Raw genomic sequence first — 144,179 nt, 5'->3', positions numbered from 1 at the left:
CAACATTAATATCTAATTGTTTTTAGCTGAAAGTTTTAGTGGTTGTGGATAATGATATTTGACCTGAAAAGGGCTTTTTTTTAGCACCAAGGATTTGAAGGGTAAAAGAAGATCATTTTGAAAGAAACAACAAGGGCAAAGAGGTAATTAAACATATAAATGAGTTAACCTTGAGTTCTTTTCATTTTTAATTCAATTATTATCATGATATGATAAGGGGAGAAAGAGATAAATGAGTTACCTTATTTTCCTCATAACAGAAAGCACTATAGTGAAGCTTGCAGCGTCAAAACCTGTACAACCATAATATAAATAATTCAATTTTAATATAACAAGAATTAGCAATTTATTTTGTTTTTTTTAAATTGAAACCTGAACAGGTAACTGAACAACTTGTTCATCTGAACCTAGATTTGGCCTTGACATTTGAGATGCAATTGAGATTAAAAAATCCCTTGACATACCTGGATGCCAACAGAGATCAAACAAACTGAAATACCCAAAACTATAACAGAAAAGGGTACAAAAGAACTGACCTAACACATGTCCGAATGTTTATCTGTTGCTCTCCTTATACCCACCCGATGCACCGGGTCTTCTCCATCTCCCATGGCTTTGCCCAAAAGCTTTACTGCAACTAGTTGCCCATCTAGGTAATTATCATTTGTAGACAGTTCCATAGGCTCTTTCTCCTAGTTTTTCAATGAATGAGTTTGTCATTTTCGTTATTTCTGAATATCTGTATCTATTTGGAGTTATAACTCTGTAGTCCCGCATGAATATTTCTATTTGCTGATTTCTAGAGGTTCCCTGTTGTCCAAATTACCAGATGCTACATTAGGTTGGGAATCATGAAATTTAAGACATTATTGTGGTATGTGGAGATTCTTACCAATAATTGAGGTTTTCTATGTGGTCTGATGAGACCTCGATTTTTCCATCTTTTTATTTGAAAGAACATCACCAACAACATGATTAGGATTCCTGCAATGGCACTTGATATGCCTGCACATAATATTTACATGATGGTCAATGAGGATTAATTTGTCTGCTGGTCAGGTTACGGATCAGTGATAAGACAAGCAACGCCAATGGAAGACACTTAATATGATGAAAAATGAAATAGGATTGATTATAAATACCTAAGCAAAATGTGAATCTACAAGATTGCAAATCACGTACCTCTAATTCTGTTTGAATTTTTACAAGTCAGCGAGAAAGTGCCACTATCACAATAATAAGCAAACAATACACTGATTGCACTCAACGTTTTTAGCTATCCACCTTAAATCAAAACCGACCATCAAATGAGTTTTTTGTGATGGATTCTTGTAAGCGACTCCACAAAGAAGAAGCAGAACTCTGAACGGGAAGAGAAACTATCCAGTATCTGGTAGCCATTGCTGCTTAAAATTCTTAAGATCAACAACGGAGGTTCCCGATTGTTGAATTGAATTTTGGTTTGCAACAGAAAATCAAAAGGGGGAAAATTAACGAGATCTCTCCTCCAAATATAAGTCGACAAATTCATCAGACAAATTCATTTCGTTTTGAAAACATCCATGAAGTCAACTTTAGAAGCAGTAATAATCATATCGAGAGTGCTAGATTCAGATTCGCTTTCTATTCAAGCATGTTCAATTTTTTTGTAGGATACGGTCCCAATTTTTACATAGGAACCACCAAATCATTCAAAACTAGAAAAAAGTATGTGAAGAAATGAAAAATAAATTGATTACCTGGCTCTCTAATACAGAAGTTTCAAAGGTGATGACGAGATGCAATCGGGAAGCTAATGGAGCAAAGTTACTGTTCTTCATTTGTGTGTTTTTCGATTTATCTGTGGGGAATCAGAAACAAATGAGAATCAATATTTTCATTCCTAATATTGAGCCTTAAGATTATAATACTGAAATAGGGCTTTTCTGACAATTTCAACATCGAGTGGGAGATATGGTGGTTCTAGTGGGTAAAAGTAAGTGAGGTGAGTCCGATCGAGTTGGAGTAAGGTAGAGGGGAATTGGATTCGCCGATAAGGTGAGGTAAGTAGGAGGTTGCCGACGAGGTGAAGCGAGACTCATCAAGGTCGCCACCGTTGTTAAGCGTTCTTGCCATCGTGTGGAATGAGGATACAGGATGAGATTTTGTGAAAAAATCCCTAGAATTGATGTCGTTTTGTGATGAGGATAATGGACACAGAAAACAAGTCAATTCACTACCTAAATAGTGTAGTGCATATAACTGAGGAACAACTAGTGTTAGGGTTTCAATTGTTGAAGGCGTAATGTAAATATGTATATACTCAAATGTCTCGATCAGCAAGAGAGAATGGAAGATGGTGTTCTTATTTCCTTGATCGATGTCAACGAACGGGGAAGAATCGGTGGCGGCGGTCGGAGTGCAAGGGAAAGAAGCAAGCAACACTCGATGTAGGGAGGTGGAGGAAGACCGGAGAAGATTTTTTTGGTAAAATAACACACCCAAAGCTAAAGAGGGGAAACAAGGAAGGAAGGTGGGTTTTCTAATTTTTTTGATTTTCTTTTTCCCGCTGCTAGTTGCTGTAGAGCGCGTTTGTAAAATTATAAAGCGACATTTCTAGACAAAACGCGTTTAACATAAGTGCCCTCCGTGTGTTTTTTTTGTCAGACACTAATTTTAGGGCACGTACAAATGCGCGACCTAAATTCTTCAAATTTCTAAAGATCTGGCATTATTTATAGGGCACGCCCTTTTGCATATCATTAATCAGTGCGTGTCGTAAAAAGCGTGTCATTAAAGGTATGTTTTCCTAGTAGTGTATCATCATTACCAATTCTGCTTAAACTCTAATTTCGGGACAAAATTCTCTCAAACGGGGGAATGATGTTACAACCCGATATTTCAAGACAATGTAATGTAACACCAGTCAAATTTAGGTCAAAATATAACCTTCCTAAAATCTTTGTTGGGTTAAATAAAGTGGTAGGAATCATATCAAGGTTTTCATACATATAAAGAACACTAAAATCCGAGTCATAACGAAGAAGTTATAAACATTCTAAGATTCCCAACAAAACCGGAATACGGATATACGTAAAAACGCGAAGTGTCGATGCAATACATTTTAGCCTTAGGTATCTAAATGAAAGTTGTACATATCATTAAACCGTGAGCGTACATAAAAAGAACGTCCAAATCAGACTTCGTATAAAGAAGTTATGATTTTTCCAAGATCCGGATATAGCAGTAGACAACTAAAAACTTGAAATAGAGATCGAGAGACTAGTGGCCAAAACAACCTAAATAAGAATCGAAGGTCTCAACCAAAGTAGTGCAACGGTAAAAAGTCTGGCTAAAACGGACACCGGGTGAAGAACTTATGGATTTTTAACAGGCTTTTCCAGTCCCAGCCTGTTAAAAATAAATAATTAAAAATACATTCAAAATCAGCCGACAAAGTCTAAATGATAGTTGTAGATTATATTCTCACCTACGTGTGCATATAAAGAAAGTCAAAAACGGAGCTCGTACACGAAAGTTACGGATTTTACAAATTTAAGACTCAAAATCTGAGGTTATCAGGTCTGCCACGACGTGGCTCAGTATGCCGCGACCCGGCAAGTGACTGAGGGCATCCCATCAATGGAATAGGATAAGATTTTGCTCACCACGACGTGGCACAGATGGCCACGACGTGACACACCAGAAATGCTCCTATAAATAGAAGCATAAGGGTGTCGGGTTTGGTGCTCATCTCTTTCCATCTAAGGGTTGTTACTCTGCGTAATTACCTCGAAAAGCCATCTCGAAGCCCCGGTTTTCACCTTCAAGTTCCAAAGGAAGTGTAACACCGAAAATTTTCAGAACAAATTTTTCAATTTTTATAAAATATAATTCCATTGATATTCATTAAACAACCATTTTAATTATCCAAACAAGACAATACAAAATCCCAAGATCATAATATCAAGCTCCGTGTGTGTGTACGGATCAAGTCGGCGCCTTCCCGCGGTCGTCACTAGTACCTAAAACAATAACATCAACACTGTAAGCACAAGGCTTAGTGAGTTCCCCAAAATACTACATATAACACATATTAGCCACTCGAGGCTATAACTCTGTGGGTCCGTGCACCCAAACTCTGTGAACCCTCAGGTTCTAACTCTATGAACCTTCCGGTTCTAACTCTGTAAATATGCACAGCATCAAACACATAGAAGTAATGCAATACAACACATAACATACATAGCATACAAATACTCTATCACATAACTCTGGTTACGTACTCAAGGTAAAGTATAGTGAGAAGACTCACCTCGCGTGTCTCGGTAAATCGTAAACCTGAAATCGCTAATCACTCGACCTGTCGAGCTGTCGTCCCCCTATAGCACAATACACCTCTAATTAACACTTTCCCCACTAGGGTTGACCACACTATAACAAGTCAATCTAGGTCAACACTGGTCAACGGGCAATGGTCAACTTTGACCGGACTCGGCGAGTACCCAGGCGACTCGGCGAGTCTGGGCATATACACCAATTTCCCTGGAATCCTCCCTTGACACGTCGAGCATTCCCTCAACTCGACGAGTTCCATCTGGCACGAGTTGTGGGGCCACCACGACTCAACTCGCCGAGTCTCAAGAACAACTCAGCGAGTCCAATTAGACTCAGTCCACCTGTCCATTCTGACTCCCCCTTGACTCACTGAGTCCACCTTTCCCAACTCGGCGAGGCCACTCACAGAGTGGTCGGGCAACATTCATGCTACTCGCCGAGTCTGTTCTTCGGACTCGGCGAGTCCATGCCATGCACTGACTCAATCTTGCTCTAAAGGTCAGATCCAGTTCATTAATCCATAGATCCAGTCCCTCCAAGCTCATTTAGCACGTAAAGTTACAATCTTGATGCACATACAACCTCTATATGACCATATATGATGTTTATGACTCAAATACTACAACACAAGGTCAAAGACTCTATTATCACTCATAAAGCTTGATGAGTGAGGCTCTCTGGACCTCTATGGATCCAGATCCATGGCCTCAACTCAAAGAGGGAACCAATGGGCATCAAATCATCCCATAAATGACCACCACAAGCCCTAAATTGCATCATGCTTCACTAAACAGAAAATGGTCCGAGATAATACCTCTAGAGTGATGATCTAAGCTCCAAATCCACGAAATAGCAACCTCCTTTGCTTCCTCTTGCCTAGGGTCTCCTTCTTCTTGCTAAATAACACACACAAGATCAAGAATGGCTCCTTTCTCTTCACAAATAGCTCAAGAACACAAGGGTCACTCACTGAGGGTTGGGTGAGCACAAATGACGGCCATAAGGCCCTTTAAATAGGCCTCAAACCCGGAGATTTAGGGTTTCATTACACAGCGCAGACTCGCCGAGTCCATATCCTGGACTCGCCGAGTCCAGGCGCGCACCAATGTTCAATTCCGCGTCTCTACTCGGCGAGTCTGAGATCCAACTCGCCGAGTCCCTCTCACAATATGACAAAATTAGATTTACAAGATACCTGGTAAAATCCGGATGTTACAACTCTCCCCCACTAGAACTAGACTTCGCCCTCGAAGTCTCGCTCTAAAATAGCTCCGGATGCTGCTCCCGCATCATACCCTCCGGCTCCCAGGTCATTTCTGATCCCTTCCGATGTTGCCACTGTACCAATACCAGAGGTACCTCCTTGTTCCTCAAAATCTTGATCTTCCGATCCCTAATAGCCACTGGTCTCTCAGCATAATTCAGGCTTGCATCTACCTGAATATCCTCTAATGGAACCACTACCGACTCGTCGGCTATACATTTCCTCAACTGCGATACATGAAAAGTGTTGTGAATCTGCCCCAACTCTGCTGGTAACTCCAGCCGATAGGCTACCCATCCTACCCTTTCGATCACACGAAACGGACCTATAAACCGGGCCCCCAATTTGCCCCCCTTCCTGAACCAGATCACTCCTTTCCAAGGAGAGACCTTCAGGAGAACAAAGTCGCCGACCTGAAATTCCAGCTCGGACCGGCGTCTCTCCGCGTAACTCTTTTGTCGGCTCTGAGCGGTCAATAACCTCTGTCTGACCAGCTGTATCTGCTCTGTCTTCTGATTCACGATCTCCGTACTGCCCATTACCCTTTGCCCAACCTCTCCCCAACATATGGGAGTCCGACACCTCCTACCATACAACAGCTGAAAGGGCGGCATACCGATGCTCGAATGATGGCTGTTATTGTAGGAAAACTCCGCCAAAGGCAAATACGTATCCCAACTACCCCCAAAGTCCAATACACATGCCCGAAGCATGTCCTCAAGTGTCTGAATCGTCTGCTCACTCTGGCCGTCGGTCGGGGGTGGTATGCGGTACTAAAATGCAGCTTAGTACCCAACTGCTCATGAAATTTCTTCCAGAAGCGGGAGGTGAAATGCACATCGCGGTCTGAAATGATCGAGATCGGCACCCCATGCTGAGATACAACCTCCCTCACATAAATCTCCGCCAACTTCTCCGCCGAAGAACTCTCACTGATGGCAAGGAAGTGAGCGCTCTTTGTCAACCTATCCACAATCACCCCAATTGCATCAACTCCTCTGGCAGTCCTCGGCAATTTGGTGATGAAATCCATAGTGATCTATTCCCACTTCCATTCGGGAACCTCCAATGGCTGCAACTTGCCATGCGGTCTCTGGTGTTCGGCCTTTACCCTTTGACAGGTCAAACACCTCTCGACAAACCATGCGACATCCCTCTTCATACAAGGCCACCAATACTCCTTCCTTAGGTCCAAATACATCTTTGTAGCCCCGGGATGGATCAAAAATTTCGATCTATGAGCCTCCTCCATCAATGTAGTACGTGTACCGCCTACAAACGGTACCCAGATTCGGCCCTGATAAATCATAAGGCCTCGACTATCCGATACGAACTCCGAAACCAACCCAACGACCCGCTCCCTCTTCTGCATCTCCGGACACACAGCCTCGGCCTGTGCCCCACGAATGGGGTCCAGAACTGGAGCTATCACAGTCAGTCGTAAACATACATCTCGCAGTGGAGCACTCTCCGCCCTGCGACTCAATGCGTCGGCTACCACATTAGCCTTGCCCGGGTGGTACAAAATCTCGCAATCATAATCCTTGACCACATCTAACCACCTTCTTTGCCGCATGTTTAGGTTAGGCTGATCCATCAGGTACTTCAAGCTTTTATGGTCCGTGTAAATCGTACAACGAACCCCATACAAGTAGTGCCGCCAAATCTTGAGGGCGAACACCACTGCCCCCAACTCCAGATCATGTGTGGGGTACCTCGTCTCGTGAGGCTTCAACTGCCTCGATGCATATGCTATCACATGTCCCTTCTGCATCAGTACCGCTCCCAGTCCTAAAATCGATGCATCACAGAATACCACAAAACACTCCATCCCTTCCGGAAGAGCTAATACCGGAGCTTCACACAACCTCTGGCGAAGCGTCTCAAAGGAGGTCTGCTGCTCGGGACCCCATAGAAATGTAACACCCTTCCGGGTCAATCTGGTGAGTGGAACCGCAATCTTGGAGAAATCCTTAATAAACCTCCGATAATACCCTGCCAACCCAAGGAAACTCCGGATTTCAGAAGGTGACCTTGGCACCTCCCACCTCATCACTGCATCAACCTTGGCCGGATCGACCAATATCCCCTTCTGGTTAACGAGATGTCCCAGAAACTGGACCTCCCGCAACCAAAAATCACACTTGGAAAACTTTGCATAAAGTTTCTCCGATCTCAAAACTCCAAGAACCTCCCTCAAATGCTCCTCGTGCTGCTCTCTAGATCTCGAATATACCAGAATATCATCAATGAACACAATCACCGACCGATCCAACATCGGCCGACATACCCTGTTCATGAGGTCCATGAATACAGCCGGGGCATTGGTGAGCCCAAAAGGCATCACCACAAACTCATAATGCCCATAACGCGTCCTGAATGATGTCTTCTGGATATCCTCGTCCCGTACTCTCACCTGATGATAGCCCGACCTCAAATCAATCTTGGAGAACCAAGATGCTCCCTGTAACTGATCGAATAAATCATCGATCCTCGGCAACGGGTAACGGTTCTTGACCGTCAACTTATTCAGTTCCCGATAATCAATACACATGCGATGCGAGCCATCTTTCTTCTTCACAAACAGGATGGGTGCTCCCCACGGCGAGCTACTCGGCCGAATAAACCCCTTCCCCAGCAACTCCTGAAGTTGAGAGGATAACTCTTGCATTTATGGAGGCGCAAGGCGATACGACACTTTAGCGATAGGCGCGGCTCCCGGAACCAAATCGATACCAAACTCCACTTGCCTCACGGGAGGCACACCTGGTAATTCTTCGGGAAAGACATCTGAAAACTCACGCACCACCGGAACCTCATCCACCGAACTCGGTCTCTCGGAGATCACTCGCGTATCCATCACATACGCCACAAAACCCTTACAGCCCTGCTGTAAACACTGTCTCGCCCTAGCAGCCGAACAAAAGGCTGATCCAGAACGTGTACCCTCGCCGTAAACCGAAAGAACTCCCCCACTAGGATCTCGTATAGTCACCAGCTGACGCTCGCAATCGATAACCGCGCCGAATCGGCTCAACCAGTCCATGCCCACTATAACACAGACATCACCCATCACAATAGGAATCAGGTCGATCGGGAACTCAACCCCAAAAATCTCCAATACACATCCCCGGAGGACCTCCGTGGCACAAATCACTCTGTCGGCAGCTATGGAAACTCGCAGGGGCCGACTCAGTGCCCCACGACTAACACTGATATGCTGACTAAATGCCAAAGATACAAAAGATCGACTCGCACCCGAGTCAAATAACACTAAAGCAGGTACAGAATTCACAAGGAAGGTACCTATGCATAGCATAATATAAGCATAATATCTCGACACCATAAATAAATAATAAAAAGAAAGCGTACCAGCCACAACGTCGGGTGCAGCGTGGACCTCTTCCGCAGTCAGCTGAAGGGCTCTCCCCCGAGCCCTCGGTGCCTCGGCCTTCACGGGCCGACTCTTTGTGGCAGTAGCTCTGATGGCGGCGGGAGCAGACCCCTGAGATGCTCCGCGCAGCAGTGGACACTCTGCCTTCCGGTGTCCGGTCTGGTTACAGTGGAAGCACACTGTAAACCCCTTGGGGCAGTCCTTGGCCATATGCCCCTCCTTGCCACATTTGTAGCAAGACCCCGCTCGACAGACTACATCGTGACCCTTGCCGCACTTTCCACAAGTGCGGCCCTTCTGGCTCCCGGGTCGGGGATCAGCGGGCTTGGCCCGCTTGGCTGCCGGCTGGGACTGTGCCGGCCGCCGATCCCTCCCCAGAGACTCCGCCTCCTCCCTGGCCTGAGTCTCAAGCTCAATCTCCCTCTTCCGAGCATTTGCCTGAAGCTCGGCAAATTTCCGATACGAGGAGTTCGCAACGAACTCCCGAATATCCCGTCTCAGAATGCTCAAGTAACGGCTCATACGTGCCCGCTCGGTGGACACGTGCTCAGGGCAGAACATCGCCCTCTCATGAAACATCCTCGTAATAGTTGTGACTGACTCGGTACCCTGCTTGAGGGTCAGAAACTCCTGTGTCAGATGTTCCCTCTCCACCTGAGGAACGTACTCATCTCGGAACATGGTAGTGAACCTCTCCCAGGTCATTGCCGAAAGCTCAGTCGGTGTGAAGTGTGCCGTCACAAACTTCCACCAGTCCTTCGCTCCCAAGCGAAGCTGGTTCAGCGCGAACCGAACCTTCAAATGCTCAGGGGACGAGCAAGTGAAGAAGCATCCCTCCATATCAGATATCCACCTCATAGCTACCACCGGATCCTGCGTACCATCAAACTCTGGTGGCTTGGTGTTGCTGAACTCCCTAAACAATGTCGCATCACCTCCCTGGGGTCTTGCCGCAGCAATCGCTGCAGTAGCCGCTGCAACCGCAGCCTCAGAAAGAGCGGCATAGCGCTCGTCAAATGTCTCAATCAACGCGGTCTTAATGGACCCGAACATCTCTGGTAACTCAGCTCTGATGACCGCAGCCACCTCCTCATGAATGATCTGTCGAATCTCCTCATCGCTAGTTCCGGCATCCTCCGGCATGCGATGTGTCCTCACCATGATCAACCTCTGAAATACAACATGTGATAATTAGAATTTACTCGAACACTCTTACATTCGACAATCCACCCCTCCTTGATTCTTGGTATCCCAAGATTCTTATTTGGACTGTGTACCGCACCGGTGCTTTCAGTAGTACGGGCCCAATACTACTGTCCGCACCGTCTCAGTACACACCCCAAATCTTCCTCTTCGGATCCCAATCCCCAAGTACTCTATTATACTTAAATCACTCTGTAACAAGTCTCACACAAAGTCCTAGCTGCTACCTAATTACTCTCAGCATCTCATAGCAGCTCACCCTTCCCTAGGCTAAGGCATCACAAAACAGGCCACTCTAGTCCTATTAGCAATACCTAGCCTACTCTAGCATGCAAATACATCACATTAATAATAATTATCACATAATATAAAGGTATTTTGGGAATTCACCGTTCGGGCGCTGGCTGATCGTACACACGTTTCTTCCTGGAAAATCTTTTACTCTTAGAAAACTTTGGTTTTATTTTGAAATATCTCTTCAATTCCTTAGTTTGAGTTCAAATACCCCCGAAGGTGTACCCGAATCCCTCAAACCAAGGCTCTGATACCAATTTGTAACACCGAAAATTTTCAGAACAAATTTTTCAATTTTTATAAAACATAATTCCATTGATATTCATTAAACAACCATTTTAATTATCCAAACAAGACAATACAAAATCCCAAGATCATAATATCAAGCTCCGAATGTGTGTGTGTACGGATCAAGCTGGCGCCTTCCCGCGGTCGTCACTAGTACCTGAAACAATAACATCAACACTGTAAGCACAAGGCTTAGTGAGTTCCCCAAAATACTACATATAACACATATTAGCCACTCGAGGCTATAACTCTGTGGGTCCGTGCACCCAAACTCTGTGAACCCTCAGGTTCTAACTCTGTGAACCTTCCGGTTCTAACTCTGTAAATATGCACAGCATCAAACACATAGAAGTAATGCAGTACAACACATAACATACATAGCATACAAATACTCTATCACATAACTCTGGTTACCTAGTCAAGGTAAAGTATAGTGAGAAGACTCACCTCGCGTGTCTCGGTAAATCGTAAACCTGAAATCGCTAATCACTCGACCTGTCGAGCTGTCGTCCCCCTATAGCACAATACACCTCTAATTAACACTTTCCCCACTAGGGTTGACCACACTATAACAAGTCAATCTAGGTCAACGCTGGTCAACGGTCAATGGTCAACTTTGACCGGACTCGGCGAGTACCCAGGCGACTCGGCGAGTCTGGGCGTATACACCAATTTCCCTGGAATCCTCCCTTGACACGTCGAGCATTCCCTCAACTCGACGAGTTCCATCTGGCACGAGTTGTGGGGCCACCACGACTCAACTTGCCGAGTCTCAAGAACAACTCGGCGAGTCCAGTTAGACTCAGTCCACCTGTCCATTCTGACTCCCCCTTGACTCACTGAGTCCACCTTTCCCAACTCGGCGAGGCCACTCACAGAGTGGTCGGGCAACATTCATGCTACTCGCCGAGTCTGTTCTTCGGACTCGGCGAGTCCATGCCATGCACTGACTCAATCTTGCTCTAAAGGTCAGATCCAATTCATTAATCCATAGATCCAGTCCCTCCAAGCTCATTTAGCACGTAAAGTTACAATCTTGATGCACATACAACCTCTATATGACCATATATGATGTTTATGACTCAAATACTACAACACAAGGTCAAAGACTCTATTATCACTCATAAAGCTTGATAAGTGAGGCTCTCTAGACCTCTATGGATCCAGATCCATAACCTCAACTCAAAGAGGGAACCAATGGGCATCAAATCATCCCATAAATGACCACCACAAGCCCTAAATTGCATCATGCTTCACTAAACAGAAAATGGTCCGAGATAATACCTCTAGAGTGATGATCTAAGCTCCAAATCCACGAAATAGCAACCTCCTTTGCTTCCTCTTGCCTAGGGTCTCCTTCTTCTTGCTAAATAACACACACAAGATCAAGAATGGCTCCTTTCTCTTCACAAATAGCTCAAGAACACAAGGGTCACTCACTGAGGGTTGGGTGAGCACAAATGACGGCCATAAGGCCCTTTAAATAGGCCTCAAACCCGGAGATTTAGGGTTTCATTACACAGCGCAGACTCGCCGAGTCCATATCCTGGACTCGCCGAGTCCAGGCGCGCACCAATGTTCAATTCCGCGTCTCTACTCGGCGAGTCTGAGCTCCAACTCGCCGAGTCCCTCTCACAATATGACAAAATTAGATTTACAAGATACCTAGTAAAATCTAGATGTTACAGGAAGGTTTTGTGTTCCCGTGATTCCCAAGATTCTTGAGATTTCTGAGATTCCCGAGAAAATCAACTTTTCCAAGTCGAAGTTCTGCTTGATTTTCGTCTCACTTCTTCAATCAATCAACTGAGTTCATACCCCTATAAACTACACTTTCAAATGTTTTATAAATACATTTTATACACTTTAAGGGGGGGGGGATACAAGTAAACACATGGTTATCATCGTGTGAAAAACATAAATCTTTTGTTATACTCTTTGTTATATAATCAATCACATGCGATTCAAAACTGTGTTTTCGAACAAGGGATTTCTTTTACTTTACACTGCCTTATCAAACAAACTACTTTTTAAATCGTTTTATACACTGACATCAAGTCATCAATATTTATTATTAAACTCCTTCAAATGTGTTATGAAATTTCCTTTTAAACTTATATATTATCTACCCATATGTTGATATAAAAGGACTATTCAATCAGTTCCATACCTTTGATTAGCAAAGGTGTACATTCATTTCTTCAATTACTATAACAAAACTTACTAGTAAACTATAATGGGTATAGTTTATGAGAATACTATCGTATACAAATATTATAACATAGAATACTATAACCAAAGAAACATACTAATATACTATGACAAAGAGAACATACTAAAATACTATAGTATAAGAACACTTACGGATCTAACTATACCAACGTTTTATTTACAAGTATGCATTATTCATAACAAGGATAATCTTTTCATACAAAAGGTATTTCATTATATTACTCATGAACTTGTTGTTAGCAATCATGTGAGACATATGGCTTTGTTAGTACCAAAACGAAAGTATCCATCTTTAACCCGTCTCCTAGAGGGAAAACATGAATTTCTGTATATATCTATATAGGTTTGACGAACTCTCACCTAAACTGTAAGCTCCTGTTAGACCGGTAGGTCTGGGGTGACAAATTTCGACATTAGTACTATGTCTAGTATGGTTATGAGAAACTTACAAACCGAGGAAACAACTCTTGTACGTAGTAATATACATTTAACTCAATCATGCTCAGGGGGTAATAACTACACCATGGGATATTATTAGCATGTTCACAATTCGGGATAAACACCCTTTTAACCAGTTTTACGTAAAGAAAAGACTCACACAGATTATTAAAAATATATTGATTTAAAGAGTCATCAAGTGCCTTAGTGATTTTATACATACATAAATCTATTATTTAGGCATGAAAAACATTATTGTGTTATAGTTTTGGAACTTTAAAACTACCACACACTTATGGGTAAATGTTGGACCTTTGGAAACAAATATTTAAAAACAGTCAGGCCTCGATAAAAAGCTACTTTTATACTAGTAGAAAATATGGGATTTCTAGGAGTTTTGAAAACATATACAAACAATTACATTAAATAAATTCAAATGTTTTCATTATACTTATACAAACAATGACATTAAATACTTACGAACTCACTAGCTTAAATGCTGACCTACACTTTCAAAATAACTTGTATTCTCAGGTCACCAGTAGATAGGTATGATGACCAGGTTTTGCGAAGACGGAGCAGTCAAGACTCGTCTTTTATTTTGATTAATTGTTGAAATGTATTATTACTATGAAAGAACACACATGTATTAAAATATTACTATTAATGCAATGGACGATGTTGTTGCTTGTTTACTACTTTTCATTGTTATGATACTGTACATGAAGTCATCCTCCTTGATCGATTCCACCATTCTGGTTTGGGAGTGTGACATATTATCGTCTCATGATTCACTCGTGATAAAATCCATGAAGTGATTCAAATGAGCGTGGTTTTAATCCAATACTCAGAACTTATGAGCACTCACGAATGTTTTAGCAACCATTGCTATGTCTAATGCTCATTAGAAAAATCTTACAAGCCAGTTTCATGAAAGTCTTAAATCAATACCTACTTTCAAAGTATGACTAACTGTGGAGAGTTTGAATAACTTAGTCATTCGGGAAGAATGACCTAGTTATTCTGGAAGTCAAAACATGAAAAGTGAAACACAAGAATAATACTAATCCTATATGGTCCCATACTCTTGAGTGTAAATAAAAACCCTTTTATCTAAGCACCATATTGATTACTCAATATTCATTGTTTCAATTTATCAACTTAATACTTGAATTGAAACAATAGTCATGCCATGCACCAAGCATGCATACTATATTCGTCCAAACAATAGCTATGCCATACTCCAAGTATGCACAATATGTTTACATCTGGTCTTCTCTTTTTGAAATAGATCTATTGACAATATTTCAATGATGTTTGTTTCATAATTCCAATCCTTATTGTAAATGTAAGAATACCAAACTCTTGCCATTTACTATAATCAATTAGATTCTAAACTTATATGCAATGATCTCCTTGTAATGACTATACACAAAGTCACAATGACTTGGCAACATATATTACAGAGTATTTCTGTCACACCCTGAAAATCAGAGGCGGAAACATTTCCGGGGTGGACTACCACGTTGTGTATCAAATCCAATGTACATAGTAATCACAGTAAACAACCATTACATTACATATATATGAAAGTTTACATTTGTTTCAAAAGTAAGGTTATACAAGATATACATATGCATCATATTAACAAAAGTTGAGACGAATCTTCTGAGCACTCCGTCTTCTCCAAAAGATATCACCGGGTACCTGTCTAACTTGGACCTGAGAATACAAGCGGTTTGAAAATCAGCATAAAGCTGGTGAGTTCATAAGCGGTTTTTGGTTGTGAAAGTGTATCGGTTTCCTTTAGTTTCCGAAAAGGTTTGTTATCCAAGAAAATCCCATATTTTCTTATGTGAAATTGGTTTAGTTATCATTTGTTACCAATTCAATTACGTGTTGTGTTTTACCCCAGGAAAATCCCATATTTTCCTAATTGTAAGATCAGTTGTATATCACAAAGTATAGTTTAATATACAAAACTATATGATGAAAATCTTGGGATCACTATCCCGAAAGAGATATAAGATAGTTTGACACACATGAAAGTACAGATTTAAGATCATGGGACTACCATCCCGGACTAGACACGAGATAATTTGATATATATGGAAATATAGATTGAAAACCATGGGATCACTATCCCAGACAAGATATAGATTTAGACCATGGGATTATCATCCCGTACTTAATATAAATTGAATTCATGGGATTACTATCCCGTAATAGATATAGTTAAAGACCATGGGGAAAAACATCCCGTACAAGTTATAGATACAAAACCATGGGATAACTATCCCGTATAAGATATAGATACAAAACCATGGGGAAAAACATCCCGTATAAGTTATAGATATAAAATAGTTTGATAATACCATGGGATCACTATCCCGAAAGAGATATAGATTCTAAAACCCGAACTATGAATAAACTAATATTAATACATGTTGTGAGTCGGGTAACCATGCTAATACGACAACGAGACCTCCTTGACGTTTGTCAGACGTCGAATCGATACCCAGAAATTTGTCACCCCAGGCGTGCCCGCCTAACTGTAGCTAGCAGTTAAGGTGTGGGATTGTCAGTCCCGAATAGATCTATTCACAAATTCTGCACCCTCCCTCCAGGAGACTCTGGTTACACTTCCGGGGAGGATTTACTGATCATCCATAAAGGGTAGTGACTATCTCACAAACTAGTACTAAACTATTCACAGGGTTCACATACGTTATCGACATATAGATGATTGTGAAACGTAATACATCAAATATAGATACATACAATGAAATTATCTGGCAATACATTCAATTGATACTGAGATAAACTGAATCAGACATAGTTTATCTAATAACCTTATATAGATATCAGTACATGATAGAACGAATAGTAAAGACCCCCAAATTATTCCCATAATAATTTGATTAGTTTTGTTATTTCCTTAACTAAAATCCATTTAGTTGTAATTGATAAATCATTCCTTATGCTCAACATAATACATAAGGAGTAAAAGAGCTTATAAGATTGTCAAGTATAATTTGAAACATATCAATGTTATTATTTGAAAACAATTATAGTTTGCTTGTATTCCCCCCTGAAAACATTGAAAACAGTGGAAAGGACGTAGGGGTATGAACTCACCGGACGAGATATGTGACGATTTGGATGCCAAGAGTTGATTCGGGGCTTGTAAACACACGAGGTTCCTAATTATGATGTAAAGATACACATTTGTATCTAATTAGGACTTAGATTGATTGTTGGATAGGGACAATTGTTTCTAGTCGCGAAAACACTCTGATACGAGTGTTTGGAGGGACCTGGGTGGCATTTAAGGACATGTAATGATGCAAGGGACTTAGGAAATGATTTTACTCCCCATGAATAAACTTATACAAGAGTTTTTGGTCCAACACACCCATTCCCCATGAGTTTACAGACGTAAACTCATGGTGGGGTGGTTTATGGTGCAAATTTGGGTCATAAATGGATATGGACACTTGGAAATTCTTGGAATAATTTTACTTAAGGCTTGGATTGAATTAAAAACACCATTTGCAACACTTAAGGGAGTTTACGGCCTAAGCATGGGATCTTTGGCCGTAAACTCTCATATCTCCTTGATTTAGTGTTTTTAAGGTGTTAAAATTAATCACATGTGATTCTAAAAATTCCCACAAGCCTAGAAATGAGTTTGGGGCACCATTTGACACCCTTTTATGAGTTTACGGCCATGAGATATGTTCTATGGCCGTAAAATCTCAAATGTGGGGTTTTGATGTTTTTAAAGCCCTAAAACTATTTTTGGTTGGTCCTTTGATTTATTCCAAGGCTTTTGGTGGTGTTGGATGGCTTTCTAACACCTTAGAATTGAATTTATACCCATTTATATGGAGTTTACGGCCCAAGCTTATGCCTTGGCCGTAAACTCACACAAACCCTTCAAAAATGATGTTTCAAGTGTCCAAATGCTAAAATCAATATTCTATAATTCATATCTAAGATTTGTTTGTGATTTGGAAGGGTTTAAGGTCAAGAAAACCCTAGTTATATGAGTTTACGGCCCAAGCACATGCCTTGGCCGTAAAATCCTTCAAAACTCACAAAATTCATGTTTTAAATGTTTAGAGTCCATATCTTGAAGTCATTTAGCCATATCTAAGTCCCAAAATTGTCAAGGAGGGGTTTAAGGGCTTAAAAACCCACTTAATATGAGTTTACAGCCCATGAATGCTCCATGGCCGTAAACTCATGAATGTGATCACAAATCATGTTTTGAACTCGAATTTGAAGGCTAAGAAGGTTACAATACAAGCCAAGGAATGTACCTTAGAGATTTGAGGCCTTAAATTTGAGTTTTGGACCCTTAAACTTGGATTTAGGAGAGAGGTTAGAGAGAGGTTAGAGAGAGAGTAGAGAGAGAAGGAAAAAGCTTCAAATGGGTGCTAAAACACGTTTATATAGGTTCTAAAACTTGGACGCGGTGGAATTCTACCCGATACCGACGTTAAACGCGGCTTTTGGTCGCACCCGATTAAGTTTCCGTCACCCGGCGAGGACATTTCTATAACTTATGAAAATAATTATTTTGGGCTAATTACATGAGTTCCTAAGTGGTTTAGACACTCATTAAATTATAATAAACATATAAGTTTTAAATATTTTAACCCAAAGTGAAAACAGAACGAATTTAATAACGATGAATTTTTCGGGTAGAACGGGTTTTGACGACGAACAATTTCGGGTTGTTACAATTTCAATGGAAAGCAATCCCATGGAAATGAAATCTCATATTCAAAGTACATTCCTTTGGACATAATTCTTTGCATTAAGTTTTCTAATCTTACACAGATTTAAAGAATAACTTCCACCTGTGGAAACAATTCCACATTATCATTTTGACTATCACTTCTGAACAAGAGTTGCCAATTTTCAGAATATGTCAATATGGTCCTAATTATATACTTCCAATTGTCCATGACCAACCAATCTTTGGTAAACCTCAGATTGTCTTCGACAATTGCTTAACCATTTTAGTCATATCCAGTTCTATTCCTTTTTTCCTCCTAATGTTCTAGGCGTTTAGAAAATTTAAAATGAATAAATATTATAGCGCATGTAATCAAACCTATACCCAAAGCATATGGGACATAATTCATGCTATAAAAATTTTATTTGCCATGTTCTCACAATTCGAACTATGAAGAGGTATGCCGTAATAATAATCAAATTTTGAGAACGCAACATATATAGAATTTCCTTATGTTGAACCATTCCAACATACCATTCATATATATATCCTTGACTAAAGTTGATTAAAATCTCAATCTAAGCTTGTAGAATTGGAATGAAGTATAAAATCATCTCCCTTAATTATAGGAAAACAATTTTTCAAAGCGAATTGAAACCTTTTGTTTTCTATAATTAACATTGCTAACTTGCAACATAATCATCATGCTCCCACTAGCATAATGATTATTATCTTACTCGCATAACATTTATGCTCCCACTAGCTTTGATATGTATCCAAAAATCAACTGGACTTCTAGAAATCAATACTTTATTGACTTTCTTACCAAAGTTCAGATTTCTAATACGAGATTCCTTTGATAAGACTTTATCAAAATCATACACCTTTCCGTAGATAGCACACATGTGTGTCTAAACAATTTCCAAACTATGATAAGGGATGTTGTAATCATAGTCTTAATTGTTTAGACCTTTGCCATTTCTCACAAGTTCATGTTAGTGTGTCGGTTAACCACACACGCTCCATTTTCATGAATCGGAGAGAAACCTTATGAAACTTAGATTTTAAGGTGTATGAGGTCCTATCCATGTGAATTTTTCAAAACCATAATCACAAGACCAGGTCAGTGGCAAATCGAAACACATATGGACTGAAGGTCATGGGCTAGTGATTAACAATACTCTTGATTAGTTATTTGAAATTATTTCAGGATCTTTTAGACTCCCACTGTCCTCTTGACATATTAGACTCTCTTATCAAGAACCATTCCTTAACAAAACAAGTATTCAAGATTTAGTGTGAATTCTTATCAAAACAAACACTTCACACAATTGGCCTTAGCTGGTCTTTATTTTATCCAAAACATTACAACTTATTAATTTCAAATGTACAAAAGTAAGAAAACATTTTAGTCTAAATTTGACAAGTTTTTTAAACCTTACTTAAGATTATGTCACTCAAGGCTAGACATGCACACAAAAACCGGATTGGGCTTTAGGATCCGATCCGATCTGAAAACCGGATTTGGTCAAAACCGGTTTTGACCGAACCGGATCGGATTGAACCGGCCACCGGTTTGAAACCGGATCGAGACTTCGAATGCGAATCGGATTTGACCACCGGATCGAGAACCGGATTTTGAAGGAACCGGATCCAAAACCAGTTTGAAACCGGTTTTTTTGTTACCGTTAAAAAACGGGAATTTTCAAATTTTTTTTTTTTTTTTTTTTTTTTAAAAAAAAACTAGCCGTTGGAACTTAAAAAAAAACGGCTACTTTGACTTTTTTTGACTTTTTGGCACTTCTAAACACCTATATATACCTTTCATTTGCTACATTTCAATTTTACACAAAAAATTTACTACTTATTCTCATAATACTCAAAAAAATGAGCTCGAGAAATTCAACCGCGGGTCAAGATTCGGATGCAACGGTGGTTAAAATCATACCAACCACTCGGAGTAAAGAAGTGTGGGAACATTACGATTTGTGTTTGTTGTCGAACGGGAAGGAAAAATGGAGATGCAAGAAGTGCGGAATGTTTTTGGGAAAAGATGGGAATAGCACGTTAAGGAGTCATACAACAAAAACTTGTCCGGCTGTAAAAGGTCAAAGCGATCCAAGTCAACCAAATATTACTCCCGACGGGTCGATCTTCATTTACAACAATGATGACCTTCGTGAAAGCTTTTGCAAGTTCGTGATTCAAGAGGGCTATCCTTTCAACCACTTCGACAACCCACGATTAACAAGGATTTTGCGGGAAAAAATGCAACCGCAATACCGGCAAGTAAGTCGCACTTCTCTTAGACGTGATGCTTTAAAGTATTGGGATATAGCCAAAAAAGATATGCAATTGGGATTTTTAAATATAAAAACTGGTGTTTCTTTAACCTGTGACGTTTGGTCCTCCGCCGGTAGTTGTCCCAAAAGCTATCTTTGTGTCACGGCACATTGGATAGATCCCTCTACTTGGGTAATGAACAAACGAGTTATTGCTTTTGAACTTTTTGCGCATCCTCACACGGGGGCAAGATTATTTGCAATTTTAGTAAGCGTTATAGAGACTTATAATTTACGCGACAAAATCTTCTCTATTTCGTTTGACAATGCAAGTAACAATACCGCAGCAGCAAAAAGATTAATTGCAAAATATAAACCTATTTTGGATGGCTCGTTTTTTCATACTAGATGTGTTTGTCACATTATTAATCTTGCGGTACAAGATGGTTTAAAAATGATAGATTCGACGATTGAAAAATTCAAAACTGTGTTAACTAGAGTTTTTGGAAGACATAAAGCTACAATGGAAAAATATCGAAAGTTTGCCATTTCCATTAACGTAACTCCATATAGTCCTCATTGGGATTGTGACACTAGATGGAGTTCAACATACATGATGTTTGAAAGTTTGACACGTCAAAGAATCGCTTTGCAATTATTTTACGACACAATTTCAAAAGGAAAAAACCCGGTTTCGGATTATGATTGGGATTTGATGGAAGAGTTTGTGGAAATGTTAAAAGTTTTTAAACAATCAACCACTTTTCTATCGGGTGTGTATTACCCTACAAGTCCGTTGTTACTAAATGAATTATGGTTGATGTCCGCACAATTGGAACGTTTTGAACAAAGAAGTGAAATATTTGTTTTGGTTACGAGACCAATGAGACAAAAACTAGTCAAATATTTCAAAGAAATGCCACCACTTTTTACTTGCGCCGCAGCATTAAACCCATGTATCAATGTTACGGGTGTAGAGGCTTTGATTACCAAAATTGCTATGTCTTTAAATTTGCACAAAGATAACTCAAACTACATCCGTAACCAAATAAACATTTTTAATGATACTTTTACTAATTTGTTTGACATTTACGCTACAAAATATGGCAATATGTCAAACACTTTTGCAAGTGTAACCGACTCTACTAGCGGTGCATCGGGTAGTGGTGGGGGTCGAACGGATTTTCATATCGACCTCTATAACTACCTTTTGGAGGAGCAAAACAAAAGAGCACGCACATTAACGCCTAGTAGCGAACTTGGAATTTATATGGGTTCAAACTTTTTAAAATTCATGAGTGCACCACAATTTAAAATTTTGGATCTTTTGGCTTGGTGGAGAGAAAAGGAAGCACAATTTCCTATTCTCTCCGTCATGGCCCGTGATTTACTAACCGTCCAAGCTTCCACGGTAGCTTCGGAATCCGCTTTTTCTTTTAGTGGAAGAGTTTTATCAAAGTTGAGGACGAATCTTACTCCGGTTGCGGTAGAGGTTTGCGTTTGCTTGAAGGATTACTTGGATTCTGTGGAACGTATACAACACTTGGCATCACTAGAAGGCCCACTATCACAAAATGTTGAACCGGAGATCATGGATGAAGAATATGCACAAGGCTTATCAACACCTCCGGAAGACGAAGACGATGACGATGAAGTCGAAGATGAAGACGGGGATGAAGAATATGGCATTGATGAGACCCCTAGTTACATGCGTGGTGGTTGAAGAATAATTAAAGGAAGGCGACACGAAGTGGAAGACCACAAAAACTATTTCCATTTGGCTAGATGTTATAACGCCACTTTATTATTATTATTATTATTTAACTAGTTTAAAAACTCTTTCTAATTCGACGTTTGATGTATGTTTTAACTATTTTAATGTACCCATGTTGCATTTTGTGTTATATTTGAAGTCCAAAAAATGTGTATTTAAAAAAAAAAAAAAGAAAAAAAAAAAAAAGAAAATCGGATCGGATTTCGGATCGGATCGGATTAAACCGAATCGGATGGGGGGCTCGGAAAACCGGTCAAATCCAGTCAAAACCGGTTTGAAACCGGTTCGGATTTAATGCCGAATCGGATTGGGTGTGTCGTCATCAAACCGGATCGGATTCGGATCCGGATCGGATCGGATCGGATCGGGTCTTTGTGCATGTCTACTCAAGGCTCAATCTTGGAGTATGACTCTAAGATTTGATTTTGGAACGAAGTATGTTTTATCTTTTGATTTAACCATTTCAACAATTCATGATTCCTCTCCTTAGCCAAACGAATGAACTAAGGTTTCCTTAGAGGATCAATTGTGATATGGTTTCATAATCACTAAGATAATCATAAAACAAGATACTTAAGTACTCTCCCATCTCTTCAGATTGGAGAAACTTTTATCTTCCTGCCTTATTTGATTCTTCTTATCTGTTCTTCCATAGATTGAAACCTTTCTAATGTTTCAGAATTACTCTTAAACTTGTAAGCATAACCATATTTACTAAACTTTAGTAAATCATGATGAATAGTCTTTGTGGTGGACCTGATCAGCGCATACCCAAGTGTGCCCGTTACCTTTGTACTTCACTTGACTCACATATACATGTGAATAAGGAATTAGTCTTAATTTCCAAAAGATGAAAAATTCTCATTCATCATATAATACAAGTTGCATGATTCCAAGTTTCTATCCAACTAAAGCTTGGGCGATGAGAATCTTTCCTTATTTGGTAAATTATGACACTACCACAAATGAAAGAATCAAATCCATTTACCAATATTGCTTATCAATGGAAACATATAAACAACAAAATTTTTTTCACAAATGCCATTGTAAGGATACTTAAAATAATAAAACAAAAATTTTCTTTTATTTTAAAAAACTTGAAGAAAAACTTATCCTTACAATGCAAATACATATGAAAAACATTTTGTTGTCTATTCCTAAGAAATATATATAATAACTCTTATGCAATAGCTTAAAATTCTGATCATCGGACCATGCGATTGAAATCCATCTTCGCGATCAGAATCAACATAATCATACTTTATGCTTCCTATGATTCTTCCAAAACATCAAAATGCAATTACATTACATCATGTATTAAGAATATCCAAAAGAGACTTAAATAGAGTTAGATAATGGAGTTTACCCGAAGCAAAGTAAAACTTTTTGACTTTCCCTTCCTTATGAACTTTCAGGTAAATTGGGTAGCTTTGTAACCAATGCCCCTTTTACTCTCAAAAGAACTATATGAACTCTTTGGAAATGGTATACTTGATTTTCCTAGGATTAGACTTTCTCTTTACCATTGGTCAAACGACTTGACCATGGCCGATCCCTTTCAATTGGGAAGAGAATGTTTTTCTGCACTTCTAATGTCACCATTGTAAATGTCCATGGAAGTTTGGGAAGTAGATCTTCCAATCAAATTTGCTTTACCAATGCTCCAAATCATTGCTTGTTCAGCATCACCAAGCAAATACATAAGATCATTAAGGGTCATGTCATGATCTAGCATCAGGGAGTGACTGAAGAACCTAGTCAACAGCCAGCTACCTCGGGACTTCAACACCCAACTCTCCCGGCTTGTCAATATGTGACTTAACGTCTAAGATGTAAGCCCATATAGAATTTGCTTGCCAATAGGGCTTCAGTGACTTAGAACTTATCATAGTTGTCTGAAATACACATTTACAAGGGATAAATTCAAGTTTAGTTGATTTAAAGTCCTTAATATAACACCCAATATGAAATATTAAGGCTATGACCCAACAACCTTCTTATAACTGGAATAGGGATGCCGTAATACGAGTTATAAAATAGTTGAAGGTAGGTAAATGATGAGTTACCAATTTCCACCATGAAAAATGAAATAGAATTAAGTTTTAATTGGATTTGAAACTCCTAGATCTTTTGAGATACATTGAACTTTCAATGGCATATTTGAATCTCGAATATGCCCTCTCAAGTTTGTGACTGGGATGCCGAGTATCACAAACAAGGTGTAAATAACCATGTAAATTGACTTGGTACCCTTAACTATATTACCTAATCGATGTGTTGGTTAACCACACATGCTCCACTGATCTATAATAAATTCAAGTTACCCTTTGCCACTCTTACTACTCCTTATTAGTGTCGGTTAACCACACACGCTCCACTAACGACTTGGTAAGGTACAAAGTGTAATTTCATTGGTTAGAACCTTTTCACATTTTCCCAAGTAACTAATATTGAGAATTTATAAGTGTTTAGTTACTTAGTGTTTATCATTATACATTTAATGAAGGGAGAATTATAGTCCTTTCCTACCCATTCGGCTAACAACCCTCCACTATTCAAGGAAGCGGTGGGTGAGAATGGATACCCATTAAACCGCCATTTTATAGGCGGTAACCTTATACCCCCCTTATGGACCGGATTCGTGAATGAGGCCTACTAATGGTAAGATTGAATTTGTCTTATACATATATATATATATATATATATATATATATATATATATATATATATATATATATATATAATAATTAAACTCTTAATATTTTAAAAGTATCAAGGTTGAATTTTAAACTATTAAAATTCTAAGGTTTCAATTTGGAATTAAAGTATTAGGATGTAAGACTTTACAAATTCCAAAACTTGAGGGAAAATTTTGAAACTATTGAAAACCTTTCATATTCATAACTTATGAGTTTAATGTACATTAAAATTAAGACTCTTCATTTTATATAACTCCTTATTCATTAATAACACTTTTAAAGAAGTGACTCTTAAACTTCCATAACTTGAGGACAAGTTATCGAGTTATAAAACAATTTAATGAATAAGACTCTCAATTTTATGTAACATTTGGCAATAATTATGAGTTTTAAGATCCATAAATATTACTTTTCATATAACTTGAAGACATGTTACAAAAGCATATTTTATGAACTTCGTTTAGATCAATATGGATTGAAAACAACTAACACATAATTTTTTTTATTAATCTAAATCAACTCATAAACAAGGTAACAAAAAAAAAACTTTTTGTTAATCCATAAATTGAGGAGAAGTTATGGAGTTCATACAATTTCATTAAGATCAAGAATCATACTAACAAAACAATTTGCAAATAATTCTTATGATCTAACTAAAACTCACAAGCATGAACATTCATAATCAATAATTTTTAAGGAATTACATAAATATATATAAACTTGAAACTTTGATTATAGAATTGAAATTGGCTTAACATAATGATTACCACATTAAAAACAGGTTTTATAAGTCCAAAACAGTTAAAGGTAATGATTCTAGACCAATTCCAGCACCAAAACTCGAAGATATGTTGTCAGGGGATCCAACTCATCGAGTGCATGAACCAATTCATCGATTTAGTTGAATTTTTCCTTGGACTCGTCGAGTCCATCAGTAAACTCGGCGGGTTCACTATCCAGACAGCACAAAACTTCATTTTTTTCAGCAGTTTGCATCAAGTATAAGTGAAAACAAGCCTAGGATTTGATACCACTGTTTGGTTTTGAGCATTCTATCACTCCTATGGTGTAGATGCAACCCTAAATACCTTGGATCTATGTTTTCTCTTTTATACATGAAAATATGAATTTTTCCAAGGTATTATCCTAACTAGCATATTATGAAGTACAAGTAATATAAAACTACTAGAATCACAGACCTCTTTGATGGTGCTTGATTCCATGGAGCTCAAGAGCCTAGTGCCCCATGTGTGACACCTCAAATGGTTCACACAACACCATGAACATTTGGAATAAATTGAGAGAGAATGCACACCTCATGAAATTGGCATGCCCTCTACATACACATATAGTTGCCGATTTTTGCACATGATATGATGTTTATATAGTTGTTACAATTAGAGTAAACCCTAATTGTCATGGCTTTCCATTTCCTTGGATTCATGGGTTCAAATACACCATGGAGCATCCATGGAGTATCCTATGGGTTTTAGCCCAACTTTATAATCCATGGAGTCTTACCCCAATATACAAGTATGGATGATTTACACAATCAACCCATTAATTCTAGATTAATTCTTGATCAATACTAATTAAATAATCTTATTAATATATTAGAACTTATAATATATTAATAAACCTTAGGTGTTATTTCTCTCATTTTAGTCTACCCAAATGTATGATGTCATGCAACCCAAATGGACCATGCCGGGTCGGGTCAAGTATATACCCATTATAGTTATGGACTTAGACACTAATCTAACACTCTCCAAGTTATAGGTTCACCTTTTACTAAGAGCATGAGTTCCTACTACAAGCAGAATCATCTCTATTAGTATAGACCCTAACGTCAGTGTAACTTTTACATTGATCTCCTCGTCAATAATAAGAGCATCTGCTTTATCCTCCTAGGATAGTTAAGAATGTTCTTATCTTGATTCATCGATTCTAATCAATATTTATATGATTAAAACTTGTCATGCTCAAGGCATGTGAGTAATCAAGTCTACTACATGTCATGGTACACATGATCGATCTCATAGCAGAAGTATGTGGGACTCGACTCATTTCCTATAGCTCATTAGATGAACTAGAACACTAGTATTACCCAATGTCATAATATTCATTATAGGCACAACCTCTTTTGGAGTAATGTATCTTGAGTTTCCTCAACATTTTATGTATTTTGGCTTAATCAAATGAATTGGGTTCATACCTATCCCTAAAGATCCTTACATTTTGTATGTATGATGCTTCTTCCAAGTGTTTTATAGCTAAATAGTTCACAAGATAAGCGTTTACACCTCACAAAGTTATGGTATCGTTTCCTATGAACTATACACTATCCATATATAGTAAAAGGGTTACAACAACACACTCATTCTCTTTGACACATACATTTCTCAAAATTAAAACTCTTTTATTTCTCTCATTGAAAAAAAATATTACAAATGTGAGATGCTTTTTTTAGTTTATAAATGAACTTATCAAGCTTACACATCCTTCACAACCTGTATTGGTTAGAAAATATGTGTATTCCTATCCACATTTGTCTTATTGAAGAATTAATTACACTGAATACTTCAAGGCCATGGTTTGGATCAACCAAGTCCCAAAACATACATGAACTGAATCTTGCTCTCCATAATCATTGTATTTTTCAACCTTTAGGTCCTACCAAAGCTTCCGATAGCTAGTATGCTTTTGATCTCCATCTACTAGTGACTCATTTTCCTCAATAATATAAAATTTATACAACTAATTACATGACATCCTCGATCATACCTTTGAAGAGGAAGTGGTGACATGTCAAATTTATGAACAGTCCCTTCAACCTATAGTTGACTGCTAGTGCTAACTTTATATTTTTCATTTCTTTACTATCGGATCTCATCATGACCAATTTGGCTCTCACTAGCCTCTTTAGATATTAGGTCCCTCTCTTAGAAAACTACTTTTTGAGAAACAAACAATTTGGTCTTAGAGGGTTTGTAAAACAAAATCCCAAATGACTTATTGGAACATCCAAAAAAGCAACACGTCTTTGTTCTAAGTTCTAGTTTGTCGAGTGCTTCACGACGAGTGTAATTCTCATAATCCTAGACTTCCATATGCAATATTGAGGAACGAATCACACTCCATATCTCAAAGAGTGTCATATAAACTTTCTGAGTTGGTGCAATACAAGGACACTTGTAACACTCTTCATGGTACAACCTGTAAACTATTTATAGGCATGGTATGACTAATCATTTACCAAATCAATTAATAACTTTTTTTCTATATCCAACTGCATTCTTTGTGGAAATTTTCACCTTTAAGATAGTTTATCAAACTATTTCATAGTTCCTTAGATGATCATTAGATTTTTCACTAAGATCCTCACAATCCCTATTAGGTTTGAGTATATCATCATATTGGCCAACAAATTCTTACTTTGTTTTATGACAGCTTTTAACACCATAAATTTTTCACACATATTTCTATTCAAATAAACATGTCCATACCTTTTGAAGGTAACAAAGTTGGTCTTGTCACGTATTATGGTTAATCTGAAGGGTCCATTAGTGAGAACTAATTCCAGCAAATATTCACACCTCCAAGCGATGCATTTGACATCTATCTTGATAACAAGATTTACATTTATCCAAGGTTGTGAAAATCATTTGGGGGTCGACTAGTGTTAAGCAATTAATCGGACTAGGCGGTGATTAATCAAGGATTAATGGGGAACTCTAAATTATTAATAAAATTATTTAAGAGATTAATACATCTTAAAAATATAAGTACTTGAAAATTTTAAATTTTAAAAATTTGAATATTTGTCAATTTTTATAATATTTTAAATTTTGAAAACATAAAATTTTGAAATTTTAAAATTTTGGTGTAATATTTGAAAATTAAAAATTTTGAATTTTTTAAATATTTTGTGCCTATGACTGCCAAGGTCCACCAAGCTCGAGTCTTACCAATTTTGACTAATTTCCACGAAGCACCCTAATCGTAATCGGTTCAAGGAAGTCAAAAGATTAATCGGTCGTCATGGTCGATTTATGCAACACTGTATTTATCACAAGACTTCTAGTCAAATGACATCCAAGATCCTATCAAACTAGATATTTGGTAATGGATTTCTCATTTATATGTACAAGAATCAAACTCCGCAAATACATTTCACCCAAACTTTTGGATGTATTCGAAACAACGTTGAACTACTATTGTTATACTAGTGTGATAGATTTCACGACTTGCTTTTAAATAGAAAACATATTAAAATATTTTACATTCAAATAAGTTTAAAAGATCTCTTGAAGCATTGTATAAACATTTTCAATTATAAAACCATTGACTAAACATTAGAGAGAAATGAGTTGACTCTAGATCCTATAGATAGTAGCAAAGGCTTGATATCCATGATAAAATTATCTTTTCTAAGTTTCAATCTCTTACTTCCTTTGGTCACTACACTTTTTTTTACAAATGTCAGTACCTTATTATGAGTAAAATACTCAAGGGTTGGAAGTAATATTCCAATGGTATTATGAATTTCTATATATAATTCTGGCATATTATTTGGCTTGTCGCTCTTCAGCTCTTCCATACATGTTGGGCATCTATTAATTCTTAGTCCTTTTCTTTCTTTTGAAGGATATAGCCGATTAGAATATCTCTCAAAGTAAGACTTCCTTTTATTCTTAGCATTTAGGATCGGACTTGGGTATACCAACTTTAATCGTATTTTACCCATGGAGAATTTGTTTTCTTTTTCTTAAAACTTCCTTCATGATATCAAATGGAGGAGCATTGAATCTAAAGTTTGTATGCTTGTACATGTTATTCTCAGAAGCCCTCAACTTTCCATGCAACATCATGATGGATCTCTCCAAGTCTTTCATATCAAAATTGGAATGAACATAGTTTATTTACAGGTGAACTAGTTGATCATGATAAACTTAGTTAACTCTTAAATTAATAGAATTCCATGTTGACTCAGTCTTGTCAATGTACCAAGTACACTTGAAAATTGTTCCTTCCCACAAATAAAGATGCAATAGCTAAAGGAACCTCATGAAGAGATTTATCTAAGCCATGATCCATCTTTTCCTTCATAAGAACTATTCTCTAACTTTGAATTTAGTTAATATAGATCAACCCAATCATCCCTCCTTTTAGAAGTTTTATAGCAGTAAAATGTTAGAAAAAAAATGAATAGTCCATTAGTGTAAACCAACTCAAGCATATATGTGACCCATTTAATGGTGCTTTTTTCATCTATCCTGACAAAAAATACTTGCATTTATCATAGACTTGTAGTCAAATGAATTCTAAAATCCTATCAAACCAGATATTTGGTAATGCATTTCCCATGTATATATCCAAGAAGATAATTCCACAAATATATTTCTCCCAAGTTCTGTGATGTATTTGAATCAAGGTTAAACTGTTGTTACTATACTAGTTTCGTAGATTTCATGACTGGCTTTTAAATGGACAAAACATTAAAATATTTTACATTTAAATTAGTTAGAACCATTTTATGAAAAATTGCATAATCAATGCCAATCATAAGACCATAGACTAAACATTAAAGAGAACGATTTGAATATTGATCCTATAAATAGTGACAAGGGCTCAATATCAATGACTAAATTCTCTTTTCTATGTTACAGTCTCTTACTTTCCTTCACTCATTTCACATTCTGGAAAATTTCAATACCTTTTAGGAGTAAAATACTAATGTTTTTCAATTAGTATTCCAATGGAATTATGAATTTGTATATCTAGCTATTCCATAATCTTTGGCTTGTATCTTTTCAACTCTTTTAGATATATTGGGCACCTATTCTTTCTTAGTATCTTTTTTTCTTTCGAACCAAAAATATATATATCAAAATGTCTCAAAGTCAGCCTATGCTTTTGTCCTTTCTATTGTGGTTAGAGTTGGATATATGAACTTTAACTACCCTTTACCTATAGGAAATTGGTTATCTTCTTCATAACACTTCCATTCATGATAGTAAATATAGGATCTTTAAAGCTAGTGTTTTTATTTGTGACCATGTTAGTCTTAGAAGCCCTCAGCATTCCATGCAACTCCATGATGGATCCTTGCAAGTCGTTTAAATCAAAATTAGAGTGAACTGTTTGTATGTACATGTAGCTAGTTGATTAAGTCACCCATAGTCAAATCCTAACATTATGGAATCCCATGTTGGTTCAATCAATCAATGTACAAAGCACACTTGACGCTTGCTCCTTCCTATAGCTAAAGATGCAATAGATGGAGGAACCTCAGGATGAGCTTTATCTAGGGCACAATATTTCTTTTTTTTTCATGAGAACTATTCTTAAACTACTAATTTAGTAAATATTAATTTACCCAATCAACATATCCTTTTATAGGTGGATATAGCAATACAATTTTAGTGGACAAATTTTTGTTTATATACATCATTCAATATAAAGTTCCGTTCTAATTTTTTATATAGTCCTTAGAAAAATAATTACCCAATTATATTAAAATTATTTAAAGAAGGTTATGATCCATACTTCACTCCAATATGTGAAAAGGTTAGTCATAATTACACCAAGAAGCTATATAGGTATGTAAATAGTTTTCCTGTTTCCAACTTATTAAACTTATAGATATGTCGATATTTATTGACTTATGTCAATAACATGATCAATATCTATCATGCATATCCAACATTCATGACTAGCTATTCAAGGATCATGTATTTAGATGTTAAATCCACCATATAATAAATGATGGTCTCTAGCCGAAGTTATGCTTGATTTGTAACGAATACCATGTCACCTCGAACATAATCAAACTAACACGTTAACTACGCGCACTACCCCATACTAGCCTATTATAACCTAAAGTCTGCTCAGTCATGGGTAGCATATGATTTACATTTATAAAACATATTTTGTTTTCATTTTCAGTTAACACAATTTAACTAGTTCTTTTGAAACCATTCAATTTTAGCCAATTTCATAAACCTTTATAAGAGATTATTTTCTTTGTTTACTTTTAACAATTTGTAATTCTAATTATATGAAATTAAACATGCAAAATAAAATAACCACAAAGCATACAACCATAAGAAAAGTTCAAATAACCGTATCACCAGCCTCGATCCAATGTGTCTTAAAGCTTACATTCGATCAACCACCAAATCTTGATGTCACCTCGAAGTGTATAGGACTCTAAACTCCAAACTCCTTCTTTTTATCTTTGGTCTTCAACGAATTATAAGTCTTCTATTCTAATACAAATTTACGTACTAAAGTATTATAATTTATAAGACTAATACATACGACAAGTAGAAAAATAAATTACATTAGCGTCATATTACATATAGAAAACAAAATTCCATAAATGTCATAAAGACCAAAAGCACAACTAAAACACAATACATAGGTCAAGTCGATGCTCGGTGTATCAGATCCATACATTTCAAAACAAGCAATTATTTTGAACTTTGATTACAACTTATACAATAAGTTAATAATCATAAAGGTGAAAGCAAGTAGGCTTACTATTTTTTTCAATGATCTCACATGCAAGAAATTATTAAAAAAATAAAAACTAAATTGTTGACTTCAATTAATAATATAATTAAACAACTAAAACAATAAACAATGGTGATAACCAACTTTTTAAAATCATATGATATGCATGAGTTTATAAATCTGAATTAGATGCTCAAAAGGATCAAGCACATTCAGATCAATTATATAAAATCAGAATCAGATATGTGACCAACGGCTACACACCACATCCTACGAACTCGTGTTATCATCCGGAAGACTCACATCACGATTTAGAGTTAGGGTTTCAGAATTCGGCTAGGGACGTGTCGCATGCGTTAGGCGACACGTTGTGCCCTATAGGATAGGAAACGATTTTTGTTGAAACTTTAATCGATTTTTAGTTATAAAAAAGGTTCTTACACTTTTAAAACATTCCAAAACTTGATTTAATCAGTTTATTAATCATTCAAATATGATTACCACAAAAAATTGGAAATCAGTGTGCGATAGATGTGAACAAGAGGATCTAATACCATGCCACAAAGGTACAATAGAAGCATATAATAAAACATTACTATAAGTCAAAAGAGGATCCATGTTCAACCAATATAATGTAACAAAACAACACTTATAAGGAATAAATATAATATACGCTTGAAGCCTTTAAAACCATCTTTTACTTGATTGAGAGTGAATTGCTAAAAGTCCTACCCAGAACTCCTCTTTCATAGTTGCACCCACAAATAGATCTAGTAAAGCACGACATCTCTAGATTCGACCAACACCTTGAATACCAAAAATAGAAACTGAGATCACCGTTAATGCCCCTAGTAGAAGCATCCGACCGTCATGTCTATTAATGTTCGGGAGGGTTTTGAGAGAGGAAAAGGTTGGATGATTTTTGGGTGGTTTCAACAACTTTAATAAGGGTGAGATTAAGGTTTCCCTAAAGTTGTTGCTTGGTCACTAAGCACTATCTCTCACTTTAAATCCTTGAGGATTTATACGTTTCTATTAATTTATCATCTCTCAAAATTTAAAGAACTAAATCTTTTTATTTCTCTAATGTCAAATATTGCTTAAATCTTTCTTGCATGTAACCAAAAAGACCTTACTATTAATAATAATATCACCAACTTGTTTAGACTATTGGCATTATCTTCAAATAGTTATGCTCTCTGGCTAGAATATCCATTTTCAAAGGCCTAGCCATATCCTTTGGTAGTTTTGTTTCTCCTTCAAATGAAACCGTACACCCTTCTTAAAGTAGATGTGTCTTTCTCTTCACCTTCCACAAAGTGAAATCATTCAAACCATTGAACTTTTCCAAACCAAACTTGTAAGATGAGATCTTCAATCAATAGAACCGACTTCAACTATGATACCCCCTGTTATAGAATAAACAAGAAATCACATGGAATCACACACACACACACACACAAAGATACAATATTTATCATGGTTCAGTCAAGGTGACATATATCTAGAATACATGAGAGATTATTCTTTTTCCACAAGTTCAAACAAACTTACAAGTATAATTTCATAATTCAATACTTCAAGAAAATAAAAACACCTATCTAGCAACCCTATTTATAGACTATGGATCATACATAAAACCATACTGAGTCAGTCTCATTAATACATAGGTCTAATTGGAAGTCAACCAATCATACGACCTCATGCAATGGTTGTTCAAGATAACAACACATCAAGAAAGCATTCCCCAACAACACATTTGCACCAAAGAGATCATATTTAGACGTGAGTAGTGTTTTCTAGTGGTACCAGTGCATCGAATAGCGTTTTTGCAACTCCTAGAGTACATCCTTCAGTCTCCAATCATTCATGAAGCACATCCTATCTATCTAGCACATTCTACTTGAGCACATTCACCAACATTGCATTCTCAGACCTCCTTTAACACCATAGTGAATTCTCATAACCAGAACAAGCACATCTCAAATGAAAATATCCTAGAAACATATTTGGAATGCTCCCCAAAACTTTAGAAAGGCTTTAACAAATTTGGCATTCTCAAATGCTCCATCAAAATTGTTCGGTCTAAACTGCTAAATGCTCAAGTCATATTTAACATAACGATATTAACTTTTAATTCCCAACACTAGATAAAAACAACAACGTATCAATTTAGATCAAAGTTAACACATTTCTAAATGATAGTTCACCCACAAACAATGTCACTACAAGAAAAGTTGGTATTTGCGATGACACAAGTTATTAAAGTCACCTCTAATGCGAGGGGTCCGAATATGCGTGAATAATTTTTGGTAAACCCCATCGATCCATTTAGAATCAAATCCAATGGTTAGGACTCTGTTTCACATAAACCCAATAGCGGCGACACCAATACCGATGATAGGGTTTGCCGCTAATAGTCGAAAAAACATGAGACATTTATTTCCCTCCTTGGCTATCGATGCTATTAATGAAATTTGCAGCTAAAGCTCTAACACCGTTGTTATTGCTCATTGTCGCTATTGGTCAGCGAACACATATCCTCTTTTTTGTTTTGTTTCCTTTCTTGTTTCTTTTATTTTCCACACCACTTACGAATTCAAGATCGACGAACAACCAACGATTTCTTTCTTCCTTTCCCTTTAACCACCAGGGACCACTTAGCACCAGATTATGTATTTCCAGAGACATTTTGGAGCTGCATCGGTGAGATTTGGAGCTTCACCGGAGACGGTATGTGTGGATCCTCCCTCATTTCTTGTTCTCTTTCTATTGTGAGTATGATTTTTATGTTAATGGAGTTTATTTTAAGATTCAAGTTCATACCCCACCTCGATATAGCTACTAATTCCACTGTTTATTTCACCAGCAACGATTTAGAGCTTCACCGAAAACGTACACCACCATATTTCAAGAGAGTTCATTTGTATAGGTAACTAACTATCCCAACTTATTTTTTGACATTTAGTATATATATATATATATATATATATATATATATATATATATATATACACACACACACATACATATATACATATATATATATATATATATATATATATATATACACACACACACCAATGTATGGATATGTATGTGTATTTTCAATATGTATATGTAATTTTGTATGTATATTTGTATGTGTAATTTGGAATTGATGTTAGAATCATATGAACATGTTGAACTCTACAAATTTGGAATATGTATGCGTAATTTGGTATGTGTATTTGTATATGCTATTTGGAATGTGTTTGTTTAATTTGGCTTCAAGATTGACTAAAAATAATCTTAAAAAGATTGTCAAAATATTTTTATATGTGTATGTTTAATTTGGTATATGCATATATAAATGGAATGTAATGTATATTTCTTATGTGTATTACATTATGTATACATCTTATGTGTATGGGTAATTGGTATGTGTATTTGGTATATGTATGTGTAATTTGGTATGTGTATAATTGGTATGTATATATGTATTTGTGTCTTTGGGATATGTATAAACATGTATTTGTTATGATTTAATTAGAAAAAGCCCTAAAAAGTACATAATGTGTAAAGTAGAATTCTATAATAGAATAAATAGAAAAGTAAGATGCTATTATTCACAATGCCATATAAAAAACAACATTACAACTGAAAAAAGACATAATCTAATTATTTCAAGTTTAATGCTATATTAGGAAGAAAATATAAATAAGAAAAATATATGCTAAAGCAAAATGCTCAAATAGAATAAACAATCTATTTACAATACAATGTTATTATAGAAAACTTCAAACCAAATTAAATGTCATAAATATTAAAAGAAAGTACAAATGTAAGATGCTATAAATGACAAAAAAATTCTTCCAAATTATATTTGTTTGTGTGTCTTTCTTTAATCATCTTGTACTTAGAAATACCCACCTAAAATTGATTTAGAAACTAATTTCAGTTTGTCCCCATTTTGGGACTGATTTGGAGTACTTTATCTCATCTCGGATGTAAACGTGTATTATATGATTGTTTGTTTTAAGGCAGATTCGATTGTCATTTTATCTTTACTCTTCGCACGTGTATGTCTCTCTCTCTCTCTCTATCTCTCTCTCTCTCTCTCTCTATATATATATATATATATATATATATATATATATATACTTTGGAGCTAAGGGGAAATGTTGCCGAATTTTTCTTAAATATATAATCGTGTAATGCACGTTCACATATGAGATAATGTATTTAAAATGTTTTTTTAGAAACCTACCCTTCCAAATACTCATTCATTTCTTCCGAACTATTGTTCCCATTTTGGGGATACCTTTTGACTCATCTACTTTATGAATACTTTATCTGGTTTTTGTTTTCCACAGAGTAAACCCTAAAACATAAATTATTGATGAGATTTATAAACTCTTTGATCGATTAGATCTTTGTAATAGGTAGATAATGAACGTAAAACAATGAAACAAAACACAAGTATGGATCTGAATGAGTCGAATCATTAGAATATTCAATCCTCAACAGAGCTCGATTAAGAACTTCCGCTGTAGAGGATTTTAGGGTTGCAAAAGATGTCTTACAAATCAGACGTAAAAACCAAAAATCAAGTATCTTTGAAAAGATGCATGCAAGCATCTATTAATACACAAACCCTAACAAACAAATCACGGATGGACAGGCCCATACCGGATACAAAATAGGGCTAAGAGACGAGCCCAAGACGCAACACCATATACCCAACAATCTCCCCCTTTGCGTCAATAGAGGTGAGACCTCACTTCGGCTTGCTTGCACCTGCGGCACCGGCTTTCTTCACGGTTTTGAATAGGCAGGGAATAATACCAAGAAGTGTTTGTCAGAAGTGAATATACCAATTGATCATATCGTTGAAGTATTTCTTATCACTCTTCGAGTTCTGTTTGCATCGATTGATGATTCCCAGAACATGCTCCAAGTAGGAAGTGGTGTAAAGATGTTTGTCAGCTAAAGCAAATAAGCATTTCTAACCTTCTGCCCTGGTGAACATGACTGAGTTTCGTTTTGGATCAATCTTTCCCATCTGCATTCTGTTTAAATCACTTGCAGAACCGACTACAGTGATAGTAGGCTTCTTGCTAAGAACATTTGCAACTTCTTGATCCAGCTTGGCAACCTCCAAAATATAACACACCAACATTCTCTTGAAATGATCTATGATCGGACCATATTCCACTTCATTAACGAGAAGAATGTTGTGCAGGATTATCCAGTCATGAGGATTTAAGTTGGGAAGATCGGCTAGAGAGATGGAATGCTCGGTTTTGTTGGATCCCCTTAAGACCTTGAATCTGACATTGGTGAAGTTACCCTCCCGAACAGGTTTGAGAACCCGAACATTGATGATCTTCTATGCGCTCCACGTCTGATACTGAGGTTGAGCTGTCCTTAGATAGAAGTCTACAAGTTCCCTATCAACCTTCGGGTGAGGATGAGGGACTTCAGCTATGTGGGCGAATGCATGGAAGATAAAAGCTTTTCTGGTCAAGGGCATCTCAAATTGGGAATCCACCAAATTAACCCGGTCCAAGGAGATCACTGGTTCAATCCAAAGAGTGCAGGGGGACTCGATAGCTTCTTTAACAAGCTCTTCAAGAGTCCAAGGAGGAAATAGAGTTTTTCTGCTTTCAAGGAGATCATGAGCCTCCTTTATCTTCCTCTCTTTGGCTTCAGCCTCTCTAGCAATACGAGCATTTTCATCAAGCTCCTTCTCCCTGGCCTGTTTCTTCAGAATGCTGGCAATCGGTTCTTGGTCCTCACTTTCATCACTGTCATCGATAATTTGTTTGTCTTTGCTTTGAGCACTCAAACCTGATGCAGGAACAGTTGTTGGTTTCGGTGCTTTCGGAGGAACTAGTGAAGAAACTGGGAGAGATTGAGCTTTAGAAATTGGAGGGGTTTTGATTGAGCTGTGGCCTTCCCTTCTCCCCCTTGTTTCGGATGTTCCTCCTGCTCAGGAATCCCTTCAATGCAGCTAAGCAAGGCAAGGGCGAGAGCAAGCTTCTCTACAAGAGTGCGCCTCACCGAGTAGTTAAGAATCGGATCATGGGCTTCGATGATGTTGGATAGAGCCCCATGAACATCCGAAACACAACTCCTAACCACAGCTTTCTCAGACCGAAGAGAATCGATCTCCTTCTCGGCTTGGGAGAGCTGATGAGTTGCAAGATGTAGCTCGGAAGATTTACGAGCAAGCTCATCCTTTGCAGTAGAATCGGCAGCAAGAGTTGCTTGAAAGTTGAGAAGACGATCCAAAACCGAAGACTGAAAAGACCGATTATCTTCTTTGAGGGTCTGACGGAAGCTGGCAATGTGGTCTTTTATGTTTCTAGGGAATGGACCAGCTTCTCCACAACCGTGCGAATCTTCTTGGTATTGGTTTCGGATGCCACCTGCAAAGACTCCAGCCAAATCTGAGCGTCTTGAAATAGTTTTTCGACTTATTCAGTCGCCGCAGCACTAGCCTTTGTAGAGTTGTCAATAGCAGCAGCAGCTGAGCTAATGGAGGCTTCATGTGCTTTGGTGAAAGTTTCCACCATCCCCTTAATGGCGGCCTCCGAAATGTGAGATTTTGAGGTACAGGAAGAAGCCACAAGATTATCAATCTGCTCGTGGAGTTCCTTGATGTGCTTTTTGGTAATAGGAGCATCATCATCATCATCACTTTGGACTTGGTAGGGGTTGTAGTAGATGGAGTCAAAGGTCATATCCTCCCCTCCCAGAAAGGTTTCGGTTTCAGCAAAGCGAGTGGGAGATAACGGTGTAGCGGATGGTTCGGTAGGGGAAGCAAGTTCGGGTGTTGAAGTAGTTTCGAGTTGTGACGTTCGAACCCCCGTATCAGATACGTTGGTTTGAATCTCACTGGTAGTGGTTTTGGTGGCTTCAGTGAAAATTGGTGGTGGTATAGGAGTAGTTGTGGGTGGAATGGTAGTAGAGGTAGTTATGGGGGGAATAGAAATAGAGGAGGCTATGGTGGGAATGGAAATAGGGTTTTATGGGGGGAATGGAAATGGAGGAGGTTATGGTGGGAATGGAGGGTATGGTGGTAGGAGAAGGAGAAGGAGGTTTTGATGAAACTGGTACCTCATGTGCAGGCGAGTGAGGAGGAGTATCGCCTCTAGCTGACTCGTCTGAGTCAGATTGGTTATCCTCTGAATCGCTTGATGAAGAAGAGAGAATAAGTTTCCTCTTCGGCTGAGTTTTCTTCTTCTTCACTGGGGGGGGGGGAGATCTGTCTTTGAGGGTTTTCGCTTCTTAGGAGAAGGACCCTTTGCTCCCTTTGCTGCTTTCTTAATCTTCCCTCTAGCAGCAGGTTTATCTGCGTCATTGATGGACTGAACCATTTCTGCAGAAAGTACCCGTGGACCCGAAGGACGAAACTCGTTGTAGGCCTTCATGATAACACTCTCCTTGGACACACCAGCGGACATGGATTCCGGAATAGTGCCGACGAAGGAGAACTTGGTCGGATCAGTGATGATGATCTTGGTGGTGTGGAAGACACTGATGGAGGAGAGGAGGGAATCGGCAACGGTAGAAACATGAAGTTTATCCATTGCCCACTTGGTGATCAGTGTCCAAAATCTGGCATAAGACACTTCAATATGGCGAGAGGAGGAGGCAAGGCTCTGAATGAGTTGTTGCCTGAGAACCGAGCCGTAGTCGAGGTTTATGCCATTGTATAGACCATAGAGAATGGTCATGAACAATTTACTGGCCCCATCAGAACCAGAACTTCACTCAGATAGCCCCTTGAATAGAATGGTGAAGAAACCGTTCCATGGAGGAGGAAGACACAACTTTTTAAACTTGGTAATAGTCATGAGTATTTCTGTGTAGCCCATATTGTAGAACATCGAGAATAACTGCCCCACAGTTATGGAGTCGGGATTAACCCTAGATTCATCAGGTTCAAACCCTAAAAGCCAGCAGAATCGTTGCTTGGAGATGGAGGCCTTGTGAGAAAGGAGGTCGAAGTAGATTCGATCCACTGATTTGTCATAATGAGCAATGGAGAAGACCTGGGAAAGACATACCATAGGCACAATCTCGACCTTCGAAAGGGCTAGAACCAGTGGAGAGTATTTGAGACACTCCACAATGGGATACATATAATTCTCGTAGAGAATAGGGTTTAGATCGATCACCAGGCTTTGTTGAGTGCGAATGGGGAGAATGTTGGTGCGAGAAGAGATTTCCTGAACTGAGGAAGAGTCTACCATTGTTGAATGCAATGTTGAAGATGATGAACAGTAGAGAATGAATCGCCTGATTTTGCTCGTGTAATTTTTGATTGCTGTAAATGTGGAAGGAATCAGGAATGTTGCTTTTATACTGTGGGTAGAGGAGAGAGAAGAATCATCCCCCAAATCTTCTTGAAACACGAAACGGTTCCGGATGTGAATGAATCACGACGGTTGGCAACCCCGATGATTACGCATGAGAGAGAAAAATTGTTCCTTATTGCACGTGTGCCCGTCAACTCACTATTGAAGCCGTTACTCTGTCGGCTGAGTCAGCACCTTATATGTTAAATAGCTGTCATCCAAACAAGAGATAATGATGGAACCGAACCAGACTTTTGGAAAATCAAATATTTTCGTGCATAGAGTGTCAAAGATAAGGAAATAAAGTGATATTTATGTGGGAATTTGTGATGTCAATATAGACACGAAACAATTGATCCCGGGCACGAATCACTTTATTCAAAGTCAAGAGAGACTTTATAGTGTCTGTATGGATTCCCATTGAATTACGATCAATCACTTGTTAAGAAGTGTTGAAAGGCATCTTTTGATAAGGCTAAAAAGGGTGGCCTTCGCTTCAGTTTAGAATCCCGGACCTTGACATAAGATCGAGATTAAATGAAGTACCTGTGAGACCGATGTGGTCTTTTGAACAAGTAGGTTGGAATATATATACAGTGACTCATTGAAGATGTTTGTTTATGAAATCTCAAAAGATTAAAACTGGATTCTAAGGGAAGAAATGTTATGGTAAATAACAATTTCATAAGAATCTCACAACGGAAAGAGATTCATGATACAACTACAAATGTAAATGTTTACCGTCAATTCATGTTAGGTATTGAATTTAGGGTTTCACTTAGCACGTAGTGACACGAGGCTAAGATCATAAACACAGAGATTGTGTAACCATAAACCTCAGTGGTTATTTCTGAGAGTCTCAAGGGTTACTATATGGAACCGAAATATGATGGAGAAAAATATTGAGGTGGTGAAAAGAAACTAAAGTACCTCTGCTGAAAATGGTAACCAAGCAGTAAACTCTTAACCCATATGAGAAAAGATTAAGGTAGCTCAGGATTAGAATAAATGTAGCAGCCTTATTGGGAAGACAAGGTTTGTATATACCTAGTCATTAAGGCTTTATTCAAAATCAGTTGAGGCTTTGGACTATATGCAGCAGCATGCTTCTAGGGACGCTTAACTAGTATAAAGTGTGAGAATGATACCTGTCCCATCGATATTTTAAACAAGAATGGAAGAAAAGGTAAGAAAATATTTTTGGAGATTTTAAGTTTTTTTTTTTTTTTTTTTGAAAAAAAAAAATTGAACCGAACCCGAAATGGACCGAATGCTCGGTTCATTTCGGTTCCAAAAAAAAATATTTTTGGATTTTTGGAAAACAACTGTACAAATGTATACAACCATAGACAACACCTTTTTGAGAATGAGCGAAAATATGTGCAATGGGACCGAACCCGAAATAGACCGAGCGTTCAGTTCATTTCGATTCCCATGTGAACCGAACCCAAAATAGACCGAGCGTTCGGTTCATTTCGCTTCCAACCTTTAACTTTGAGATGGTGTTTTTGTTACCGACTCTAATTCCATCATTCCTAGACCTTGAAGGATTTTATTGAAACTTGCTTCAGGTAGGGCTTTGGTGAAAATATCGACCAATTGATCAATGGTTCGAACAAAGTGAATTTCAACATTTCCATCCTGCACATGATCCTTAATGAAGTGATACCTCAGTGCTATATGCTTGGTCTTAGAGTGTTGTACTGGGTTATGACAGATCCTAATTGCATTTTCTGAATCACAATATAGTGGGCTCTTTTTCATGTTGAGTCCATAATCACGGAGCTGGCTTTGGGTCCAAATGACTTGAGATGTACAAGAGGCAGCTGCGATGTACTCTGCTTCGGCTGTAGAAAGAGAAACACAGGTTTGTTTCTTTGACTGCCAACTGACCAACTTCCCATCAAGGAATTGGCAACCTCCTGTGGTGCTTTTCCTATCTAAACCGCATCCTCCAAGGTCTGCGTTTGAGAAGGCTTGAACGAAGAAGCCTAAGTTTGATCGGTACCATAGACTGAGAGAGGTGGTTCGTTTCAGATACCGGAGTATATTTTTCACTGCAAGCATATGTGGTTCACGAGGATTCGCCTGAAACCTAGCACAATAACATACAGAAAACATTATATCAGGCCTGCTAGCAGTAAGATACATTAAGGACCCAATCATCTGGCTGTATAGCGTAATGTCAACTGCCGGTTTTTCCAGGGAAGGTGTGAGTTTGGTGCTGAATGCCATTGGAACTTTAACCTTTGAGTCTCCCATCATACCAAATTTGGCAAGAAGAGTTTTGGTGTATGCTTCCTGGTTGATAAAGATGCCTTCGGGTCCCTGTCTAATATTTAAACCAAGGAAAAAGTTAATCGGACCCATTGAGCTCATTTCAAATTTAGTCTCCATCAGCTTTCTGAATTCAGCTGTTAAGCTGGGATTCGTTGAGCCAAAGATGATATCATCGACATAGATTTGTACAATCATAAGGTGGTTACCTTCCTTCTTACGAAAGAAGGTTGAGTCAACCGAACCTTGTTTGAATTTGGACATCTTTAGAAACTTAGTTAGTGTTTCATACCAGGCCCTAGGTGCTTGTTTCAGGCCGTAAACTGCCTTGTCTAGAATATAACAGAGATTTGGGTACTTCTCATTGACAAAACCAGGAGGTTGCTCCATGTAGACCGTTTCTTCAAGTTCTCCATTCAGAAAAGCGCATTTTACGTCCATTTGGTAGACCTTGAAGTTTTTGTGTGCAGCATAGGAAAGAAATATTCAAACAGATTCCAGCCTTTCAACTGGAGTGAAAGTCTCTTCGTAATCAATTCCTTCTTCCTAGCAGTATCCTTTCACCACTAGATGAGCTTTGTTTGTTATTACATTGCCTTCCTTGTCCATTTTATTTCTAAAGACCCATTTGAGACCAACAACCGAGGCATCTTGAGGAGTTGGAATGAGACGCCAAACTTTATTTCTTTCAGACTCATTAAGTTCGTCTTGCATAGCTTAAACCCAATCAGAGTGATCAAGAGTGGTGTTTACTATCTTTGGTTCAACTTTTGAGACGAAAGAGTTAAACATACAGAACTCTACTTTAGAAAATAAAGAAGTTTGCTTTGCCTGCAGTTGAGATCAGGTCAACACCTTTTCAGAGACATTACCCACAACCTGTGAAACAGGATGATCTCTAGTCCATTTGGCAAGAGGAGGGTAATTTGGATCATAGGAAGGATCCAATTCAGCGTTCACCATCTCTTTCAATTCAGATTGACTGTCTTCGTCATAAAACATATCGACATTCTCCCCCTCGAGTGATGAGCTTTCCGGTGTGGCTGGTGTTTCTGGTGAAACAGGACTTTCGGGTGTGGTTGTGCTCTCAGACGTTGTAAAGCTCTTTGATAGTGTTGAGATTTCGGGTGCTACAGTACCTTCGGGTGCAGTGGAGCGTTCGGGTGCTATAGTACCTTCGGGTGTAGTGGAGCGTTCGGGTGCTACAGGAATAGAATGCTCCCCCTCAACTAGTAAGCTTGACTGTTTTCAAGAAGATGGATCCTCCCCCTCAACTGATGCATCGTGCTGAGAAGGTTTATTTGGAGCTGATTCTCCGTCACCCAGTCGTTTGGCAGCTTCATCGACGATTTGCTTCAGATGGTTGATTTTGTTGTCTGTTGCCTTGGCTTCCGAGAGAGTAGCTTTCTTAGGTTCATCGAATAACTCCACAAACTGCTCAAACAAATTAGCAATCGAGGCCGTGACATGACCTGTTTGAGTGAAAATTTCTCCAATTGCTTCTTCAGTAGCCTTTATCCTTTTGACAAAGTTGTCATCGAAAGTCACATAATATGTCTCTTCGATCTAAATTGAACGCTTATTTAAGACCCGATATGCTTTTGAAGTGAGAGAGTATCCCAGAAAAATCCTTTCATCGGCTTTTACGTTGAACTTGTTACGATGTTCTTTAGAATTGAAGATAAAGCATCGTGAACCGAACACGTGGAAGAATTTGACATTTGGTTTTCTGTTGTTGATGATCTCATATGGGGTGAGAGTGAAACGCTTATTGAGATAGGACCTGTTCTGCGTAAAACATGCTGCAGAAATAGCATCAGCCCAGAAATATAATGGTAAAAAAGCGAAACTCAACATGGTTCTGGCCGCCTCACACAAAGATCGGTTTCGTCTTTCGACAATTCCGTTTTGTTGAGGGATGTAGGGAGCTGAGAAGTTGTGACTGGTTCCTTTTTTCGCTAAAAAGTCTTCAAATTCTTTATTTTTGAATTCCAACCCATTATCGCTTCTGATGTTGCGTACTACTTTCCTCAGCTGCACTTCAACTTGCTTGATAAACATCTTCAGCTTGAGAGTTGCCTAACATTTGTGCTTCAGAAAAAACACCCATGTAAAACGTGAAAAGTCATCGACAATACCAAGAATATACTTGCTACCGCCAATGCTTTCAATAGAGGATGGACCACACAAGTCAATGTGAATTAACTCAAGTGGTTCAACGACTTTTGTGTTTATGATGGATGGGTGACTTTGACGACTTTGCTTCCCCATTTCACACGCAGCACACAAATGTTCTCGATCGAACTTGAGCAATGGAAGACCCCTAACATGACCTCCTGTGACGAGTTTATTAATATCCTTGAAATTGAGATGGGAGAGCCTTCGGTGCCACAGCCAGCTTTCATCAGAATGTGCTTTGGATAACAGACAGATAGCTGGGTTTCCTTTGATAGGTTTGAGATTGAGAGGAAACATTTTGCCTTTGCGCTCTGATTTGAGAATTACCCTTTTTGTTTTCTTCTCTATGATTTCCGAACCCTCATTATCAAACGAAACTTTAAGACCGGTACCTCCAACAAGCTGAGATACACTGATGAGATTGTGCTGTAGTCCTTCAACGTATGCAACCTTTCTAATCGGGAAGTCTCCATTCGTTATCATCCCATAACCTTTAATCGTGCCATATGAGTTGTTCCCGAACTTGACATTCCCACCATTTGGAAGTGATCGCAATTCCCTCAGCTCTTCTTTCCTTCCTGTCATGTGACGCGAGCAGCCACTGTCAATATACCATTCTTCTTCGAACTACTCGTCACTGATAACCTACAAAAATTAAGCAGATTTAGGAACCCAAAGTTTCTTGGGTCCACATGAGCCTTTCACAGGAACAGGAGGAGAAATATCAACGAGATATGTTCTTTTTATTAAAGTTGTTTCATCTTTCTTCTTAATAGTGTAAACTTTAATTTTATTGGGATTTGTTACAGTTGGTTTGAATTCAGGTTCAGGTGTTTGGACCTTGGAATGCTTTTGATCACTCTTGACCGAGGAAACCTTCGATTTTCCTTTCAAATCTGTTGAAGATTTTGGATTTTGAGTTTGAATAGAATTGGATTTAGAATGGGGTTGAGAAGAATTAGAATGAGAGAATTTAGATTGAGAAGTTTTCTTGACTTGAGATTCTAGGTGACCCTTTTGTTTGTGGTCATGAGTGAGACCGAACCTTGAACCTTGGTAACCTTTGCTCTCGGAACCGAACCTATGCTTTCGGTAGCTTGTGTGCTCTGAACCGAACCTATGCTTTCGGTAGCTTGTGTGCTCTGAACTGCTTTCGGTAACTGGTGTGCTCTGAATCGAACCTATGCTTTCGGTAGCTGATGTCCTCTGAATCGAACCTATGCTTTCGGTTGTTAATACTTTCTTGCGGTCTGACATCCCTTTTCTCTGACTTCCTGTCATGATCAGAAAAATGAGCATTTTGAGATCGCCAGAACTGTTTTCGCTCTGAGAGATTCTTCTTGTATCTCAAATTCCTCTGTTGCTTTTGATTTTTCACCTGTCTGGGTTGCCTGTGAATATTCGCCTTTTGTTTTGGCTTTTGAACAACAGGTTCGCTTGTTATAGATGAGTTTTCGTTTGTGGAGGTGACTTCTTCTACAGGAATTTCTTTAGTGCCACTGGTACTTGGCACGTCAAAGTTATCAGGCTTGTTCAGCGGCTCTGGTACATATATTCCTTTTGTTTTCCAGGACGTTCGCTCTGATAAACCAACTATTTCATCGGCATTCTCGATAGGAGCAGACCAGAAGAACTCATCGCATCCATCTGCGTTATCTTCGTTTACAATGGTAGTGAGTTCGGCTGTTTGATGATCGGATACTCCTTTGACTTTATATACCTGATTTGGTGTTGTTCTCACTTTCTGGTACACAACAGCCTTTTCCTTAAGAATCAGGGACTTATTTTGTGACAGACGAGCGAACTCCACAGAATTTTCGGAAATAACATTTTTGTGGTTTTCGTGTTCGCTTTTTACAAACTCGGAACAATCGACTTCATCTTCTAGAGAAATTACACTTATATCATCATCCTCATTAAGTTCGGATGCATTTTTAACATTAATTTAATTTTCCGAACTCAAATTGGCATTCAATGAGTCAAATTTTTGTATGGTTTCGGTCCTTAGTTTCAGCCTATCGTTTTCATCCAAAAGATTTTTCAGCATGTCCTTATGGTCCTTGGACTTTATAAAAGATTCTATTTTGTCCAGACCATACATGTAAGTGGGATTCACATCATCGGACGATACAACACTTTCGCAATTATATGCTTCAGCATCGATTTCATCTTCCTTAAACTCAAGGAAGGGCAAAATCATGCGATGAATTTTCTGCCCTATTTCACAGTTCAGATGAAGTTGAGTGATGTTAGCATAAAGACGTTTAGCAATTAAACAAAAAACATTTCACTGTTTCAAAAGTTTTAAATTGTCTCTTTGCAAATAAATGTTTTCATCTTTGGATTTAATCAGCTTCGACTCCTTCAGCTCTATCCACATCCTCTGTTCTTCACTCTTGGAAGACACCCTACTTATTTGGTCAGTTAGCTTAGAATTGGTGACCCGTGTTTGAGTTAAGCTACTATCTAGATTTAAAATTCTTCAATTTAAGCTTTTTAATTCTTTTTCATACGAATTTTGTGGGACTTTAAATGAAACAAAAACAGATTGTACCTTCTTGATCAATTCATCCAGCTCATTGATCTGCACGTTGAGAAGTTTTGCTGTGAAGCATAGATCCTCTCGCTCCTTGGAGTCTTCATTCCCACCATCCGTATTGTATCCCCTCATTTGAGATACATCTGTCACCATCAAACACTTCCCACCGCTTTCTTCACCTCTTGCAACGTATGCCTCTCCATGAGATGGTTTCCTAACTTAATCATCCTCCGAGTCGGATGACCAGACCTGCACGCCACCGAACTCATCATCCGCTGCCGAACCCTGCACAATTAAAGCATTCATTGAAGGGTTAACAGTAGCTTTCTTTCTCTTGATCTCTTCCAGATTTTTCATCAACAAGGCCTCTTTATCTTTTTCCTCATCCTTCTCTGTTATTTTCTTTAGAACGCAGTCTTTGGCATAGTGGTTCTTTCCTCCACAGTAGTAACAACTCACACCTGAATCTCCTTCAACTTTCGCCTCTTTCTTTGGTTCCTCTGTCTTTGTCTCTTCCCTAACCTTTTCAGAACTATAGCTTCCCTTCCAGTTTCGGTTCTTATTAGTAGGGAATCTCTTCTTGATAAATCTCTTTGGATATGACACCATCATTGCATAATCTTCAGAGGTAAGATCATAGTCTTCTAGGTCCAGATCTTCATCTTCTACCACATTTTTGCTTTTGGATAGGAGGGCCAAGGATCCCAAACTTGAGACTACATTCTTCTCTTGCATGACAATCTTTTCTTGGGATTTCAAAATTCCCACCAGCTTTGCCAGCGAATAAGACTTGAACTGCTCGTGAGCTTTGACTGTAGACACAACAAATCTCCATTCAGATCTTAAGCCATTCAAAAAGGTGACTTTCTGTTCAATCAACTTCCTTTCTATATCGTGTTTGATTATCTTGCTAAGAAGATGATTGAAGCAATTGAACGTCTGAGTAACAGTTTCATCAGAGTTCTGCTTAAATTCACCAAACTCAGACAAAAGCAAGGTCTGAATAGAATGCTCCAAATCTTCATCTTTGGAATATAGCTCTCGCAGCCTATCCCAGATTTCTTTAGCGGTACTGCAAGAACTTACCAATCTAAATGTATCAGATTGAAGAGCGAATCGGATCAATCTCAAAGCTTTAATGTTGCACTGAAACTTTTCCTTTTCGTCTTATGCCACATCTTTAACATCTTTTAACAAATCATTATACTCTTTCTGAGTTTTAATAATTCTGGATGTTCCTGAGTGAGCGAATGGTACTGACACAATAGCTTCCCATACAATATACCCATTGTCTTCAGATCCGATGACGTAGTCTTCAAAGTGATGCGCCCAAACCTCGTAATCTTGAGCGTAAAGAATAGGAATCTTTTTTGCTGATCCAATACTGTTTGAGATGTTGATAGGATTAGATTGAGAATCGTCCATGCTTGATCGTTTAACCTGTTTGAAAGATCAGACTTGTCATATATAATATTAGGGCAAAACGAATAAGTCATGAGATACGTCAATTATGGAGTGACGGCTCAATAAATATCAGTTAATGCGGAATAAACCCTAATAACTTCTTTCACAGAAGAGATGTGTATCAATTACACAGCCTCCTGCTCTGATACCAATAGATAAGATTTATAAACTCTTTGATCGATTAGATCTTTGTAATAGGTAGATAATGAACACAAAACAATGAAACAAAACACAAGTATTGATCTGAATGAGTTGAATGATTAGAATATTCAATCCTCAGCAGAGCTCGATTAAGAACTTCCGCTGGAGAGGATTTTAGGGTTTCAAAAGATGTCTTACAAATCAGATGTAAAAACCAAAAATCAAGTATCTTTGAAAAGATGCATGCAAGCATCTATTAATACACAAACCCTAACAAACAAATCACGGATGGACAGGCCCATACCGGATACAAAATAGGGCTAAGAGACGAGCCCAAGACGCAACACCATATACCCAACAATTATGTTTTCGTTGCATCATATCTATTGATAAAACATCATCTTGAGTTCAAATGATGACTCAGCTCTTTTATAGAGATATCTAAGTCTGATGCTGATAGTAATGGTAAAATTATATGTTCGTGTAAACCATGTGATAACCATCAATTCAAGTCTTTAACAATAATAAAATGTCATATATTTATAAATGGTTTCAGTAATTCATACAAAATGTGGATCTATCATGGTCAACCTTTAATTCCTCCAATTTTGGATGCTATAGGGTCATGGAACGAGATGGCTGATGTTATCGACGATATTATGTGGGGGTCAAGAGAAAATGATACCAACCTCAACAAAAGGACCTCAAATACAGGGGGTAGCGGTGTGGATGATGATTTTGTACAGTTGTTAGAATAATTCCAAATTGAATCGTATCATGGTTGCGCTTTTACTTCCCTTGATTTTTTAGAAAAGCTAATGCATATCAAGTTGAACAAAAAACGACCTGATAGTTCATTTGATCAACTCCTTGACATAAAGAAACTAAAGAATATTGGTTTGGGTATGAGTCAATAAAGGTTTGTAATAACGATTGTTTTTTCTTTTGGAAAGAACACGATTCATTGCATATTTTTCCCATTTGTAAACAGAGTCGATGGATAGTTAAAAACACCAAGGGTAAAAAGTAGCTTACATGGTGCTACTGTACTATCGTGTGACACCTAGACTATGTTATTTTTATAGTTCGAGGTACACTGGCAAAAATATGTGTTGGCAGAGTACCATATGATTAGAAGAGGGTTTGATGTGTCATACCATTGATGGATCTCATTGGAAAGATTTTGATATAAAATAGCCTAACTTCTCGAGTGAACCCCATAACGTACGCCTAGGGCTTGAAGCTGATGGATTTAAACCATTTGATAACATGTGTAATCCAAAAACCACACAATCGGTTGTACTCACCACATACAATCTACCACCATGGCTTTTTATGAAAGAGTCATCATTCATGTGTTCTTTGTTAACTCCTGATCCTAAATCACCTCATAAGGACATAGATGTTTTCTTTAGGTTGTTGGTGGAAGAGCATAAACTTTTGTGGTACTCAAGCATATGTACTAAAGATGCGGCGAAAAACACATTCTTTATAATGAGAGTTATGTTGGTGTGGAAAATAAACGACCTTCCGGCTTGTAGTATTTTATCAGGTTGGAACGGGTAATGGTACAAAGCATGTTTGACTTGCAATGAAAAACTCTTTCATAACATGTAACAAAAAAGATCGTATATCTTGGGCATCACTGTTTCCTAGATGACAATGATCCAAGAAAGAGGTTGGACTTTAACTAGCTAGATGAGACAAGACCCACATTGAGACACTTTAGCAATGATGACATACAAGAGCAACTAGGTCGTCTGCTAACTAATCTACCGGGTAAACATATTGACTTTGGGGGTAAAATGATAGGGTGGCAAGATTTCGAGTTGAACTGGTTGAAACAAATCATTTTATTCGAACTCGAGTATTGGTCTTCTCTACAGCTGAAGCACAACATAGATGTGATGCATGTCGAGAAAAATGTGAATCACAGTGTGTTAAGTACTCTTCTAATGAACGATAATAGTAAAAATGCACAAGAAGACTTGAGAAATCTAAATATTATGAGTAATGATTGGTTGCAGAGAAGGGGTGACATGTTTTATAAACCCTTGACAACATACTCTTTTCTATATCCCTGATCAAAAACTTTGTTTTCAATTTATAAAACATGTTAAACAACCAAATGGGTTTGGGTCTAACATCACTGAGAAAGTAGAAAATACCCATACTAACATTATTAGGTTGAAATATCATGATTGTCACATTCTTATGAAATGTTTAATATCGATTAGAGTTAGAGCGGTGTTAGAAAAAGACATTTATACACTAATAGTAGACCTTTGTACATTTTTCAAGCAACTTTGCTCTATGACACTAAATGTGGAGGATATATGGAAAGCAAAAGTAGATAATGTTGAAATATTAAGCAAGTTAGAATTGATTGACCCTCGAATAGTTTTTGACATTATGGTTCATTTAAGTTTTCATTTACTTGATGAATCGATTGTCGAAGGCCCAATGTGTATGAGATGGTTGTATCCGTTCTAAAAGTATATGAAAAGGTTAAAATTTTATCATCCTCTAAGTGATGAAAAGGGCGATTTTCATAAGTGGTTTCTTGAAAAGGTAATACAAATTAACAAACATGTTTGTTTCATCAATCTAAAGAATACATAATACATATTACTTTATATTTTCTAGGTTCATCAAATGAAAACAGAAAACTCACCAGAATTCTACAAAGAGTTGTTGACTCTTGCAATCAGTTCGCATATGAATGTTTATACTTACACCGCATGCATAGTCAACGGTCTTAGGTTTATGGTATTTAGTTGTGATGCATAACGCACAACATAAAACTCTATATTCTAGCATGTGTATGAAAGGCGTGAAATATTATGGTCAGTTAGAAGAGATTTTATAGTTACGGTATACACATGATTATTCAATTGTACTATCTAGTGCAAGTGGTTTGATACTTGCACAGGAGTATTTCTGATAATAATTTCACTAGTATAAACACATGACAAGAAACCTACAAAGATGATCAACTCATATATCTTTCATAAGACAAATAATTGTTCTACATCCGAGAGCCTCCTCGAAGGAACCAAAACAATAACTATTGGTGTGTCATTGAGAAAGTTAATCTTCGACGAATTTGGGATCTGCCATTGAAAAATGATCGTTTCCAACATATTTATAGTGACTTTATCAAAGATGTTGACAATGGTTTTATCGAAAATGTTGTTAATCTCTACATAGTTCAGATTAAATCTTTAATCAATGCCTCACTTTTTATCAACTTTGGCATGTACATTCAAAACAATCTTAGAGTCGATGATGTCGAGGTACAGAGTGTATATGAAGTACCTTCGTCAACAGATAGATTCAATGATGTTTCTGATTACGAGACTGATTATGATGAGGATGATCATGATTATGATACTGAAGGAGACACTGAAGTACACGATGGAGATTCTGATTAAATGTTTATTCCTATGGAATGTGTATTTGTACTAGAAACAATATTTGTATATCCTATAATTTTTCAGATAATATCATCTATTTGTATCTTGTTTCATTACACCATGGTTGTTGTTATGGTTCGGTATCATATGGGTAATTGAGTTGGAGATCCTATGCACTCAGGCAGTAGAGGTCTTAATCCGCATGAGCAAAATGGTAAATCTTACTATGATTTTTGACTTCATATATTTATTAGTTATTATAAACAATCAGATAATATTGCTATATGATTATTGAAAGAGAGAAGTTACAAGGTTCACAATGAAAGGAATAAAGGCTACAAAGAAGAAAGTGGAGAATAAATACTAACTAAGACCAAACCCTAATAGCCTAAAACCTAAATTGCCCATAAATGTATGGGCTAAAAATATATATAGGCCAACATTCCCAATCAAACCCACAATGCCACAACAATAAGCATTAAGAGTTTTTCACACAAGAAACGAAACTAAGACGCCAAAAGAGCATTCATAAAAACATTCGCACCCTGCAAGGTTGATGAAACGAACAAAAGCGATATAGTTTCAAGCTGTAAGTGATGACAAATGAAGTGACATTCAATCTCAATGTGCTTCACCCGATCATAGAAAACTTAGTTCTTTGCAATTTGTATCGCACATTTGTTATCACAATGCATAAGAGTAGGTGAAGAAATATAAACCCCCATATCCGCAAGAAGCCACCATAACCAGACAATCTCAAATGTAGTCATATCCATAGCACGATACTTAGCCTCTTTGGACGATCTAGAGACAACGTCCTTTTTGTTGCTCTTCCATGAAGTGAGAGACTCTCCAAGAAATACACAAAATCCGGTGGTTGATTTGTGATCATGATGATCGCCATTCCAATCAATATCACTATAGGAACATAACTCAAGTGAAGACGTCGACAGAAACAAGAGGGTTTGAAATCAAGTGCCATGAATATATCTCAGAATACGGAGTACAGCTCTCTAATATACAGGTGTTGGAGCATGAACAAAATGACTGACAACAAGAACAACATGAGCGATATCGGGACGAGTAACTATAAGATAAACCAAAATTCCCACAACAATGCGATAAACCTACAGATTCAACAAAGGAACACCATCAATAAGAGAGTATCGAGCATTGGTTTCAAGAGAAGTATATCAATAGTCCGAATGTTAGAAAGACCCGCCCATGTAAACAAGTTAGATATATATATTTAGTTTGAGGAAGAAGATACCCTTTCTTAGATTGAGCTACCTCAATACCTAAGAAATAAGGCAACAAGCCCAAAATGTTCATTGCAAATAGATGAGCTATATCATCCTTTAAAGACTCAATACCACCATGGTTATAACTAGTAATAATCATGTCATCAACATATATGGATAAAAGAGTTCGTCCTGCACTCGAGCATCTAACAAACAAAGTTGAATCATGATTACTCTAGAGAAATTCAAGAGAGGTAATTATTGTGGAGAATTTCTCAAATGAAGCACGAGGTTCTTGATTGAGACCATACAAAGCTTTGCGAAGTCAACAAACCTCACCCGACAGGTGCTGAATTCCTGGGGTAGGAGACATCTAAACCTCTTCATGGAGGTCACCATTGAAATATGCATTCTTAACATACATTTGAATGATTTCCCACTATCAAAAGGATGCAACTGCAATCATAATATGGAATACCATCATATTTGCCAGTAGGGCAAAGGTCTCATCATAGTCAAAACTGTATTCTTAGGAATACCATTGTGCTATAAGTTTGGTCTTGTACCGCTCTACAAACCCATCAACTTTTGTTTTTAAGTTGTACACCCAAAAAAACCAATCGTATGTTTCCTAGGAGTAATGGAGATCAAATCCAATGTATGATTCAGATGAAGAGCAGTGAGTTCCACAGCCATAACATTCTATCAAAGGGGATCTAATACAACTTTTCTATATGATTAAGGTTCAGACAGATGATGGATTCTCACTATAAATGAAGCAAATGGTCCTAAGTATGTAGAGTCAGAAAAATATGGATGTTTGGTGGACTTGATAGGACGAGTAGATCTCATGAGGGGTGGTGGAGGTGGGTCGTCAATCTCCACAATCGTTGGGGCAGACTCAAGAACAGGAGGAATCGAGGAACTTTGTAAAGAAGTGGGTGTGTCCTGAATGAGAGGATCAGGTAGCATAGATGAGTCTTGAGCCTGTACATCCTCATCAAAATGATCCATGAGAATAATATATGACTTTGTTACATCATGGGTTATAGCATTAATCGAATAAAAAGAAATATGCTCCAAAAAATTGACATGTCAGGAAACATATAATTTCTGACTTATAGGATCATAGACGATATTCTTTCTATCAAACACCATACCCCAAGAATACATAAATAACATATTTCAGTCCTTCCTCTCAACATGAGGACGAAGAAGAAAACAAGTGCATCCAAAGACTCATAGATCAGAGTAGCCTGGTAGGTGACCAAATAGCTTCTCAAATGGAGACATTCCTAAATTCAATGTAGTAGGGATACAATTAACGACATAAACAATAGTTAAGACTGCTTCTCCCCAAAAGGCACTAGGAACCTACCTATATAAGAGCATTGAGCGGGATATCTCAACAATATGGCTGTGTATGTTACCATCAAAAGCAAGTAACTAAGTGAAATCATTAAAGGTATATTCACCCCTAAGTTACACCTAAAGCACTTTATCGTAGCTGAATATTGAGTTTTAACAAGAGCTCTAAAATTGTTGTAAATAGGGCTGTAAACGAACCAAACGAACACGAACAAGGTCTTGTTCATGTTCGTTCGTTTAAGTTAGCCGAACAACAAACGAACACGAACGGATAAACGAACGAGATTTTCTTGTTCATGTTCGTTTGTTTAACAAAATACTTTGTTCATGTTCGTGAACATGCTAAACGAACATAAACAAACAAACATAAACGAACAAAGATAAAAAAAAAACACAATTGAACATATATGAACATAAATGAACATATAATATAGAAATATAATAAAAATAATTGAATATAGATGAATATAAATAAACTTAAACGAACGAACATAAACGAACGTAAATGAACATCATAAACGAACGTTCACGAACATAAATGAACGAATGAGACCATTATTCATGTTCGTTCATTTAACTAAACGAACGATAATTTTTGTTCATGTTCGTTCATTTATTAAATAAACGAACATAAACGAACTTCCCGCCGAACAGTTCACGAACGGTTCGCTGAACGTTCAGTTCGTTTACAGCCCTAGTTGTAAATACCAAGAAAATCATATTTGCATCTCATAAGATAAACCTAGGTATAACATGTATAATTGTCACACCCCCAAACCAGAATGGCGGAAACATTCGGGGGTGGATGACTTCACGTAGTACCATAACAATTGAATATCGTAAAGAAAGTACACAACCATCATATATATAATAAAAACGTATATTGTTGCGTTATCCATATTTTCAAAAGAATATTACAATATGATGATGTAAATGTTTTATAATAAATGTCCTTAGCGTTCCTTCTTCAAAAGCTGGTGGTTACTGATTTCCTGAGAAATACAAGTGGTTTCGAAAAAGTGTCAACAATTAAGTTGGTGAGTTCATAATTGCTTTGTATGGAAAAAGTATGTCCTTTTGGTAGCAAATCAATAAACGAAGTTTTCAGAAAATCCAATATTTTCTATAAATAGTTTGATAAGTTCTCAAATTTGGAGTGCGTTAGCATTTTTCGTTCTTGAGTGATAAAGATAATCCTTGTGCTCAAAATAATGTAGAGAACTGAATACATATATGAATCTCGTAAATCAAGCTTGTTTTTATACTTTCATGTGAGTTTTATAACCGTGCTATTAACACTGATTGCATGTAACAACATTCTTCAGGTGTTGTAGTGTTATGACATTTGTCACCCCAGACCTGACGGTCTAACTGTAGCTAACAGTTTAGGTGCGGGGTTGTCAATCCCGTATAGATCTATACACAAGTATCACGCTCTCCCTCCAAGAGATTATAGTATACAATACAGGGCTTGAAATGCATACATAAGTGTACGTTGAAGTTTGAATATCTCACATTGCTTAGTATAAATAGAGTTACAATAAGATTGACTTTACTTCTTTTGAAAGTATTTCGTTTTTCAAGATGTATATGTAAAATGTACGATTGACCTACTAACTATACCCATTATAGTTTTTCATAAAGTATGTTCTATCTGGTGAAAATAATTTGGTGATGTACTAACCCTTTATACATAAAGTTGTTTGTATCGATACTCTATAAGATAGATATTACATTTATGTTTATAAAATGATACTTGGACTTGTAATGTAGTTGTATTTCCCCCGTAAAACATGAAAAGAATTGAAAGATAGGGGTATGAACTCACTTGTTCGGGTTGGAGAGAGTGGGGCTAGAGTCGAGCAGAATTTCAACCGCGGAAAGCTGCGTCTTTGAGCTCTTCGGGGATCTCGGTAGCGTAGAACCTTCGTGGGGGGCTCGGGTACGGAAACCGAGGGCGTCGGGATGGTCTCTGGAGCTTGAAAGTATGAGAGGGTCATTGGGAGTTTGAGAAATTGTGCCAAAAACCCGTAGCTCAAACCCTCTATTTATAGTGCTGGAGGATCGCGTACGCGGGGCGTACCACCGGAGTACGCTGGGCGTACGCGTTACGCGGGGAGTACTTCGGTTACGCGGGGTGTAAAAATGCGTCACGGCTTACGACTCAGGTCTAGCTAGCGTAGAGCACTCCAGCCAATGGGACCTGACACTACGTCTAGTACGCTGCGTGTAATCTTGGATTACGCTGGGCGTAATCCAGTCTCCCATCTTCTAAATTTCGTAACATTCGAGTACGGGCTCCGTTTTTTGCGTTCTTTATATCCATGCGTAGGTGAGATTATACTCTACAACTTTCATTTAGACTCCGTCGGCTGGTTTTGACTTCATTTTTAATGATATGTTTTTAATAGGCCGAGATAGCTAAATTCCGTTAAAAATTTATAGTTCCTTTATTCGACGTCGATTTTCGTTTGTCTTTTTATCATTTTACTCCTATTGTGGAGGCCTTCAACTTTCGTTTAGGTGGCGATAGCTAAATAACACTCGATCTTCAATTCGAGTTTTTAGCCCTCTACTACTGTTACGAAACTTAGGAAATTCGTAACTTCTTCATACGAGGTCCAATTTGGGCGATCTTTTTATGTATGTTTACAGTCTAATGAACTCTACATCTTTTGTTTAGATACTTAAGGCTAAAATGTAGTTTACTGAAATTTCACTTTTTACGTTAAATAGCGTTTTAACGGCGTATCGTAAATATATGAGTGTTTATAATTTCTTCAATATAACTCGGTTTTGAACGTTCTTTATGTTTTTGGAAACCTTGGCACGATATCTAATAGTTGGTGCATCCCATCTTAGATATTTGAACACTTTATTTTTGAGGTTAATTTAGTTGATTCCAAATAGTTTTCGTTGTATTTGACTTTTGAGCGTTACACTACTTTTGGAAAAATATAGGGTTGTCAAATCATCCCCCCGTTAGGGGAATTTCGGCCTGAAATTTAATCTAAGATAGAGTTTACAGGTTAGGAAAAAGATGCCGATACTTTTGTTTTATCTGATCCTCGCGTTCCCAGGTGTATTCAGGTCCTCGCTTGGTGTTCCAGCGGACCTTTACAATAGGTATGCGGATTTGTTTAGTCCTTTTTATTTCCTGGTCCATGATCTCTACTGGTTCTTCCACGAATTGGAGATTATTATTTATTGCAATTTCGTCTAGCGGGATGACAAGGGTCTCATCGGACAAGCACTTCTTTAGGTTTGATACATAAAAGGTAGGGTGTACGTTGTGGAGCTCCTGAGGTAATCGAAGTTTGTACACCACTGGACCGATCCTGGCAAGGATCTCGAATGGTCTGATGTATCTTGGGTTTAGTTTCCCATGCTTTCCGAAGCGTATTAACCCCTTCTAGGGCAAGACTTTTAGTAGGACTCGATCTCCAACCTGGAATTCCAAGGGTTTCCGTCTTTTATCCACGTAACTCTTTTGTCTGTCCCTTGACGCTTTCAGATGTTCCCAGATCTGAACAATCTTCTCCGTAGTTTCCCTTATGATTTCTGGTCCAGTGAGCGTGTGGTCTGTTGCTTGTCCTCTTGTTAGTTGTGTGTCCCCCACTTCGGCCTAGCACACAAGTGATCTGCATTTACGGCCGTAGAGGGCTTCGAATGGGGCAACCTTGATACTAGTGCGGTAGCTATTGTTGTACGAGAACTCGACCAAGTGAAGACGAGTGTCCCACGCTTTGCCAAAATCGATTACGCAAGATCTCAACATATCTTCTAGGGTTTGTGTGGTTCTCTCACTCTGGTCTTCGATTTGTGGGTGATAAGCGGTACTCATATTGTTCCTAGAGCTTTTTGTAGTGACTGCCAGAACCTTGAGGTGAACCTACTATCTCGGTCCGAGATAATGGATTTGGGCACACCATGTAGTCGTACAATTTTGATGAGGTATGTCCTAGTTAGCTTCTCCAATTTATCAGTCTCCTTGATCGGTAGGAAGTGCACTGATTTAGTTAACCTGTCGACGATTACCCAGATGGTGTCGAGTCCGCTTGCCATCCTGGGTAGTTTGGTTACGAAATCAATGGTTATACGTTCCCACTTCCATTCGGGTATTTTTGGTTGTTGCAACAATCCTGAGGGCTTTTGGTATTCTACATTCACCTTGGCGCATGTCAGACATTTACTTACGTAGGTAGCAATTTCGGCTTTCATGTTCGGCCACCAGTACAACTTCTTGAGGTCGAGGTACATTTTATCGGAGCCGGGGTGTATGGAGTATCGTGTCTTATGGGCTTCGTGTTGGATAAGGTGTCTAAGTCCATAACTTATTTGGTATATACTTGACCCGACCGGCATGGTCCATTTGGGTTGCATCTCATCCAAACTATTATGGATAATTTTATGAGAGTTATACACATATGTTTATTAATATATTATGAGTTATAATATATTAATATGAAGTTACGTTATTTAATTAGTTTTAGTCTTAAATTAATTATGAATTAATTTAGAGATTAAAAGGAATACTAATTAAATTATGGGCTATTTGTTTTATATAGTGTGGGCTAATACTCATTTGTTAATGGGCTAGGCTTATGTGGAAGTCCATGGATGATCCATGGAGCTTTTAACCCATGGATCCTTGGAAAAGGAAAAGACATGGGTTATTAGGGTTTCACCCTAACCATGCACACTATATAAGCATGCTTATGGAGCATGAAATGGAGCCTAAGAGAAAACTAGTGAACTAGTGTGTGTGTGCATGTGTGTGGCCGATTTTATACAAGGTGTATACTCTCTCAAAGTTTTCCAAGAGTTTGTGGTGTTTGTGATTCCATTTGAGGCATTCACACTATTGGTGCTTGGCCCTCAACCTCCTTAGAACCAAACTCACCAAAAGGTATGTAATCTCTTCTAACTCTTTTATGTTGAAATGTTCCCCATGCCATGTTAGATAGGTTATAAACCTTGGAAAATTATTATTTTGCATGTATTTAGACAAACATAGATCCAAGGTTTATTAGGGTTGCATACACACTTAGGAAGTGTTAGATTGCTCAAAACCCAACAGTGGTATCAGAGCCTAGGCTTGCTTGTTTGATACTTGATGCAAAATAGTGAAAAAAGTCGAAATCGTTGCTGTCAGCATGGTGGACTCACCGAGTCCATTGGGGGGACTCGACGAGTCCAAGGCAAACTTCAACCTACTCGGTGAGTAAGTTCATGCACTCGACGAGTAGGATCGAAAGAGTGCAGATTCTCGACTTTTGCTGCTGGAAATGGACTAGAAACATTACTCTAAACTGTTTTGGTGTTATAAAACTTATTTTAGTTGGTGTAATGGTTGTTCTAATCCATTTGCAATAGCATATATCAAAATTCCATGATTTTATGTGTTCATATAATTCTTGAATTTTTGATGATCATGTTCATGTTCTTATGAATTTAGAAAATGATAGGAATTATTTGCTGAATTGTTTAGGATTAATTCTTTATCATTTATGTGTTTTAATGGAGTCCATAATTTGTCCTCAAGTTATGGATTACCAAAGGTCACTTTCATTAACACACACTTAAAACACATAAGTTACATGAAAATGAAGAGTCTTCATTTTTATGAACCTTTAATTCATAAGTTATGAAATGAAGAGTTTTGCAAAGTTACAAAACTTGCCCTCAAGTTTTGGAATTTGTAAAGTTTCACACACTTTAATAAACTTTAATTCCAAACCTTAGAGTTTTAATAGTTAAAATTCAACCCTTATACTATTTATAACATTAATGGTTAATTATTATATATATGTATAAGAATAAGTCGTTTTACCGTTAGTAGGCCTCATTCACGAAGTCGGTCTATAATGTGGGTATAAGGTTGTTGCCTATAAAATGGCGACTTGATGGGTGTATACTCTCACCCACCGCTTGCTTGATCGGTGGAGGGTCGTTAGCCGAACGGGTAGAACAATGACTTTAAATCCTCATTAAAAGTATAATGAATATTATAAAGTAACTAAACTCTTTTAATTCCCAATCTTAGTTATTTTAGGAAAAATGTGAACATGGTGCTAGTCCATGAAATTCACACTTTGTACCTTACCAAGTCGTTGGTGGAGCGTGTGTGGTTAACCGGCACACTAACTAGGACTAGTAAGGATCACGAAGGGTGACTTAATGTTTGTCATAGATCAATGGAGCGTGTGTGGTTAACCGGCACATTGATTAGGTGATAATATTAAGAGTACGAAGTGAATTAGCATGGTTATTCACACCTTGTTTTGTGATCCTCGGCATCCCAGTCACAAAACTTGAAGGGCACAATCGAGATTGAAACATGCCATTGAAAAGTTCAATGAATCTCAAAAGAATCTAGGAATTTCAAATCCAATTAAACCTAATAAATCATTTCGTTTTCATGGTGGAAATTGGTGAATCGTCATTCACCTACCTTTCAAATATATTATTACTTAGATCACGGCATCCCTCTTCTAAGTGTAATATATTGTGATTGGATCCTAGCCTTAATATTACATTTGGGTGTCTTATTAAGGATCCTAAATATCTAATCTAAACTTACTTTCTTCTTTCAGATGTCTTCCAACACTAATGCTTCAGGCTCTACCCCAACTGGTTCTTTCTCTCTCATGAATCTTTGTGGGAGGGTCATCTTTGATGGTTCCAACTTCATGGATTGGATTAGGAACATCAGGATGGTTACTCGTTACGAGGACAAGGAATATGTCCTCAATAAGGAGTTAAAAGAACTTGATGAGTCTACTGCTACTCCTGAGGAGATCGCTGAATTCAGGACTCATGAGAGAGATGCTACTAAGGTGGCATGTATCATGATGGCCACGATGACAGCCGAGCTCCAAAAGTCGTATGAAGATTTCTACCCTTTTGAGATGCACCAAGACCTGATGGAAAGGTACCATCAGAGTGCTCGTCAGGAGCGGTATGAAATAATCTCCTCCATAATAACTACCCGCATGAAGGATGGTGAATCCATCACGGGGCACATGCAAAAGATGCAAAGGTGTGTGGACCGTTTGCTGAAGCTGAATGTTAACATCCCCAAGGAGTTGGCAATTGACATTATTTTGCACTCCTTGCCTTCTTGTTATGATCATTTTCGAATGACATATCATATGAACAAGGAGGAAGTTACCCTCAGCAAGCTTCAAGGACTCTTGAAGACCGCTGAAACCGGTCTTAAGGGTAAAGCGGTTGTTACCTCTACTACTCCTACTCCAACTTCTACCCCTGTTTTAGCTATTGGGCAAGGTAAAGGGAAAAAGAGGAAGCACCCTTCGAAGGGTACCAAGGGAAAGTCTCTTGAAGGCTCCTCATCAAAGACTAAGAACGGTTCTATCACTCCTTCTGCCATTCCCAAGGATGCTGAATGCTTTTATTGCCATGAAAAGGCACACTGGAAGCGAAACTGCCCTAAGTACTTGCAGGATCTAAAGGATGGGAAAGTGAAACCCACCTATGCAGGTATTTACACTATATTGTCTAATTACTCAACATATTCTAACTCTTGGGTGCTTGATACAGGATGTGGTATTCACATATGTTCTGATTTGAAGGGCCTAAGAAGAAGTGAGGATGTGGAGCACGGGAAGATAAACTTAATCATGGGGAATAGGAAGGCTTCACCTGTTTCCAAGATTGGAGTTTATACTTTGTTGCTTAATAATGGGTTAAAATTAGATTTGAATAAATGTGTGTACTCGTCTGAAATGGCGAGGAATATTATTTCTTTTCATGCTTTGTACAAACAAGGTTTTACCTTTTCGTTTGATAATGAATGTGGTGGTATTAATGCTTTCTTTAATAATGTGTTTTATTTTAAAGCATTACCTTGTGATGGTGTGTATGAAACTGTGTCGATTGTGGACAACTTAGGAAATAATGTGTTGTATATTGATTCTTCTACTAGCCTAGATAAAGCATCATTGTGGCATTGTCGTCTTGGACATGTAAACAAGAAACGCATAGGCCAACTCCAAAAGAGTGGAGTCTTGGAATCATTTGACCTCAAATCAGATGATAGTTGTGAATCTTGTCTACTTGGAAAAATGACAAAATCACCTTCACTGGAACTTGTGAGAGGGGTGAAGGTTTGTTGGACCTAATAGATACTGATGTATGTGGGCCATTCAAAACCGCCACAAGGGATGCTAATCGGTATTATGTGACTTTTATTGATGATTTTAGTAGATATTGGTATGTCTACTTAATCAAAAATAAGTCTGAAACCTTTGAAAGGTTTAAGGAATTCAAGCAGGAAGTAGAAAATCAATTGGGCAGGAACATTTAGATGCTTCGATCCGATCGAGGTGGTGAGTATCTTAGTACCGAGTTCCTTGACTACCTTAAGGAGTGTGGGATTGTCTCACAATTGACTCCTCCCAGGACACCACAGCTGAATGGTGTAGCTGAGAGGCGTAATCGAACCTTGTTGGACATGGTTTGCTCTATGATGAGTCGAGTTTCGTTACCAATCTCTTTTTGGGGGTATGCCTTAGAGACTGCCGCCCATATCCTTAATCTAGTCCCTACAAAGAAGGTTACCAAAACACCTCATGAGATGTGGACTGGGAAGGTTCCCAATTTGGACCACATCAAAATTTGGGGTTGCGAAGTCTTCGTGAGGCGCGAAACTCATGATAAGCTTGAACCCCGAAGTGAAAGGTGTATTTTCATCGGCTACCCACAGAAATCCTTCGGTTACCTCTTCTACAGACCCAGTGAGAATGTGGTCTTTGTAGCACGAAGAGGGATCTTTTGCGAGAAAGAATTTATAAGCCAAGGAGACAATGGGAGGCAGATTGATCTTGAAGAAATTCAAGAATCAATTGGTGAAGGAACCTCAGACACTAGCAATCAACCTGAGGAGGAAACTCCTGTTGATCCAGCTGACGAGTCTGTACCTCCGAGGCATTCCACACGGGTTAGGAACACACCTTCGTTTTATTATGGTTTTCATATTACTACGGAAGGTGATACGTTTATTAGTGATAGTACACTAGTAAATTTGGATGAACCTAGCAGTGTTAAGGAAGCCATGGCAGGCCCGGAGTCTGCTAAATGGAAGGAGACTATGGACAGCGAGATACAGTCCATGTATGACAATAAAGTTTGGAACTTGGTTGACAATATACCAGGCCGTAAAACAGTCGGGTGCAAATGGATCTTCAAAAAGAAGACAAACATGGAAGGAAAAGTGCATACTTATAAGGCTCGACTGGTTGCGAAGGGTTTTACTCAAACTCAAGGTGTTGATTATGATGAAACCTTTTCGCCGGTAGCAAAGATTAAGTCTATTAGGGTTATGTTAGCCATTGCAGCATTTCATGATTATGAAATATGGCAAATGGATGTCAAAACCGCTTTCCTTAATGGAAAGTTGGCTGAGGATGTGTACATGAATCAGCTAGAGGGTTTTGTCAATGCAGAGTACCCTAATAGAGTATGCAAGTTTGAGAAATCCATTTATGGATTAAAATAAGCATCTCGTAGCTGGAATATTTGTTTTGATGAGAAGGTAAAAGAATTTGGCTTCTTGAGAAGCGAAGATGAGTCTTGCGTGTATGTCAGAGCTAGTGGGAGTATAGTTAGCTTCTTGGTACTATATGTGGATGACATACTACTCATAGGAAATGACATCCCAACCTTGCAGGAGGTTAAGTCCTGGCTTGGGAAGTGCTTTGTTATGAAGGACCTAGGGGAGGCTACCTATATCCTAGGGATAAGGATATTAAGAGAAAGGAGTAGAAGACTAATTGGACTTAGTCAGAGTATCTACTTGGATAAGGTGTTGAAAAGGTTCAACATGGAGAATTCCAAGAAAGGAGATTTACCGATCCAAAGCAATACCAAACTGAGTAAGACTCAGAGTCCGAGTACACAGGCAGAGATAGCTGAGATGAGCCAATTACCATATGCTTCCGCAGTTGGCTCGATCATGTATGCTATGACTTGTACCCGTCCTGATGTGGCATTTGCTTTGAGCATGGTCAGCAGGTATCAGGGGAACCCTAGCAAGGCTCATTGGACCGCGGTAAAGAACATTCTCAAGTACCTGCGGAGGACTAAGGATTGGATCCTTACCCTTGGTGGCAGTGATGACTTGAAAATATTAGGGTATAGTGATGCTGGTTTTCAGACTGATAGGGATAATTTCCGCTCTCAGTCGGGCTGGATCTTTACCTTAAATGGAGGGGCAATTTCTTGGAAGAGTTCCAAGCAGGAGACGGTGGCTGATTCGACTTGTGAATCAGAGTATATAGCAGCGAGTGAAGCAGCGAAGGAGGCGATATGGCTAAAGAACTTCATCGGAGACCTTGGAGTTGTACCAGCTATTAAGGAACCTATAGAGATTTTCTGTGACAACAATAGTGCGGTTACCTTAGCCAAGGAACCAAGAGATCATGGCAGATCCCGACACATTGACAGAAAATATCACTTCATAAGACACAAGATTGAAGAAGGACTCCTTGTAACAAGGAGGATATCGTCGGATGAGAATCCTGCAGATCCCCTTACGAAGGGACTGACGAGGGTTAAGCATTTTCAGCATGCGAGACGCATCGGGCTGAGGGACGATATTAGTTTTACAGATTAGATAGTTTTCCTGAAACTTGTAAAATGTAATCGACGTTTGATGATGAATAAAATTTGTGATTTATTTATGAGTAAAGTGTTACTATCATTGTCAATTATTTACTATTGTTTCAGTTTTGCATGTTTTGACTTCCAGAATAATTAATTTATTCAAACCTCCACAATCGATCATACGTCGGAAGTAGGTATGAATCAAGATTGTCATGAATTGGGTTTGTAGATGCCTTAAAGGTGTTTAGACATGGCAATGGTTGCTGCAACATTCATGAGTACTCATAAGTTATGAGTATTGGTATAAACCCACGCTCACTTGTATCACTTCATGGAATTTATCTCGAGTGATCGTGAGATGATAACATCATATAAATCTTTAAACCTAGAGATATGAGTTGTTACCTATGAGTTGGTTATGCATTGATTGCACGTAAACGCATCAGTAACTTGATGTTATAAAACGTGCCTTTGTGTACAATTCAATAAGTAGTAGAACAAGCATATCAGTCGAAGTTTATCTGTTCCTTCTAGAAATAGAAGCGATATCTGGGCCCCTCGATGATTTTGTGTTGACCCATGTACCAGGCCTGGTCAGAACTAAACCGATGTGTTTAGTGAAGTTCTTCGTCAAACAAATCGGAAAATCGAGAAACAACTGCTAGACAATAAGCAAAACATAGTTCCATGTGTTTGTCCGGCTGATATCATGAGAACAGAGGATTATGTGATCACTTATCTAAAATGGCGCTTCATAGTTCGACAGAGTCTTCATTGTTCGAGGGAGTTTTCGAGAGCTACGATTGTTGGTTGGTTCCTGAAGTTATAGGCAAATATAGTTATTAGACTTATCCAAGTGGGAGTCTGTTGGATAAGGTGTCTAAGTCCATAACTTATTTGGTATATACTTGACCCGACCGGCATGGTCCATTTGGGTTGCATCTCATCCAAACTATTATGGATAATTTTATGAGAGTTATACACATATGTTTATTAATATATTATGAGTTATAATATATTAATATGAAGTTACGTTATTTAATTAGTTTTAGTCTTAAATTAATTATGAATTAATTTAGAGATTAAAAGGAATACTAATTAAATTATGGGCTATTTGTTTTATATAGTGTGGGCTAATACTCATTTGTTAATGGGCTAGGCTTATGTGGAAGTCCATGGATGATCCATGGAGCTTTTAACCCATGGATCCTTGGAAAAGGAAAAGACATGGGTTATTAGGGTTTCACCCTAACCATGCACACTATATAAGCATGCTTATGGAGCATGAAATGGAGCCTAAGAGAAAACTAGTGAACTAGTGTGTGTGTGCATGTGTGTGGCCGATTTTATACAAGGTGTATACTCTCTCAAAGTTTTCCAAGAGTTTGTGGTGTTTGTGATTCCATTTGAGGCATTCACACTATTGGTGCTTGGCCCTCAAACTCCTTAGAACCAAACTCACCAAAAGGTATGTAATCTCTTCTAACTCTTTTATGTTGAAATGTTCCCCATGCCATGTTAGATAGGTTATAAACCTTGGAAAATTATTATTTTGCATGTATTTAGACAAACATAGATCCAAGGTTTATTAGGGTTGCATGCACACTTACGAAGTGTTAGATTGCTCAAAACCCAACACTTCGTTCATGACGACTTCTCTAAATCCTCCAAACTGCGGTGTCCAAATCTGATCCATGAAGTAATGAACTCCATCACTCTTGACTTCAAACTTCTTCTCCATTCCCCTTAAGGCTTCCCCTGCCACATTCTCAGATGTTAAGGCTTCTATTTGAGCTTCCTTGATTTATGTGGACAGGTGTGAATGGATTGTCATGGTTAAAGACTTCACTCTGCGGCCCGAGTATTCCTTCCGGCTGAGTGCATCGGCCACCACGTTAGCCTTTTCGGGATGATATCAAATCTTGCATTCATAATCATTTAGTAGTTCTACCCACCGTCTTTGTCTCATGTTGAGTTCTTTCTGGTTGAGGATATGTTGGAGGCTTTTATGGTCGGTGAAGATCGTACATTTTGTGTCGTAGAGGTAGTGTCTCCATATCTTTAGAGTGAAAATGACTGCTCCTAGCTCAAGATCGTGTGTTGTGTAGTTCACTTCGTGCGTCTTTAGTTGCCTTGAGGCGTAGGCGATGACCTTCCCACGTTGCATCAGGACACACCCGAGTCCTTGGTTTGATGTATCGCAATAGACCACGAAGTCCTCCGTTCCTTCTCGCAAGGTTAGGATGGGCGCACTACATAATGCTCGCTTTAGCGTTTTAAATGCGGTGTCTTGTTTATCTCCCCAGTCGAACGTCACACTCTTCTAAGTTAGGGTGGTGAGTGGCTTGGCAATCTTGGAGAAATTTTGTATGAACCTTCGGTAATACCCGGCGAGTCCCAAAAATTGCCGGATTTCTGTAGGGGTTCTTGGAGTCGTCCAACTCTCTATTGCCTTGATCTTCGAAGGATCCATGTGTATCCCCTCCTCGCTAACTACATTTCCTAGGAAATCCACCTACCAAATCCAAAATTCGCGCTTTGAAAATTTTGCGTACAGCTTCTCTGCCCTCAGTGTTTCCAAAACTTGGCGAAGGTGTTGGCTGTGTTCTTCCTGGCTTCTAGAATAGATGAGTATATCATCTATGACCATGATCACGAATTTATCCAGGAAGGGACGACATACTCGGTTCATCAAGTCCATGAACACCGCTAGAGCATTTGTCAATCCGAAGAGCATTACTACAAACTCCTAGTGACCATAGCGTGTTCGGAAAGCCGTTTTGGGGATGTCTCCTTCCAGTACTCGCAGTTGGTGATAACCAGATCTTAGGTCGATCTTTCAGAAGTAGCTCGCTCCCTGTAGTTGGTCGAACAGATCGTCTATGCGTGGAAGGGAATATCGGTTCTTGATTGTGAGTTTGTTCAGCTCCCGGTAATCGATGCACATGCGAAAAGATCTGTCCTTCTTTTTCACGAATAGGACCGGTGCTCCCCATGGTGAGAAGCTCGGTCTGATGAAGCCCTTGCTTAGAACCTCGTTTAATTGACTGGACAGTTCCTGCATCTCGGTTGGGGCTAAACGGTAAGGCGACTTTGCTACTGGAGTAGCTCCAGGGATTTAGTCGATTCTGAACTCGACTTGGCGTTCTGGTGGAATTCCTGGAAGATCTTCTGGGAAAATGTCTGGGAAGTTGCAAACTTCCGGAATGTCTTTAATGTTCTTTGGTTCTTGTTTTTGGTCTACTACGTGGGCTAGAAAGGCATGGTATTCCTTGCGAAGATATTTTCGTGCTTTAACACAGGAGATGATTTGCAAATTGGAACTAGGTTTGTCTCCATATATGATAAGAGTTTCACCGTTGGGCAAATTGAGACGAACGGCCTTTTCGTGGCAAAGAATATCGGCATGGTGAAGACTCAGCCAGTCCATACCGATGATTACATCAAAACTTCTTATCAAAATGGGCATAAGGTCGATTTGAAATAAGTGTTCGTTTCAATTTAATGTGCACCCTACGTACATATCACTTGTGCTTTCCGTTTTACCATTAGCCATTTCTACAGTGAATATTTTATTGAGTGGTTAGGGTCTTTGGTTAAGTAGGTGTTTGAATTTATGACTCACAAAACTTCTCCCCGCACCACAGTTAAAGAGTATGCATGCATAAATGTTGTCGAGGAGAAACGTACCCGTAACCACTGTTGGATCAGTTATTGCTTCATTTTGACCTATCGCCAGCACTCTCCCAACACCGCCAACATTCCTTGTCTTGGGGCAGTCCCTCTTGAAGTGTCCAGTTTCTCCACACCCATAACATGCTTGGCTTATCCCAGTGCCAGGAACTTGAGTGACTGGTCGCGCGGGTGCTTTACAGAAACGGGCAGTGTGCCGTTTCCTGTCGCAGTTCTTACAGTGCATCTCGCTGAAATTTCCGTGGTGATGGTAGTTGCATTTGCTGCACTTGGGCAAGTTCCATGCATATTGTTTTGTTGGCACAGCGGGGTAGTAGGAGTTGTGGTGGAAGCAATAGCAGCATGAACCGCCACCATTTGTTTCTTTGAAGGTTCTTGTGAGGTTTGCCCCTTCCTCTTGTTCCAGAATTTCTTCTTGCTGTTGTTGTTGGCATTGTTATCGCTGTTGTTGTTCCCTTTGGTGGTTTCAGCTACGATAGTCGTGACTCCTTGGCAGACGCCATGATCGACGAGAGATTGTGCCAGTTCCTTGGCGCTGTCGAAGGTCATGGGTTTGGAAGCTAACACACTTCCTCGAAGTTGGGGTGATAGTCCACAGATGTACCTCTCCACTTTTTGGCTTTCTAGAATCAACATCCCTGGGCAAAGTGTTACCAAATCACTGAATCTGTTAGTGTAGCCTGCGATGTCCGACCCTACCATCGAAAGGCCCCACAGTTCCTGTTCAAGCTTCTAAATCTCGCCTCTTGGTCAGTATTCTCGTAAGAGCATTCGTTTCAGGTTTTCCCAACCCATGGAGTTCGCCACCACTAGGGTTAGTGTCTTGACGTGGCCGTTCCACCACGTCAGTGCGCATTCATCGAATGTAAAAGCAGCAAATTTTACTTTGCTTTCTTCAGGGCATGCGCAAATTTCGAATACGGCTTCCGTTTTCTCTATCCATTGGGATAGAGCCAATACTCCCCCAGTCCCAGAAAAGGGAATAGGTTTTCCGTTGGTGAAGTCTTTGTAAGTGCATACCCCGGAACGACCTTGGCTTGGGCCATTTGTACAGCTGTTTATTCCTCCTCCTGACCCATTGTTGCTCATTTGAGCCATCGTCGCGGTTACAGCGGCTGTTACAACAGTTTGGAACATAGCTGCATCCATAGTTGGAGGGGGTGGTTGAGGTGGTGCTGGAGTTGAGTTTTTGCGTGCTGACCTACGAGGAGGCATGTTCTGGTACAGAAAATAAGAATGAATACTATAAGTTGCTAATGTTTAGACAATCGTGTACTAGAGGGTTAGTTGTATCTTGTAATTTGTTTTGACTTTAGTTTTTGGTTTCAAAGTAGGTACAACAATTTAGTTAATCCCATAAGTTTCGAGAGGTATATAAAGAAGTACTTCATATTTCTATATATATGTCACACCTAAGGTGTGTTACATTTTGCTTCTAGTTTAGGAAAATTCGACCTATTTAGAGGTCTCCGTTTAGAGATACAAAGGAAATAAGGGAAAAAAACTTAATCCGAGGTCCTATTCTATATCAAAATTGTTGGTGTTGAGCAAGTTCTACTTGCGGCGTGTTGCACGTTTGGAGCTAGATTCGGCATCCGACTGCTTGACTCCCATCAGCGCCTTTCAAGGTCTGCTTGTTGTTCCTTCATCTCTCTTATTTCTACTAGTGCGTTCACCATTTGATTCTGAAGCGTCCCTGTGTAGATTTTGGTATTTTCATGTAGTCCTTCCAGACGACGAATGTCTGCAGCGTTACCCTGAGTAGCAGCATTGATCTCGCGAACTCTGGCTGCTTGCTGGTCCGCATGGTAGTTCTGGGTAGCGATAGTGCCCATAATAACAGGAAGTGCTCGATCAGCTGAGCATCCCCCACTGACATTGTAAAAATCTCGACACATGCTGAAAGGAGGGCGTACACCTAGTTGGCGGCTCCAGTAGTAGAGATGGCTTCCCCAGATGGGGATGGGTCCTAGGTGATATGGTCTGACTTCAGGAGGATGAGGAGCAGGAGGGTCGATCACTTCCGGTTCAGAGTCTGTCCCACTAGTAATTTCCTCGACCTCCTCGTCGACATCGAATTCCTCTTCGACTTCGAATTCTTCTTTGACTTCCTCCTCGATTTCATCCGGGTCTTCCTCCGAGTCTTCTTCTATCTAGCCACCGTTGCCTTGGTTTGGGTAGTAGGGGTTTCCCGGTAAAGGGAATCCGGCCATTTGTCTGTACTGGGATAGAGGTATGAGAATTTTATAAGAAAATAAATTTCTATTTAACGACATCCTACGTTTAACTATATCTTACGGAGTGCAAGTTTTTCATTGTACTATTATTCATAACAATAGTCCTTTAGTATTTTAAATTATCAAATCTAAAATAATTTTATAAGTTTTTGGTTTGTTGTCCACTACGACCATTCCTCGACGTACATTGGTCAAATCCAGGATAAATATAGTTGATCAGGCTATATTTATTCTTGATTTGATTACATACCCCGAGGCCCAATCGTAGTGTCGCAACTTGCCCTAATACTTTTTAGAAAACATGTCATGATACGAGATTGATACATGCGAGTAAAAATGTATATATTTTAAAAGAAAATATATTTTTATGAAAATGTTTTGTGAGAGGGTTTTTGGTTCCCGTTGCATTTATAGTTTATATATCTTATGTGGTTCGATATACTTAGTTCACTATAAACAACGCTCTGATACCAATCTGTCACACCCCCAAACCAGAATGGCGGAAACATTCGGGGGGTGGATGACTTCACGTAGTACCATAACAATTGAATATCGTAAAGAAAGTACACAACCATCATATATATAATAAAAACGTATATTGTTGGGTTATACATATTTTCAAAAGAATATTACAATATGATGATCTAAATGTTTAATAATAAATGTCCTTAGCGTTCCTTCTTCAAAAGCTGGTGGTTACCTGTATTACTGATTTCCTGAGAAATACAAGTGGTTTCGAAAAAGTGTCAACAATTAAGTTGGTGAGTTCATAATTGTTTTGTATGGAAAAAGTATGTCCTTTTGGTAGCAAATCAATGAACGAAGTTTTCAGAAAATCCAATATTTTCTATAAACAGTTTGATAAGTTCTCAAAGTTGGAGTGCGTTAGTATTTTTCGTTCTTGAATGATAAAGATCTTTGTGCTCAAAATAAAGTAGAGAACTGAATACATATATGAATCTCGTAAATCAAGCTTGTTTTTATACTTTCATGTGAGTTTTATAACCATGCTATTGACACTGATTGCATGTAACAACATTCTTCAGGTGTTGTAGTGTTATGACATTTGTCACCCCAGACCTGACGGTCTAACTGTAGCTAACAGTTTAGGTGCGGGGTTGTCAATCCCGTATAGATCTATACACAAGTATCACGCTCTCCCTCCAATAGATTATAGTATACAATACAGGGCTTGAAATGCATACATAAGTGTACGTTGAAGTTTGAATATCTCACATTGCTTAGTATAAATAGAGTTACAATAAGATTGACTTTACTTCTTTTGAAAGTATTTCGTTTTTCAAGATGTATATGTAAAATGTACGATTGACCTACTAACTATACCCATTATAGTTTTTCAGAAAGTATGTTCTATCTGGTGAAAATAATTTGGTGATGTACTAACCCTTTATACATAAAGTTGTTTGTATCGATACTCTATAAGATAGATATTACATTTATGTTTATAAAATGATACTTGGACTTGTAATGTAGTTGTATTTCCCCCGTAAAACATGAAAAGAATTGAAAGGTAGGGGTATGAACTCACTTGTTCGGGTTGGAGAGAGTGGGGCTAGAGTCGAGCAGAATTTCAACCGCGGAAAGCTGCGTCTTTGAGCTCTTCGGGGATCTCGGTAGCGTAGAACCTTCGTGGGGGGCTCGGGTACGGAAACCGAGGGCGTCGGGATGGTCTCTGGAGCTTGAAAGTATGAGAGGGTGATTGGGAGTTTGAGAAATTGTGCCAAAAACCCGTAGCTCAAACCCTCTATTTATAGTACTGGAGGATCGCGTACGCGGGGCGTACCACCGGAGTACGCTGGGCGTACGCGTTACGCGGGGAGTACTTCGGTTACGCGGGGTGTAAAAATGCGTCACGGCTTACGACTCAGGTCTAGCTAGCGTAGAGCACTCCAGCCAATGGGACTTGACACTGGGTCTAGTACGCTGCGTGTAATCTTGGATTACGCTGGGTGTAATCCAATCTCCCATCTTCTAAATTCCGTAACATTCGCGTACGGGCTTCGTTTTTCGCATTCTTTATATCCACGTGTAGGTGAGATTATGCTCTACAACTTTCATTTAGACTCCGTCGGCTGGTTTTGACTTCATTTTTAATGATATGTTTTTAATAGGCCGGGACTGTTAAAGTCCGTTAAAAATTTATAGTTCCTTTATTCGACGTCGGTTTTCGTTTGTCTTTTTATCATTTTACTCCTATTGTGGAGTCCTTCAACTTTCGTTTAGGTGGCGATAGCTAAATAACACTCGATCTTCAATTCGAGTTTTTAGCCCTCTACTACTGTTACGAAACTTAGGAAATTCGTAACTTCTTCATACGAGGTCCAATGTGGGCGATCTTTTTATGTATGTTTACAGTCTAACGAACTCTACATCTTTTGTTTAGATACTTAAGGCTAAAATGTAGTTTATTGAAATTTCACTTTTTACGTTAAATAGCGTTTTAACGGCGTATCGTAAATATACGAGTGTTTATAATTTCTTCAATATAACTCGGTTTTGAACGTTCTTTATGTTTTTGGAAACCTCGGCACGATATCTAATAGTTGGTGCATCCCATCTTAGATATTTGAACACTTTATTTTTGAGGTTAATTTAGTTGATTCCAAATAGTTTTCGTTGTATTTGACTTTTGAGCGTTACACTGCTTTTGGAAAAATATAGGGTTGTCACAATAATCATCTATAAAAGATGCATAATATGTAGACCTACCCTTAATGGATATTGGTGCACGACCCCACACTTTAGAATGAATAATGTCAAAAGGAGCAATAGAGAAAGGCATAGTCTTACAACAAGGTAAAGTAAAGAAATTTTCCATTTTACAACCACTACAAGCAGAAATATCATAAGTGTTTAAATCACCCAAAACACCACTAGAAGCTAAAAACTCAAACGTGATACAGATACATGTCCGAAACGAGAATGCCAAAGATAAAATTGAGACGAAAAAAGACTCAAATGAAAAGAAGACAAATCAATGTTGGAGGCAGCAACAACAGACACTTTAAGAACCTCCAAGACATAAAGTTATCCCACCCTACAATCGATACCAATCACCTTTTGTGTGTGTTGGTCTTGTATAACACAGGCAAAATCAGAAAAGAACTCCTAATTACCAGACCCACATAATTGGCTGACTGAAACAAGATTCAAAGTGAGTTTAGGAATGTAATAAACATCAGAGAGAAACATACCAGGAATAGAAATAGACCCAAAACCCTCAACTGTCATAGATATATCACTAGCATACATAACAAAGATATATGATATGCGTGAAAAGAAAGTAAATGATGACAAATAAGGAGACATACGATGCGTTGCACCAGAATCTAAAATCCACAAAGATGAAGGTATACCTGAGTTACCAAATGAAGTAGGTACAATGAGACATAGATGCAAACATGGCAGTAGGATTAAAGGCTAAAAGCTGTCTAAAACTCTCAAAAACCTTATGATCCAAAATACATAAGGTGGTAGGTTTACAACTAACTCATTATCAATTAATGGAGCAACAACAGAGAACTATGAGGATGAGGTGAACATGGCTGAAATTTCTGCTGACCATACTATTATGTTGTCCATACTGAGGATGACTAGATTTATCCTTGTTTACTAACAATGGACACTGAGGTTCCAATGATTTTTCTATTTGTAGAATGCACACTCATCATAAGCAGCCCTTGGAGTTTGTCAAGACTTATTAGAGGAAACAACAAGCACAATAGGAGTAGAAGTAGGAATGGAGGTTGCTTTAAACCCTTTATCCGCGTAAGACTTGATATGGGTCTCTTCACCAATCAACTCATGAACAACAGAATCCACTAAGGGAATAGGGGAGAGAAGAAGAATCATTCCACATAGACCTTCAAAATTAGAAATCAACGCCAACAAAAACTGGACCAAACGTCGTTCTTCCCTCATAGCAATATAAGGCTCAAAATCTTTTAACTCTTTAAATTCAGTAAGAGCCAATTGATCCCACAAATCAGGCATAGCAACATAGAAATGTTGATTACTCAAGTCATTTTGCTGAATGGCACGAATATCATATTCTAACTGATAATGTTTAGTAAAGTTGGACTGAGTATACAGTCTGTCAAAGTGATTCCAAACTTCTTTTGTTTTGTCATATTTAGCAAGCTTCATACTAATAGATTGTGTAATATAGTTGTTAATCCAAGTAATGACCTTTGAGTTATCAGTCTCCCAAGCATCAACCAACAAATCGAAATTCTCAGCTTAAGGCACTTAAGGTTTGGCGTTAGTCTTAGTGACATAGCCCCACATATTCTTCCCATGAAGGAAGTTATTCATAACATAACTCCAATACATATAACTTTTTCTATCAAGTCGAGCACTGATTGATTGAAGGGAATCATCATTTCTAGTCATGTTGGCAATGGATAAATAACCACAATAATACATAAGAAATCAGAGAATGAGAAGTGCAACAAACCAGCGGAAGTTGCCAATCGAATAGCAAGAGATCGAACAACAACGAACTAACAACAACAGAGAACGAATACCAACAAGAAAATGAACATCAATTGCGAAGGAGTATAAAATAAATTAGAAACGAAACAGCTACAATAACCTTAGAAATTTTTGTTCAGGGCTCGACCATAGATGACTACCCCCCGTAACCGTGAAGATGACTGCTATAAAACATTTTAACAATATATCAAACCACCGCTCTGATATCATGATAATATTGTCATACGATTATTGAAAAATATAAATTACAAGGTTCACAATGAAAAACATAAAGGCTACATAGAAGGAAAAGAAGAATAAATACTAGCTAAAACCAAACCCTAATGGGCTAAATCCTAAAGGGCCCATAAATATGTCGGCTAACAACATATATATGCTAACATTATCATTATTAATAATTTTTAATTATATTTGCGGCTATTCCACCAAAGAAAAGTGTAAGAAAAGCTAAGAATATTAAGCTTGAAAAGGTGTTGTTAAAAAATAAGGGTAAACCAATAGACTTGGCTTTTGATATGGATCTTTCATTTGATCCTGTAGAAGAACTTAAAGACATGTTTTCTCATCAGATTAGGAAGATAATGTTGTCGTTAGCCCCTTTGATAGAATAGGTTGGAAGAAAGTTTCCCTCATGTTATCGGATGTAATAAAACAACATATCAGGGGAAATTATTTATATTTGAATATTTATTATGTTTAATTATAATTGGTTTTTCCTTAACTATCATTTTATTAGACAGAGTTTGATTTGGATCGGGTTTCCTTGGATCCAGAGAGTGCTAGGATATTAGAGATTTTTATGAAAATTTAACAAAACGTTTTAGAGATCATAAACCTGGTGCCAAATAGATATGGGTAACGATAATTAGGAGGAAGTTGAGTATTTCCAATCGAACAAACACAAAAATGCTTCAGAAAAAAAAACAAAAACAAAAACAAAAACAAAAAAAGTCCATGAACTTCAAAAGTACTCAAACTATGGAGGGTCGAGCTCGTATAGTATTGCTTGGTATAAAAAGCTAACATACTATATATGTAATTATCTATTTAAAATATAATATAATTTTTAATGTTAGACAAAATTTGAAGATAGTTGAAGCGTTCTATGTTGTTCACACCGGTAAGAACGATATATTTTCTACTTGTGTAGCAGAGGAGAAATATGTAAGTATTTAATTACAATTTTGTCATATAATTAAGTTATTACTTATACTTAATTGTTAATCGTTTTTGGAAAACACATAATCATTTAGTGCACGAGCTCCTAGAACAAACTCAAGGTTTAAACGGAGAAAAAGATCTAACACAAACTGGAGAAAGAGCTTGTTTTGATAAAGTATTAGGTTCTTACATGATCATATTAGAGGCATTGGATGAAAAACTTTTGTGTGCACGACCATCACAACCATCTCTAACCAAACAATATTATTTAACTTCAGAGTCATATATATATATATATATATATATATATATATATATATATATATATATATATATATATATATATATATATATATATATATATATATATAATGTTCATGTTGTTTAGGTATTTCTGATTTTTTTTTTGGTATTTTGTAAACTGGTAATTTAATAATTTGATAGTTTGGTTGTTTTAACTTAGAATGTAATTAAATAGTTTGTTAGTTTAGCAATTGGAAATTTGATAGTTTACTAGTTTGTTAGTTTGATGATTATTGGTAATTGGTTTATGTTGGTAATTTTAACTTGCTTATATTTTTGATATTGTTATAGTTTGGTTTATGTTTTTTAACTTATAAGTTTATATGTTGTTATTTATTATGTATTTGGAGAATCTCTGATCAATGGTCAATGATTTGTTGTGTATTACAGAATTTCTAGCATGGATTAAACCACCAAGTGATTTTGGAGGAAACGAGATGAGTCAAGATGGTAAGCTTTAGCGACAATTTTTGTCGCGAGTCATAACTGGTTTTATTGTAGTGTGATATGTTGTCACCAAAATAAAGCAAGACATATTGGCCTTATTAGAAAGCCAATCACCTTAAACTATTTTTCTTCATCGCTTCTAGCAATGCTAGATTAAAGCTTGCATACGATGACAAGGGTATCCTTGCCTAACCCCTTTTCTATGCTAAACTCTTTATGGAGATATTCTGTACGAGTACCACCGAAACAGAGGTGGAAGAAAGTCAGCTAAAATTTCTTATGCAAAAGTGTCTTGACAATAAAAAGATCCAACTAAAGGAACCAAAAGTTTATCATCTCTCATGGACTTAATGGACTAACAAAATAATTAAATCATTTTCAATTTACACTGTTTTCAATTTGCGCTTATACAAGTAACACTTATTTTGCATTTCCTCATATACAAGTGACACTATCTTCAATTTCAAGATAAAAGATAAATAATTTTAACTTATTAGAAGTGAGAAATGAACCCAACTTTAATTTGTTCAATTTTTATCAAAAATACAACTGTCGCAATAATAATGAAGTACAATACACAGGAGGTTGGCGACAAACAAATATCATGGAGTTTTCTTTCTTGATTTTACTTGCACCATTACCTTTAAACATAAAAGAAACCATTTTCCCCAGTCTGCTTTAGAATATTTATATCTAAAGATAAGGAAGATAATTGCGCAGTTGTTTGTCTGGTTGCATCATTATTACTTTCATTTAAAAACAAAACCCCAATGTATTAATTAATTTTCAATCCGAAGTTTCAATGTATTAGTAGTTTTCCAGTTTTGAACTTATTACATTTATTCACATAATCTATTTACTAACGTACTAATTACGTTGTTTATTCTCTATTGTTTACTATCTTTTAAGTCATTACAAGTAAATTTAAAATATGATAAAAGTACTGTTTGAAAATTAATAAAATACTAAAACATTTTGGATTAAAAAGCTAAGTACTTTGACAAGGAGTAGTTATTAAATTATTATCAAGAACAGGAATATATCACAGAACTTTGAGAATTTAAAAATAATTAATTAAAGTATGTATTCTATGCTCGAGTTGTTAAACACACCAAAACCCTAGCAGAAGACTTTTTTTTCTTTAAAAGGAACCACATCCAACCCTAATTGGCATTCCCACTATAAATCTCAGGTCATCGCTTACATTTATCCAAACACAACCCAGAGACGCAAAGAGAGAGAAATACAGAGAAGCTTTGATCGAGTCCAAAGGTACACGAACTAAACAAAGATGGGAAGAGCACCTTGTTGTGACAAAGCAAACGTGAAGAAGGGGCCATGGGCTCCCGAAGAAGATGCTAAGCTCAAAGATTATATTGAAAAATATGGTACTGGTGGCAACTGGATCGCTCTTCCACAAAAGATTGGTATGCATCTTCATCTTTTGCTTACAATATTTCCTTTTCTAGCAAGTTCGTTTTTCTGACAATAACCTTCCTTGCGTTTTAACCTAAACGATTGTACGTATACAGGCATAAAAAGGTGTGGAAAAAGTTGCAGACTCAGGTGGTTGAATTACCTTCGACCTAATATCAAGCACGGAGGATTCTCTGAAGAAGAAGACAACACCATCTGCAGCCTCTATATTAGTATTGGCAGCAGGTATTACTCTCTCTCTCTCTCTCTCTCTCTCTCTCTCTCTCTCTCTCTCTCTCTCTCTCTCTCTCTCTCTCTCTCTCTCTCTCTCCCGTTTGTCCTTTGCACTTGACCATGATGCTCTTGTTCAAAGAATATAACCTGCGTTATAACATGCTCAAATTTCTTATTGATTTATGTATACATGCTTTTGTTAGTTCGTGGTTGTTATGTATGAGCTAATATTGTATCTGAATCACTTTTGCAATTAAATAGGTGGTCTATAATTGCTGCTCAATTGCCTGGAAGAACTGATAATGATATCAAGAACTATTGGAATACAAGATTGAAGAAGAAATTGCTTGGAAGACGCAAGCAGTCTCATGGTAATAAGCTCGATGGTTCAACTCAAGACTCCAAAAATGGGAACGAAATGGAAAGTCTAAGCAATTCCGCCATTGAAAGGCTCCAACTTCACATGCAACTCCAAAACCTTGAAAACCCTAATCACTCTCCTAATCTGGCGATGTGGCCTTTCAAGTTGAACCCAATCCAAGAAAAGATGATGCATCGTCTCCAACTTCTAAGTGAATCATCAAACCCTCTAATGATGCAATATGCTTTACCTGATGCACATCAAAAGGCTGAACTTTTTCGACCATATAATAACATGTATTCCCTACCAAATAATATGTTGATGAACCAAATGGAGAATTCCATCGATAGAGTTAATGTTCCCGAATCATCATCACAAGTACCGGAATCAATTGGTATGAAACAGCCAGGCATGGAATTCCAGCAGTTTTGGGCACTACAAGCTGAAATCGATGAGTTCTTGAACAACAAAGGAGCTAATCCGATACAACTAGATCAAGCACAGGCAAATGAATTTGACTATTTCAAGGAAATGGATGGTTCCAAGGACATGATGACTTGGTGGTCGAATGAGTTCGATGCGAATTCAGCTTCCTCAAACTCGTGGGATTCAAATGGCGTCCTTGATCACCAGCAACAAGGATACGAACAGAGCGCACTGAAAAATTAAAAATGAGGTACGAGGTATTGGTGTTAGCTAAGGTTTATTCAGATTTAATTATCATGATAAAGTGGAGGCGATGGAGGAGAACTGAGTCTAAACGATGTAAATTTGTGTAATAATGTTGTCTTTCTAGTTGTTCTATCAATGTATACATTCACAAAAGCAGTTCTCTTATGTTGTTATACAAAATTTCGATATAATGTTTATGGGCATACGATACGATTAGTGGTGTTGGTTAACAAGAAACAAACGGATATCATATTCCTTTGGGCCATTCTTGGATCAGTTGCGAATTCACAAGTTAGGCTTACAAAGAATCCATTAGAATAGTATTCTGAGAGAATATCCCTCTGTTGGAAAACAACCTTTTAACTGATTAATGATTGGGCGTCTCAGGTTGACTTCAATTAATTCATACGTATATATGATCCAATGAAGGTTCCTAAAACCTAAAGTGAAAGCTCAAACCCTTATTCTTTTAGGGGAACCGATGGAGCATTATATGTGAAACAAGGAACTGATAGAGTTCTCACGATTTTAAATTTTCAGGATCAAAATTATTTTCTTTATATTGCAATTTTAATAGAAAGAAATAAAGGTTAGCAAGGACCTAGGACTGCAAAACTGAAGTGCAATCTTCGGGGTGTAAGCAACACTAACTAATCCACTCAATGGCCTTACTGAATTAGTTGTACCTGTAACCCCAATTGAAAGTAAAATACACCAAGAATCAAGAATAGTAACACATGAGATACTCACGCAGGTCTAACTTCACATCAATGGCGTCATCCGTTGTTGAGACATTTGAACGACTATCGTAACATACTGATGGGTCATGTTCTAGTAACCTTTCATCGTATGATGCAACGATTTGACTCAGGTCTCTTTAAGTCATACTCTAGCATGGACACTACCTTCCTATATGATCTAATGTGATGTAATCACATTCTAGTTACATTCTATAGATTTTCTAGTTACATGCTGCTTAGTCTTAACGAAGATTGTGATACATTTATTGATCGCTTCGATTATCTTTTCCTTTAATCTAAAGTCGGACGCTACATCGAACTTACCTCGTAGATTTATTCGGACTCGATTCGATATGACCACTAAGGTCGAAATAATTTTCGCATTCATTACAAAATCAAAGGCAATGATGGAAATTAACAAAAATGGCTCAACTACTAGAGACTTAGTAACCTTGTTATTTTCCTTGATCCAAGTACGACTTATGTGTTTCCGGTAGTATAGGTCTCTACTATATTTCACACATACTCCTACTCGTCCCAAGTATTGTCTCGCAGTCCACTAAGTAAATATTCCTAAAATCATCAAACACTTTAGCACATAGTAATATGTCCAAATAAGCACATGTCCTAATAGACTCTTCTGGGATGTTTTCCTCACCTATCTTCAACAACAATTTCTTCTTCTACTTGGTTGGCGATGGAAACGCCAGATGATGGGATGACTTCAGGAGTTACACCAAAAGTTCTATTATCCTATTAATCGAAGGTGTACTTCAGACGTACCACACTCCTCTAGACGTACTGTTATTTTATCAGGCGTATTCTAAATGAAAGATATCACTTATTATATCTTCATACGTATCATTCACTACCGTAAGCCTTCTCATTTTTTCCATTTTCTCAGTCGGCTACGAGTCCTTATCATGACGTTTTATACATCAAAACATGCATTTGGTGTGTTGAGACGAGAATATAGATAGGGGAGGTTTAGACATGTAATGCTCTTAATTACTTTGAAATGTTATATGTCAGTTCTAATATTGTAATTAAACGTTTAGAAACCTAAACACATAAAAGTTCTTAATTCTAGGTCGGCAACAACCTTAAACCTATTAATAGCATTTTAGATAGGCGACCTAAGGCATGTTATTCTATAAATCAAATAGAACATAAAAGCAATTTAGGAATCTTATCTTAATTAAAGTAAGCTAGTGTTTGTGTCAGTTCAGGTGTATTACCTAAATTATAATAGACATCTATCTCACAACCATTAGCATTCTAGTTGAAGTCTAGAAATCCACTAAATTCCTGTTTTGCTTAAACTAATGCTCTCATAGCAACTGTGACATCCGCATATTTACGACCATTTTAAAAAGTTTTATCTATGGTTATTTAAATCAGAGTTCGTTTATAATTGCGGAAAAGGTCCTTTAATATATTTTTAAAGAAATGTTTTTCATTCATTATAAAAATCTTAGGATGGCATGATTGATACAAAACATAAGCATAAACGATACAGGTCATATATTATCTTATTGTACTAATGGCATAAAACTCCTCGAATCTCTCAGTGGATTGTATATTTGTATCGCTATATGTGATACAAAGAATCTGAGTGGGTCGGGTTGGGAAACCTGATAAGTACATAAGAATTTCAATCACACAATGTCATTATATATATATATATATATATATATATATATATATATATATATATCTTAATATTAAAACCAAGTGTTATCAAACAATATATAGATTTGTTTCCAACTTGGATATCTACAAACCCTTATACCTAAACTTACACACCCCAATCGATCATCACATATCCTAGTCTAAGATTATCAGGAAGGATTATCCTCCCTGATGGATCATTTAGAATAATCAAGAGATTATCATTTGGACGATGACTAGACATACTTTTATCGTTGCCTGACCTGGATCCACCATTTCTGGTCATCCAAGGGATTATGCAGCTATACCATTATTTTTTCCTGATCTAGTCCCACCATTTCTGTTCACCAAAAGGAATAAGCAAAGATACCATTATAGTTTTCTGATCTGGACTCACCATTCCTGGTCATCCAAAAAGGAATACGATTTGTACTCTAGTATGTATTTTGTACCATCAACACCTAAAATTGTCAAGGAATAGAATTATATTCTCCATTCTTAGCCTACACACGCATATCCCGATTGAGACTACCCGATATCAAAGTTAATAATAATAATAATAATAATAATAATAATAATAATAATAATAATAATAATAATAATAATAATAATAATAATAATAAAACCATGTTTATGAAAGGGACAATGCACTCACTTGACTTAGATGGGTGACTGGAGAATTCGATTATTTTAAAACCATGTTTGAGGATATATGATATGCGAACCAGATATGGTTAATAATAATAATAATAATAATAATAATAATAATAATAATAATAATAATAATAATAATAATAATAATAATAAAACCATGTTTATGAAAGGGACAATGCACTAACCTGACTTAGATGGGTGACTGGAGAATTCGATTATATTAAAACCATGTTTGAGGATATATGATATGCGAACCAGATATGGTTAATAATAATAATAATAATAATAATAATAATAATAATAATAATAATAATAATAATAATAATAATAATAATAATATTATTATTATTATTATTATTATTACGAAAGGGGCAATGCACTCACCTGACTTAGATGGGTTACTGGAGAATTCGGTTATGCTCTGCCAAACTCCTTGACATTTTTCTTCTGATGTGACCTATATACGAATGTCACTCAGTCTTAGTCTAATTATTTCCTGATGATAATGGTAGTCTAGATTCCTCACTAATCCCAATGAGTAGTAAGAGTTTTATCAAATAAGGATCAGTCAGGTAGGACAGTTGGGAGGCAGGATCGTTTCGGCGTATAGTCTTTGTGAAATCCGATAACCAAGCTAAAGTGACCATTTTATACACTTCTCTTGTAAGTAGATCAATCAGTATAAATATTTGGAATCACTAATAAACCTTAATTGTAGGTTCATAATAATGATTATGACTATAATTAAAGGTTACACTTAACATAAACTAAGCATAGTTTAGATTACAGAGGTTCTTGATGAAAATAGGAACAAAGCGGGCAGAATATTGACTCGGGATCTCCCACTCGAAAGCTAATAATTAGTTGAGTTCTTAAGGGTGTCACCGGGATTCGCTGCATGTCAGTAACTCATGAAAAATGGGGCTACATGAGGGAGTTTTGAGAGAGAAGTGCCTAAGGGTAAGATCTTAGGAGCATATACGAAGCGGATTATTTATAGGCGAAAAACTGACTTGTGTGCCACGCATCCTAGGGTTGTGTGTTACGCACTAGACTGACGATTCTCCATCCATGAGCCGATCTATAACGGGTGGGGCTATGTGGTTGCTTCTAGAACCTCGTTACACACCTCGCACATGTGCTACTTTTCATATTTTCAAAATTGTGTAACTTCTTCATACGAACTTTGCTTTTGATGTTCTTTATATCCCCGAAAAGCTCTCAACGAGATTTACAACTTTCATTTAGACTCTTTTGCTAATTTTGATTTAGTTTTTTTTTACACAAGCTTAGACTTGTAAAGCCCATATAAAATGCATAACTTTCTTATATGGAGTCCGTTTTCAACTTTCCTTATTTAGTTGGGCTCCTATTAATGAGATATTCAATTCTGTTTTAGATTGTTTTGGCTAAAAAATGACCGATCGAAAATTCAATTTCTGAGATTTATAGTGCTACGCTGAATATTAGAATAATCATAACTCCCTCTAATGAAGTCAGATTTAAATGTTCTCTACATGATCGCTCTCTTTTTAATGACTAATATGACTTTCGCTTAGATCACTTACGCTAAAAAGTAATTTATAAAAAATTTACTTTTTACGATACGTAGAGTTGTATTGGTTTAATCGTGAAACTTCGAAGAAGCATAACTTATTCATACGAATTCAAATTTTATCTTTCTTTATATGTACAGAATATTTGTCACATATACTTGAACTTGGTTGAAATTATTTATCCTAAATAATCATCAACAAAAATGGCATTTATATAGTTTATTCTGTTTAATTCACTAGCCTAAATCTATGCGTGTTACAGTGAATTAATTTTAAAAACCACCTATTATGATAATAAAAAAAAAAAAAAAAAGATTATCGAAGCCTAAAGTTGTGGTATAAAGTTTTCTTTGGATTTATCTCATATTAACTAACCAACTTATATAGTATTAGAAAATTTAAGGCTATTAGAGTTTATTAGAAATTTGAAAGGTTATGGGAGTTCCAAAGTAACATGGTACAAGTTATTTTTCTCATTTATTTTGGAAAAAAAATAGATTATAAGAGAAAATAGCGTAATGGTAATGTAATTTGTAGTTTTACATTATTGCACATTTTGACCATTATTAATTAATTTTAAAACCACTTATTATTACAAAAAATTATAGAAAACTAAAATTTTGGTATAAAGTTTTCCTTTTTATTTATGTGATACTAATAATCAATTTATATATTATCAGAAATTTTAAAGGTCAAGAGAGTTTTAAAGTAATGTGTGGAGGTAATTTTTCCTCTTTTATAACATATTATAGATTATAGAAAATATATTATAGATTATAGATTATAGAGTATAGAGTATATATCTATAATATATTATAGATTATAGATTGTAGACTATACACTAGGTGTATATGTCTATGCGTTGCGTAGAATAAAACTATAAAGTTAACTTTTTTGCATATATTATGTTGAAAATAACAAGTCATTAACTTGAGAATAATAACTCTTACATTAACTTGATATATATATATATATATATATATATATATATATATATATATATATATATATATATATATATATATATATATATATATATATAAAAGTTTATAGTTTTGTTGAACCATATTATAAAATATACATCTTTCAAAATCATATCAATCAATAGTTTTTTCCCGCAGTTTGCATTTAAATAAACGTAAGCATGGTTTTCAATTTATTATTATAATTTAATGTTATAACTGATTAATTTAGAAATTACTTATTAATTATTTTTTTTAATTTAGATCATGACAGTGAATTTATTATTTTTTAACTTAGTGAACCTAAACAAGTTAAACAACAGAAATCCCTTACTTTTTAATTTCGAAACCTCAAGGTGGTTTCTCGAAAATTATAAGATTCAATTTTTTTCTACGATTGTAAGCACTCAAAGCTGATTTTCAAGAATATTGTAGAGTTGTTGCTTCTGATTTTCGAAAAGAAACAAGTCAAAGAAGTAATATTATAACATATTGTTGCTTCTAAAACCGTTTGATATTAAAGAAAAATGAGATATTTGCTATTAAGGATTGGAGACGATGATTCATTAGCCATCATTAATATATGCCTCATACGTAAATCAAAAAACATGAAATTGAAGCATTTTTTTCTTTTCGCGATTTACTTTATCCCGCTCACTCCTTTGTATGTGTGTATCGTACATATCGAACACTGAGATAAATGTTAACCTTATTTGATTGGGCCTTGATCTTATATGCTAAACTTTTTGGGGCTCTATTTTCTTAGTGTGCCCTATTCATAGGGACACTTTGAACTCCTCTTGGGTCAGCCCTATACATAAGGCAATTTAATACATATGATTATTATGTATAAGCATATGCATAAGAAAAAGTATATGACATGTATACTCATAAGCGAATGTATATGCATGTTAATAACTATATGCATATTCATAAGTATATGCATATGCATATGCATAATGATAAACATATGCATATGAATAAGATATGCATAAGAATAAGTATATACATAATAATAAGTATATGCATCTGCATATGTATAAGAATAAGTATACGCATATGGCAATTAAATACATATGATTATTATGTATATGCATATACATAATAATAAGTATATGACATATACATATTTATAAGTATATGCAAATGGATATGAATAAGTATATGCATATACATATACATAAGAATAAGTATATACATATGCATTAGAATAAATAGATGCATAAGCCAATTAAATACATACAATTATGCTTACGTATATACATATGGGTATGCATATGCATATAAATAAGATTAAGTATAAGCATATCCATAAGTATATGCATATGCATATGAATAAGTATATGCATGTGTATAAGAATAAGTATATACATATTCATATGAATAAGCATATACATATACATATATATATGCATAAGAATAAGTATATGCATATTCATAAGTATATACACATGCATATGAATAAGTATATGCATATGCATAAGAATAAGTATATGTGTATACATATGAATTAGTATATATACATGTGTATAATAGTAAGTATATGGATAAGGCAAGTAATTACATATTATTATGAAAAAATACCCTTGTTCTAAGGTCATATGACGAAGTTATGTGTGTTCAAAGTTGAATAAAAAAATTAAAAAAATGTTGAAATAAAAACTAAAATACCCAACAACCCTGTTTTGAGTTGTACAAGTCAGTAAATTTTTAACAGATTAATATGATTTTAGGGCTTAAAATATAGCCCAAATAGAGTACTACAATCTAGGAATAAATGACCTTTTTCTGAGATCATATGAGGACGTTATGTGTGTTCAAAGTTGAGTAAAAAAATTATAAAATGCTGAAACAAAAACCAAAAAACCCAACATCCCTTGTTTAGATTTATATAAGTCATTGAATTCTAAACCGATTAAGTTGGATTTTGAGCTTAAAGTGAAGCCCAAATAGAGTATTACAATCTAGAAAAAAATGACCTTATTCCGAGTTCATATGGGGAAGTATAGCGAGAAGACCATCCGGTCACACAGTATTCCCATATTGAGAAGACTCACCTCGCACGGTAAAGCAAGTATATCTCGTACTCGAACTGCTGGTCTAGACTCCACCTAACATATATCATTTATATCTCTAATTAAAATCAAATATCTGATGGGTTTTAGCCATAAGAACTTTCCTATGTGCGCATGCAAAACCCTAATGCTTAGATCTAGGCTTTCTAATAAACATGCTTATGAATCCAATACTTCTAATGGCTAATTAGGTTAAACAACAATATTAAAACAAATCTAGAATCATACCTTTGAATTCCTTGTTGATCTTGTTTGTCTTGGAGCTTCTAGAGTCACAATTGTCACTCCTCTAATGGCTTACAAACACCAATAGCAAGCAAGATGATTTAGGAGAGAGGAGAGGGGAGGAATTCGGCCAGGGGTTCCTTGCTTAAGGTTGTGTGTCGAATTCCCTCACCCATGGGGGCTATTTATACTATTAGACTCCTTAAGGGTTTCACCCTAAACCCTAATTGGATAATCTTCTCTTAAGGCTATCCAAATCCATTCCATAGATAACCCTATGGACGATTTGAGCTATCCTAAAGCTCTTAGAATTCGTCCAAGGTATATCCTAATGGATTTATAGTCTAAAGTCTAACTATCAAACAATTGACAGTTTATACCCTCTTATTTAATTAATCTCTTTAAGTCACCAAATTAATACCATTTAATTAATGACTTATATTAATCAAATAGCTAAATATTATTCCTTATAATATTTACTCTCTCTTAATAAATCATCCTTTAAGTTGCTATGGTGAAGGCAACCCAAAAGGACCATGCACAACCGAATATAGTTATAGCCTTAGACACTATTCCAACAGTCTCCCACTTGGATAAGTCTAGTAACTATACAAGTACAATTCGTTTTGCAATCGTAGCTCTCAAAGACACTGTCAACTCTGATCTAATCAATCTTGTCCTTTAGATAAGGGATCGTACAGTCCTCTGTTAGATATCATGCTGACAATCCTATGGAATGGTTAGTCTAGCATTTAGATTTCTCGATCTCCGACTTATTTGACATAGAACTTAATCGAACACATCAATTTAGTTCTGACCGGGCCCGGCACATAATTCAAATCAAATCATCAAGTGGCCAAGATATCTCTTCTATCCTCTTAGGATAAAATTTATAGATAAACTTCGACTTATATGCATTTACTTATTCATTAACCAACTATACACAACAATGCGTTTTATAACATCAAGTTACTGATGCGTTTTCGCATTATCAATGCACAATCAATTAATAAATAATAAACCATATATCTAGGTTTTAAGACCATATGATATTATCGTCTTGCGATCACCTTTTTATATCGTATTCCATAAGGTGATTCCAGCAAGCACGGGTTTATTCCAATGCTCAAAACCAGTTCATAAGCACTCATGAACGTTGCAGCAACCCTTGCTATGTCTAACACCATTTAGACATTCTACACACCAATTCATGACAATCTTCATTCATATCTACTCCCAACATATGAACGATTGTGGACCATTTGAATAATTCGATTATTCCTAATAAACTCAATTATTCTGGAAGTCAAAACATGCAAAGTGAAACAATAGTTAAACAACTAACATGTGACAGTAACTTTACTCATAAATAACACTCCTTTATTTAATCATCAAATGTTAATTACATTTATCTATTATACGTTTCTAATACTATCTAATCTATACTAATATCATCCTTCAGCCCAATACTCCTAGCATGCTGCAAGTGCTTAACCCTACTCAGTCCCTTCGTAAGCGGATCTGCTGGGTTATCTTCTGATGATATCCTCTTCACTACGAGTTGTCCTTCTTCTACACGATGTCTAATGAAGTGATATTTTCTGTCGATATGTCGAGATCTACCATGATCCCTCGGTTCCTTGGTCAAGGCAACCGCACCTTCGTTATCACAGAAAATCTCCATGGGCTCCTTTATGGCCGGCACAACTCCAAGATCACCGATGAAGTTCTTCAGCCATATTGCCTCCTTCGACGCTTCGCTCGCTACGATGTACTCTGATTCGCACGTTGAATCAGCTACGGTTTCCTGCTTGGAACTTTTCCATGTCACTGCTCCTCCATTTAGGGTAAATACCCAGCCCGACTACGAACGGTAGTTGTCCCTGTCGGTCTGAAAGCTGGCATCACTATACCCTCGCACCTTCAAGTCATCACTCCCTCCAAGGACTAAGAACCATTCTTTCGTCCTCCGAAGGTACTTAAGGATGTTCTTCACCGCAATCCAATGTGCTTTGCCAGGGTTCCCTTGATATCTGCTAACCATGCTCAAAGCGAAGGCTACATCAGGGCGAGTACAAGTCATAGCGTACATGATTGAGCCAACTGCGGAAGTGTATGGTACTCAGCTCATTTCTGATATCTCAGCTTTGGTACTCGGACTTTGAGTCTTACTCAACTTGGCATTTCGTTGTATCGGTAGTTCTCCCTTCTTTGAGTTTTCCATACTAAAACTTTTTAGTACCTTCTCCAAGTAAGTATTCTGACTAAGTCCAATTAGTCTCTTACTTCTTTCTCTTACTATCCTTATTCCCAAAATGTAAGAAGCCTCTCCGAGGTCCTTCATAGCGAAGCACTTCCCGAGCTAGGACTTAACCTCCTGCAGAGTCGGGATGTCGTTTCCTATGAGTAATATGTCATCGACATATAGAACGAGGAAGCTCACTATACTCCCACTGGCTTTGACATATACACAAGATTCGTCTTCGCTTCGTACAAATCCAAACTCTTTGACTTTCTCATCGAAGCAAAGATTCCATCTGCGAGACGCTTGCTTAAGTCCATAAATGGACTTCTCAAGCTTACACACTTTATTTGGATGCTTCGGATCCACAAACCCCTCTGGCTGAGCCATGTAAACATCCTCAGCCAACTTTCCGTTAAGGAAAGCGGTCTTGACATCCATTTGCCAAATCTCATAATCATGAAATGCAGCAATTGCTAGCATCACTCTAATAGATTTAATCTTCGCAACTGGTGAGAAGGTCTCATCATAGTCAACTCCGGGAGTTTGAGTAAAGCCCTTCGCAACCAATCGCGCTTTATATGTGTGTACGTTCCCATCCACGTCGGTCTTCTTCTTGAAGATCCACTTGCACCCTACGGTCTTACGTTCGGGCACGTAATCAACCAAATTCCAAACTTGGTTATCGTACATGGATTGGATCTCGCTATCCATCGCCTCTTTCCATTTCGCAGACTTCGGGCCTGCCATGGCTTCCTTATAGCTATTAGGTTCATCAAGATTTACTAGTGTACCATCACTAATATACGTGTCCCCTTCGGTGGTAATATGAAAACCATAAAACTGGGGTTGAACTCTAACTCTATCGGAACGTCTAAGAGGTAAGGATTCGTCAATCGGTTCAACCGGAGTTTCCTCCTCGGGTTGAATGCCAGCGGTATAGGTTCCTTCATCTATCGATTCTTGAATCTCTTCAAGTTCGATTTGCCTCCCACTGTCTCCTTGGCTTATGAGTTCTCGCTCTCGGAAAACTCCTCTCCTCGCAACAAAGATAACATTATCTTTCGGTCTATAGAAGAGATATCCAAAGGAAGTTTGCGGGTAGCCGATGAAAATACATCGCTCACTTCGAGGTTCAAGCTTGTCGTGAGTATCTCGTCTTACGAAAGCCTCGCAACCCCAAACCTTGATATGTGCCAATGAGAGAGCTTTCCCCGTCCACATCTCGTGAGGTGTTTTGGCAACCTTCTTAGTAGGGACTCGGTTAAGGATATGGGCGGCAGTCTCTAAGGCATACACCCAAAAGAAGATAGGTAGTGAAGCACGACTCATCATAGAGCGAACCATATCCAATAAGGTTCGATTGCGCCTTTCTGCCACACCATTTAACTGCGGTGTCCTAGGAGGCGTCAATTGCGAAACTATTCCACACTCCTTGAGATAATCGTGGAATTCAAGACTTAGGTACTCTCCTCCTCGATCGGATCGAAGCATCTTGATTTTCCTGCCCAATTGATTCTCCACTTCATTCTTGAACTCCTTGAACTTTTCAAAGGTTTCTGACTTTTGCTTGATTAAATATATATACCCATATCTACTATAATCATCGGTAAAAGTCACATAGAAGCGGTTCCCATCCTTCGTGGTTGATCTAAAGGGTCCACATACATCGGTATGTATTAGGTCCAATAGCCCCTCACCCCTTTCACAAGTACTCGTGAAGGGTGACTTAGTCATCTTTCCAAGTAAACAAGACTCGCATGTGTCATCTTCCCTAAGGTCGAATGACTCCAACACTCCATCCTTTTGGAGTTGGGCTATGCGTTTCTTGTTGACATGTCCAAGACAACAATGCCACAAGGATGCTTTATCCATACTAGTGGAAGAATCAATATTCAAAACAGCATTTCCTAAGTTATCAACAATCATAACAGTTTCATATATTCCATTACATGGTATAGCTTCAAAGTAAAAGACACCATTTAGATAAGCCAAAATAGAACCATTCTCATTATTAAAAGAAAATCTAAATCCTTGTCTATATAAACCATGAAATGAAATGATGTTTCTAGCCATTTCTGGCGAATAGAAACAATTGTTCAAATCCAAAACTAAACTATTCTTAAGCACTAAAGAATACATTCCAATCTTGGTCACAGGTGACGATCTTCTGTTCCCCATGATTAGATTGATCCTTCCTTGCTCCACATCCCTACTTCTTCTTAGTCCCTGCACATTAGAACAAATGTGATAACCACAACCGGTGTCAAGAACCCAAGAAATAGCATGATTAGAATCGTTAGATTTGATTGCATATATACCTGCGAAAGATGGCTTGATCTTTCCTTCCTTGATGGCTTGCAGGTAATCCGGGCAGCTTCTCTTCCAATGTCCTATCTTGTGATAGTGGTGGCACTCTGCCTCCTTCGGGTTAGAGCAGGGCTTAGAGGGATCAACTTTGGTCCCACTAGAAGAGGAACCATCTTGGGCTTTCACCTTGCGATAGTTGTTCGAAGAAGCTTTCCTCTTCTTTCCCTTGCCTTGACCAATAGCCAAGACAGGAGCAGCGGATGGATTGGGAGTTGGTGCAACAGACTTGTCCTTGAAATTGCTCTCAGCAACCCTCAAGAGACCTTGGAGTTTACTTAGAGTGACCTCCTCTTTGTTCATGTGGTAGGTCATCCTAAATTGATTGTACATCGGAGGCAAAGAGTGAAGCACCATGTCGATCGCCAAGTCTTCGCCGAAGTCAACATTTAACTTGCGAAGGCGATCGACATACCTTTGCATCTTTTGCAAGTGCACGGTAAGAGATTCTCCATGACCCATCTATGCGGAAATCATGTTAGTGAAAATCTCGTAACGCTCTTGTCTCGCGTTTTGGTGGTACCTCTCCAACAAGTCTTGATGCATCTCGTATGGATACATGTCCTCGTAGGACTTTTGGAATTCGGAGTTCATGGTGGCGATCATGATGCAATGTACCTTCGTTGCATCTCGCTCATGAGTTTCAAAGGCGGTGATTTCTTCGGGAGTAGCAACTTCGGGGTTGATTTTCTCGAGCTTCTCATCTAGGACATACTCTTTATCCTCATAGCGAGCAATGATGCGAATGTATCTTATCCATTCGCTAAAGTTCGTTCCATCGAAGGTGACCTTTTGGCAAAGGCTCATCAACGTGAAAGAACTAGCAGCAGCGTTGTTTGCGTTTGACATCTATAGAAAGGACAAAGATAGATTAGAACAAGAATCCCTAATTATCATCCAATAAGAAAAATTAGGGCTAGGATCCAACAATAACATTTACATACTAGAAAAGGGATTCCGTAATCCAATATGCAAATAAATTGAAGGTAAGTGAATGACGATTCACTAATTCTCCATTACAAAACTTAAACTATTAGTCCTAAGTGTTTTTGAGAATTCCTAGATTCGGATGAGATTCATTGAACTATTCAATGGCATGTTTAAATCTCGATATGCCCCTCTTGTTTGTGACTGGGATGCCGAGGATCACAAAGCGGGTGTGAATTACCATGCAAATTCACATGGTGCCTTCATTGTAACGATCACCTATTCGATGTGCCGGTAAACCACACACGCTCCATCGAACTATGATGAACAATGAATCACCCTTTGCCACCTTCGCTTAGAACCATTAGTGTGCCCGTAAACCACACACGCTCCACTAACATCTTAGCAAGGTGCAAAGTGTAATTTCATGGGATTGCATCAATTCACTTTTCCTAAAGTAACTAAGATTGGGAAATTTAAAAAAAATTTAGTTACTTCGTATTTCTTATTATACTTTTAATGCGAGGATGAGGTTGCCCTATCCTACCCGTTCGGCTAACGACCCTCCACCAATCAAGCAAGCGGTGGATGTGAGTGTACACCCATTAAGCGCCATTTTATAGGCCGCAACCTTATACCCACCTTATAGATCGGCTTCGTGAATGAGGCCTACTAGCGGTAAGACTAGCATTTAGCTATACATATATACATTAATCTAGTAATATCATATAAGTATAGAGTTGCATTTTAAACTTTTCAAAATCTAGGGTTTGAAATTTAAGTTGTCTAAATTAAAACTTTTAATCACAAATATAAATTTCAAAACATTAGGGTAGGTTTTAAACATTTAAAAACATAGAGGATCAAATAACAAATAATTCCAATTAACAATTAATTACCAAAATGCTAATAATTAATCATTTACATAGAGGTTCTAATTATCTTTATTTGATTTATCTTGATTTCTTTGAAGATAATTACCAAAATAATTAATCATTATCATATAAGGAAATTAAATATTTTATTAGATGATAAATATCTTTAATTAGATCAAGATAATAGTCATATTTATCAAAAAAAATCGGATTTATATTGATCTAATATGATTAAGGTAAGTTTCCATAAGATAATTATGAAAAAATCCCGAATCTGGCCATTCCTGACGCCTGGACTCGCCGAGTCACAAGGGGACTCGCCGAGTCAGGCCTACTCGACGAGTCCACCTTGGAACTCGACGAGTCAGTGACTCAAAACCCAAAAAATCGAATTTTGCAGGTTTGTTTCAGTTACTCAAGCAACAATTTAAAGAAAACCAAGCTAGGCTCTGATACCACTGATGGGTTTTAGCCATAAGAACTTTCCTATGTGCGCATGCAAAACCCTAATGCTTAGATCTAGGCTTTCTAATAAACATGCTTATGAATCCAAGACTTCTAATGGCTAATTAGGTTAAACAACAATATTAAAACAAATCTAGAATCATACCTTTGAATTCCTTGTTGATCTTGTTTGTCTTGGAGCTTCTAGAGTCACAATTGTCACTCCTCTAATGGCTTACAAACACCAATAGCAAGCAAGATGATTTAGGAGAGAGGAGAGGGGAGGAATTCGGCCAGGGGTTCCTTGCTTAAGGTTGTGTGTCGAATTCCCTCACCCATGGGGGCTATTTATACTATTAGACTCCTTAAGGGTTTCACCCTAAACCCTAATTGGATAATCTTCTCTTAAGGCTATCCAAATCCATTCCATAGATAACCCTATGGACGATTTGAGCTATCCTAAAGCTCTTAGAATTCGTCCAAGGTATATCCTAATGGATTTATAGTCTAAAGTCTAACTATCAAACAATTGACAGTTTATACCCTCTTATTTAATTAATCTCTTTAAGTCACCAAATTAATACCAATTAATTTATGACTTATATTAATCAAATAGCTAAATATTATTCCTTATAATATTTACTCTCTCTTAATAAATCATCCTTTAAGTTGCTATCAACCCAAAAGGACCATGCACAACCGAATATAGTTATAGCCTTAGACACTATTCCAACAATATCAACATCCTTAAAATTTTGGCTAAGTCTCTCTAATAACCTCAGAAAAGGGGAAAATACTATTTTACCACTCCATGGCCTCCAAAGTCCATAACTAGACTAGAACCCTAAAGTCAACGAAAGTCAATACTCAACTCGTTGCGTGCAGCTCAGAGACTCGTCGAGTTACTTCAGAACTTAGTAAATCACAAAAACTTGAGTCAACTCGCCGAGTTGCTGGCTAACTTGTCGAGTCCATGTAGTGTCCAGAAGATCGGGGAAAAACCCTAACCACTCGTCAAGTTGTCCCACCAACTCGTCGAGTTCACTCTGATTCCAAATAACTTCTCCTTCAAAGTCATTCTTTGGAAACAGATCTCGGTACTGCCCACACACCTCAGACTCCGGCTCCCAAATCCACTCTTAACCACTGTGGTTCTTCCACTACATCTTAATCATGTGTACCCCCTTGTTTCTCAAGGTCTTTACTTTCCAATCCAAAATCATGACCAGCCTCTCAATATAGTTCAGGCGATCATCAACCTGAATTTCCTATAAAGGAACCACTTCCATCTCGTCGGCTACACACCTCCTCAGCTAGGATACATGGAAGATGTTATAAATCTGGCTCAACTCCTCAGGCAGCTCTAATCGATATGCTACCTTGCCCACCCGGGCAATCACCCTGAAAGGACCAATGAATCGAGGGCCCAGCTTTCCCTGCTTCCTGAATTGGATCACCCCTGACCATGGGGATACCTTCAGGAGAACAAATTCGCTAACCCGAAACTCTATCTCGGAACGTCTCCGATCTGCATAACTTTTCTGAAGACTTTGGGTCGTCAACAACCTTTGTCTAATGTGTTGGATTTGCTCTATTATCTTGAGCACTATCTCAGTGCTCCCCATCACTCTTTGTCTGACCTCCCTCAAACAGATAGGAGTCTGACATCTCCTCCCATATAAAAGCTCAAGGAGCGGCATTCCAATGTTAGGGTGATGGTTGTAGTTGTATGAAAACTCTACCACCACACACTAGAAGAATAATCGGCCGATCTGCATGGAAACTGGAACTCTACACTAAGTATGACCTCCCATCGGACAGAACCATTCTTCTACTAAACCCAGGACGATTAAGCTCTGACCCAAAACTGAATGACCATGCCCGACCGGAACTGCCCACTGATATCCTCCATATAAGCCCCAGCTACTTTCCGATGTTCATTTCAAAAAAAACAAAAATACAAGGTCGACTCCTGACCCTAAAGTTGAACCTCCAAAGGCTACCCCTTGCACATCTGGCAAAACGACTCCACATTTGTGCATTCCGAAATAGCTATCTCAACTCATCATATTAAACCCACAATCACGAAGTTCACTTTACCCCATACGACTACTACAACAGATCTGAAGTCACGCCTCACCTCCGACCTCTGTCGTCTACCACTTACTAGTTCCATGCATGTTTTTCTCTTTCCCAAGCCCAACAAACCGACCCAATCAGGTCTAAAGCATCATATGGAAGCCATAATGACTCAAAATGAAATCCATCTGACAATCTGAAATCCCAACCTGCCTATCCTTTACACAGATGGAGCCAGACTCAAACACAAGAGACTACTCTGACAGAAAAATTAGGAACACTAATATCCAATCTGATACTCAACTCATGACCTGTGTTCCACGAATCTACATATGTATTACACCTCGATCCTTCCAATTTGCAACATCCCCTACCTAACTCAAGACATAACGGTTACCGACCATCATTGAAACCCCAATCTCTCCCCTAGTTGTAACATCCTGGAATTCAGGTATATTCCTTTGATCCTTTTCTTTCCCCAAGTTGTCAAAATTAGTCCTTGAAAGAGAAGTGTAGCTTTTGAGTACGTTGGGCGTAAGGGAGAGTATGATGTGAGTACTCATGAGTGTGTTCTTGACGCGGAGTCTAACCAGTACGCTGGGCGTACCATAGTGTACGTTGGGCATACTAGGTCCATATGGAAACCCTAATTGTGGGGTGAGCCCTATATAAGGAACGTTTTGGCCTCACTCTTAGCCACCATTTCCAGAGAGCAAAACCCTAAGTGTGCCAAACCCTCGTTCTAGACCTTGTGTGTGTGTGTGTTTGAGCTTGATAGTGTTCTTGTGTTCCTTTGAAGATAAGAAGGTGTCATTGAAGAAGCAAGAGTTGGAGTGCAAGCCTTAGATCAGAGATTTTTAGAGGTTGGAGCATTAGTTGGAGATAAAAAGCTCAAAGCTTTCTCAATCTTTTTGATATATGAATTATGGTTCATTTCTAGCGTTTTTATCCCAAAAGTGGAGACTTTATGAGCAAAGGGAGCTCCATAAACCTTGATATGTCCTTATTTAGTGTATAAAGTTTTATAGATCCACAAAAATCCGATCTTGGACGTTAGGAGTGAGCCTTGCATGAGATATGAGCTCTTTAGTGAAGAAAGTGGCGTGTTTTGGTTGATGGTGACCTTTACAGCCATTAAAAGGCGTAAAGTCCTCGACTTTATGGATTAGGAGGCTGTAAGGGGTCCAGATCTGTATTTTGAGCCAAGGTCTTAACTGATTAGGACCATAAATAAGTTAATAGTAAATTGGGATGTATGTTAAGCGTAAATCCCAGTACATGGGGCGTAGGGTGCAATCAACCCGTTATTAGCGTAGTGGTCGAGTACGCCTAACGTAGGGATCTGGTACGCGCCACGTAATCCCTAGGGTTGACTTTCGTTGACTTTTAGGGCTTAGTCAACAAGTGGACTTTTGGACCATTTGAGGGGAAGAATGGTCTTTTACCCTTCTAAGAGAACATAGGAGGGATTAGACTAGCCTTTGAGAGCCATTATTAATTATAGATAAGTTTTGTGTATGATTAGGCGGAGGCTAGATCAGTGTTTTGAGTTCGAGATCATTCGAGTTTACCGAGGTGAGTCTTCTCACTATACATTACCTAGGGTGGTATCTATATGCTGACCGGAAGTTCATACGTGTTTATTTGAGATTATGTGTCTTCTCTTGATTATATATATGTTATGTGTCATTCTGACCGGACCGGAGGGTCCAATGATTTATGAGGTGGGAAGGCTCAACTAGACTGGATCAGAGGGTCCAACGAGCTAGACCGGACCAGAGGGTCCAACGAGCTACGGGACTAAAGGGTACCGCTGAGACACACCTACCAGAGGGTCATATAGAGTACAGCCTCATGTGGCGAATTGTTGTATGTGGTATTTTGGGGAACTCATTAAGCATCCTTGCTTACCGTGTTATGTGTTATGTGCTTCAGGTACCCTAGAGGATCACAGGAAGGCACTAGCATGATTGTACACACACTCGAGATTTGGAGTTATGTTTATGGATCCTGGATTTGAACAATTGTTTTGAAAACTTGTGTTGATTTTTGAGAATTAATGTTAGGACATGTGTTTTATTAATATTAAAAATGAAAAAAAAATTGGTTGAAAAATCATGTTGTTACAAGTTGGTATCATAGCCTTGGTTTGAGGGATTCGGATACACCTTCGGGTATATCTGAACTCAAACTAAGGATTTGAGAAAAGTTTTCAAAAAGAAACAATTTTCTAAAAAGAGTAAAAGATTTCAAAGAACGGAAAGGAGCAATGTGTACAATCAGCCAACGCCCGAGTGGTGATTTCCCAAAATACCCATATGTTGTGTGCTATGAGATATTATGAGATGTGTTATGCATGCTAGAGTAGGCTAGGTATTCATATTTAGGACTAGAGTGGCCTGATTTGTGATGCATTAGCCTAGGAGTTACTGCTACTGTGAATTTCTTCGAGTGTGAGTAGGTAGCAGAGAGGAGCTTATGAGAGTTCTACTAGACGGTAGCCTGCATTCAGCAAGATATAGAGTACTTGCGATCTAGGATCCTAGGAGGAGGACTTGGGGTGAGTGTTGATGTGGTGTGGAAGGTAGTATAGGGTCCGTACTACTGGAAACACCGAGTCAGTAGGCAGCCCAAGTAAGAGTCCTTAGGGTGCTAAGGAACAAGTAGGGTTTAGTGGTCGAGTGCGAGGATACTCTAGCGAGTCTCTGATTTCTTTTGTGTTGTGTTTCAGAGAAATCATGGTGGGTACGCGCCACACTCCAAGGAGCAGCAGTCTTAGCGATGATGAGATTCGCATGATGATTCATGATGAGGTGGCTACAGTCATTCGAGCTGAGATACCAGAGATGTTTGGGCCTATCAAGACCATGTTGATTGAGACATTTGATGAGAGGAACACTACCCTTACCGATGTTGTTGCTGTTGCGGCTACCGCAGCCGTTGCTGCTGCTAGGCAACAGGGGGTGACTCGTTGTTGTACTGGGAGTTCAACAACATGAATCACCAAAGTTTTATAGGACTCAGGATCCGATAGCAGGGATGAGATGGATTTCTGACATTGAGGGATGCTTCTACACGTGTTCTTGTCCGGAGCATCTGAGGGTACGGTTCGCGTTGGACTAGCTTTGCTTGGGAGCGAAGGATTGGTGCAAGTTTTTGACAACTGACTTTTCTACTGCAAAGCTTATCGGGGTGACTTGGGAGAGGTTCACCACTATGTTTTGAGATGAGTACGTTCCCCCAGTGGAGAGGGAATGGTTGGCCCAATAGTTCTTGTCCCTCAAGCAGGGGACTGAGTCTGTGACTGCAATCACTCGGATGTTTCATGAGAGGGTGTTGTTTTGCCCTGAGCATGTGTCTACCAAGTAGGTACATATGAGCCGATATTTAGGTATTTTGAGGAGAGACATTCATGAGTTTGTGGCGAAATCGACATACCGATCATTTTCCAAGCTCCAAGCAAATGCTCAAAAGATGGAGATTGAGCTGTAAGTCATGCCAGGGAGAAGGCGGAGTCTCAGAGAAGGGACAGGCAGCCGACACAGTCTCAGTCGGTAGCCAAGCGGGCAAAGCCTGCTGATTCAAGATCGGGAGGTCAGAAGGGTCGCACTATTGGGAAGTACAGCAAGATCCATGATGGAGTTTTTTGATCAGGTGTGTGTTACAAGTGTGGGAAGGAGGGGCATATCACGAGGGATTGTCCCAAGGGATTTTCGATTTGCTTTCATTGCAACCAGACTGTCCATCGAAAGGCCGAGTGCCCGCAATTATTTCAGGGATCTGCGCCTTCTGCTACTCGAGCTTCAGAGGGTCGGCCAGTGAAAGTCGAGGCACCGAAGGCTCGCGGCAGAGCTTTCTAGTTGACAGCGGAGGAGGTCCACGCAGCACCCGATGTTGTGGCTGGTATGTGATCTTTTCTTATTCTTTTGTTTATATTCGATGCTTATCTGTGATATGTTTAGGTACCTTTCTTGTGAGTTATGTACCTGCTTTAGTGTTATTTGACTAGGGTACGAGTTGATCTTTCGGATCGCTAGCATTTAGTCGTCACATCAGTAGCCAATGTGAGGCATTGAGTCGACCTTTGAGTGTCTCCATAGTTGATGAGCATGCTGTTTTTGCAACTAATCTGATCTGGGGATGTGTGCTTGATATTTTTTGAGTCGAGTTTCCGATAGATTTGGTGCCTATCGCGATGGGGGATGTCTGTGTCATCGTGGGCATGGACTGGTTGAGTCGATTTGGGGCCATGATCGACTATGAACATCAGTTGGTGACCATCTGAAATCCTAGTGGGGGAGTACTTACAGTATTCGGCAAGGGTACTCGATCTGGGTTAGCATTTTGTTCAGCTGCTCAAGCGAGGCAGAACTTGCAGCAGGGTTGCATGGATTTTCTAGCATATGTATTGGATACGAGGGTTGTTATGGAGAGACTGAGTATTGTCGCTGAGGTTTAGGTGGTTAGCGAGTTTCCGGATGTTTTCCCGGAGGAGTTACCGAGTGTGCCTCCCGAGAGGCAAGTGGAGTTTCACAATGATTTACTTCTAGGGTCGGCACCTATCGCCAAGGCACCCCATCGCCTTGCGCCGCCAGAAATGTAGGAGTTATTCTCACAGCTTCAATAGCTATTGGGAAAGGGATTTATTCGGCCGAGTGGCTCACCGTGGGGAGCACCGATCCTTTTTGTCAGGAAAAAGGATGGTTCGCATCGGATGTGTATTGATTATCGGGAGTTGAACAAGCTAACGGTCAAGAACCGTTATCCACTCCCAAGGATCGATGATCTATTCGATTAGTTGCAGGGTGCATCTTGGTTTTCCAAGATTGATTTGAGTTATGGGTATCATCAAATGAGGGCTCGTGAGGAGGATATTCAAAAGACAGCATTTAGAACTCGTTATGGGCATTACGAGTTTGTGGTGATGCCTATTGGGCTCACCAACTCACCGGAAACATTCATGAATCTCATGAACCGAGTATGCAGGCCTATGTTGGATCATTTAGTGATCGTGTTCATCGATGATATTTTGGTATATTCGAAGACTAAAGATCAGCACAAGGAGTATTTGAGAGAGGTTCTCAGAGTATTGAGATCGGAGAGGCTTTATGCCAAATTCTCCAAGTGTGATTTGTGGTTATAAGAGGTTTATCAGAGAGGTCCAGTTCTTGGGACACCTCGTTAATCGGAAAGGAATTTTGGTCGACCCGGCCAAGATTAAGGCAGTTATGAGTTAGGAGGTGCCGAGATCCCCCACTGAGATCAGGATTTTTCTGGGGTTTAGCCAGCTACTATCATAGGTTTATCAGATATTTCTCCAAGATTGTTGTTCCTCTCACCAAGTTGATCCGGAAGGGTGTTGCTTTTCTTTGGGGTCCTGATCAGCAGACCTCGTTTGAAACTCTTTTACAAAGGTTGTGTGAAGCTCCAGTGTTAGCTCTTCCTGAGGGAATGGAGGACTTCGTGGTTTACTGTGATGCATCTATATCAGAGTTAGGTGCAGTGCTTATGCAGAGGGGGCACGTGATAGCATATGCATCGAGGCAGCTGAAGCCTTATGAGACGAGGTATCCCACCCACGATTTAGAGTTGGGGGCAGCGGTGTTCGCCCTCAAGATCAGGTGTCATTACTTATACGGGGTTCAGTGTACCATTTACACGGACCACAAGAGCTTGAGATATCTGATGGATCAGCCTAACCTGAATATGCGTCAGTGGAGATGCTTGGACGTGGTAAAAGATTACGATTGTGAGATTTTGTATCACCTGGGCAAGGCTAACGTGGTAGTTGATGCCCGGATCCGCAAGGCGGAGAGTTCCCCGATTCAGGATATATGCATGAGGATGACAGTGATGACTCCGGTGTTCGATACCATACGAGAGGCCCAGGCGGAGGCCGTAAGACCAGAGAACCGTAAGAAGGAGTGGGTGATCGGCTAGGTATCCGAGTTTGTGATGGATAGACGGGGACTTATGACCTTTGAAGGTCGGATTTGGGTGCCTTATACAGGCGGAGCTCGTAGCACTTTGATGGAGGAAGCGCATGGGTCGAGATTTTCGATCCATCCCGGGGCCACTAAGATGTATTTAGATCTGAAAAGAGACTATTGGTGGCCCTGTATGAAGAGGGATGTAGCATGGGTAGTAAAGAGGTGCCTGACCTACCATCGGGTCAAGGAAGAGCACCAGCATCCTCATGGTCCATTACAGCATTTGTAGATTCCCCAGTGGAAGTGGGAGCAAATCTCGATGGGCTTTATCACCAAATTGTCGAGGACGGCGCGGGGAGTTAACTCGATCTCGGTGATTGTGGATCAGTTGACGAAGAGTGATCACTTCCTTGCTATTAGTGAGAGCTCTTCTGCTGAGATACTGGTAGAGATTTATGTGCGGGAGGTGGTAGCTCAGCATGGAGTGATGACGTCCATAGTTTCGGATCGGGACGTGCGTTTTACTTCCAGATTCTGGAAGAAGCTCCATGAGTATTTGGGAATGCAATTGCATTTTAGTACCGCCCACACACAGAGGGACAGAGTGAACAGATGATTCAGACACTTGAGGACATACTTCGGGAATGCGTTATGGATTTCGGTGGGAGTTGGGACTCGTACCTACCTTTGGCTGAGTTTTCCTATAACAATAACCACTACTCGAGTATCGGTATGCCTCCCTTTGAGCTTCTTTACGGGAGGAGGTGTTGTACTACTATCTGCTGAGGAGAGGTGGGGCAGAGAGTTATGGGTGGCACGGAGATTGTGCTGAAGACGACCAAGCAGATTTAGTAGGTCATAAAGAGGTTGCAAACAGCTCAGAGTCGTCAAAAAAGTTACGCGGACAGACGACGATCCGAGCTTGAGTTCCAGGTTAGAGACTTTGTGCTTCTGAAAGTTTCCCCATGGAAAGGATTGATCCGGTTTAGGAAGTGGAGCAAATTGGGGCCTCGATATATTGGACCTTTCAGTGTGATAGCCAGGGTTGGCAAGGTAGCATATCAGTTGGAGCTACCTGAGGAGTTGAGCCAGATCCATAGCACCTTTCATGTGTCCTAGTTGTGGAAGTGTGTGGCTGATGAGACAGTTGTATTACCACTAGAGGACATTTAGGTGGATGCGAGCCTGATTTACATCGCGAGACCAATCGCGATCATAGATCAGAAGGTGAAGATTCCGAAGAACAAGGAAGTGTCGTTGGTTCAGGTCCAGTGGCAGCATCAGAAGGGGTCTGATTTGACTTGGGAACCAGAGTCGGAGATGCGGGAGCAGTACCCCGAGTTATTTGCAGAGCAAGACTTCGAGGGCGAAGTCTAATTTTAGTGGGGGAGAATTGTAACATCTTGAAATTCAGGTATATTCCTTTGATTCTTTTCTTTCCCCAAGTTGTCAAAATTAATCATTGAAAGAAAAATGTGGCTTTTGAGTACGCTGCATGTACTCATGAGCGTGTTCTTGACGCGGAGTCTACCTAGTACGCTAGGCATAGCATAGTATACGTTGGGCATACCAGGTCCAGATGGAAACCCTAATTGTGTGTGTGTGTGTGTGTTTGAGCTTGATAGTGTTCTTGTATGCCTTTGAAGAGAAGAAGGTGTCATTGAAGAAGCTAGAGTTGAAGTGAAAGCCTTGGATCTGAGTTTTTCATAGGTTGAAGCATCAATTGGAGGTAAAAACCTCAGAGCTTTCTCAATCTTTTTGATTTGTGCATTATTGGTCATTTATAGCGTTTTTGTCCCAAAGGTGGAGACTTTATGAGAAAAGGGACCTCCATAGAGCTTGATCTGTCCTTATTCAGTGTATAAAGTGTTATAGACTCATAACAATCCGATCTTGGATGTTAGGAGTGAGTCATGCATGAGATATGAGCTCTTTAGTGAAGAAAGTGGTGTGTTTTGGTTGATGGTGACCTTTACAGCCATGCAAAGGCGTAAAGTCCTCGAATTTACGGATTAGGAGGGTGTAAGGGGTCCAGATCTGTATTTTCAGCCAAGGTCTTAACTGATTAAGACCATAAATGAGTTAATAGTGAAAATGGGACATACACTAAGCGTAAATCCCAATACGCGGGGCGTAGGGTGCAATCAGCGTGTTATCAGCATAATGGTCGAGTATGCCCAATGTAAGGATCTGGTACGCGCCGCGTACTCCTTAAGGTTGACTTTCATTGACTATTAGGGTTTAGTCAACAAGTGGACTTTTGGACCATTGGATGGGTAGAATGGTCTTTTACCTCTCTAAGAGAACATAGGAGGGATTAGTCTAGCCTTTGAGAGCCATTATTAATTAGAGATAATTTCTATATATGATTAGGCGGAAGCTAGATCAGTGTTTTGAGTTCGAGATCATTCGATTTTACCAAGGTGAGTCTTCTCACTATACATTACCTAGGGTGGTATCTATATATGGAGCAGAAGGTCATACGTTTTTTTTTAAGATTATATGTATTCTCTTGATTATATATATGCTATGTGCCATTCTGACCGGACCAGAGAGTCAAACGAGCTAGGGGACTGGAGGGTCCCGCTGAGACACACCGAATAGAGGGTCGTACAGAGTACAGCCTCGAGTGGCGAATTGTTGTATGTGGTATTTTCTGGAGCTCACTAAGCATCCTTGCTTACCTGGAGGATCGCGGGAAGGTACCGACGTGATTGTACACACACTCGAGATTTGGAGTTATGTTTGTGGATCCTAGATTTGAATAATTGTTTTGAAAACTTGTGTTGATTTTTTTAGAGTTAATGTTGAGACATGTGTTTTATTAATATTAAAAATGAAAAAAAATTGGTTGAAAAATCATGTCGTTACACTAGTCCAGCCACCAGGTTCCTGAAGACTCAATTGGTAAGGCTACGCAGGCCTAAGAACCCCTCTGCGTCACACTCTGACTAGTGAATACTACAGCTCCCCGCAGTCTTACAACACTTTCTCACTGACTAATGAGTGCTACGGATCCTCGCAGTCTTACATCACTCTCTCACTGACTAATGAGTGCTACCGCTCCCCGTAGTCTTACAACACTTCTCTCACTGACTAATGAGTAATACGGCTCCCCATAGTCTTACAACACTCTCTCAGTGACTAGTGAATGCTATGGCTCCCCGCAGTCTTACAACACTCTCTCACTTGCCATGGGTTCACCCTACAATTTTCCTTGACAGTCCTAAGTGACTACTCCCACCTGGATCCATCCATTCTCTTATCACCCCACAATTACATCATCAAGCAATCACCGTACTGAGTTCACTAAAGTTATGCTCCACAACCCATCATAGATAGGTGTGCACACCCACCAAGATTAAGCTTCACTACTCCTAACGACAATAATTGATGGTTTCACAACTAGAAATATAGTCGCTTGATACTCCACTTGTCATTTGACAAATCCAAATCTCATAATAATCCAACAATTTAAGGCATCATACTTGGATACCTTGATACACCATCACAGAATCTCATGATAGCTTGCCATGACCACTGATCTTCCACTTACACAACTTGAAACCTTGAAGTACTCCAACTTATACTTTGAAGCATGTAGGAATAGTCAATGACTGAGAACACTTTCACAACAATCAAAACCCCCCTCCTCTACTGATCAAAACCCATGAGAAACTACTCATACAGACTATGAAGTTAGTTGAAAAATCAACTACTGCCCTTCCCGGAGTGCAGATAACAATCCATACGTCAAACTATCAATCTCTCAGCAATCGAAACTTGACCTCATCGACCCAACCACCTCGAAAATCAAACATTGACAAGCCCAAAGAAACACTGACCACAATAAGACTCCTGTCTAACAGTTGCATGTTGTGAAGACACTCAATCTCACCTAGGCACATAGAACATACATCATCTCGCTCTTTACCTTGCCTTGACTACCACTAGACCCAAGCCTCATATATTCGGACCGCAGATCCCCATAACCCATTCTTTTTCACCGTAAATCAAACAAATTTTTGATCATCCACGGATTACCCGGTTCTCCCCCACTGAGGGTTCAAACCATCACTAGTTAGCATATCCACAGACCTCACTACAATGAGCTCCCCAGCTATACCATACCCAAATCTTGGGACGTACAATGCAACACTCGATAACCTTTCAAAATAAGCCCAAGAACTCCAAGTATTCCGAATCTCAGATGGAAACCCTGGAAACTACTCAACGTGACTGCCTCTAATCACTAAAAATCTTATACCGACACACCACCGGACATCTCGACTATTCCAATTTAGTTATCACTCTCAATCTAGAAATAATGGGCTATCATACACACCTCATCTCTGATTCCTCAACCAACATTCCATCGCATGAATCATCATAGAAGCAAGAGAACTCACTCTCACATTTGATACACAACGTAGACAACGAGGGTCATCGCCCCAATATACTCCTCTTGATTACCTGGAACTATTGCCAAAATATGCCTTACTATACTCATCTAAGGCATATCCTTGTCCTCATTCATCTTAGTGCCCAATGATGGGTCTGTTACAATATAAGGAATACCTCGCAGCAGACATACTACAAAATACTCTAGCGAAAATATCGCAATTATATGCTACCCTACGGGGTTTACCTCCAAACTCTAAAACCGGAAGCTCGTTATCCCTTTCATTCCACACGAAAGCAGAAATAGTGTAATTCTCGTCACATAAAATGTTGTATAAGGTGTCTAAGTCCATAACTATTTCTGGTATGTACTTGACCCGACCCGACATGATCCATTTGGGTTGCATGGCACCATGTATTGGATAAACTAAATGAGAGTAATAACACTTATGGTTTATTAATATATTATAAGTTCTAATATATTAATAATATTATTTAATTAGTTTGATCAAGAATTAATTTAGAATTAATTGAGTGATCAAAAGATAACTAATTCAATATATGGGTTGATTATGTAAATCATCCATAACTTATATAGTGGGCTAAGAGGCTCCATGGATTATCAATTTGGGTTCCACCCATAGGATACTCCATGGATGCTCCATGGAGTTAATCCATGGGTCATGGAAATGAAGAGTCATGTTACATTAGCGTTTACCTAATGCAACACACTATATAAACCATGTGACATCTCCCAAAATCGGCTATGAATGCCTACTTGAGGGCTAGAGCCAATTTTTGAGTGTTATACTTTCTCTCCAAGTTTACTGCATAACATATGGTGTTGTGTGAAGTATTTGAGGCATCACACTTGGGGTGCTACGCTCACAAGGTTTCAAGGAATCAAAATCAACAACAAGGTATGTTATTCTATCTATCATTTAAGTTAAAATGTTCCCTATGTATGCTAGATAGGATCACGAACCTTGGAAATCAATTTTGCATGAATCTTAGACAAACATAGATCCAAGTTTTATTAGGGTTGCATGTACACTTAGGAAGTGTTAGAATGCTCAAACCCCATCAGAAAATGACATCTCAACCATCGGCTGATCACTCAACCCAGACCGCAATTGTCAAACCCCCAAACCGGAACAGCGGAAACGTTCGGGGGAGGATGACTTCATGTGGTAACGTAACAAATGAATACATAGTAAATAAAGCAATACAACCATCATATATATATATATATATATATATATATATATATATAATTAAAAGTTTACATTGTTTAAAAGAGTACATGTTCAAAACCAATAACAATATGATTCAAAAATATGAATTTAAACTAGTGTCACAGCGTTCCTTGTTCAAAAGTTGTTTAGTACCTGTAATTACTGAGTCCCTGGGACATACAAGTAGTTTTGAAATAGTAGATCAGCATTTAAGCTGGTGAGTTTCATAAGCATTTAATGATAGTATTTGTATGAAAATGAGATGGTTCGTTTTTGTTTGTTAGTCTCTAGAAAATCCCATATTTCCTACTGGTATAAACGTAGCCTTAAATCAAGAACAATATATGTTAAAAAGTTGATGTTTTCCCATCTATGAATAATGGTTAGAAGTTCCAAACTTACATCACAATTGGGTTTTTCATGCATAAAGTAAATGAACTTATGTATGTATAAAACCTCCATTACATCTGAAAAACCCCGTATATCAATGTGTTTTTAATATTCTATGTGAGTTTTATAACCATGGTATTGACAAGGAATGCCTATACACAACGTTCTTCAGGCGTTGGAATGTTCTGACGTTTGTCACCCCAAATGGTGTACTGTAGCTAACAGTCAGGGTGCGGGGTTGTCAATCCCGTATAGATCTATACACAAACACCATGCTCCCACTCCAAGGGATTCTGGTATATAATACAGGACTTGAAATGTGTACTCGAGCGTACGTGAAGTTTAATGTCTCACAAAACTTAGTATAAAAGAGATTTACGTGTAAAAATGTTCGTTTGTTCTTGTATATGAAAGTAGCTTCTTGAAATAGTATTTCCATGTATGTAAAAGTTCGTAGTATTCTCGTAAAACTATACCTATTATAGTTTTCTAAAAGTGTGTTTCATTAGTATAGTAATTCCTACTGAAAATGTTCACTTGTTATGAAAAGTATGTATTTTTGTAGTGCCAAAACCGAGACACATAAATGTAGTATAAGAAGAGTGTCTGATTTACATAAATACATAAATCATTTCTTATTTCAAAAGATAATATGCTATCGTGCTGTAATTTGCATATGAAAGTTTCACTATAATAGTTATAAATCACATATGATTCCGTTGATAAAAAGCGAATAATGAAACTTTATATCACACACAATAATAATCGAGTGTTTCACTTGTATTCCCCCCCCCCCCCCCCCTTAAGAGCATATAAAAGTACTTATAAAACGTTTAAAAGTGTGAATTATAGGGGTATGAACTCACTTGAAATATCGGAGAAGGCGGGATGAAAACCGGACAGAATTTCGACTTGAGAAAGCGGATTTTCTCGGGATTCTCGGGAATCTCGGGAGCACAAACGACCCTCGGGACTTGAGCAATGTGACCGGGACTTCGGGATAGCACGGGCACGAAAAATGAGGCAAAAACGCAAGATATATAAGAGAGAATGGCCCTTTTCTTTGGAATCCTCGCATCCCTTTTATAGGGGGTGTGAACCGCCTCCGTACGCGGGGCGTACGGGCATACATTGGGCGTACCCGTGCGTCACGCATGCGCGCATCCTCGACTGCCTCGGACCCCTGGATGGGACTGGACGTAGCTTCACATAGGGTATGATGTGAACGATCCGAGGCCAAGGCCTTGAGTATGCTGGGCGTACTCGGGCGTGACTCAGCCTTCGGATAATACCGAATTTTTCATTAAAATTTATATTTTTAATATTTAATAAACTTCAAAAATTCATATCTTCTTCATACGAACTTCGTTTTCGACGTTCTTTATATCCACGCGTAGGTGAGACTATACTCTACAACTTTCGTTTAGATTCCGTCGACAAAGTTTGAATTTATTTTTATTATGTATTTTTAAAAGGTCGCGGTAAAAAAATTTCTTTAAAAATTCATAACTTCATTATCTGAAGTCTGTTTTTGACAGACTTTTTACCGTTGAAAAACCATTGTCGAGACCTTCGATTCTCATTTAGGTCATTCTGGTCAAAAGTTGTTCGATCTCTGTTTCGAGTTTTTAGCTGTCCGTTGCTAAGCCGAACCTGGAAAATTCGTAACTTTCTTATACGAAGTCAGATTTAGGCGTTCTTTTTACGTACGATCACGGTTTATTGACATCTAACATAATAGGTAATTTAATTAGTGATTTTTGGATATTTTATTTTCGAAGTTAATTTCATTATAACAAACGTGGTTACAATACTTGACTTTTTAAGTCGTTTACATAGAGTTGAAATATCGGGTTGACACATCATCCCCCTGTTAGAGGGAATTTCGTCCCGAAATTTAAAGTAAGAAAGATGCAAGTGAATCAGAGAAAAAGATGTGGGTACTTTTGTTTCATCTGATCTTCGCGTTCCCATGTGAATTCAAGTCCTCGCTTGGCGTTCCAACGGACTTTCACGATGGGTATGCGACTTTGTTTTGTTTGTTTGACCTCTTGGTCCATGATTTCTACCGGTTCTTCCACGAAGTTGAGGCTCTCGTTGATCTCGATCTCGTCGAGTGGGATAACAAGAGTCTCATCGGACAGACACTTTTTCAAGTTCGATACATGGAAGGTTAGGTGTATGTTACTAAGTTCCCGTGGTAGATTAAGTTTGTAAGCTACAGGGCCGATTCTGGCGAGAATCTCAAAAGGCCCTATGTACCTTGGATTTAGCTTTCTACGCTTTCCAAAGCGTATTAAGCCTTTCCACGACTAGACTTTCAATAGAACACGGTCTCCTACTTGGAATTCCAAAGGTTTTCTCCGTTGGTCAGCGTAGCTTTTCTGTCGGTCTCTAGATGCTTTCAACCGTTCATGAATCTAAACGATCTTCTTTGTCGTTTCTCGTATGATTTCCGGACCGGTGAGAGTGTTTTCAGTATCTCATCCTTTAGCTAATTGTGTGTCGTCAACTTCGGTCCAGCACAGAGGGGATCTGCACTTGCGGCCATAGAGGGCTTTAAATGTAGCAGCCTTTATGCTCGTATGATAACTATTGTTGTATGAAAATTCGACAATAGGTAAATGGACATCCCATGCCTTTCCAAAGTCAATCACACAGGCTCTCAGCATATCTTCCAAAGTTTGTATCGTTCTCTCACTTTGCCCGTCTGTTTGTGGATGGTAAGCTGTACTTATGTCTAGTCTAGTCCCTAGGGAACTTTGTAGTGACTGCCAGAACCTTGATGTAAATCTACTATCTCTATCGGAGATAATGGAAATCAGAACCCCATGCAATCGCACTATTTCCCTTATGTAAGTTCTTGTAAGCCTTTCCATTTTGTCAGTCTCCTTGATTGGTAGAAAATGCGCAGATTTGGTCACTCTGTCGACGATAACCCATATGGTATCAAGTCCACCCGTTGTCTTGGGTAACATGGTTATGAAATCCATAGTAATCCGTTCCCATTTCCATTTCGGTATCTCTTGTTGTTGTAGTAATCCTGAAGGTTTCTGGTACTCGACCTTAACCTTAGCGCAAGTAAGACATTTACTTACGAAGGTAGCAATCTTTGCTTTCATGTTAGGCCACCAGTACAGTTTCTTAAGATCCAGATACATTTTATCTGAACCTGGGTGAACGGAATACCTCGTGTTGTGTGCTTCGGTTATGACCACGTCTCTGAAACCACCATGTCTCGGTGTCTAGATACGATCCATGAGATGATAGGCTCCGCCACCCTTGATTTCTAGATTCTTTTCCATTCCTCTCAGGGATTCACCCGTCACATGTTCGGGTTGTAAAGCTTCCAGTTGAGCCTCCTTAATTTGTGTGGATAAGTGGGAATGGATAGTCATATTCATAGATTTGACTCTCTGACCAGTGTATTCTTTTCGACTGAGGGCATCAGCTACCACATTGGCCTTGCCAGGATGATAACGAATCTCGCATTCTTAATCATTGAGTAACTCGACCCATCATCGTTGTCGCATGTTGAGATCCTTCTGATCAAAAATGTGTTAAAGGCTCTTATGGTCGGTGTAAATGGTACTCTTCGTTCCGTACAGATAGTGTCTCCAGATCCTTAAAGCAAATACCACTTCTCCTAGCTCAATATCGTGTGTTGTAAAGTTTACTTCGTGTGTCTTAAGCCGACGGGAGGCATAGGCAATAACCTTCCCTTGTTGCATAAGAACACAACCAAGTCCTTGATTTGATGCATCGCAATACACTACAAAATCTTCTATCCCTTCGGGGAGGGATAGCATCGGTGCGGTGCACAAGGCCTGTTTCAATGTTTGGAACGCCTTCACTTGTTTTGCTTCCCAGTCAAAGACCACGCCTTTCTGGGTTAATGTAGTAAGAGGTTCGCAATGCTAGAGAAGTTCTTAATGAATTTGCGATAGTAGCCAGCTAGACCTACAAATTGACGAATCTCTATAGGTGTCTTTGGTGCCGACCAATTCTTAATGGCCTTAATTTTGGAGGGGTCCACATGTATCCCTTTTTCGCTAACAACGTGGCCCAAAAATTCGACTCTTCGGATCCAAAATTTACATTTAGAGAACTTCGCATAGAGCTTCTCCGATCGTATTGTTTCTAAGACTCTTCGTAGGTGCTGACTATGTTCTTCCTTACTTCGGGAGTAGATAAGTATATCATCGATGAATATGATGACGAACTGATCCAAGTAAGGATGGCACACTCTATTCATTAGGTCCATGAATAATGTCGGTGCGTTGGTTAATCCGAACAGCATCACTACAAATTCGTAGTGTCCATAACGGGTTCGGAAGGCTGTCTTGGGAACGTCTTCCTCTAGCACTCGTAATTGGTGATATCCAGATCATAGATCTATGTTTGAGAAGTCACTCGCTCCTTGAAGTTGATCAAATAGGACGTCAATGCGGGGCAGAGGGTAATGATTTTTGACAGTGAGTTTGTTCAGTTCTCGGTAGTCGATGCACATCCGGAACGATCCATCTTTCTTCTTCACAAACAAGACCGGTGTTCCCCAAGGTGAGAAACTTGGTCTAATGAATCCTTTTTGGTGGAGTTCGTTAAGCTGACTGGAAAGTTTTTTTATCTCTGTTGGTTCCAGACGATAAGGCGATTTTGCTACAGGGGTAGCCCCTAGAATTAAATCGATTCTGATCTCGATTTGGCGTTGTGGTGGTAATCTCGGCAGTTCTTTTGGAAAGATATCGGGGAAGTCACGTACCTCTGGAATGCTGTTAATATCCTTCACATCCCGAATCGTATCGACGATGTGTGTAAGAAATGCCTGATAATCCTTCCGCAAACACTTTCGAGCTTGGATGCACGAAATGATGCGAAGGTTTGTACTTGATTTGTCGCCATAAATCACTAATGTTTCATTGTTAGGGAGATTTAGACGAACGGATTTTTCAAAGCACATGATGTCGGCGCGAAGAGGACTTAACCAATCCATGCCAACTATGATGTCGAAACTTTTTATTTGGACTGGCATGAGGTTGATTGGGAAAGAGTGACCATCTAAAGTTAATGTACAACCCATGTATATGCAATTAGTGTTTTCCGTTTTTCCATTTGCCATTTCTACAGTGATTGATTCTTCTAACATGCTAGGTTTATGTTTAAGTAAGTGAATAAAGTTTTGGCTCACGAAGCTTCTCTCTGCTCCACTATCGAATAGGATGCATGCATATGAATTATCGAGAAGAAACGTACCAGCAACTACTATAGGATCAGCTACGGCTTCCTCGTGACCAATAGCTAAAACTCGTCCCACTCCGCTAGTATTCGCTGCCTTTGGGCAGTTTCTTTTGTAGTGGCCCACCTCACCACAACCATAGCATGCTTGGCCTACACCAGCATTGGGAACTTGAATGATCGGCTTTACGGGGGCCTTGCAGAAACGGACAGTGTGTCCCTTTCTGTTGCAGTTGGAGAACTGCATTTCCCGACAAGGTCCGTGGTGGTGGTAATTGCACTTGGTGCACTTTGGGAGGTTGCCCACATAAGGCTTTGTTGGGTAGAGATTTATAGGAACGGTAGTAGGTACAGTCGCAGTGTTTACGGCAACCAGTTGTTGTTTCTTTGAGGATTCTTGGGAAGACCCACCCTTCCCCTTATTCCACCCTCTCTTGTTGTTGTTATTGTTGTTTCCATTTTGTGGTTCTGGTGCAGAAGTTGTTGAGTTTTGATGATTTCCGTGATCAATAAGCGATTGTGCCAGCTCTTTGGCACTTTCAAAAGTGTCAGGTTTTGAAGCTAACACACTTGATTGAATTTGGGGCGACAGTCCACAAATGTATCGCTCTATTTTCTTGCTCTCGGGAGCAATCATATATGGGCAAAGGATTTCCAGATCGCAGAATCTGTTGGTATAAGTTGCTATGTCGGTACCAATCATTCCCAAAGTCCAGATTTCGTGCTCAAGTTTTTGAATCTCTCCTCGTGGACAGTACTCCCTCATCAGCATGATTTTCAAGCTCTCCCAGCTTATTGACTTTGACACTATCAGGGTAAGTACCTTAACGTGGCCATTCCACCAAGTTAAATCCCTATCAGTAAGTGTGTAAGTTGTAAACTTGACTTTGCTGTGCTCGGGGAAGGAGCAGATTTCAAAGACTGATTCCGTCCTTTCAATCCACTTCCTTAAAATCATCACACCACCCGTTCCATTAAACATCTGCGGCTTAGCATTCATAAAGTTTTTATAGGTGCACTACCGGGGTTGCCCATGACTATCGCCATGGTTTGAAGGATGTATCGCAACTCCTGAACCAGTAGTAGTAGGGGTATTGATCTGTGACATGGCAGCTGCTACAGTTGCGATGACTGCTGCCTGGAACATGACAGCATCAAATTGAGGAGGTGGAGGTGGCGGTGGTATCGGTGCTTCCCCACTGTTTTTTCATCTCGGATTTCTACGCGAAGGCATCCTTCAACTAAAGATTGAAAACACAAGGGTAAGAAGTCCATAGTATAGAAAATGTATGTGTCTCATGAACTAAATCGCTATAGTTCAACAACAGATGATAGTATGAGTCTCAAAGATAAAATAACGAAGGTTATTCGCAAATCCGAATATATGAACAAGCGTATGGTTTTTCCATAATATTTTAAAGATTGAACGATATACTCAAAGTAGTAATAATAGCGTGTGAATTATATTAATATAATAGATGATACAACGATCACGAAAATTTGACCCTTAAAAGGGTCTCCGATTACAAGAATTTTAAGAAAGTAAAACTTTTAGCCGAGGTCCTAACTTATAAGAAAATTTGAGGTTTTCGCAAGTACTACTTGCGACGCGTGTTGCGCTTGGAGCTTGACTCCGCATCCGATTGCTTTGATTCCATAAGACGCCTATCGAAGGCGGCTTGTTGTTCCCTCAACTCTGCGAGGGCTGCATTCATTTGTGTTTGGAATGCATCGGCGCGAAGGTGGGTGTCATTCTGCAACATATCCAGACGACGGATGTCGGCCGTGTGAACTTGTACTTCCACGTTGACTTCGCGGATTCGATTTGCTTGGACCCCGATTGATAGGATTGGTTGGCCAGTTTACCTACCATGACCGAAAGTGCTCGGTCGGCTGAACCTCCTTCCCTGATGTCGTAGAAGTTTCGATACATACCGTAGGGAGAGTGTATCCCTTGTTGTTGGCTCCAATGGTGGAGGTGACTTCCCCAAACGGGAGTCGGTCCCTGGAAGTTCCACCTAATGGTTGGAGGGTCGACTACTTCTGGTTCCGAGTCTGTACCAGAGTCGTCCCCTTCTTCCAACTCGATAGGTTCTTCGTCCTCTTCCGGATCCTCCTCTACCCATCCTCCGTTGCCCTGGTTCGGGTAGTAGGGGTCCCCTTGTGGGTGAAATCCAGCCATTTGACTATACGAGAATAGGGTTATAAGATTTGAACAAAACTTGAGAACATGTAACACTAATTAATCTATTGTATGCAGCAAATACTCCTATAGTAATTAAATTGTACGTTTGATACTAGTGTCTATTTTGGTAAGGTTTGATTTGTTGCTCACTACGATCATTCCTCAATATACGTTAGTCTAATTTCGGATAAATATAGTTGATCAGGCAATATTCGTCCCAAATTTGATTACTTATCTCGAGAACTAATTTTAGGTGTGAAAACCTTTTGTCAGAGACTTTGAGTCCCTAATCATTTATAGTTTGTATATCTTATAAGGTTCGATATACTTAGTTCACTAAAAACATTACTCTGATACCAATCTGTCACACCCCCAAACCGGAACGGCGGAAACGTTCGGGGGCAGATGACTTCATGTGGTAACGTAACAAATGATACATAGTAAAGAAATCAATACAACCATCATATATATAATTGAAAGTTTACATTGTTTAAAAGAGTACATGTTCAAAACCAATTACAATATGATGCCAAAATATGAATTTAAACTAGTGCCGCAGCGTTCCTTCTTCAAAAACTGTTTAGTACATGTAATTACTGGGTCCCTGGGACATAAAGGTAGTTTTGAAAGAGTAGATCAGCATTTAAGCTGGTGAGTTTCATAAGCATTTAATGATAGTATTTGTATGAAAATGAAATGGTTCGTTTTTTGTTTGTTGGTCTCTACAAAATCCCATATTTCCTACCGGTATAAACGTAGCCTTAAATCAAGAACAATATATGTTAAAAAGTTGATGTTTTCCCATCTATAAGTAGTGGTTAGAAGTTCCAAACTTACATCACAATTGGGTTTTTCATGCATAAAGTAAATGAACTTATGTACGTATAAAACCTCCATTACATCTGGAAAACCCCGTAAATCAACGTGTTTTTAATACTCTATGTGAGTTTTATAACCATGTTATTGACAAGGAATGCCTATACACAACGTTCTTCAGGCGTTGGAATGTTCTGACGTTTGTCACCCCAAATGGTGTAGTGTAGCTAACAGTTAGGGTGCGGGGTTGTCAATCCCGTATAGATCTATACACAAACACCGTGCTCCCACTCCAAGGGATTCTGGTATATAATACAGGACTTGAAATGTATACTCGAGCGTACGTGAAGTTTAATGTCTCACAAAACTTAGTATAAAACAGATTTGCGTGTAAAAATGTTCGTTTGTTCTTGTATATGAAAGTAGCTTCTTGAAATAGTATTTCCATGTATGTAAAAGTTCGTAGTATTATCGTAAAACTATACCTATTATAGTTTTCTAAAAGTGCATTTCATTAGCATAGTAATTCCTAGTGAAAATGTTCACTTGTTATCAAAAGTATATTTTTTTGTAGTGCCAAAACTGACACACATAAATATAGTATAAGCAGAGTGTCTCATTTACATAAATACATAAATCATTTCTTATTTCAAAAGATAATATGTTATCATGGTGTAATTTTCATATGAAAGTTTCACTATAATAGTTATAAATCACATATGATTCCGTTGATAAAAAGCAAATAATGAAACATTATATAACACACAATAATAATCGAGTGTTTTACTTGTATTCCCCCCTTAAGAGCATATAGTAGTACTTATAAAACATTTAAAAGTGTGAATTATAGGGGTATGAACTCACTTGAAATATCGGAGAAGGCGGGATGAAAGCCGGATAGAATTCTGACTCGAGAAAGCGGATTTTCTCGGGATTCTCGGGAATCTTGGGAGCACAAACGACCCTCGGGACTTGAGCAATGTGACCGGGACTTCAGGATAGCACGGGCATGGAAAACGAGGCAAAAACACAAGGGAGATGAGGGAGAATGGCACTTTTTTTCGGAACCCTCGCATCCCTTTTATAGGGGGTGTGAACCGCCTCCGTACGCGGGGCCCGCGTACGAGCGTACGCTGGGCGTAGCCGTGCGTCACGCATGTGCGCATCCTCGACTGCCTCAAACCCCCGGATGGTACTGGACGTAGCTTCACATAGGGTACGACGTGGACAATCCGAGGCCAAGGCCTTGAGTACGTTGGGCGTACTCGGGCATGACTCAACCTTCGGATAATACCAAAGTTTTCATTAAAATTTATATTTTTAATATTTAATAAACTTCAAAAATTCATATCTTTTTCATACGAACTCCGTTTTCGACATTCTTTATATCCACGCGTAGGTGAGACTATAATCTACAACTTTCATTTAGATTCCGTCGACAAATTTTGAAATTATTTTTATTATTTATTTTTAAAAGGTCGAGGTAAGAAAATTTCTTTAAAAATTCTTAACTTCATTATCTGACGTCTGTTTTTGCTAGACTTTTTACCGTTAAAAAAACATTGTCGAGACCTTCGATTCTCATTTAGGTCATTCTGGTCAAATGTTGCTCAATCTCTATTTCGAGTTTTTAGTTGTCCGTTGCTAAGCCGAACTTGGAAAATTCATAACTTTCTTATACGAAGTCAGATTTTGGCGTTCTTTTTACGTACGATCACGGTTTATTGACATCTAACCTAATAGGTAATTTAATTAGTGATTTTTGGATATTTTATTTTTGAAGTTAATTTCATTATAACAAACGTGGTTACAATACTTGACTTTTTAAGTCGTTTACATAGAGTTGAAATATCGGGTTCTCACAGCAATCCTCCATAACACATCATCTCCACTTTTCCTTGAGTCCTGCGACTCCAACTCGCACCTCACCGGTCAGACCCCTATATATCTAAATTTAATTTTCCTCACAAGGTACACCCCATTGAAGCTCGACCGACATGACCCTCTAGCATCACAATCTACCATATCCACTCTCAGTCTAAACAACCATAGTCGGATACTCGGTAAGGATAATAACATACTCTGTTACGAATCATGGTACCTGAACCAAGTTATCTATCCTCAGTTTTCTTCTTAAAATCTCTGGAATTCTCCGTGTTTCGAGTATGGGTCCTCTTCTTTTAGCAGTAGGTGCCCATACTACCTTCCACATCTACCCATACTTTCCAAAAGTATCATCTCAGATTTCCAAAGTAGTTGTTCAACTTTCCTAATAGATCAGTCGCATTCCACATGCTCCCCCCTCCTCAAATACTCACCTCTAAACAGCACACTCAACGGTCTAAAATTACTCCCTAGGCTCTCCTAGGTTCCCACACTTCTCTGCCATCAACTGTTGGAGAACTCCTCGTAACGTCAGTTAGCCATTCTAGCTAACTCACATCACTCATGAGTTCCACAAAGCGCAAAGCAAGCAGCATTCAGGCATTGAGCAACCTCCACCCGCATATAAAACCTCTCTAGCATTCAACTCCAATTACTCTATCAACAACATGAAAGGCGTCACCAAACTCAGGCAATTCTACCTCTCAACTCCTCGGGCATCTCTAACTACCAGTTCACATAACAGGTATAAAGGCATCTCTCCTAAACAGGCACACTAGCATGAAATTCTGAGCATATCCCTAGCCCTAAATAGCATGTAGTTCTATCATCTCAATAGTAACTCATCTCATAACATACTTAAGTAAGGATATCTTGGAAAATCATCAATCAGGCTCTGGATGATTGTACACACCACTTCGGATCCACTTTCAAAACTCTTTAATCTCTTTGAATAATCGTGTGATGAAAAATCATTCTCTTTTGAAAAGTTATCAACTCCTCAGTTTGAATCCACACACACTCTAGGGTGCGCACGAATCCCTCGAACCAAGGCTCTGATACCAATTTGTAACGCCTCAAAATTCAAGACAATTTTTTTCATTTTTAATACTCAAAATATTACTCATAAATTCAAGTCATCACATAAATTGTAAATTATTATGAAAAGAATATCAGAATATCCTTAAATCCTCTAATCTCCAAAAGTTGGTGGATGTGTACAATCGTGCCTTTGCCTCCCCGAAATCTACAAAAGTACCTAAAACACATTTAACTCAACACGGTAAGCATGAAGCTTAGTGAGTTCCTCATAATACCGCACACAAATAGTTAGCCTCTCATGGCTATAACTCAATAAGGACCCTCCGGTCATGTGTCTCAGTGAAGACCCTCTAGTCTCACAGCTCGGGTTAGACCCTCCAGTCCTGTATCTCAGTGAAGACCCTCCGGTCTCACAACTTGGTTTGGACCCTATGGTCCCAACTCAATAAGGCACAGAGTAATATACATCATAAATCACAAAGATAGAATGCATAATATATCACATAACTCAATATAAGCACATAAGACCCTATGGTCAATAACTTAGGCAAAACCCTCCAGTCACACAATATTACACTCAGGTAAGTATAGTGAGAAGGCTCACCTCGCATGGTAAAGCAAGTATATCCCATACAGGAACTGCTAATCTAGACTCCGCCAAACATATATCACATATATCTCTAATTAAAATCAAATATCAACATCCTTGAAATGTTGGTTAAGTCTCTCTGATAACCTTAGAAAAGGGGAAAATACTATTTTACCCCTCCATCGGCTCCAAAGTCCAAAACAAGACCAGAACCCTAAAGTCAACGAATATTAATACTTAGCTCGTCGAGTGCAGCTCATAGACTCATCGAGTTCCTTCGGAGCTTAGTAAATCGCGAAAAATTGAGTCAACTCATTGAGTTGCTGGCCAACTCATCGAGTCCATGCAGTGTCCAGAAGATCGGGGAAAACCCCTAACCACTCGTCAAGTTGTCCTACCAACTCGTCGAGTTCACTCTGAATCCAAAATGGGAAAACCCGATTCAACTCTTCAAGTTGGATGCCCAACTCGTCGAGTTCTTCATCCATTACACATTAAGCTCATTCTAGTCGAATCCAATGCTCCAAACTTCAGATCCAACCTCCTAGGATTAAGTTATCACATAAAGTTGCTAACTTTACATGCATACAAGGCCTCACAAGGCTAAAACACCCAAAACTAAGCTCAAGAAGAGGTTTAGGGCTCTGGATGATTGTACACACCGCTTCGGATCCACTTTCAAAACTCTTTAATCTCTTTGAAAAATCGTGTGATGAAAAATCATTTTCTTTTGAAAAGTTATCAGCTCCTCAGTTTGAGTCCACACACACCCAAGGGTCTACCCAAATCCCTTAAACCAAGGCTCTGATACCAATTTGTAACACCTCAAAATTTAAGACATTTTTTTTTCATTTTTAATACTCAAAATGTTACTCATAAATTCAATTCATCACATAAATTGTAAATTATTATCAAAACAATATCAGAGTATCCCAAAATCCTCAAATCTCCATAAGTTGACGGATGTGTATAATTGTGCCTTCACCTCCCCGAAATCTAAAGAAGTATCTGAAACACATTTAACTCAACACGGTAAGCACGAAGCTTAGTGAGTTCCCCATAATACCGTACACAAATAGTTAGCCTCACAAGGCTGTAACTCAATAAGGACCCTCTAGTGTCGTAGCTCGGGTTAGACTCGTCGAGTGCAGCTCATAGACTCGTCGAGTTCCTTCGGAACTTAGTAAATCGCGAAAACTCGAGTCAACTCGTCGACTTGCTGGTCAACTCATCGAGTCCATGCATCGTCCAGAAGATCGGGGAAAAACCCTAACCACTCGTCGATTTGTCCCACCAACTCATCGAGTTCACTCTGAATCCAAAACGGGAAACCCAACTCAACTCTTCGAGTTGGATGCCCAACTCATCAAGTTCTTTCGCCATTACACATTAAGCTCATTCTAGTCGAATCCAATGCTCCAAACTTCAGATACAACCTCCTGGGATTAAGTTATCACATAAAGTTGCTAACGTTACGTGCATACAAGGTCTCACAAGGCTAAAACAGCCAAAACTAAGCTCAAGAAGAGGTTTAGGGCATGGAGAAGGCCAAAGATTGATAAAGTTGATGACATTATGACTATAGGGGCCTAGAGGAGTCCATATTTGAAACCATGTCCTTGTGATAAGCTCAAACCTAAGAGTGACTCCATCATGCCCCAAAAATGACCATAAATACTCCCAATAGAAGATCAAAGCACAAAGAGGTCAATATATTAACTTTATACCTCAACTTAGTCGCCAAAACAAACTAGATAACGGATCTACATCCTTCTTCTCAATCCAAGGTCCTCAATCTCCAAGCCTCCTTCCAAAACTCCTCAAAAATCACCTTTCAAGCTCTGAAACACACACAAAAGTGTACCAAACTCAATCTAGGTTTTTCTCTAGCTGATAAGACGATGAAGGAGACTACAATGGATTATAAGTTCTTTAAATAGGGTGCAAAACCAGGAAATTAGGATTTTCACTAAACAGCCTCAACTCATTAAGTTGGCCCCTCCAACTCGTCGAGTTTCTTCAAAAATACATGTGGGCTGATCTGTTCCTACATGACGAGTTGGAGCAACCAAATCATGAAGTAGGTCCTATAATATGCATGAAACCCTCGAATTTCACACTTGGGAAATCAGGGTGTTACAATATATATATATATATATATATATATATATATATATATATATATATATATATATATATATATATATATAGGGAGGGTTCATGCGAAAATGCAACTAATTTGTGAAAACAAGAAAAACCTATGATATTGTGTCACCTCAACATTATATTTTGGAAAATAATTCATCCAAACTTTGAAATACATGATGATAATTGATGATAGATGAGAAATTGTTTCATATTAGACCAGTATGATTTTTAACATTTTTATTATGAAAACATAAATTTAAAAATGATTAAGGACGTTAAAAAAAAGTATTAAAACCGTCTTTAAATTTATATTACCATAACACAATCCAATAAAAACTTAGTATTTTTAATTTATTGCTAATAAATTTATTTTTTTTATAGTACTTGTGTTTGATTTTTATAAGATAAAATCAGTTTCCGTAAGATATTTATGTTTTCGTATAAACCTATTTCTATATATATATATATATATATATATATATATATATATATATATATATATATATATATATATATATATAACTCATCGGAGTAGCGTTTCCAAAAAATGGAACCGGCGGTTCTAAGGCGGTTTCGCTTTCGGTACCGGATACCCGATTCCGATGCTCACACCTACTTATTATTATAAAAAATTTATAGAAGACTAAAATTTTGGAATAAAGTTTTCTTGTATTTATCTCACATATACTAATCGATATATGTATTATTAGAACATTGAAAGGTCATGAAACCTTATTAGAAATTTGAAAGACTACGAGAGTTTCAAAATAACATGGTGCATGATATTTTTATTTGGAAAAAATGAATGTATTAGAAAATAAGTAATGGTAATGTAATTTGTAGCTTTATGTTATTGCAAATTATTATCATTATGATTTTTTTAAACCACTTTTATATATATATATATATATATATATATATATATATATATATATATATATATATATATATATATATATATATATATATAACTCTTAGGAACAGTGATTTTTGGGGTTTGCTGCTTTTGGCTTCTAATTTGTTGAACTTATCACTTTACGTCCCTTGTATGGTTTTCTTCGATTTTACAATACTTCCTTCCTTCCTCTTAAGTCTTCTCCATCTAATCACCTTCTTATGTTCATTCTCCTCCGCTTTTGATGCATACATGTCATCATAGAAAAACATGGAGACTCCATGTTTCTTCCACTGACAACGTTATTGATCTTTCGGCCCTAATTTTTGTATATTCTCCTCTTCTGATTTATCACCGTCTTATTACCCTTCTCTCGGTTCAATAATTACAGTGAAATCTCATTCTTTCTGCAAAAAAGTCTGAAATGGATCTCAGTCGTCGGTCGTTTTCCGGTCTACTTACCCTTCTTGTGTGATTTAGGGTTTTATTGGGTCACTATGGTTCAACTAATCTTCTTTTCGGTTTTATTTAAATATTTTTGCCAACTCACATGGAGTTTTTTCATCTTCTATTGTCATATTTGAATCAATGTGTTTTGTTATGTGGAAGTCACTCGACTTTTGATCGACGGCAACAGGTAAGACGCGTTTTCGATGTTCAAATTTCTGATGTCGTATTCGAATCTATTCGATTGTTCATATTCAGACGAAGGGTTCAAATATGAAATTAGAACTCAAACAAAATAGATTCATACACAATTTTCAGAAGCATATAAACTGCCTATCGAATCAGTAGAAGAACCCCAATCAGTATTTTTTATTCTTTCAATTATCGTCTTCATCTTCCTTCTATTTCGTCGGCCCGCATGTTGTAGAAAACCCCATTGACATCATTATCACCAAGAAAAGTTATGGTTCCATTGGTGTCACCACCACGTCCGTCGACTCCTTGGACGGTTTTTCTCCTTCGATCTGGTATGTAACCACGTCAGAACGGTATAGTTTCATCCCCTCTCTTTTCTAAACCCTCCAATTGTATTTCCCTAAAAAAATACACAAAATTTCGTATGATGTCGTCTGATGATTAATCCTTTTACATTCTCATTATTTTTTAATGTTTTGGTGATTCGAATTCTAGGTTTCATCAATATTTATTTGTGTGTTTTGGATCATATTTACAAATAGCTATAGATACTCGATTTGTGCTTCAGAATTGCATAAGACATTTACATGTATAACTATTGATGCATTGTGTGGTGTTATCCAAAAGTAACTAATATATATCAACTACCAGTTATTCAATAGTTGATTATGAGTTTCTTAATTATCAATCATGTATACTTGATCTCTTCAATTTCGTTTCATGTGTATTCTATATTTGGTATTTTAGGTTTCGGATATATGATTTTTATGGCTTCCTCATTTCTCTTTTTTATTGCAATTATGTATGTTTCAGGTCTTTAAGAGAAACAGTTTGTTACTGAGTTAAAGGCACACCATTCAGAAACCAAGGAGATGCATGACTTTCAGAACAAAAGGTGACGACAAGTCATTTCATACTCTCCTCGTCACTTGAAGCCTTGAAATGTCCCATATATCCTTTCATATCTACATACACCCAAATTTTTGTACATTTTTAACCGATTTCGGGTATGCTTTGACTTGTAATTTTGGTATTAGATTGGGGTTTTGTAATCCAAATAGTTGTGTTCTTTTTCTTCTTAGTAATTAATTGATTCTGAAGCTTGTATTGTGGACTCATTTTTAGGAATGAATTAGGTTTTTTGAAATTCAAGTATTTGTTTTGATTAAATTATTTCATAAAAATTGGTTATCTGAATCAGATTACAATTGCCAATCAAGTATGAGATTTGGGCAGGTGTCCCATGCTAAGGATAACAAATATAGCAATAATTTTGATGAAATTGCATTTGTTTGTGGTTCCTAATGATTATGAACCACAAAATTGTCCAACCCTACAAAAGATGAGCAAAAACTATCCTCAAAAACTGTTGACCCTTTAAAATGTGTAAATTTATCTTTTTTGATAAACGTTTTTTATGATCTCAACACACTAGGATTCATGTATGTGCTCGAATCACTGATGAAATAAAAGTTGTTTACTTTATGCTTTGTTTCAAAGGCTATAAACATAAAAAACAAGATTGTTTTATTTTACTCATCATATCATACAAACTGCTTAGTGGCGAGGGGGGCTATTTTTATGATATTATGCCCAAAATCATGTCACCCTGGTGAGAGTTTATTGAATTCTTTTTATTTAATATCCTTTTTATTATATATTTATATATAAGTTTCACATTCGGTTAATTACATCTTATTTGTTTGATTGTCTGCTAATATTTATCATTGGGTAAGTTGTATATGTATGTAGATATGATTATTAATGAATTTAATTTCTTGCCCTTAACACACACACAGACTGACATGGCAACATGGTAAAACGACATTTAATTGACATGTCATAAAAAGGTTTTAAATTTAACTTTATTCATGTCAACTCATTAGAGTTTTATTGCACATTCATAAATTGTTTTTAATAGAATAAATTTGTTTTGTCACATTTTTATGAAGGAACATATCATGATGGTCGAATATCAGAAGTCGAGATCAAATGAGAGTAGTTCAAAGTCACTGGAATTTTCTTTCTCTGGTAAGATATGGCATTATATTTTATTTACTAATAAACATATAATTTTTAAGATAGTGTAAGTGATGTTATAGAACAGTTGATTGTTTGTTGATGGGATAATTGCAACAATTAGCAATGTAATTTCATTTATTTGTCTATTATAGCATCTTACCTCTATTTCTTTCCGCTTCAACATTGTACTTTCAATATTTTTCTTATCAAGACATTATAATTCGAAAAATCTACACAATTATATAGTTGCTCTTAAATTTTTTTTTCTTATTAATATGTTATACTTTGGAAATTCTGCTCAATTGTAGTTGTCAAAGTTGGTTTACAGTTGGACGAAAATGCTATAATTTTCTATCTTTTTGAAAGTACAATGTTCTTATAGGAAAACAAGTGCTTTTTCTTGCATTTAACCCATTGTTTATTTGTAATTTTTAGAACTGTGGGTTTCTTTCTTTTTCTTCCTATTATTCACTTTTAGTTTGTTACCCATTTGATCGCCTTTCAACTTTTACTATTTTCTTATTTATTAATGCAAAAGATGGAATGAGTGGTGCATTTGTTATAGGTGAAAACCATTTATCTGCATCTATAGATGAAGAAGTGAGGATTTTCGAAACAACAGGAAAGAGGGTTGAAAAAGATAGAGAATCGAATGGATTCATTCATTCAAATGGTGAATGAAACTCAAAAACAAACCTCGGGCATAAAGCAACTCCATTATCTTTAGTTCAAGAGTCATTCGAGAAAAAAGTTAGCAACGAATATACTTATGTTGTATAGTAGTCTTACCATGTACACATGGCACATTGAGCCAAAGGAAAGGATATGTTTGAAATTTTTTATCTTTGCAAGAACATCCTTATGTTGTAAAATGATTAACTTGGCGATGGAGGTTTTATTTGGTAGGCAATCTAACCATGTATCACCGATACATTATACTAAATACAAGAGGTTACCTTCATATTTTTTTTTTCTCTTTTCATATCTTAAATTTTAGGGTAATGACCAAAATTCCTAATATTTAAAAAATAACCACTAGTCCAACCAAAAGGGTATTGGGAAGGTTTTCCTAGATTTAAGTGTATAAACAGAGCTAAATAGCAGTTAAGGAAAAGAAAATTTTTAATGTAATGACTAATGACCAGAATGCCCTTCAAGCTATTTCAAAGCTTCTTACCCCTACCCTTTTGGTCAATTTCAATTCGTAAAAAATCATTTCTCGTTTATTATTGTTGACAACGTGCAGGTTTGAAGCTCATGGATATGATGGTTGTCTATCAAGAAGGTCCTTATGAACGCCTTTGCAGGTAGATTTTAGCTAACCGTTTTTCAAGAACCTTGAGTTTTAAGTTTTGAATGATGTTTAATGGTTTTGATTCTTATAGGATCATGAAGAAAATGAACAAAGTGGTGGTTGACATCTATCTGTGTGAAGTAGGTCATCTTTCCACCATAAAATTTGCCAAGAACTGAAGCATTTTTAATGTTTTTTTCCAAAATGATGCATACATACGAATGAATGTGAATGTATGTCTTAGCTTGCCAGTTACTTCATCGTCATTTTAGTCCTACGTAACATTTTTGTACAAAATTTGACCATTATGTCCTTTGAAAGTAAATTCCTATTTCTTGCTTTTGCTCTTCTATGATATGTAAAAGGAAAACCATTGCATAACTTCGTCCGGACATATTTGAACCCGAATGAAACCCATTGCCTGAATTTGTACGGACCCATCCAAACCCATGCCAACGGCACACGAGTTCTTCCTCTAGTTATTCTAAAAAGTTATAGAAGCCTAAAATTTTGGTATAAAGTTTTCCATGTATTTATCTTATATTAACTAATAAATTTATGTAGTATTAGAAATTTGAAAGGTCGTGAGAGTTTAATAAAATAAAAATTCTTTTTTTATTTTGGAAAAAAAAATGGATTATAATAGAAAATATGGTAATAGTAATGCAATTTGTAGTTTTATGTTACCGTACATTGTTAGTATTATTAATTAATTTTAAACACACTTATTATTATAAAAAGTTATATAAGACTAAACTTTTGTTATAAAGTTTTCCTTTTTGTTTATCTAATATTAACCGATCAATTTATCTATTATTAGAACTTTGAAAGATCATGGAAGTTTCAAAGAAATATGGTGCAAGTAATTAATCATCTTTTATAACATGTTATTTCAATTACTATCATTATGAATTAATGTTAAAACCACTTATTCTTATAACAAGTTATAGAAGCCTAAAATTTTGGTCTAAAGTTTCTTTGTATTTATCTCACATTAATTAATCAATTTATGTCTTATTAGAAATTTGAAAAGCCATTTATTATAAATTTAAAAGGTTATGGGAGTTTCAAAATAATATGGTGTAAGTAATTTTTCCTCTTTTATTTTGCAAAAATAAATTATTATAAAAATATGGTAATGGTTGTAGTTTTATGTTATTACACATTATTAACGTTATTATTTAATTTTAAAACCACATATTATTATACAAAATTATCAAAGACAAAATTTTGATATAAATATATCCTTTTTATTAATCTCATATTAACTAATCAATTTATATGTTATTAAAAGTTTAAAAGTTAATGGCAGTTTCAAATAATATGGTGCAATTGATTTTTCCTCTTTATCCTCTTTGATTTTATATATATATATATATATATATATATATATATATATATATATATATATATATATATATATATATATATTACAAAGGAAAAATGCCTCCGTTTATGATATACTAAGCGAATATATACGCGTTGCGCAGATTAAAATTATATAATTAAAATTTGAAAGCATATTTTGTTAAACATGGTTATCACATTGGTATTAACTATGAAATCATAAATTTTATATTGTATTATGTAAAATTATAACTAGTTAATTTGAAAGATATCATAAAATAAACACTTATTAAAATAAATCATGTATATATGTTGTCTATCCCATAGCATCTATAAATATTGATAAAACAAATAAGTATAAATTATTGAAATCATGGTTTGCCAAAATTTTATGTTTGGTCCCTAACCTTTGTATGCACTCGAACAATCCCTAACATTTTATTGTGTTATAAATTTTGCCCTTGGCAGATTTATAAAAAGACTATAATATCCTTATAAATTTAGTTTTTAATTATTTTAGTTATTTTATTTTTATTTATTAATTAAAAGTAAAAGAAAAAAAATATGATCCATCACATATGTTTCTCTTCTATGTATCAATTTTTCATCTAAGAACTAAAACATAATCCTAAAATATTTTATATCTTAGTTGTTCCCACCCAAAATGGAACAGCCTACTTCTTTTACCCACCACCAGAAAACCATCACCTCTGGCAAGACCATAATGTCGGCGAACTCGATACAACACTACCATCTCCGCCCTCAAGCCACCACAGTCGCTGCTTAGGAAGAAGTCAACATCGGTTTTCCGGTGAGCCCCCCACAGTCACGCTACCACATCTCGTCATTTTTCTCTGCTAGTGGGTGCTAACTTTTCATTGCCGCTCTAAAAACTCAACTTCTTTTTTCTGCTGCAAGAACGACGGCGGTGACAGATCCAGATCTGTTAACGGTGTTCGTTGGCACAAGTGGTGGTGACAGACAAGTTGCTTACATGATTACATAAGCATGGTACTCAAAGACCCGTATATAAGCTTTGATTCTAAGAATATAGATGGATGGTAGAGACAACGACGATTGATGGTTACCGATGACATTTGACCGGTGTTAGTGATCGGGGTTTGGGAGTGGGTGTGTGCTCCATATTTGCTTCGGATTTGCATCAGCATTAGTTTTCTTAAGTTGATCAATTGTTTGGATTGTAGAATGGATTTTTTTTTTTTTAATTTATCCGTTTTCAGATGGTGGCAAGTGGTGGTTGGCGGTCACCGGTGCTAATTTCCGATGATTAGCATGTTTCTGATGGTGGTAGGTGGTGGGTAGCATTGATAGGTGGTGGTGAAGGAGGAACCTATTTATATTATTATATATTTTTAATTAATAAATAATAAAAAAAAGAAAATATAAAATATAAATGGCAATATCATCTTTTCATGTGTACAAGAGACAAAAAAAACATAACAAAATCAGATTATATGGATGATCTGAATGCAAAAAAAAATTAAAAATCAATCACATAATTTTGACAAGCTATAGGAACATTTCAATAATTTGTTATAAAAATAATTATCTGCCAATATTTTATTATGGATAAATATATGAACTTGGTAAATTGGAGTTGGGCCAAATCGTGGGCCATTTCTTGCGCTAATAATATCGGGTTATTGATGCTGATGTGCTGGTATTTACTGCGGCTCAAATATGTATGTAACGTATTTTGACAAAATTGGTGGGTAAAAACTAAAAACTTGACAAATGCACTTTTTGAATATCATTTCTTCTTTCTTTTTTTCAAAGTTGTAAAAACGATATATATATATATATATATATATATATATATATATATATATATATATATATATATATATATATATATATATATATATATATATATATATATATTACTTTTTTTTTAAAAAATAGATTAATAAAATATTAATATAATTTTAAGACCTTCAAATGTTTAAATTTAAAATATAACCCATCAATAATATAATATTAAATTAAAAATAAAAAACACATTTCATATAAGTATATGTTTGAATCCAAAATTTTAGATTTCATATAAGTGTACCTTTCAATCTTAGGGAAATCTAGATTGTCTTCTTTTCTTTTTTATGTCAACGCATAAACTTTGACCCAACAATTTATCTCTTTCGTTGAATGAAATAATTCATAATACACTATAAGAAGGGAAATCTAAAAATAAAAAAAATAAAAATAAAAAAATCTTAATATGTTACCTTGATTTACGAAAAATTTTCAAACAAAAATTTGTTTACGAAAAAACATAAATTATCGGTCAAAATGACGATTTGACCTTTTTTTCCGGTTAACCGGATTCATTATTTACCCGGTTTCATTAAAGTCACATAAGTTCACCATAATTTACCAATAAGTCTTAAACTAAAATTAAGTGATGATTTTGTTATTTTCTCAATGTAACATACATTTTACCTTTTTATTGTTGACGTGGACATCTAATTATTAAATGAGCTGATAAGATGGATACGATTGGTTATTTAATGCTATGTTTACTATAAAATTTGATATCCATCTCATCAGTTCATTTATAATTATCTATCCAGGTCAGCAACGGAACCGCTAAAATATGTGTTTCGCAAAAAAAATTGGGGAAATGAGTTGATGAGATGGATATATTGTGTTACATAAGATCAGATATATAATTTGAAATTTCTTATAAACTTAAAAATTGACGAAATTGTTACAAGTTTATGTAATTATTGCAATCTTGGTTGAATGCTTTTTATATTCCAAAAAATATACAATGCATCAAAATATCAAGTTTTATGATATAAACATATCATCTCATTAGCTCATTTTTTTACTAGACGTCCAAGTCGGCAATGAAATCAGTAATATGTATATTACATTTAGAAAAGAGTCAAATCATCACTTAATTTTAGTTTGGGATATTCATAAATCATGGTAAAATAATGAGATTTTAATGAAACCGGGGAAGTAATGAAATCGGTGAACAGGGAAAAATGGGTAAAATCGTTATTTTTACCGGTAATTCATGTTTTTTTCATAAACAAAATTTAGTTTGAGACTTTTTCGTAAATTAGGATAAAATATTAAGAATTTTCTAGAGATTTTCCCTGCAAAAATTTGTGGATTATAGCCGGATTTCCCCTATATTGGGTCTTTGAGTCTCACTGAAACTCCAAACTACCTTTTTCCCTCTAAAAAAATCTACATGTAGCCTCTAATCGCTACCATATGCAGCCACCACCTCCACCATTTTCGTCGTCGTCCTACCATAGAAATCTTCTTTCCTTGGCAAGTAGTCGTCTCATCCTCATAAACCACCGCCCTAAAGACACCAGATGCCCTAAAAATATTGCATTGTGACATTTCTAGCTACCTGCATCTCCATCCTCCCGACGGTTCCCTTTCTCTCCCTTCATAGAAACCCAAATCGTTCAAAACCCATATATGGAGGTTAATGGTCGATGTGTTTCTGTACCCGAGACATCTCAATCTGCAGGTTAAAGACCCAAAACCAAACCAATCCCTTAACACCACCATATGTTGCCTCTACTACTATTAGGAGACAACACCATTGGCAACATCAACCATCATCATTGTGACCATCATCAGAGACCATTGCACCAACAATCTGCCTATGTAAATCACCACACCACCAACACCACTCTTTCCATCTTTGTATCGCTTAAAAACCATGACCAGAACCACCGTTACTCACCTTCCATGTTTTATTTTTTGCGGGATTTCTAACTTCAACCCTCTTATTTGTTTCTTATTTCTGGCACCCTATGTTGAATCTCCGGTTAGGATCTAATGTATAGAAGAAACAACCATTTTATAATATATGGTATGTAGGTTGTCGATTGTACACTTCTCATTTTATTTCTCTTTCATCCTCCCATATTTAATTTATTGATTCTTAGGTATTCCATTTACTTTGATGTCTCTCAATTTCTTTCTCTATCTTGATTATCAAGATGATGGTTTTTGTTAATTTATAAGCCATTAGTTGAATAATAGTTTTGTTAAATCAAATTTGTGATACCATAGCTATCCCGGGAATCAGTGGTAGATCCTCCATAGGGCCAGGGGGGCCATGTCCCCTTCATTTTTTTTTTCTTATTTATACCTGGAATATATATGTATAAGTGTAGGTATTTTTTTAGCAAACTTTCTGGTCACCCCAGCTTATTAAATATCTATATACATGTACATGTAAAAATTATATGAATTACTAATTAATTCTATAAAAACAAAAACATCGGTCTTTTTTAATTGTTTAACTAGGAGAATAAACTGGAAAGTGTTTAAGGAATTAACAAAAAACTAGAAAATCACGAAATTAATCAAAACTACTCCTGGTAAATTTTCGATATCATTTTATTTTGGAAACTAAGAAAACTATAAACTATTCTGATATACAACATTTTATTTATGAAAAAAAAATACAAAGCCTAAACTAAATAAAAATCACCACTGCCGGAGTTCTCACTCCGCCGAAACTCCTCAACATACCAGTGTACCTCTATAGTGTGTGTGATTTCTATTAGAGGATATTTGAGTAGGGTGATGGTGGAGAACCGGATTTCTCTTGGATAGTGTAAGTTTATTTTCCGAACTGATATTTCCACCCTACATCTGGGTTATAGGAAATCCAACCTAGGATAATCCAAAAGGACACTTGTGTATCTAGGCACACAAACACAATCCAAATCGTCAAAACGTTCTGAGTTAGAGTAGAAGAAGAAGAGCAGAGACGGTATCTTGTGGCTCAATTAAAGAGTCGTATTTATGCTAGACAGATAAGGGTTTCCGTCTTCTATATTAGTTAGGAGAATCATAAATTTAATGTCGTATTCAATGGTTGTCGGACCCTTGGACCCTGCCAAGGGCGCTGCCCCTAGTTACCTACAAAGGGGTGTGACCGCCTTGACCCATGCCTATTTGTCGTACTGGCTTATTATTCAATCTTACATATACATGCACTCTGCTTTCACCAAACATATAATATATAATACAAAGGATAAGGTTGTATCGGGTCTATTTCACCCCTGGGTATATTTCATCCCCGAGTCTATTTCAACCATATGTCAACACAAGCCTGTACCAGGTCTATTTCACCCCCGGGTCTCTTTCACCCCACATACGTATAACAAACAAACACATATGCATACAACACATACAACATGAGTCACAAAGACTACAAGCATAGACAATCCCTAGTGTCCTATAATATAGTGAGCAAACTCACCTCCCAGTCTAAAAGATCGTTGAACAGGACGTTGCTCTGAATATCAACTCTACTGGTCACCTATTCATTAGAACATGACCAAACTTAACTTATAATCATAATACCCAAAACACTACTAAGTCAACTTGGTCAAACACATGTCCATTTCGAAAAGTCAAAAAGTCAACCGAGTCAACTCAGTTGAGTACGCCCAACCTACTCAACTTTTACGCTTAGCGTACTCAAGCCTTGACTTGAAACGGGGTGTTGACCTCGTATGTCCTGCGTACCATAGTGTATGCCCAACATACGTTCAACCATCATTTCCTTCTATTAAGAGCTTAATCCCTTAAGCTCTTCTGTCTAAACCCCAAATCTAGTCCTCGAATGATGTCCTTAACCTTTAAGTTTCCAAGTTTATAGTCTAACATGGCTATTAATTACTCAATACCAAAAACCCTAACTTCTTAACTCTTTATGACACCCTAGCTCATGCATGGAAGGAAACTAAGGTCCAATATTACATTTTTATGGTTCCTAATAACCCCATAATGGATAAAGTTTCTAACTTTATCCATTAGAATGGTCCAACCAACCAAAATCTAGTCTTTAAGTCTCAAAGGGACCAAAAGTGCTTCTTTTCCAACTTAATCCAATAAGTCTAAGTCACAAACCTTTAGATCTGAATCAATATGATATTTAGAAAAAGTTTCCAACTTTACCTATAACAAGGTCACAAACTTTCAAGATCTAAACTTTATGCACTAAAGTGACCAAAATCTCATAAAACCCAAGACTAGCTAGATCTATCAAATGTATTATCAAGATTCAAACTTTATAACTTAATGTCCTCAATAAGGAACAAATATGACGTTCAAAGATTCTGGAGTAACTTCTACTCACAAGAACCACAACCATGGAACCAAAACATGACAAATTTCAACCTCAAGCTAGATATACATGAGAAATCCATCAAGATTAAAACTTTATACCTCTAGGAGCTATATTAAGATGAACAAAGTCTGGATCTCCATGCTCCAAGACAACCAACACTTCTCCAAGGAGTTCTTCTTCTTCCAAAGGCACCAAAAATCCACCAAAATCACTCCAATGCTCAAAATCTAACCAAATTAGGGATAGGGTCCAATTTAGGGTTAAAGGGGATGGATGATGAAGATAAGGAGGGTTAGAAATGAGTTAATTCCTTTAAAGAAGGTCCAATACCCTAAATTAGGGTTTGATTTTAAGTCGCATACACCCATCTTACATCTGGTATGCCCAACATACACGAAGGAACCTTTGCGATCACTCCAGCCATGTACGCCCAACGTACATCCCTTGTACGCACAACATACGCGACAAGCCTTTAACCACTATAACTTCCGAAGACCATAACTTCCTCGTTCTAACTCCGATTTCGATGATCCTAATATCCACATAAAGGTATTGTGGAACTCTACACCCTATATAATTACTTTTGACATAAAACACCTCAAACTAATATTATTAATTCATGAAAGGACCGAACCATCACTTTTACCATTATACCATTGGGATCCAAAACACAACCCGAACTCTTGGATCACATAATCTACATTACCCACTTCCAAATTGTTCTAAACCTCTGCTTCCCCAAAGCTTGAATCCTTATGCTACTTGATCTTCGGGTCACGACCTCGAATTTTGAAACGACTCAAAACAGGGTGTTACAAGTCTCCCCCACTTTCCAATAATCAAACTCATCCTTATCAGAACTCACATACTAACAGCGAACGAATGCTTGCTCCCACTAACCTAAACCAATGATGGAAAACCATCACTACCTACCTCAAATCCAGGAATCTAATACCTTATCCGACTTCCCAACATACAAAACCATTCTGAAATACTATCCATAGGACCTATCTTTGCAATCTGAACTGAAAGAAATACTTCCGATCCTAAATCATCTACTTGGCACTTATAGCAGACAGAATCCTAACCATACCATGCTATTGAAAAGATCTTCCATATAAACAAAGGTGAATCCAACGTAAGTCTCAACCCCTTGTGTTAACTGGGAACATATCTCACATCCTAAAATCCAAAGATTTACATTTTCATTCTATCCGAAATCTTTTGATTCCACGACAACCTTCCACTAAAATGATATATAAAATGCCCAATCCACCATGGAGACTTACAGCCTCACACCTGGTACCACTACCACGCTCCTACTAAGAGTCTAACCGGTAAGGGCTACCCTAGTCTATACATCACACAGATACCAATCATTGACAATAGATTCATCCCACTCTAAACATGATCCAATACCTTCCTCCAACCACTTTCCATCGGGTCTCACCCACTATTATCATAACCATACAGGCCTCGCCCACGGGTCTTACCCAGTCTGTATAATTGAACGGGCCTCGTCCACGGGTCTCTCCCAATTGAGTTCGATATAGGCCTAGGCTCACCTTAAATCTAACAATCCTCATACCAAACAAAGAGTAATCCTACCACAATATCGTCCGCCTTGACCCATGCATGCGTTGATCCTCTTTCAGCCTAACGACTACTCCTACAATGTCCCACCTCATTTTGGTGAATGTTATGACTACATCACAACCTTACAACACTTCTAGATAGCTTATCCTCCTACAATTCCCACCATAATCATCATGAGTCAAACCACATTGACTGCATCTCAATCAGGTGTTCGGGTCATGATTCGAAGGCCTTCATCAGACAAGAACAAGAAGAGAGGCTATAACAAAAACTTCAACCTCATTCCAACCACATATCTGCTATTCATCACTACCAATGCGCCACCCTATCATTGAAAGTTTATGAACCCCTAACCTTGTGTAACCTTTATCGAGATTTCCACTTAAACTGGCTTCACTATCGACTAGGATATGGAACTCCTCCTAGTTTCGCACCTGATTCTATCCCTGAAACCCAAACGGTTCTCCCCCAATTTGATTAAACTACACTTTGTCATCCTTACAAAAGATAATGAATAATGAATCCCTTTTCTGCACCAACCCAACATTCCACTTATCGAAGGATTTATGCATTCTAAACATCTTCCACCGATACAATTCGAAATTCCCTTGCTAATTCTAGTTTCTTAACAAACCCACACGCCCAACGTCATCACCACTCGCCACTACTCCTACCCTAGTAACGGTAACGATCGGACCCAAGAGTCCTTTAATAAACAGCCACCATCCATACTAAGTGACACAAATACTTCTGAATCTTGACTCTGTTATCCCAAGAGGGGACATCCAACTTCCATGAGGTCTTTTCCTCAAGCTTCTAATGTAAGGACCACCCCCACATCCTGAGAATATCTACCATGAGGAAACTCACCTGCACTCAAATCCTCATCAATCCCTTACACTCCACGTTTATCTTGAATTCGAATAGCCAAACAAACTTGCACTACCAATTCATCTGCCCCATTGCTGAACTAACATGCTGATCCGACTACTAATCTTCCAAGTGTACCCCTAATTTGCTTCTACTAATGGCCCATAACAAAATTCTTGACAAGCTAAACCAAGCTCAACAAGACGTGCCCCACTCATAACTCTCGGCATGTAGAATGGCATATAACAACCCTTGATACTACTAACCAGGAAATTATAGGGAAATTAAACTAAAGGTGACATGTTACACATGCAAGCACATGATTCTAGATCACATAAATAAAACATTAGGGAACTAGTAGAACAAAAGATAACATACCCACAATAGAATCGGATGAAACTCTGGCCTCTCCCAACTGAAGTTGCAATGCTTGACTCCTCATTGTTGGGGCATTTTCCCTACCATCACGACTATCAGTGATTCTCAAAGTAGCTAAAGCAAGTGCCCTAACTACTTTACTCATCATCCTCGAAAAATCGGCCTTCTTGTGGCCTACCCGATTGCAATGAAACCACAACACAACCGATACTCGGGGGAAATCCTTACTGAAATGACCCATCTGATCGTAACTAAAACATCCCTTCACTTTCTCCTGACAGTCTTCCTCATGGGTCCTCCTACACTCGGCACAATGGCCCCGACCCTTATGGCTTCCTAGATGTGAATCTTGAGTCCTGGGCCTCCTCACCAAGCCCATTACGATCTGAATCTACTCTGACTTCCTCTTCCCAAGGTGCTCCAAATCAATATCCTGTTATCGGTCTGTATCAATCATATCATTCAAGCTCTTGCACCCTAACAAGCTCACAAACTCAATGATGTCATCCCTCAATAAATCATGATACCTCGCCTTTTTTATCTCCTCGACTGCCACATACTGTGGAACCAACAAAGTCCTCTCCCAAAATAATGGATTTTGCGCTCCCAACTGTCCTGCCGTAATCTCGGCCCAAAAGGCCCCGAGTCACTCATCTAGCAACTCCATAATCTCAGTGCAGTACGCGTCCTGATGCTCCTGGTTAATCTCCATGATCCCATCCTTGATCGTTCCAAAGATCACTGGAGTTTTCTCCAAAATATTGTGGGTGATCTATGATGAGATGAACTCCTGCACCCGCTCATCCATTTTCTCAGCACCAACACCTGAGCCTGAACTAGAACCCGAACCTCCTCCACAAGTGCTTATCACCATTCTCAAAAGAAACCAAACAATAATTAGAACATACTCAAAGAATCCTCATCCCACAGGCTTCCTAGATTCTCTATGACAATCCTTGATTTGAGTATGGATCATGTGCTTCCCATAGTACGGACCTAATAATACCTTCCACACCTATCCATACCTTCCTCAAAAAATTTCCCGAAACCTCTAAGTCACCTTCTCAATATGGTACTCCAAATACCTGCTGAACAGCACATCCATACCTACTAAAACACCTCCTAGGCTTTCTTAGGTTCCTCATCATCACCCTGACATCAGCTGCTGAGGAACTCCCACTAATGTCAGCTAACTACTTCATGAATACAGTCACATGCAACCAAGTTTAGATAATCCTTCAAGTAAAAGACTCAATCCCTACAACGGTTAGAGTCAAACGAGAATTGTGCAATACAGCCAAATTCGTCACTTTGAGATTATTTAACCTTTGTAGCATGTGATTTAATATATTCACTTAATAGTTAACTCACATCACTAAGGGCAGGGATGGACCAGGAATATTTTGGGCCCGGGATGAGAAGAAAAAAAAAAGGGTCCCCGAAAGCCACAAACAAAACAAAGATTTGAAAAAAAAAAAAACATACCATTTTACTAAAACTACTAATAATATCATCAATAACATATATATAGCCACAATATTTACAAAAAAAAAAACAAAACAAAACAAAACAAACAAAAAAAAAACAAACAAAAAAAACAAAAAACAAAAAACAACTAATTTTAAGAAAAATACTTCTTCTAGCCTTGATAGATGCAAAATCATCTACAATGCTATTAAGATCAATTCAATCTAACATGTATAAAATTTGTGCCTTTGTGGATGCATATTATCAAAGGAAGCTGCAAAATAAAATCAGTAACAAGTCATAAATATGTAAAATAATAGCTTCAAAATCTGTTAACAAACAATTCTAATTAACATAATACCTTATCAAGTCCAGAAATCTACTGGTTTGAAGATGGAACTCTGAAAAATTAAGTCAAACACAACCATAAGAAAAGTTTTCCAAATAATGATACAAATATCTACAAATGTAATTTACCTAATTTAGTGAAATATATTAAACTTGGAGAATTGAGTTTCGTTGTTTCAGTCTGAAATGGATTCAAAAGTCTGATTCAAAAACAAAATAGAAAATGAGAAATTGAAAGCTTTGTGAAACAAAAATCAGAAAAAACAAATAAATACAAACATAGGACGGGAAACAGAAACAAAAAACAAAAACTAAAAAACATAAATATATATAAGATATTAAAATCAGAAGCTTTAATACCAAACCTTATCTGGTATCTACTATTCACTTTAGATTTCAGAGTTAAGCACAAAAGAGAAGATAAAATCATCATTTTAACATATAAGGTGGGCGAAATCAACAGTTCAACACGAGAGAAATTTGACTCTAACTCGGTATAAGCAATACAAAATCGATGAGCTGATCAAGAGACAAATCAAAAACAAAAATTCGACGTTGAGATTGAGTATGTAAAAATGAGAAGCGATATTACAGATGTGATGATGTCGAGATTTACAAGGCGTCATACATAAATATTCTATTGCCTTCTTGCCTAATGGCACCCTAATTCCTGTTGATTTCTTGCTTCTTCATTCAAACGACAAGAATAGCATTCCAGGCCTCGTAGTTAATATATATATATATATATATATATATATATATATATATATATATATATATATATATATATATATATATATATATATATATATATATATATATTGGGTTGATTTCAAATTGGGTTAATATGGGCTTCTTCGTTAATTATACATAAAATTCGGGCCCCTTAGAGCCATGGGCTCTTGGCGGTCGCCCGGGTTGCCCACCGTCATACAAAGAACAAATCAAGCAGCATTCATGCATCGGAAAACTAACCACCACATTACCTAATTAGGCCATTCTATCCTAATCATCTAAAGTCCATACTACCACACAATTCTAAAAGCTCAAACAACAGACATATAAAGGCATCTCTCCTAATCATGAAATCCTAAGCAGATTCTTAGCTATAATCTAGCATGCGATTCAAATAACATATATAATAACAAACATGTACGGGTATTCAGGGAATCACTTACTTGAGCTCGGATAATTGCATGCATCACACTGCCTTTTTATTTATAAAAAGAATCTTTTTAGAATTTGTTTTTCTTTCAAAAAATTATCAATTCCTTAGTCTGAGTTTAGTCGCATAAGAGAGTGAGTGTGCCCGAATACCTCAAACCAAGGTTCTGATACCAACTTGTAACATCCCAAAAGTTATAAGGTAAAACTTTCATTTTTAATTCAACCATTAACACCATTTATCCTTTTCAATCATTCAAAGGTATATCAAGGAAAAAAATAGTTATCAGAGTATAATCCAAAATAAAAAGTGTGGAAACATGGTGGATGCTTTGCGATCAAGTCGTGCCCTTGCCTTTCGATCCGGAAGTACCTGAAACTATAACCATAAAAATTGTAAACACAAAGCTTATTGAGTTGCCCAAAACATTCCATACCATATAAATATGTTAGCTCAAGTCTATATCGAGTCTACTTCACCCCTGGGTCTATCTCATTCCTGAGTCTATTTCAACTCATATGTCAGCCCAAGGCTGTATCGGGTCTATTTCACCCATGAGTCTATTTCAACTCATATGTCAACAAAAGGCTATATTGGTTCTATTTCACCCCCAATTCTATTTCACCCCACATACATATAAAAAACAGGCACACATGCATACAACGTATATAATAGAAGTCACAAAGACTACAAGCACAATCAATCCCTAGTCCTATAGTATAGTGAACAAACTCACCTCCCATTCTGAAAGATCATTGAACAGGATACTACTCTGAATATCAGTTGTACCAGTCACCTATTCATTGGAACAAGACCAAACTTAACTTATAATCATAATACCCAAAACACCCCTAAGTCAACTTGGTCAAAAACAGGTGAATGTCGAAAAGTCAAAAAGTCAACCGAGTCAACTCAGTTGAGTACGTTGTACGCTTAGCGTACTCAAGCCTTGACCAAAAACAGGGTGTTGACCTCGTACACCATTTGTAGCATATCGTACGCCTAACATACGTTTAACCATCACTTCCTTCTATTAAGAGCTTAACCCCTTAAGCTCTTCCATTCAAACCCCATATCTAGTCCTCAAATGATGTCCTTAAACATAAAGTTTCCAACTTTATGGTCTAGCATAGCTTTTAAGTGCTCAATACCAAAACCCTAACTTCTTAACTCTTTAAGACATCCTGTCTCATGCATGGAAGGAAACTAAGGTACAAGATTACATTTTAATGGTTCATAAACCACAATTATAGGACCAAAACATGATGAATTACAACCCCAAGCTAGATCTACATGAGAAAGCAATCAAGATTAAAACTTTATACCTCCATGAGATAGATCAAGATGAACAAAGCCTGAATCTCCATGCTCCAAGACAACCAACACTTCTCCAAGGAGTTCTTCTTCTTCCAAAGGAACCAAAAATCCACCAAAATCACTCCAATGCTCAAAATCTAACCAAATGATGGCCAAGGTTTCGAATTTAGGGTTAGAGGGGATGGAGGCTGAAGATAAGGAGGGTTGGAAATGAGTTAAGGCCTTTAAATAGGGTCCAGGGCACTACGTTAGGGTTTGAGTTTGAGTCGCGTAGGCCCAGCGTACACCAAGGAACCTTCGCGATCATTCCAGTCATGTACACCCAACGTACATCCCTTGTACGCCCGACATACGCGACAAGCCTTTAACCACTCTAACTTCTGAAGACCATGACTTCCTTGTTCTAACTCTGATTCCTATGATCCTTGTATCCACGGAAAGGTATTCTGGAGCTCTACAACCCTATCTAATTACTTTAGATAATAAAACACCTCAAACTAAAATTATTAATTCATGAAAGGCCCGAACCATCACTTTAACCATTATACCCCTGGGCTCCAAAACACAACCCGAACTCTTGGATCACATAATCTATATTACCCACTTCTAAAGGCTTCTAAACCTCTCTTTCCATAAAGACCGAGGCCTTATGATACTTGATCTACGGGTCACTACCCCAAATTATGAAACGACTCGAAATAGGGTGTTACATCAAGAGTTGAAGAGATATAGGAGAATTTTACATAGATCTAATCGGTTTGCTAACATACTCAGGTTTAATCTTATTTGCATGGATTTTGTGTGTTTTTCTGCTAGTGAGAGAGGCTAAAAACCTTATACTTCTGTTTGGTAAAGATGAACCTAATCCTTATGTGTTGATGTCAATTTATGGATGATATATGTTGCTTTTACTTATGTTTAATAATTAAACCCTAGCATGTTTT

General features: G+C 37.8%; 1 protein-coding gene across 1 annotated transcript; it reads left to right on the top strand.

Annotated features, from left to right (window-relative positions):
- The first annotated feature begins 79,560 nt into the window (after positions 1-79,560).
- MYB36 (myb domain protein 36) lies at positions 79,561-81,284 on the top strand. The gene is made up of 3 exons (XM_078962722.1): positions 79,561-79,831; positions 79,937-80,066; positions 80,316-81,284. Exons 1-3 carry the CDS (start codon positions 79,696-79,698, stop codon positions 81,082-81,084), a joined length of 1,035 nt encoding a protein of 344 aa, XP_078818848.1. The 5' UTR covers positions 79,561-79,695; the 3' UTR covers positions 81,085-81,284.
- Positions 81,285-144,179: the final 62,895 nt, after the last annotated feature.

This window comes from Lactuca saligna, chromosome 7 (assembly GCF_052625555.1).
Source record: "Lactuca saligna cultivar CGN05327 chromosome 7, ASM5262555v1, whole genome shotgun sequence".
Classification (NCBI taxonomy): Eukaryota; Viridiplantae; Streptophyta; class Magnoliopsida; order Asterales; family Asteraceae; genus Lactuca; species Lactuca saligna.
Note: the sequence above shows the minus strand (reverse complement) of the source record. Positions and strands in the feature narration are given on the sequence as shown.

What these genes read in the sequence shown, in the direction of transcription:
- MYB36 (XM_078962722.1), top strand. Translation starts at nt 79,696, where the DNA reads ATGGGAAGAGCACCTTGTTGTGACAAAGCAAACGTGAAGAAGGGGCCA. An exon ending in CGCTCTTCCACAAAAGATTG is followed by an intron (nt 79,832 to 79,936) that starts GTATGCATCTTC and finishes GTACGTATACAG; the next exon opens with GCATAAAAAGGTGTGGAAAA. An exon ending in TATATTAGTATTGGCAGCAG is followed by an intron (nt 80,067 to 80,315) that starts GTATTACTCTCT and finishes GCAATTAAATAG; the next exon opens with GTGGTCTATAATTGCTGCTC.